This window comes from Malania oleifera, chromosome 9, assembly GCF_029873635.1.
Source record: "Malania oleifera isolate guangnan ecotype guangnan chromosome 9, ASM2987363v1, whole genome shotgun sequence".
Classification (NCBI taxonomy): domain Eukaryota; kingdom Viridiplantae; phylum Streptophyta; class Magnoliopsida; order Santalales; family Ximeniaceae; genus Malania; species Malania oleifera.
This window is the reverse complement of record NC_080425.1, coordinates 85,405,905-85,550,083: the sequence shown is the minus strand read 5'-3', so window position 1 is coordinate 85,550,083 and position 144,179 is coordinate 85,405,905. Positions and strand designations below refer to the sequence as shown.

Genomic DNA, 144,179 nt, shown 5'->3' with positions numbered 1-144,179 from the left:
TCAGTCTATGCGATTAATAAATAAATATACGCGTGCAGTAAAAGTAAAGTGTGAAAAAGTAAACAATACAAGCAATATGTTATTGAGGTTCGACCAAATTGCCTACGTCCCCGCTTTGGCTACACCAGCACAAGGATTTCACTACGACTCACTTAAACAGGTGGAGCGACACCTAATACAACACACCTTACCAGGGTAGCACACCTAACTTTCTTAACCGGATTTAAGCCAATCCAGAACTGTTCCACAGGGCTAGTCTCCATCTTCAGACCCACGCTCGGAATACAACAAATGAAATAAAATTTTTGTACGCGAAAATGCGCTTCTTTAGAAGCAGATATGTACACCAGTATAACTCAAGCAATATTGCAAGCACGTGTGATATGTAAATATGCTCAGTGCTCTAATGTGTGCTAAACACTCAAATAAGTATAGATTATCAGTCCAGATCTAGAGTGTATATCAAAGTAAGATTTGAAACACAATATTTGTATATCACAATATCATATCAAAGTTTCAATTATGCTAACAAGTTGATTCAAACAAACTCAACAAAATGTTTTCAATATACTAAGTACAGTGAGTGTTTGAATACAAACTTTGAAAATAATTTTAGCACACAAAAATATAGGCTTAGGTAACTTGCCATGACAATGCAAGAACCACAACCCACTAAGTCTTCCCACACAAGACTTATCAATTGAAATTTGTGGAAGAACTTAATGTAATACTTTCAAATAAAATCAATCAAACAATACAGCAAATGAGAGTACTAACTAGTGAGATTAGGCACAATCAATTTAGAAATACTCACAATAGTTAAAAGATCAAAGAAAATGGAGTGTATGAGTGTTTGAGAGTAGTGTAGGCTAAAAAGAGATTTTTGAATTTGAGAGAATTTTTGCCTTAATCAAATTGTTAATCCTTGCTAATTATTGCAAATGAACATGTATATATAGGCAAGGGGAAATTTTTGGCCGTTGGAGACTTAATGAGAATAATTAGAAAAGTTTAAAACAAGTTAATAAAAATTAACCTCATTTACCCCATTTAATTTTCAATAAAAATTAATTTACCCCGCGAGATTCAGGTGTTCGGTCTGAGGTTCGGGTGCCCGAATAGACTCACTCAAAAAAATTACTTTTTAAAGGTTCGGGTGCCCGAAATCAGAGTCGGTTAGCTGAACCAAAGTCAGTAGCATTCTGTCCGAGGTTCGGGTGCCCGAAGCTAAGTTCGGTTAACTGAGCTGACCAATTCGGTCACCCGAGGCTATATTGAACGTGAAGGTTTGGGCACTTGGGTAGTTTAAAAGTGTTCTGACACAGGTTCAGGTGCCCGAGGAAGATACATTTAAAAAGGTTCGGGTGCCTGAACAAAAGTCAACAAGTTGACTTGTCCAAGGTTCGGTCGCCCGAAGCGCTTTAAACTCAATGGGTTCGGTCGCCCGAACTCTCTCAAGATTTTTAATTTAAGTATATTTTTTCCTGAATTGATTCCCCTAGTATTATAAGTTATGTTGGGAACTATTTTACGTGTAAGTGTTGGGACCTAGGGTCTTTCTAAGGTCTTTGAGAACACCGAAAAAATTCAGCGTCGGTCGAACGATCCCTAAGGTCTTTCTATGGTCTGTGTAGGTACCTAAAGTCCAACTTATGTCAATATGAGCATACCTACCTATCATGCATGATGCAAAATATTATAGGCCATAGGATGTACAGTCCATAATAAATATTATATGCCAGAATGAAAAAAAATGAAAGATAAATGAAAATACAACACAGAAAGCTTCATTCTTTGGCACGAACACTGCACGCCATCATGCTATGTCTTTCACTCCGAATATTCGTGCACAGTGAACTTGCATGCAAGCCTTATTACAAATCATCAGTACCAAGAGTATTTATCATGATCAAAACTGAGTGTGACCTATCAGGTCAACAAAAATTTTAACGGCTAACATATATGTATGCAATATTCTCAAAGTAATTTTATAATGGTAATTAGTAAAAAGGTCATCCCTATAAAAGTATTATCCCATCCAACTTATTATGCCCCCATGGGCATGGCGCGGTGGAAAGGCAACGGTAAGTAAGAAGGAGCATCGGGGGTTCAATTCTAGGTAGATACACTCACGGAGCTAACGATACCTATGGATGGTGAGAGTTTACTCTGTGAGCTAGTGGGGACCATGGATGGTGAGAGTTCTCTCTGTGAGCCAGCGGGAACCGTGGATGGTGAGAGTTCTCTATGAGCCAACGGGGACCATGGATGGTAATGGAGATGTATCCTGGAGGTCGGGTTGGCCGAACATCCAACTGATGCACAGAAGTCGTGTCCGCATTCTAGACTTTGCCCTGATCAACGAGACCTGGGGGCAGAGGACGCTGATCCGTAGGTTTGGTGCCACACCAGGGGGTCCAAAGGGCTCGTTGGTGGTTGGAGTTCCTATGTAATAAAAAAAAAAAAAAGACATTTTCATGAGATTTCATGTTATGTATTGACAAAAATTTTACATAGTTGCTTAATTCATCATGACATAGTTGCTTAATTCATCATGACAACACTTTTTCTGAGCTATTAAATCTATTTAGTGCAAAAGGCATTGATCCATCTTGAAGTTTGAAAAAAAAAACATTGACTTTTCTTAAGGTTTCAAAATTTTCAATAACATTCTTGAGATTTGCCAAAAATATACTAACGTTCCCTTAAAAGAAGTGTTTTTTTTTTAAATACAAAATGCATGGCAAGACTTGTGTTTTTTTGACAAATTTTAAAAGAGGTTCATGACATTTTTGAAATCTCATAAGAGGTTAATGAAAATTTTAAAATTCTCATGAAAGATCCTTGTCTTTTTACCAAACATCAGGAAATGTGAATATTCTTTACCGAGTTATCTGGCATGACCGTTTTTTATTAAAAAATAAATGTTCAACAAGCTAAATGTAACCTATGAGAAATTGTATCAAAACATGGAACTTTATAACAAATATATATATTTGTTATAAATTTGAAACATATAAAACTCATTATTTTGTAAAAATAATTATAAAGCTCTAAAAAGAAGTAGTTAATAGAATACCATTATTGCTCACAAAAAAAAATGAATTTTATTTAAATAATATTAAATTTGAATAAAACTTTAAATAATCTATAATTACTAATTAGTACAACTCACAAGACCACATTTAATAGTAGTAAAGGCAATGTTGGTAACTATTTGAAAATAGAAAAATCATAGATCCATACAAATATTGTGTAGGCTCCACAACAATTAAAGAATCAGATGACAAAGTGCGTTACAAGTATATAACTGTTGTCATAGTCTCACATCGAACATGTATTAAGAAAATCTTAGACTCATAAGATTGGTCTGGATTTTAATTATGTGAAGTGTCTTTTATTGGACAAACTTGTGTGGACTGAAGCAGATAATACCTTACTAAAGTTGGGTGTAAGACCGTTATATTTGGCATCAATGTCACCTTGGGGTGCCATCATGTGGGACCAAGTAGGACACTCTGACGAGGATATTAGAGGTCAGACAAGAGAGAATGCTATAGTTTCATATTGAATGTGTATTAGGAAAAAATTGGGCTTACAAGGTTTGTCTAGACTCCAACTATGCGAAACATCTGTCATAGGATAAACTCACGAGGCCAATGGCAAAAGCAAACACTTCAATAGAATTGAGCCCAAATCCGTTACAACTCTCCTTAACAATCTTCTTATGGTAATATATGAATGCAAATTTTAAATACTTATCTATAATTAATAAATGTCATAAACACAATTTGCCTATATTTATTTTTTGCTTGACATAAATAATTAGCTATAAATCTCACCCATGTTTCTATCAATACATAATGTGTTACATATAATGTAACGACTCTAAAAATAATAACTTTATAAATACTAACTCTGATATCATATCTATAACACCCCGAACTTGGTGGGGCCCGGAGTGTCAATCCTCATACATAATCTCTGATACCACAACTAGAACATCCTGTTACCCGAGGTGCGTTCTAGGATCACTTGTCCATAACTCATATCATAAAACTCAGCGAAAGCATAACTATAAATAAATCCCAATCACAATGCCAGAGTTCTAATGTCATTATACTTATATACATAAATCCCCATATAGCATTCATAACATATCCCTAAATACACGAAGTCTATACATATACATATCTATGTCTCACAAATACTTACCCTAAATAAAACACTATCCAACCCTGCCTCAGAGACTCTAATCTTGGTTCCTCAGATTTCTTGAAAGGTTAGAAATTATAGGAGAGAAACACATCTCAGTAAGACAGAACAAATTATTATCAGTGTGTGGCAACATGAGTTTTACTGTAGGAAAAACACATCCATTAATTAACTTTTCTTTCACTGTGAAATCATATAAAACTATACTCATACCTTTATATATATTTCAAAATACTTACTTTCTTTCCAAAACATATTTTGGCATATAAATTTCTCTACATGCGTAAATACACATATATGTATAAAAGAACTTCCCTGGATGGATAAACATATAACGTCATGAATTAACCCCGCATGACCGAGTTGAGTAGTCCGAAGACTGGACTTAACCATGGCTGGCCTACCACCAGGCTAAGTCAAATTGTATCTGTAACTGTAAGTACGATTTGCCTCTCAAGTGGTCCGAACTCCAGGGGTAACTCTACTCTTCACTGGCCAAATCGACTGTATACCACCAACACTCTCACAACAATGTGGCTGCACTGGTATCTATGAAGCTACGGTACTGTGCTTAGCTCTAGTCCATTAGGATTCTTAAACCATATAATGCGATTTATAAAATAATAAAATAGCATGATTTCATTTCCACAATTCGGTATATAAAATATTGTAATATTGTAACTCTGTATAAAACACTATTATACTGTAGTTCTGTATAGAATACTTGTCATTATGTGACACTGTATAAAATGTTGTTATATTGTAGTTCTATATAGAACACTGTCATTCTATAACTCTGTATAAAATGTTGTCATACTGTAGTTCTATATAAAACACTGTCATACTGTAACTTTGTACAAAAACTTTGTCATATCATAATTATGTATAAAACATTATCATACTATTACTCTATATTAAACACTGTCATTCTATAACTCTGTTAAATTTTATCATACTATAACTCTGTATAAAACACTATCATATCATTATTTTGTATTAATCTCATGCCACACAATTTAAGTTACTAATTCATAATAAAATAATCTGCTTGAAACAACTATATTCTTTTGCTGAAAAATAATGATATAATCATCTAATAATTTTCCTGAGATAACTATATTTTTCTGCTAAAAAAAATAATGGTATAATCATCTCTAGGATTTTACTTAAACCCAAATACCTAGTTTTTCCCAAAACATATATATAATAAGTTCAAAATTTCCATTTCCATATGCCTAAATACTTAGAAAAAGATACATATTATTCCTATAATCACATGCTAAAATTTAATCGGTTAAATTTATGAAAATAACTGACATAATCTATTCCCCTTACCTTATCTCAGGAGTGGTGCCTACGACGTTCAAACCACAAAGTCTTCCTGATTAAAACGTTGGTGGCAAAAATTGGAACCGAGAGATATTTTTCGTTCTTCAATCGGCGTAGGTTTCGCCGAGAAAATTGAGGAGAGAGAGAGAGTGAGGAGAGAGAGAGATGGAGAGTACAGGGGGAGAGAGAGAGAGAGAGGAGGGGGTTCTTAGGATTAGGTTACTTTCCCGATTCTTCAAGAAAGTAACCTTATATATATATAATAATATTATTATTATTATTATATTATTATATTATATTAATATATTATTATATTATATTAAATTATATATTTTTTAATTAATTATTATTACTATTATTATTATTATTATTTATTTTATTTTTTTGGAATCACTATATTCGAAATTTGCTAGCCAACACTAATCACAACTCCTAGAATTCCTAAAATGATCACTCGACTCTAGAAAGAACTGGTGACCACCCACATAGCGGTTTCATCCCAATTTTATTAATAACCCTCACTTATGGTGGAGGAATACTGTGGTTACATAAACGGCTTTGGAAGATTACAAATAGCCCAAATGAAAACTCTCCTAGAACCACGCAAGTTTTAAAACTAAAAATAGAAAGGTTACAACTAAACAAATTAACTATACAACCTACACTAACCATATATTACTTGACCCATCACAATTATCTGATTAATACTGAGCCTCGCTGAAAAGGTGTGGGTACCTTTAGCGTATTCCCTCTTCTAGTTCTTATGAAACTTCCTCAACTGCATGATTACGCCGGAATACTTTCACCAATGGGATATTTTTGGTGTAGTTTCTGTTCCTTCCGGTCCATAATCTGAATTAACACTTCTTCATATGATAGGGCATCACTAAGTTTCAGTGACTCATGACTAATCACATGTGAAGGATTTGAGATGTACTTTCTCAATATAGACACATGAAACACGTCATGGATCCTAGACATGGGTGGAGGTAATGCTAACCTGTAGGCAATTGGGCCAATTCTTTCTAGTATCTCAAATGGTCTGATGTACCTAGAACTTAACTTACCTTTCTTCCCAAATCTCATAACTTCTTTCATTGGTGCAATTCTCAAAAATACATGATCCTTTACACCAAACTCCAACTCTCATTGACAAGTATCTACATAACTTTTCTGTCGACTCTGTGCTGTTCTAATTTTTTCCCTGATGAGTCGAATTTTCTCAGAAGTCTGGTGTATAATTTCTGGCCCCAAAATTTGCTATTCACCAACCTCATTCCGATACAATGGAGATCGGTACCTTCGACCATACCACACTTCATATGGTGCCATCCTAATACTGGTCTGATAGCTGTTGTTATAAGCAAATTCAATTAGTGGCAAATACTGGATCCAACTACCTCCAAAATCTAGCACACAGACCCACGACATATCTTTCAGTATCTGTATTGTCCTTTCTAACTGCCCATCGGTCTGGAGGTGAAATGTTGTACTAAATGTCAACTGGGATCCCAAAACTCTTTGTAAACTCTTTTAGAACTGAGATGTGAACCGTGGGTCTCGATCTAATATGACGGACTCTGGCATGCCACGCAGTTTAACTACCTCCTGAATATACAATTTTGCCAGTCTAATCATGGAGTAATTAACTTTAATTGGAAGAAAATGGCCAGTCTTTGTCAGACGGTCAATGACTACTCATAACCCTGTGACGAAGTCCATGGAAATGTGCTCCCACTTCCATTCGGGAATGCGAAGTGGTTGAAATGGTCGTACTAGCCTCTGATGCTCAGCCTTTACCTACTGGCATGTCAGACACTACCCCATGTATCGGGCAATTTCTCTCTTCATATTATTCCACCATAAGGATTCTCGTAGATCTCTATACATTTTAGTGCTTTCTAAACGCACTGTATACAAGGAGCGATGCGCCCCTTCCATAATAGTTCGTTTAATCTCAGCGTCATCAGATACACATAACTTGGTACGAAGTCTCAAACCTCCATCATATGAGATATTAAAATCTTCCCCCAATCCACTCTACACTTTATCCATGATCTTTACCAACTTTACATCTTTCATTTGAGCAGTCTTATTCCTTTTCTAGTAAAGTTGGTTGAAGTACCAGATTAGCAATAAATGTCTAGTGATTTCCCTCCACCAGATCCACACCAAGCCTTTCTAAATTCATCCTGATCTGATGTTGAGCTACCATTGTTGATATTGATGCACACATCTCCCCACACTTTTATAAATTTCATTTCTTCCCAAAAATTTTCTTATAAATAGGGAGCTCTCAACCTTCATTTTTCACAACAATTTTCCAAGGAAGAGAAGGATTAGTGAGTGAAAGAAATTGTGGTGGAGAGAGAATTTTTGAATAAGTTCTCAATCACCCACTCTTTCCGATCTCATTTCTTAGAGATAGTTACAGTGTTCGTAGGGAAAAAGGTAAGTAAATTTTGATTATGTTAGTTTTTTTTATTTAAAATTCATACCCGAGTTTATTTTATAAGTAAATTTCAATTATGTTAATTAGTTCCACAAAATTTCCATGAGTTTATTTTTACGCGTATTTGATTATACCAGTTCTATCTTTAATATACTTGCATCTATTTTTGGGTTAAGAAATGTTCTAATCCCCTCGGGTAAATTTTCAGCATTTCTTTTTATTCAAAAATAAAATTGTATATATTTTTAACACAAAAAATTGTGTGGCATGAGTTTATTTCTACGTTACATTTTTTATGTAAATATGAGTAAAGATGATATTTTCACGATATTATTTTAAATTGCATAAATTATAATAAGATGATTTTAAAACCTCTTATGGCAACGAAAGTTCAAAGTTACAGATGTTCGGTACCGCAGCTTAAAGTTTATACGGATCAGAGTGCACCCACACTGTTTACAGAGTAATTATTTATGTTAGTGGATTTCTCCTGAGTGCACACCTGGTTCCAAATCAGGACTTAATAAGGAAAATTTCACTTAAAGTTTACGTACGTTGATTTAGTTTGGTCGGCCAGCTAGCTAAGTCCAGTTTTCGGACCGCACAACCCAGTCATGGGGGTAAACATGACTTACGGCAAACAGGCTTAAGGGTGGTTTTTATAATATATGTCTATACATATTTAATTACGTGTACAAAGTTACTGATGATTTGAAGGAAAAGTGTAAGTTTACGTGAAAAGGATCATTTTGGTGCTTAAATGACGATCTAAGGAAAACGTACAAGGAAAAGTATATGTACGTTTATCATTAAATGTTTATACAGTTTTAAAGTTAAAAGTTTAATTTAACAGTTATAGTATATAATTATAAAATTTTACTATTGTAATTGATGAAAAAAGTTTTATGCAGAAATTTTTAAATTTATATTTATTGTAAAAGAAATTTTGAAGTTATAGTATTAAATATTGTTTTATGAAATTTTTTAAAAAAGCTCATTTTGGCCACACACTAATAATAATCTTATTTACTTACTGAGCGTCATCTCACTCCAATCATATTTTTATTTCAGATAACTCTGAAGAGCATGTTGGAAATCAGGCTTAACAAGCATGCGGGTAGGGATAGAAAAATAAAGATTTGCTTAGAAATATTAGTATGATGTCAGATATTTATGCTTGTGTAATTTTTCTTCTTTTGAAATAAATGATTGTAATATGGATAATTAGTGCTCTGGTTTAATAATAATTGAGTTTATTTGCTTCCGTTGTAAATCAATAGTAAAAAGTTAATATCCCAGGCCCCTCGGGGTTGGGGTGTTACATGGTTCCTCGGATTTCCAGAAAGGTTAGAAATTATAGGAGTGAGACACATCTCAGTAAGACGGGACAAATTATTATTAGTGTGTGACAACATGAGTTTTACTGTAGTAAAAACACATCCATTAATTAACTTTTTTTTCACCGTGAAATCATATAAAACTGTACTCATACCTTTATATATATATATATATATATATGTATATATTTCAAAATACTTACTTTTTTTCCAAAACATACTTTAGCATATAAATTTCTCTATATACGTAAATACACATATATGTATAAAAAAACTTCCCTGAATGGATAAACATACAACACCATGAATTAATCCCACATGACCGGGTTGTGTGGCTTGAAAATTAGGCTTAACCATTGCTGACCTACCACCAAGCTAAGTCAAACTATATCTGTATCTGTATCTGTAACTATAACTGTATGTACGATTTGCCTACCCGACTGGTCCGAACTCTAGGGGGTAACTCTACTCTTTACTGGCCAAATCGACTATATACCACCAACAATCTCACAACAGTGTGGCTACACTAGTATCTATGAAACTACGGTACCGTGCTTAACTCTGGTCTATCAGGGTTCTTAAACCAAATAATGCGATTTATAAAACAATACAATTACATGATTTCATTTCCACAATTTGGTATATAAAATGCTGTAATATTGTAACTTTGTATAAAACACTATTGTACTATAGTTCTGTATAGAACACTTGTCATTATGTGACTCTGTATAAAATGCTGTCATACTGTAGTTCTATATAGAATACAATCATTTTGTAATTCTATATAAAATGTTGTCATACTGTAGTTTTATATAGAACACTATCATATTGTAACTTTGTATAAAAACTCCGTCATATCATAATTTTGTATAAAACATTGTCATACTATTACTCTGTATTAAATATTGTCATTTTATAACTCTATTAAATTCTATCATACTATAATTTTGTATAAAACATTGTCATATCATTATTCTATATTAATCTCATGTCACACAATTTGAGTTACTAATTCATAATAAAATAACCTACCTGGAACAACTATATTCTTCTATTGAAAAATAATGATATAATCATCTAATAGTCTGCCTGGGATAACTATATTTGTCTGCTAAAAAAAAATAATGGTATAATCATCTTTAGGGTTTTACTTAAACTCAAATACCCAGTTTTTCTTAAAACACATATATAATAAATTCAAAATTTCCATTTCCATATGCCTAAATACTTAGAAAAACATACATATTATTCCTATAATCACATGCTAAAATTTAATTGGTTAAATTTTTGAAAATAACTGACATAATATGTTTCGCTCACCTTATCTCAGGAGTAGTGTCTACGACGCTCAAACCATGAAATCTCCCCTATTAAAACGTTGGTGGACGAAATTGGAACCTAGAAATATTTTTCGTTCTTCAATAGGCGCAAGTTTTGCCGAGAAAATTGAGTAGAGAGAGAGAGAGAGAGAGAGAGAGAGAGAGAGAGAGAGTGGCGTAAGAGGAGGGGGGTTCTCAAGATTAGGTTACTTTCCTAATTCTTCAAGAAAGTAACCTTATATATACACACACACACACACACACACACATCATAATATTATATTAATATATCATATTATTTTTATTTTATTTTTTATTTTGGAATCACTACATATAAATGGAATTCTCTCACTTTAGAGTGTATTTATTTTTTATTTTTAAAAAACATTATAATAAAATTTATTAATTAAATAACAAATTTGATGAAAAAAAATTTAAAGAATTAATATTTATAATTGGTCACTAGCTAATAATATTTTGTTAGGACCCTGTGAGCATCCAGATCAAAGTGACACCAAGAAATTTACGTTGTTCGGTCAATAACGACCTACATCCACAGAGCACACACCAAAATTCCCTAACTCGCCGGAAAATGTTACAATTCTCTCTCTCTCTCTCTCTCTCTCTCTCTCTCTCTCTCTCTCTCTCTCTCTCTCTCTTCCTCCCTTCTTCCTCTCAGCTCTCCTGAGCTTCTCTGCTCTCTTTGCACTGTCTCTGTGCTGTTCTAACTCACTTTTCACAATCCTCTTTATATAGGCTTGGAAGTTACATCATGATTAAATACAAAACAATCAAATTAATCACAAATGGAAGTTTATAATGGAGAGTTTAATTAAGAGATAATTCCACCGCACTTTTTGACTCAGCAACGCGTCGTCTCCAGCTGTCTCTTGGCTCCATCTCTAACATATTTAATATTATTAATCTTTAATATCGATTAAGGAAAAGAACCCTTACCTTATGTTTGAGATAAATCTTTATTTTATATTTGTATGAATTTGGATAATTTTTTATTATATCTTGTCCAAATTTTTTAAAAATTTCAACTTCAAAATTTGAAATTCATGCTCCTAAATGCAAAATTAGCATTTATAAATTATCTTTTAACAATTATATTTCTCAAACATGGCATTCATAACAAATTTAGAAAATTAATTTTGATTTTGAATTCAAAAGTATCCTCATAAATCTCCTTGTTTTCATTAAAGGAAAATTGACGGACTCATTTTATTTTTTAAAACTTTTAAATTATGTTCACAAATATTGAAATTCTCTTCTTCTTTTTTTTAGCATCATAAAACATACACATATTGTTAAGGAAATCAAGGAGAAAACGATTGTTATGATAATGGGCAATGGATGAACATAATGTTTAACAGACAAACCTGCATCATTACCTACGCTAACAATCTCATTACCATCAAACGAGTGTTTGCAATCAAGATTCTCAGCATTATTGGTTACGTGTGCATTAGCACCACTATTCGCAAGCCATTGACTAATAAAAAAAATCAGCATTAATATTAGCAACCATGGCTGCCAGCTCTATAGGAGGATGGCGTCCTTGAAAGCACGAAATTTGATATCCTTGAGATACTTGTTGATGGTTTTGTTGATATCCGATATATTGTTTGTTGATACTTAGAATCTTCTTGTTCGAGGATTGATATCTTTGGTATCCTTAACTACATATCCTCTTATTTGAATATTTGTTGATATTCGATATCTTGTTCGTTGATGCTTAGGATCTTCTAATTCGGGATTAATATCCTTGATATCCTTAACACATATATCCGTATACACGTAATAAAAAAAATGTCTTTAATTTGACGTTCACTTTCATTTTTGAAAATACCCTAACACGAATACAATATAAATATATGAAGTAATAATTTATAACTAATTATAGCTAAGAAGTCCAACAATAAAAGATGTTATAACTAGTTTGTTAGGATCCTGTGAGCAATCAGAAAAATATAATACCAGAAATTTAACATGGTTCGTTCAATATCGACCTACGTCCACGGAGCACACCACAAATTCACTATTAGCCGGAAAAGTACAAATCTCTCTTCCTCCTCTCACTCTCTTCCTCCTCTCTGCTCTCTGTGCCTCTCTTGTACATTTCACAACTCTCCACAACTCTATTTATAGGGCTGATAATCAATCATAATTTAATACAATAAATTAGAAATTTTGGAGGTTACAATCACAGAGATAAATGGAGATAAATGGCAACTTGCACAGCTTGCAAAAAACGCGTGTCCAGCTCAGGCTCTAGCTATGTCTTCTGGCTCCAGCTAGAACATAGTTGATAACGATTCTTTAACTATATTTCTTTAATTTCATGGTTTCTATTTTTAATATTTAAAAAATATCTTGATAAAAATTATATTCCTACATTTTACTATATCATATTTTGTGTGGTTATACTAGTTCAAATTGGGTAGTAGGCCCATGTTATATAATTAAATAAAAATAAAAATGTACAATAATTTATTGGTTACAGAGAAAATAAATATAGCATATGTCCAATCAAGAAAAATTATAAAATATAAAAATAAATGCAGATATGATATATATGTTATCCCTAACGGTAACATGCACGTAAAGAGTATTCAAGTTCCACCTAACTTACCAAAGCCCAATTACTACCACAACGTTGCCGCCTTTTGGGCCTGAAATTGAATGGTGGCTGGCTTGTTGGGAGCCCAAAAGAACGTGTTGGGCCGTTAAGCAGCCCATTAATCAAAGACATAAAGCTACGACAATACTTTATACATGGTAATCACGACTTATACATTTACAAATTTTATCATATATTTTTTAAGTTAACCTGTAATTCGTATAATAACCAATAGAGATATAGGAGTGTTATTTTAATAGTGCAAAAATTGGTGCTAGTCTAGCTCACATAAATTTTGTGGTCTATACACACAAGCATTTTGTGGGGTCCCATATATGTGTATAGATTTTTTTTTTTTTTAATTTAGAATTTATGATAATAATTTCAAATAATTGAATATTTGTTTTTAAAATGCGACTCATGATTTCTGAACATCTATCCCTGCCATATGCATTTTCTATTAAATATATTTGTTTTGCCTCCTATATCCTTTTTTGTTCTTCCTCTTTTGTGATTGTACATTTTTTATATATACCTGCAAGTCAAGCATTGAGGTTGTCGCAGCGTGGGGAGGAATTATTTTATTTTTACAAAAATCTCAATTTTATATATTGATAGCCCTCGTTTATGGTGAAGGAAAATCGTGGTTATAAGTAGGATACGTGAGATTTACAATTAAACTATCAAAAGCATCTCAAGCATCAAAACCAACACTAAAAAAATAAGAACCATTATCTAGTTAAAACAATCGAAACATGCCTAAACATAGTCAAAACAAAACAAACATAAACAAATTACCAATAAAATGATGTCAATTACCCATAAACATAAATCATAGGAAAATACAGAAAACCAAATGATGACAATTAAAGATGAAGGCTTGGAATACTCATCTTATCCATACGAATGAGACCTCTCACTTTACTTGGCAACACATCACCTATAAAATATCTCCTCATATTGTCTCCCTCACCTTGACAAGCCAAGAAATCCGCTACCTAGTTACCTTCTCTAAAATTGGTACTTTATAGAGAACTGAAGACCTTGTAACTCCTCCTCTAACAATTTCCAAAAGTCTCGTAAGTACCAAAAGGAACAAATTCCATATGTGAGCCATCTCACCACCAATTCCGAGTCGCTTTCAATACAAATATTCTGATATCCCAACTTTTAATGAGCCGAACACCACTAGTAAGAGCCAGCAACTCCGCTATATTATTAGTACTTTACTCAAATTTTTCAGAAAAAACGACCTTAATATTACCCGATGAGTCACGAATTATACCACCACAACCACAAAAACCCAGATTCCCTCTACAAGAGTAATCTATATTTAGCTTCAACGAACCTACTAGAGACTTTTCCCATACTATTTTTTTATGAATTCTAATCTTTGGCGTTTTCGTTTTTACCTGAAGCTCTGCCAATAAATGCTTTCTATAGAGGGCAGAGAACCCTTCATGCCTTCTACAATTCTTGTGAGCAAAGAGAGGAAGAAAGGAAAAAAGAAAAGAGAGGAGATAAATGGGGAAATCACTCTTTCACCTTCAAATGCAAATTCAATAACCTATTTTTACATGATTTTCACACACTATTTGTAAGAAAGTCTCCAATATACGAAATTATACATGTACTCCTCTAACAATATGAAATTGCAAGACAACCCTAAAATATGTAAATATTATGAACAAACCCTCAAAATACATAATCCTAATATAAGCAAACTAAACAAATGTAATTAAACCAATAACTAAGTAAGCACATTTTGGTTTAGAATCTAATAAGTTGTTGACCTGTTCTTCCACATAGACTACCAAATTAGCTCAATGTGTGGTCCATTCAAATATCTACTATTCAACCCACATTGCCATGTCAAATAGAAGTACTCATTCTTTTCTCTAATTGGTTAATTGTATTTTTGAGGGATCTTCCATATCACAAGTGTTGAGATTAGAAAGTTAATGTATCGTACTCCAAATCAACACAATAATTTTTTAAGTTAAGTGCGTGCCTCAGTTTTGTGCTAAAATTAATGCGAGTGTTTTAATAGATATGACCAAGCATGTTGTTCCAATGATGATAATCTTATTATTATGATTAAACTATAAAATTAAGAGATATGCACATACTTTATGCTTTCTAATAATGAAAAGAAAAACAATGGTGCATATTTGAACTTCAATAATTTTTTACAATGTGGGTACAAATTTTTTTTTTAATATTCTTTATGTGATAGAATATGACACTACACTTAACTAATCTCTATCAGTCTCGTTGCTTGTTTGCAAATCGTGCTTTAGTTCAGTGGACTCGATCCATTTCAATTGATTTTATTCAATTTAACAATTGATTGAAAGAAATCTTTAATAACTAATAAATAGATTGCATGAACTTAGACCAATCAAATACTGATAATTCTATTTGATGATTTAACCTAATGAATTTTTCCATTTAGATTGGATCCGTGTGGGATAATAATAAGAAAAGGAAGAGAGGAGTGTAAATATTGTATGTTGATCAAGCAAATTTTGTTTGGCTAAGTCATCGAAAGCTGTAAAAAAAAAAAAAAGAGATTATAACTAACTAACCTTGACCAATTTAATATTTTACTCCACCTATATATATAGATATTTTTTCCATGGAAAAAGAGCATAGAGAAATTCCAATTCAATTTAGCGAGCCATCACATTTTGTTAAGTTGACACGCTAGCCTTCCAACATATGTTATGGTTTTAGCAAGGAAAATGCTCCCTGAATCCCAGTTGCTAAAGTGGTATTGGTTCACTCATGGAAGTTTAGTATCATCAAGTACATTAAGGTAGTGTTTGGGAGTACGAATTTTAGGGTCGGGATTTAAATTTATGTAGATTTGAAAGAAGTTCAACAAAGTTTTATACTAAATTTTGTCCAAATTCATACAAACCCACATCTAAGATTTGAGATCTACTTTCTCAAAGATAGGATAAAGGTATTTACTAGGTTCTTTTGTCATAGACAATAAAATAATGGTAGAGTATTTGTGTAATTTTTGTGTACTCGTGAAGACATAATGTATAGCCAACATGGCACATTACAAAGAAAGTTGACATAAGAAAAGAATGTCAACAGAGTGAGTTGCAATGCATGTTGCAATGAGGTTAAAGACAAAAGATTTATTTTTGTATATGGAGTCTGCCAAATAATGAATAGTTAAGGATAGTTTTAATCTCGATAAGGAATTAGGTAAATTACTTGTAACTCTGAGTTTGATGGTATAAATATTTGTCTTGCCAATCTTGTAAGGGGACGCTTGCCAAAATATTCACACAATGTGACCATTACGTACTTTTGGCCCATCTACCACCTTATCAGTCTCTCTCTCTCTCTCTCTCTCTCTCTCTCTCTCTCTCTCTCTCTCTCTCTCTCTTGTTTTTTTTATCTGTTCGGTTATATCTCTGTAACGACCTCGACCCGCCACGTGGACCCGGAGTGCTACTTTAGTGACGTCAGTGTACCTGATACCTTATTCATCAAATATAAAACACACATACGCAGCGGAAATGAAATATAAAATCTCCAAATTATATTACCAGAATTCTAACTATCTTTATACACAAATATATCCATCCTCACATAATTACATCCCATAAAACTAAATAAAAATAAAATCTTTATCTACACACTACCTACATAAAATTCACACCTCTAGCCTGACTCCTCTAACCCGTTAGACCCGATCTCTAGGATTTCTTGAAAAGATAATTTGTAAAGTAGGGGTGAGGCACAACTCAGTAAGGGAAAGTCTAAGTTAATGTTAGTGTGTGACCAATATGCATTTAGTGTATAGAAAATAACCAATTCACTAAGTAGATAAACATCTTTATGAAAACATTCTTATTTTACATTCACACACACAATTAGTCGAGGAACCTTTGCTCTGGTATCATTACTGCTACCAGGACACTCACCTTTCTCAGTAAGCCCTCGAAGTTATCTTATTAATTAACCGTTTACATAAATTAACAAATATGCATACAAGACACTCTCTGTGACAAACACGCCATTTACTTCCCCAGGGCATAGGTTGTGTGGCCTGAAGGCTTGACTAAGCTTGGGTAATCAGCCCAAACAAAGTCAAATACAACATCCTCTGTAAACACATCTGCAGACGTCCACAGCAAAACTGCAGGTCCAACGCCCTCACTTCAACTTCACGCAGACAGTCGGCTGGACCCCCTACACTTCTATCCTGACAGTGTGGGTGCACATGATCTAACTAGCAACGGTACCATGCTCACAATACACTGGTCTCCATGGTTCTTAAAGCATATCATGCGATTTAGAAAATAGAAATCACCATTTAAAACATCAATTCACATATATCTCCTGTTATTCCAAAAACCTGACCCCCGACCACAAAATACAATCCGGCATATAGCCATCAATTAAAATTCTGCCCTTAGCCGTCAAAGAATAATCCTGGCCCTTGGCCAATCAAACAATACCTGACCACTGACCGTTATTTCAAACTCCTACATCTCATAAACAGTTCCAATATTTCTCAAATAATTTAGTATTTCATAAACAATTCAGTAATTCAAAATCTCAAATCCAGATATACAATAATCCATACAAATAAAATCATCTGCCATACAATTTCCCACATTTTAATATATCCATATAAACAAACAAGCTTTCCATCATTCATTTTATTTAAAAATACTATACCATATATCATAAGTTTGTAAAATCCATTTCAAACGGTTGGTTTCCAAAATAGCCTTTAAAATCCCAAATGAATAAATAAATATATTTATATAAACATAACAATTTAATTGATTCAAATTTCACAAAATTACTGACTTAACTTAATTCTCGTCATAATTCTTAGAGTAACTTTTCCTAAAAGTTTTATAAGTTTTAAATACCCTAAATAGCCTAATAAAAGCCTAAGTTATCAAACTTACCCCCGATTTAGGATTGGTACCCCAGAGTTCCAATTCGAAAATTCACTCCAGCTAGATTGTAGAGAATCTCCCCACGAGTCTCTTGACAATTTTCATTCGTTAATGGGGCTTATAGTTTAAGAGAAATTGAGGTAAGTTTGAGATTTGACTTTACCCCAAGAGATATGCCTACGCTGCTCCCACAACAAATCTGTTATAGTAGAAATGTTGGTGGTGGCAAGCAAAACCTAACAGTATTTTCATATTTTTGATCGGCCAAATAACGAAAACTAGATGGAGGAGAGTGGGATAGAGAAGAGAGGATACGAGGGGCGCCTCTATGCAGAATGAGAAAGAAGAAGAAGAAAAGAAAAAAAAAAGCTCTCTGTTCCTTAAGATGAATCTTTAGGATAACTTTAACCTATATATAATATTATATTAATAATAATAATTATTATTATTTAATTATCCTGAAAAATCAATCCTTCAGGATAACTTTAACCTATACATATATATATATATATATATATATATATATAATATAATATAATATTATTATTAATTAATTAATTATATATTTTTAAAATAAAAATTTAATTTTAATTTAATTTAATTTAATTTTTTCAATAATAATATTTTTTAATTTAATTTAACTAATTTTTTTAAAAAAATTTTAATTTTTAATTTTCTTTTTTAGGATCACTACAATCTCTTTCTCCCCTTTCCTAGTATGTCTGATCACATTCCTATTTTTATTTTATTCCTACAAATATTTATGATTTTTATGACTGTTTCACTCCTATTATCCCTATTTTCACAGGGGTATTCCTTCTAAAATTAGGTACTATCATAAAAACCTTAGAAATGAGGGTTAGTATAGTGATCCCATCCTGACTCATCCATAAACAATCACATCTACCTCATCATCAAAAAGGCATTTGCACATACTCAGGAGGGTCAGATCTCATCAAAGGCACATGACAATCACCTACACAATGCGATCACTTATCCTAGTCACCATGGGTCTAAAAGGAAAAAGTCAATCATACGACAGAGGTCACTAGTTATTAATGACATAGTAGTCATTAGGTGACAAAGTAGACAAACATTGGACATGATAATTCAAGGCATAAGAGTTATGTTAGTTGTCATAATTGAAAATTTTAACGCTTAGAAACGATTCAAATTTATGGTTAAGATTAATGTTTAGAAATATCCGGAATTTATTATTAGGATTAATGTCTTGAATTTATGATTTGTAACTATAAAAATTATTTATAGTTGACCTCAAAAAAGTTTAAATATGTATAATTTGATTGTCATGAGACTGAATTTTTGTACTGTAGTACAAACTTCTATGACTAGTAAGAACTTTTCAAATGAATTGGATTTGGATCATTTTATCTACAAGTGTATCTGAGACCCTAACTGAAGTTCAGACAATACGTTTCAAGGCTAAAGTAGTGTTTGTAAGCTTGAATTATGAGGTCTGAATTTAGATTTGTGTGATATTGTTAAGATTTTAATATAATTTTATATCATATTTTTTTTTCTCCAAATTTACACAAATTAAAGATTCGAATTTTTTTACTTTTGAACACAAAGATAAAGACTTTTTTAAGTAAGAACTGTTGACATTATCAATTAGAAATTCTTTCAAGAAAAGTAAAATAGTAACTAAAGAATGACATCCCCTCCCTCATCAAGGAAAAAGTAGATGCAAAGTGGTTGTTTAGTAGACTGAACCAAGTTGAACCAAAGTGGTTTCCAAAGCTGTGAGAATCTATAAATACCTCACGAGTGCAGAAGTTGCTTTACGCTTCTCTCCTCACCCTCCCTTTCATATTATAATCCTCAATTGCATTGGACATTTTCTCACACCATCAAAGCTATTGGAAAGGTGTTTAACAGTACCATAAAATCTGCTCATCTCTCTTCTACAAATCCAATTTATCATGCATAAATCCTCTTCAATATTTCTTTATTTATTTTTTGTATTAATCTATGCATCATTAACATTGAATTTTTCTTAATTTGTAATAATACTTGATAAAGCTAAAATTAGTACACCCATGTTTACAAATATGCCCATGAAGACAAGCAGTCATAAGATCAGTTTTGGATAATGTTAGGTGTGTCGCGTAACTCCGGCTAAACTATTAATAATCTTCAGCGCGGTTACGAAAGCAGTAATTGACGACTTACATAACTGCTTGCAAGTTACTTGAACGAGTTACTTACAATTCATAAGTTGCTTATAACTCCCTAGGCATAATGGTACCACATGAATATCAAGCTATGAAAATGGTAGCATTCATTATTATAAAAGGGGGTCACAAGGAAATCTCATTCTCAGTTATTCATATTTACTTTTGCAATTTAGAGCCTTCCATGGTTCCTAACTTGGATATCGGAGTAATCACCCGGAGTACACCTTGGGTTTTCAAAGTTATTATTATTTGATACCTTTTAGGCGGTCACGGTCGAAGGACGATCCACAAAAGCCATTTGATTTTTGGTAGCAACAATACTAGATCATTTTTTCATTTTTAATAGTATTTGATATAGAAAGAAAATGAAATGGAAAATAAATTTCTTTCTAAAGTTTCTTTCCTTCCTTTTCTCCAAATAAAATTCTCAATCAAACAAACACTTAGTTTTTTTTTTTTTTTCTTTTTTTTATAATGAAATTCACATATAAATTTTAAATTTATAAGATGGACTAAAAAATTTTTTAAAATAATACACCTTTTCCTATAAACATTCTCATATATTTAGTTTACAAGCTTATTTGATTTACACATATAATTATATTGTGAAATACAAAAAAAAATTTAGACTCCAAATCATAGTTTGTGAAACATTACAATCACATTGATAAAATTAAACCCAATATATATATATATATGTGAAAATAATTAAAAAATAATAATTATTTCAAAATATATATCTTAAAGCATCTACTGAACAGACACTTAGATAGATCTATACTTTATATTTATATGAATCTAGAGGAGTTCTCTTTCTTTGCTTATTACTTAAATTCTAATAAATGAAAGTTCTAATAGGCTTAGCATTGTTCATCTAATTAATCCAAATAGCATCTAGATAACTTCCACTCTTATAATTCGTATATTAGAATTTTTGAATTAAAAAATTAATGATCAATAAATAAAAAAATAAGAACTGCTTTGGTCATTAGGTGACATTAAAGCATTTTCCTAACTTTTCCCTCACTGCCTAACGTTCCGTACTCTCTCTACGCCCAATCAACAACCATTCCCCTCCACTGCACTCCACTCCCGCCCCATACCCAGCTACCCATTTGCCGCCATTGACGAATCTATCTACGCCCGCGAAAATGCCTCTAACCAGGCGTAGAGCAGCTCCAGAATCCGAGCGAGAGATCGAAACAACGGATGACGATGGCGAATCCGAGAAGAAGAAGAGCACTCCTCCCCCGCCGACTACCACGAAGAAGAGGAAGAAGAAGCAGGGGGATGAAGAAAGGGAGAACTGGTCGTGCGTCAACAGCTGCTGTTGGTTCATAGGCTGCGTGTGCTCGGCCTGGTACTTGGTCATATTCCTCTACAGCGCCATGCCGGCGTCATTTCCGCAGCTGGTCTCCGAAGCGATCACGGGGCCGGCGCCGGATCCACCGGGGGTTAAACTGCGGAAGGAGGGGTTGAAGGCCAATCACCCGGTGGTGTTCGTGCCCGGAATTGTCACCGGAGGGCTCGAGCTCTGGGAGGGTCGCCCCTGCGCCGACGGCCTGTTCCGAAAGCGCCTCTGGGGCGGCACATTCGGCGAAGTTTACAAAAGGTGTCGTCGTTGTTTGCAAGTTTTGATCTTTTTGTCTAGGGTTAACTTACATGTTTCAATTTAGATGTAGTTTTACAAGTGATTTCTCTGCTTAATGCTGTGCAAAGGGAGTTATTGTACTAAAATAGACTAGCAGTTCAGTGATTTGGGCGAGACTTGCCAGAAATTTTGATCAATTGTCGAATGTAGAGCTGGATTGCATTGTTGATTGTGATATATACTTTTTGGGTTGTGTAATGGCAGATGCATGTGTAAATAGTGGTAATTTACGTACTTATTTAGGAATTACTTATTTTATTTTATTATGAATTAATTAAAATTTATGATAGTTAATTAACTCGCACAGGATTGTGTCTTTCAAAAAAGACACAAATTTGCCTATATACGATGAGAGATCTTGAAAATTTAATTCTAATTTTGTCACTTGCCTCGGTAATTGTCAAGTTTGCTGCAAAAATCACTTAGAAGTTAGATAACCTTATAATCATTAGTGAGTGCTCAGTTGCTAGATTTTGTTTCTGCAAAATGATTCTAATGCTGGCTTCGTTGCATCCTGGAGGTTTTTCGCAGTTTTCCCAATCCATAAGCAATTCTGTTTCATGTGGACAAATTTAACTTTGAGGATTGTGATACTGAAACATGCCTTGAAGCCATTTCCTTAACAATTTTCAGTTTAATGTCTCTCCTATTCTAACATGCATGTGACTGCAGAAAGTGAAAAATTCCATTTTCAATTTGAACTTCTATAACAAGCAAGTCTCCTGACTGGTTTGCCTTATCATGGGATTAGGATGCGGGTATGGTGTTCTAGAATCTGTTGGCAGATTTATACTTGTTATTAAGTTGTGTGCTTAGAGATTTGAAATTGTCTCCTCCACCAGCTTGACCTGTTCAGATTAGATGATAACATCTAAAGTAGAGTTGGTAATGAGCAAGGCTCATGTTAGTTTAATATTGTGTCGATTCAAAACTAGAAAATTAAGAATTAGCCTGCCATGTTTTTGGGGGAAGGATTAACAAATTGAGAATTAGATGCTCCGCAAGAATTGCAAAACACTAAGATACTACAAATTGTTTGAAATATTAAATTGAGCAAAATGAGTCAAATTTGGGTCTCTACTTAAAAGGAATTGGTTGCTTCATTAAATAATCATTTTGAAGCAACAGCCTGTCACCTTTGATGTAAGCTACTTATTTTAGCAAAGATTTTCCAGCTTCCTTATGACATTCACTTGGAGATTACCGAGTCTTTTACTATTTCATAACATATAAGCTACTAGGTGCATAAAAAATTCAAACCATTGCAAAAACACTGGCCCGCAACCAGAAACCAAAATTTTCAATTTCTGCCCTATAATAAGTAAAGTAGATTATGAAGGGATTATGCTCAAGGTTACACAAAAAAAAAAGTGAAACAAAAAAGAAAATCGCACATAATGAGACACTAAAAACTCGTGAAATGATGATAGCAACTGTAACGCTTGTTAGTTATTCCCGAAGAAACAAAATTTTATGGTTGTCCATGCGAACTGAGACAGAGACATAGACAAGTGTGTAAACACATGCTTTGATTTCACAGCGTGTTCACTAAAAGCAATAAATGCATAATGTAGTTCTTATGTCAATATTTTTATCAATTTCTGCATCTGATGCTCGTATGTATGTTGTGTTGTGAGACTGCCTGGGATATTGGCATATTGCTTGAGAACAATCCTTAGGGTTTTCAACCCTTATCTATAGTATATATGTTTGTGTTTATATAACCACATATAACCCCAAACAATAACTGTGCAAATACAGTGCACTTGGGGCCTACCGTCCTTCTCTGAAACTTTCCCCTACTTACAGAGTTCAAGTGACAATACCCTCCGAATATAAGCCACATTTCAATTGTCAACGGAACAGAAAACAGCAAAAGCCTTGCTGTCCAAACTTCTTTCAGCCTTGCTGTCCACACTTCTTTCCTTATTTCAGTCCACAATTATTTCCTTATTTCTCCATTTATTATTCTATACAGTTAGCATATATTTTTGACAGATTATAGTTTATATGTGTAGGGCTTGACAGATTATAGTTTACATGTATAGAGCTAGAATCATGTTGGAACTTATTTACTTTCCATATATAGCATTCTTGTAAAGTCTATATATAATATATAGAATTCAAGGCCAAACTATTTGGCCATTCACACAATACTTTGACATGGTATCAGAGCCAACCGACTGCTAATTTTTTTTCCCTCAAATTTTTTTTTTGTCTTCTCCGTTTCAGAGGTGTCTCTTGTTTCTATGGCTGTTGTGGGTCTATTCTCTTCTAGAATTTTTTGGTTCATGATTTATTTTTAGTGTAGGCAGGTTGATCTTGGTTTTCTTTTCTTGGTTCACGATTTTTTTTTAGTGCAGGCAGGTTGATATTGGTTTTCTTTGTACCTGGGTTGATTTATTTTTGGGCTTCTCGATTTTCTGGTAGTATTTTTCTTTCCGCACAGTTTGTTTTTTTTTTGGGCTTCTCGACTTTCTTCTTTATTTAGCATGGTCTCCGCGCCTGTGTGTGCCAAGTTTACGGGCAACAATTATTCTACATGGGCTTTTCAATTTGAACTTTTCTTTGAGGGAAAAGATCTTTAGGGTCATATTGATGGCAGGAATTGTGTACCCAATCCTACTAAATCCAAGGGTTCAACGGCTTGTCCTTCATGGGATGTGCTTGATGCTCGATTATGTCTTGGCTTCTTGACTCGATTGAGCCATATATTGTCCCCAACTTGCGGCCTTATCGCATTACTCAATCCATGTGAATTTACTTAAAAACAATATATCATCAAGATAACAGTGCCCGTCGTTTTTAGTTAGAGCATGCGATTGCCATGTATCAACATGACAATCGTTCCATCCAAGACTATTATTCAGCTTTTCTGACTCTTTGGACCGAATATTCTAATCTGGTTACTATGGATGTTCCTGTTGCCTCTCTTTCCATTATTCAATGTCTTCATGAGACTAGTCGTCGTGATTAGTTTCTTATGAAACTCCGCCCCGAGTATGAATTTGTTCGCTCTTCTCTGCTGAATCGCTCTCTTGTTCCTTTTCTTGATGTTTGTTTTGATGAGTTACTTTGTGAAGAACAACGACTTAGTACTCAAGTTACTCTGACACAATCTCATGGTAGTTCAAGGTTCGTCCTTGTGGCTTATGCTGCTTAAGGACAAGGACTGCTTGCGCATTCTAGCACCTTGCAGTGTTTTTGCTGCAATGAATTTGAGCATATCGCTGCTAATTGTTCCAAGAAATACTGCTCTTATTGCAAGAAGAAGGGTCACATTATCAAAGACTTTTGTATCCGCTCTCAGAATCGTTAGGCCTAGGCATTTCAGACTTTTGTTATTGTACCCCCCACAGTGACTTTTGTGGCCCCTAGCTCTTCTTTAGGTGACTCCTCTGTTCCTGCACCTCCTGCAACGAATTACTGCACGCCCAAAATGGTGCAATAGATGCTAAATTCGGCATTATCAGCAATTGGGCTCCAAGGTAACAATTCTACTAAACTCTGGTACGTGAACTCGGGTGCCTCTAATCACATGACGAATAATCCCACTACTCTGTGTCATGTTCGGCCCTACGCTGGTCAATCTGCTATTCAAATTTTCAATGACAGTTCTTTGCCAATAGTTGCTGTCGGGGATGCCTATTTTAAGTTCACTTTTGTGTTTCTTGCTCCTCAGCTTTCCACGAATCTTATTTTTGTTGGTCAATTAGTTGATAACAATTGTGTTGTTAATTTTTTTGGTGATGGTTGTGTTGTGCAGGACCAGGTAACGGGGGAGCTGATCGTGAAGGGACCTAAAGTGGGGCGCTTGTTTCCACTACTTTTGCCTATTCCAACACTTTCTCTAGTTTCTTCTTTTAAGTCTTTTTCTTGTAATAATGTTTTAGATGACATCGTCGTTTAGGCCATCCTAATATTTAGATCTTATCTCATGTATTGAACTCTGGTTTACTTGGTAATAAAGAATGTTCTTCTCTATCTCTTGAGTGTGCTTCTTGCAAACTTGGTAAAAGAAAAAAATCTTCCCTTCTCTTTGCATACTAGTAGAGCTTCTTAGTGTTTTGATCTTATCCATAGTGATGCTTGGGGACCTCCTCGGTTAGTTCACATGAAAAATTTAAATACTATGCGACTTTCATGGATGATCATAGCATATTTACTTGGGTCTACTTTCTTCGCTCTAAATCTAAGGTTTTTCGTACTTTCACTGAGTTTTGAGCGTATATTGACAATCAATTTTTTGCTTCTATTAAGACATTACGCACATATACCTGTGGTGAATATTTGTCTATTGAGTTTTAGGCATTTTTGGCCTCTAAAGGTATTATTCATCAATGGTCATGTCCCGCTACCCCCAACATAATGGAGTAGCCGAACGCAAAAATCGTCATCTCCTAGATGTAGTACGCACTCTCTTGCTGGAATCCTCTGTTCCATCCATGTTTTGGGTTAAGGCTCTGAAAACTGCTACTTGCTTGATTAATTGTTTACCTTCTCAAGTCCTACTCATGGAGTCTGCCTATTTCCGTTTATTTGCTAAGCAACCTAGTTACGATAACCTCCGTACCTTTGGTCGTGTATGTTTTGTTCATTTACCTCCTCATGAGCGACATAAATTATCTGCTCAATCTGTTTGATGTGCATTCTTGGGATATAATGTGTGTCAAAAGGGATTTGTTTTCTATGATCCTACATTACATTGTACACGCATTTCTAGGAATGTTATTTTCTTTGAAAATCAACATTTCTTTCCTGTGTCCTCTGTGTCCTCCACTTCTACTGTGATTCTCCCCTCCTTTGAGGAGCAGTTCTCGGATCCTCATCAAGTTAGTTCTCATTTTAAACTAGGTATTGTGTATATGCAATGCTCCCACCCACAGTCTCTTCCGGTGGCTCATTCGATATCTGATCCTACCATGCTCCAGATTCAGTCAGTTGCAGCACCTCCAGACCTTTGGTACGTCGCTCTCCTCGAGTGTCTATACCCCCGGAAAGGTATGGGTTTCCCTCTTCCAGTTCTGGAAATTTTGTTTTAGCTCTTATTGCTGCATTGTCCAATTTAGATATTCCCACATCCTACTCACACGCTGCCAAGCATGATTGTTGGCGACAAGCTATGCAGGAAGAAATTGCCGCTCTAGAGGCCAATTGTTGTTGAATTTTGAATGTGTTTTAACTCGCAAGTGCACAAATCTAGAGTAGACTAGGGGTTACGAGGTCGATCCCACAGAGACTTGACGGAAACTTCAAGAGGACAATTTTTATGGGCCAATTACCTAATGCTAGTCTAAGTATTTTGAATTTTTCCTTAATTTAAAATAAGCGGTAAATAATGAAAGCAAGTAAAATTAATAACAAACAATATATAAATGTGCTCCCAAATCCTAGAATCCACCTAATTAGTCAATCCCAATAGTTTACCCATTCTATAATCTAACACATAATACCTAAAGGCTAATCTAGTATTATGGAATATATGACATTAAAGTTCATTCAAGATACTAAAGGCATGAATATCTAGGCGTCATGTTATGAATTGCAATAATTCTTTATTAGACCTCTTGGTAAATATAAAGGATAGAACAACCTAATTAGTTTATAATGATTCTTTGTTAAACTTCTGGTAAACACAAAGAATAAAATAACCTAACTAGTCAAGAAATCAAAGTCATGCCAAGACATTCAATTTAAACAATAAATGTATCAATTTTTATTGAATGGAGAAACAGTTTAGGATTGAACCAATTTAGGCTTCATTCGGATTTGGGTACAATGAAATTAGCTGTTCATCAAGAGATTAAACATCACATATTTGGGAAGGAAAAACATTGAGAAAAGGGAGAAAAAACGCTAATTATTTCGTGTAGTTCTCTCCTATTCCGTGCAGTGCTTTGTGTGGCTGCCCTTCTTATCTCCCTAAAACAAGATTCTCCAAATCCCCTCCTTTTGTGCCGCCGCCTTGATGTGAGATTTTCTCTATTGATACTTTCTCATCTGTGAAAATTTTCAGCATGAAAATTATGGGATTTTTTCTTAGCTTTCTGTCAATACCAAGATCACCCTTTTTGGAGTTCTCTAATAAAAGTTATGCTCCAAATATTGAAGGACATGGGAATAATTAGGAATATGGTGTCAATTATGAAGAGACCTTTGCTCCTGTGGCTAAGATGACTACCGTTTGTACGATGCTGGCTATTGCTACTTTCAGTGTTTGGCCACTTATCAGATGGATGTTAGGAATGCTTTTCTTCACGGGGATCTTAAAGAGTGTATTTATATGAAGCCACCCCCGGGCTTGTTTCCCTCTCCGACTTCATATGTGTGTAAGCTTCGTCGCTCTCTTTATGGTCTCAAACAAGCTTCGAGGGCTTGGTTTGATAAATTCCGCACCACTTTATTACAATTTTCATTCAAGCAGAGCAAGTATGACACTTCATTGTTTCTTCAGAAATCAAACATGGGTATTGTTGTTCTTTTGGTTTACGTTGATGATATTGTGATCACTGGTTCCAATTTTCCTTTACTTGCTTAGCTCAAGACTCATCTCTCTGAGTCCTTTCATATTAAAGATCTTGGGTCTCTCATATATTTTCTTGGTCTTCCATGGAATTAAATGTCAAGCTTTGCAAAGAGGAGGGTGACTTGCTGCTCCCAGTTTATACTGGAAGTTGGTGGGGAGCCTTGTTTATCTCACCATTACTAGAACGGACATTTATTTCGCTGTACAGCAAATCAGCCAGTTTTTTCAGATTCCTCGTCATCTTCATTTGGCTGCTGTTTGTAGGATCACACGCAATGTTCAGGGCACTTCTGCCTGTGGTTTATTCTTCCCTGCAGGAAATTCTACTCACCTTGCTGCTTATAGCGATGCTGATGGGGCTGGTTGTGCGGATACACGTCGCTCCATCACTGGTTGGTGTGTGTTCTTAGGTGATGCATTGATCTCTTGGAAGAGTAAGAAGCAAGATAGAGTTTCCAAGTCATTGATGGAATCTGAATACAGGGCAATGTCTCTTGCTTGTTTTGAAATTATTTGGCTTCCAGGTTTGCTTGTTGAGCTAGATTTTTCTAAGACCGATCCTACACCTCTACATGCCGATAATACGAGTGCTATCTAGATCACGGCCAATCCTGTCTATCATGAGCGCACAAAGCATATTGAAGTCGATTGTCACTCTATCCGTGAAGCATTTGAAGCTCGTGTTATCACTCTTCCACATAGTTCCACTGAATTACAAATTGCTTACATCTTCACCAAGGTTCTCACTCGTCATCGACATTGCTACCTAAGTAGCAAATTGATGCTTGTTGATCTACCCGCATCAATTTGAAGAGGGGGGGGGGGGGGGGCTGTCAACGGAACAGCAAACAGCAAAAGCCTTTCTGTCCACACTTCTTTCAGCCTTGCTGTCCACATTTACTTTCCTTATTTCAGCCCACAATTATTTCCTTATTTCTCCATTCATTATTCTGTATAGTTAGCATATATTTTTGACAGATTATAGTTTACATGTATAGGGCTAGAATCATGCTGGAACTTATTTGCTTTCCATGTATAGCATTCTTATAAAGTCTATATATATTATATAATATACAAAACTCAAGGCCAAACTATTCGGTCATTCACACAATACTTTGACATCAATATGTAGAATGCTACTTCTAGTTTGCTTTCCATGTATATCATTCTTATAAAGTCTATATATATTATATAATATACAAAACTCAAGGCCAAACTATTCGGCCATTCACACAATACTTTGACATCAATATGTAGAATGCTACTTCTGGGTTCATAGAAAATTATCAGCTAATCATAGCTTTAAGGTGCATGGTCATTTGTCCTCGGACCCTTTAAGCTGTCAAAACAGGAGAAAAAAAAACTTTGTTTATAATTATGTCCCTATGTACTATAGGACCTGCCATGGATAGTGCTTATTGTTTCTTATATTGTGCTGGCATTGTTTGTGTTAAATTCTTCTTTCTAGTTTCTTGAGGCTTACATTTGACTTCTGCGACCTAGTGGAATATTTAGTGTGTCTTTCCCCTTGTTTGTTTTATTTTTTGCAGACCATCCTGCTGGGCAGAGCACATGTCTCTGGACAATGAAACTGGATTGGATCCTCCAGGTATACGTGTCAGACCTGTCAGTGGACTAGTAGCTGCAGATTACTTTACTGCTGGCTATTTTGTTTGGGCAGTTCTGATTGTTAACTTGGCTAACATTGGTTATGAGGAGAAATCCATGTATATGGCTGCATATGATTGGAGGCTCTCATTTCAGAATACTGAGGTACCATTTTGAACTTTTAGTAAGACATCTCTTTTGCTGCCATTCAATATCTCTGCAATTTCATTGAGAGAGCACCAATTCTCTTTGTACTGACCCTTTGTGATTTACTTTATTTGGTTTTAATATTTCTGTGCTGAACTGAATTGATTAGGTGCGGGACCAAACATTAAGCCGGATAAAAAGTAACATAGAATCAATGGTTGCTACTAATGGAGGGAGAAAGGCGGTTATTATTCCACATTCAATGGGTGTTCTGTATTTTCTGCATTTTATGAAGTGGGTTGAGGCGCCAGCTCCAATGGGTGGTGGGGGTGGACCTGATTGGTGTGCTAAGCATATAAAGGCTGTGATGAACATTGGTGGACCATTTTTAGGTGTTCCTAAAGCTGTCTCTGGGCTTTTCTCTGCTGAAGCCAAGGATATTGCAGTGGTGAGGTACTTTTCTAGTTTGCCTCCTCTGATTTAAATAGTAAACATGCAATTATCTTTTAACAGCTTACTTTGTGCTGCTTTTAGTTTCATGAAAACTGATGATGCAAATTGATGTTTCTGAAGTCTTTCTTATCCAGATTTTCCAAGTAGATAACAACAGTCAACTTAAGACTCTTTTCTCTTTTCTCTTTTCTTTTTTCAATAATCAAAATTTACTCTGCAATGGAAATAAGTGTACTGTGGCTACAATATGACTGTTGCACTTTTTTCTGATGACTCCCATAACCAATGCCTGTAAAATGGAAAAAGCTAAACTAGTTTGCTTTTCTCCCCATCATGTTAATCTTATAATTTGTCTGCTCTGTCAGAATGATCCTGACATGCTGTCATTATATGCATTTGGAAGCTATCTTCCTTCTCATAATTCATTTTGAAAGTATTCTTTAGGTTTTCCAGTACAAGTATGTTGGGGGATGCTCTTGGTTCCACACAAAGGACGTATTTCTGAATTTTTTTCCCCTAAAAAATGGCAATTCAGGAAAGGTGCTTTATTAGTATTGAGTATTAGTTATGCATTATTTGAAGGTTTTTCCGCTTGATTAGCGAAAAGTATACATTATGATTGTGAAATGAAATATTAATATTTAAGTGCCAAACTGGCAATACAGGAAATGATCCACTGCAGCTAGTCGGCAGAAAAATCAGAAAGTAACAGGCCATGATGCGATGAACTTCTATTTCATTCTTACTCGTATCTTTTACTCACTTCTGTTCCTTTTCTTGAACCAGTATTCATATTTACAGCAATTATTATAATTACTATTATTATTGTTATTATTATTATTTTTTTGGGGGCACCCCTGGGGGGGGGGGGGGAGACGTGTGAGAGGGGGCAGTGGAAGCAACATTTCAAAATCTCTGATATTATTTTTTGTTTGTTGAGACACAAATATGTGTCTTCATATAAATGTTCTTATGTTGACCAGGTAGGGGCTTCTTTGTTTTTTTTCCAGGGTATCATTACTTCCAATCATTGATTCACACATATCTTACTTATATGTTGTTTGTGCATGACAAATTTCTAAAAAATGCTGAATGCAGGGCTATTGCACCAGCTGTTTTGGACAAAGATCCATTTCATCTTCAAACATTGCAACATGCAATGAAGATGATCCGCACATGGGATTCTACCATGTCAATGATACCAAAAGGTGGGGACACTATTTGGGGTGGTCTTGACTGGTCACCAGAAGAATGTTCTGCTCCCAGCAAGAAAAAGCTAAGAAATAATGATAACCAGATTGAAGCGCAAAATGAGACTGGAAGAATGATCTCCCAATCAAAAACAGTTAATTATGGAAGGATTATATCATTTGGGAAGGACGTGGCAGAGGCACATTCGTCTGAGATTGAGAGAATTGACTTCAGGGTAAGTATTCTGATTTTATGCATTGTTACTTGTTTGATTGTTTCATTGAATCCAGTGATGTGGAACGTTTCTGTGGATTAGAAAATAAGGAGGATCATAAGTTTTTCACGTATTAGTTTATGTTCAAAATAGATTAAGTCAAATGGTAATATTGTTTTTTTTTTTTGTTAGGATTTGGTATTATCCATCTATCTTTTGCTTTCTCTTTTCCTCTTTTCCATTTTTAGGTACCTATTAGCCTTTGTATTTTGTTGTTTCCTTACTCATGGGCTCTTTGGGAGCTTGTTGAAGATGTGATGCAAATTACATGATAGGAAGATTTGGGAAATATTATGAGGGGAAAAACCAGATTATATGGAAAATATTTTTATCTGATAAGTTTCATAGTAGGATCTTGCCAAAGGAGACCAAATATTTTGCTTTTTTTCTTGGTTAAATTTTTATTTTTAAAGTTAGAAGCTCATTTGGTATAGTTTTGCATAAAGGCCCGTAGTACTGGGGCAAAGTTACTGGATTCTGCTCATGGGTTTTTGTTTTAATTTGGGCTGTTTTTAATGAGTGAAAGTTCCAGGTGAGTCGAAGTCTTGATTGACTTCTTGATCACATAGTTTGCTTTGCCACCAAGTCACCAAATAAAAAACTATATAAAAGGGCTTATGGTTCTCTTTTGAAGCAGTGAAATGAGTGAGAGCATTTCCAGGCTTCTAGCTTCATGCCTTTCTTAGAAGGTGTGATTGCCTTCTTTTCCAAGTGTGATCTTTGGGACTCTGGTTTGATTGCCTTGGCCGATTTATGTTTCTCTTGCCTTCTTCTTTCTATATTTCCTGTTTTCTCTAATGCAGTGCTGCCAGTGGAATAGATTGCTCAAAATCCAACCTTTAACTCACAACAGGCCTATCCCCCAAGCCCAAACTGTTGCCCAACCTAATTCTCATCACCGTTTTCCGATTGTCCTGCTCCCAACTCCATAAGTAATGGTGTTTATGAAAATCCTGCATCATCTTTTTTTTTTTTTTTTGTGTGGGAAAGAGGGGGGGGGGGGGGAGTGCATGGTTAGCTTCTAGTGGATGGAGGAGTTGATTCTGTTAAACAGAAGTCAATTGTGCTGATTTTCTTGTCATGGGCAATAATTTGAAAAATTTTCACTGGCATTCCAGTATGCTTTATTATTAGAATTTGGGAGGACAGGGCCGTCATTGATATCTTTTAAAATGAAAAAAAAAAAATCTTGAACGATTGTTTCTGTTGGCTTCCCTCAATTATATCCTTTTTGTGACAATGCCTTTTATATGAACTTTAAGATTACCATATTGGACTAGGATCTTGACTACCATTTCAAGGTAGTTTGGTCCTCATTTTGGCTTAGCATAAAGATTATAGAGGCATTTAGTAATTGTTACATGTTGTCCAAGACGTGGCAACAATCGATGTGTGTGGCGGGGGCTCAGGGTATGGGTCAAGTCACAATCAAAATGTGGCACTTGGGCTGCTGTAGTTTAAGGGATATAAGTAGCAATCTCTTTCTGCTTTTAGTTTTTGGTGCAGTAGAAGATACTCTATTCTATAAGTGGTATTAGAGCCCAAGTGTGTGGATTTGACAGGCAGTTGTTTTTTTTTTCTTGGGGGGGGGGGGGGGTGATCAGCCTGTGTGGGTCTGTAGTGGATGATCAGGTTGTGCTTCAAGTCACAATCAAAATAAATTATTAATAGTCTTTAAAATGATCTTTAAATGGACCAAAATAAATTAATAAATAGGCCAAAACTAAATTACAAATGGTTTTTTTTTTTCTAAAATATACCAAATTAATTGTGAAAGGTCTTTAGACCCAAAAAATTGGCAAATGATCTTTAAATTTTAAATATATCAAAATAAAATAACAAATAGTATTTTAAAGACAAAAATAAATTAGGCGTGGTCCTTAATTAGACCAAAATGACAAATAGATAAATTTTCTCTAAATAGACCAAAATAATAAAATTGGTCAATAAGAACTAAAGTTGAACTCATTTTGTATGATGGGAGTTGCCAGTGTATTGGGTGCTTCTCTACTTTGCACTGTTCTTGGTGCTACCATAGAGAATACTTTATTTGAAGATGGTGATGGTGCAAATGCATTCCGTGTTTCAACCTATGATGAAGAAACTTATTGAATAGTCACTGCCCGCCCATAACAGAAAATAAGATAATTTTTAACAACCAAATAGTAAATGCGGGCAAGACCTTTTGGCAACCATGGCTCTCATAAAATATTAGATTACCACTTTACCTAAAAGCTTAAATCTTTACAAAAATGGAAGGGTCTTTCCTTATATAAGAGTGCAATAATGAACTAAGGGAACTCAGTGGCAAAATCCTTTTTGTTTTTAATTGAAACAAAAAAAAAAAACATTGGCAAAAACCTTGTTACAAAATTTAGACTGGGTGAAATTTTAATTTTCTTGAGTTTCTTTTAAAAATAAAATTGTGTTGAGCAAACAATAGAAAGTATCATTGACCATAATTTTGCTTAAAAGTTCAAAAAAATTTATCATATTGTTTGGAATGACGTAGGAGCCAAACTTTAACTTTGAGGACACTATAGATTAAGATTTTAGAGGGTACAACGCGAGAAAGATTTAGTGACCCCTAGAGCACGATAACGTGCGAGATGCATTCAATCTTCCCTTTTACTCAAAAAATAGGGAAAAACTTCTCTCTGGCACGCTTAATGAGTATGCTGACTGCTGAATTTTTTAGTGACTTGAATAGAACTTAGTAGCGACAAAATTGAGTTTCCAATTTCTAGTGTATCTGATGAAGGAAATGGAACACAGGATGAAATGCTTGATAGGAGCCAATCTTTGTGTTTTATATATTTACAACTTGAAGGAAAATATTATAGTGTTGGTTGGAAAATATTATTAAAAAAAAAAGGGCAGCCTGGTGCACAAACTAATCATATTGTTCATAAACTAATCTGATCCATATCTGACATCCAGTATGCAAGCTGATGCCTGATCCTGCATATGGGACTGCTATTTCTCTTCAACCCTCAAGTTTATATATGTGTGTGTGTGTGTGTGCGTATCTTCTTGTTAGAACTTGATATACTGATATACATTGTTGCCTCAAAATCTAATAGCCTAAGCTTTTAGGTAAAGTGGTGACTTAACTGGGGGGTGATGGGTGATCCCAATGGTAAGGATTCATCTTACTGCATTTGAGCAGGGTTCAAACCTCACTATCCCCTTCCCCAATTATATATAAAGAAGAAAATAAATCCGTTCAAGTTACATACTTAGCTCTTAGTTTGCAGGGTGCTGTCAAGGGTCAAAATGTGGCAAATACTAGCTGCCGTGATTCGTGGACGGAGTACCATGACATGGGGTTTGGGGGCATCAAAGCTGTTGCTGAATACAAAGTTTACACAGCTGGATCAATTTTGGATCTCCTTCATTTTGTTGCTCCAAAAATGATGGCACGGGGTGGTTCCCATTTTTCATATGGGATTGCTGAGAATTTAGATGATCCAAAGTATGCACACTATAAATATTGGTCAAACCCATTGGAGACAAGGTGAGAATTTTAGTTTTATGCTTATTCTGGTTGTTATCACTTTTAGTTTGGAAAGGCTTCTTGTTTTTTTCATTTCAGAATATAATTGATTTTAAACCAAAAAGTAAAAAAGGGGAAAAAAAAAAAACGCAAGTCATCTAATATATGAATCACTATGACTTGGTGGTATTCTTTATTACGGAAAAGGTTAACAAAAAACTACAGAAATGAGCACTAGAAAATTGAACTCTGAGATTAGTCTTGATAAGAGGATTCTAATATATTCGTTGATTGCATATGGTGCTATAAAAGTAAAGATTAGAAAACCTTTAATCCTGATCTCCATATCAAAACAGATTTTACTTCTCTGCAGTGAAAGGTGATGCGGGAACTGTAGGAATTTTAAACTCGCTAGCTGTTTTGCAATGGAAAATTAGTGTTTGTGAGTGTTTAGCACAGTGTTTTGAAGGTAAGAAGTTCCTAGAGTTATTGGAGTAGCTTGCTGAACTTTTCTGTGCTGCGACTAAATTAGGATTTTTGTTTGGGTGATGAACTAAACAAGGGTTAAGTGTTATAAATGTAAGCCTTGTGAAATAAAGGAAACAAAGGCTGATTGTGGAAATGTAAAATTACTACAGAGAAGGAGGTAAGACTTAGGCAATTTTATATCTTAATTCTTAAATGCTTAACAGTCAAACTAAATACTTCATTTTCCATTAGTCAAACTTGTTCATACTGTCAAGCAACCAACTTGCCTAAAATCTTAAGCTATAGGTGAGGCCTCCAGAATGGTTTTTAATGTCTCTAACATGTCCTTGCATGTGAAAGTCCATTGGGCTTGAAGAGTGGAGAAACCTTTGGCCCACCACATCTTTCACTAAATCTTTAATTTTTAATTAGAGGAATGGGGAAGGTGAGGATCAAAGAGGTTCTAATACCATGTCAAAGAACCGTATGACCTAAAATGTTAAGCTGTTAGGTGAGGCCTCAAGAATTGTTTTTAATATCTCTAACACTAACTCAATCCAAGCAAAAGCCTTCTAAAAACAATTATAATTTCCCAAGGTGGTTTAGTAAGACTCAAACCCCTTTATATTCAAAGTTTCCAAATCTTTAATGGATTGGTTTTTAAAAGCAAGAAAACACCCTTAATTGCTCTAAAATTTGAAACTGAATGAAAGTGGGAACCCCTGAGAGAATGGAAAGTATGGTGAGGTTAAATATTTTTTTAAAAAATATGACATTTCTACAAAACTTTCCCATAATGCAGTATTGCAAGTTGGAATTTTAAATTACCAAAATATCCCTAATAGACTAAACATCATCAACAACAACAAGCCTTAAGTCCTATTGGGTGGGGTAGGCTATATGAATCCATTTTCTCCAATTGACACAATCTAGGGCATTTTCTTCAACTAGCTTTACAGCTATCAGATAATTTCTCGCTATCTTATTCCAAGTTATTTTAGGTCTACTTCTACCCCGCCTATGTTTCAATTGTTTAAACCATCTAAGTCGCCCCCCTCTCTTATCTTATCTTGTATTGGTACTGACTACTATGCCTACCTTATAGTGAATATATTCGTTCTTTAATTTATCCTTTAAAGTTATACCGCTCATCCACCTTAACATTTGCATTTATGCCATTTTTACATTTTGGATATGTTGTTTCTTAGTTGCCTAGCATTTTGCTCCATATAGCATGGATGTTCTTATAGTCGTTCTATAAAACTTACCTTTTAATTTTACGATTATTCTGTGATCACATACCACGCCTAAAGCACTCCTCCATTTTCCAATTTGCTTTAACTCTATGTATTACATCCTTTTCGATATCTTCCTCTGCTTATATGACATATCAAGGCATCGAAATCTACTACTATTATTAATTTCTTGTTTATCAATTTTAATCTTATCTCCAATATTCCCCCTTTGGAATTCTAACATTAAAACACACTCTCAAATGGCTACTGCGATTGATTCTTGGTTGGCATTGGCCTTCCTTTAGGCTTAACAACACTACTTGTCTAAATAAGTTCAATTATCACATATGAACTATGGTAACATTTTTTCCACTGTGGTACGCCGGGCAGCCCAGTGTACGAAGCTCTGTCTATGCAGGGTCCAGGGAAGGGACGAACCATGCCTCTTCCTATAAGCAATATGAGCATATGTGCATCATTTTTCTTGTAATATGTCAATATTGTTGCATTTTTACATTAAACCATAACACTAGAAGTCTCATCCACTGTCATTTAGAGATCAACCTTTGTGCTCCCCCCCCACCCCCCCCCCCCTCACCACTGTTATTGGTAGTTTGAATGTTTGACACATTTAACTTCCATGCACTCTTGCTTTTTAGGCCAATCAAACAAATATGTAGTTTGCCGTTATGCATATTTAGGGATTTGGATTCTATTGCCCAAATTGTTTGCTTTACTATGTCTTTTGAATCAATTGGCTCAGTTGATTAGTGTATGTCATTGTGTGCGACGTTTTAAATTTTAGTTTCTACTAATATTTCAAAGCTTTAAAAATATGGAAATTTTGATGAAAATTTCCATGTTGACAAAATTTCAGTTTTAATCTTAGTAGTTAAATATAGTTTTTATTTTTATTTTTAATGAAACTATGGAAACTGTTAATAGACATTATACTTCCAGATTTTGATGTAAAATATTGTAAGAAAGCAGAATAATCACGAGTATGTTCTATATATTGTGCATTAAAAAGTAACCATACTAAAGCTGTGAATCATTTAAATTTTAATTCTTATTTAAATACAGCCAGTTTAGACATAAAAATTCTTATATAAAATGTTGTAATTTAATATCTATATTTAATTCTGCATTCAATTTCAAAAGTCTTAAAGCTATCATTCCTACCTTTCTTGTATTAATTTTAAATTCAAGAGCAAAAGAAGATTTATTGATACTGTTAACACAAAAAAATCGAACCCGATCTCCGCATCCACAGTTTGTGACAATCAGGTGTAACCAAAAGGAAAAGAAAGATTGGGTGACCCCAGGCCATTTTCACCAAGTTAGTATTGAGGTAAAGTGTTGGTATCATAATTTACTTATTATTGTGTAGGATGTCTTACTGTCTGCAGAGTACACTCTAGAGTCCCTTTTCTAGAGGAAATATCCTTTTTGTATTCAATGCAAGTGCCTTTAATTTAAAGGATGTTACGAGACCCACTCCTTCAATTTCTTTTAACTCAGGAGTTACTAATTTTTCATTAGCTTTCCTTAAACACTCGAGTTACTTGTACCAAGGTGACCCTTCATCTTCTTGTTATATTTTATTCACCATCAATTACAATGGAAATTTCAATTTGGAGGGTTTTGAGTCTAAATTTTCAATTTAAAGAAAATTTTTTTTCATGGTCAAATTTTGATTCATTTGAGATTTTGATAAATTTCAGTTGATCCATGAAATAAGTAATGGAAGTTTGCAAGATGGGAATTGACCAGTGCTTCAATTTTGAAGGTGGTAAAAAGTGAAAAGTTTGAAGGAAAATTTCATGGAAATTTAAGATCATGACATTGGCTGTGCGTAATGAAATTTTCTTATTTTTGGTCAATGTTTGTTGAGGCGAGGCGGAAATGCTTTATAAATTGTAATGGCTGTCTTTTTTTTTTTTGGTAGATTACCAAATGCTCCTGACATGGAGATCTATTCTATGTATGGAGTTGGCATCCCAACTGAAAGAGCATATATTTACAAGTTAAGTCCTGCTGCCGAGTGCTACATTCCATTTCAGATTGATACATCAGCAGAGGATAGAAATGAAGATTCATGTTTGAAAGATGGAGTTTTCAATGTTGATGGTGATGAGACCGTGCCTGTTTTAAGTGCAGGCTTCATGTGTGCTAAAGGTTGGCGTGGGAAAACCAGATTCAACCCTTCAGGCATTCAAACTTACATCAGGGAATATGATCATGCTCCCCCCGCCAATCTTTTAGAAGGTAGAGGCGCCCAAAGTGGTGCTCATGTTGATATAATGGGAAATTTTGCATTAATTGAGGACATTATAAGGGTAGCAGCTGGTGCTACTGGGGAAGACTTGGGAGGTGATCAGGTGTACTCAGGCATCTTCAAGTGGTCTAAGAAGATCAACTTACCACTGTAATTCTAGATGGTAAATACCTGTTTTTTGATTTTGTTCAGACACTGAAATTGATATGCCATTACACCCACAAACATATCTCTTTATGACTTTGATTTTGGATACGGGATTGTGTGATATTCATAGCAATATGGTCATTTTGTGGCACTCATGGGGTCATGAATCTTTGCTTTGTCGGTTTGTCCACACTCCACATTCAGAATTGGATAAATATTCCCAGCCTAACCGGCATATTTTAATTGTATGGTGGAAGTCATTGTCAAAATTATTTTACAAGTGTGTTGATATTGTTATCTTCCTTTCTTTGCAGTCTTGTTTGCAGAGACTTTGCTGAAACTCTGGAAGATAAGTGGCTTATGCAGAGAGGTGAACTTCAATATGTGTTATATCAACAAGCTGGTGGAATGTGTCCATTTTCCTTGTAGTGTATCCAATTGGTGGAGGAGGCTGCTTGGCTGGTTTCAGCATTGCAATGTTCTATTGTTCTGGCTCCTCTTGTTGCTCCAACAATCATTGTTCTTATTTTGGACTTGTATTATATATTCGGAAACTATGCATAGCTGATAAATTATTCAATCATCATATAATTAATGTATCATAATTTTCATGTTAAGTTTAAGTTGCTCTGCTTAAACCTATGGATAACAATGTTTGTATTACTTTCATTTCCCGGAAGTATTGGATTAATTATTGTATTGTGTTGCGTGATTACACCCTAAGATTATGTGCGCACATGCAAAAAATACGAAAAATAAAGAAAATAAAAAAGAAAAGAACGACACAAATTTACTAGTTTGATAATGTGCCTATGTCCACAAAATTCTTGTGCAAATTTCACTATCAAACAAAAAACTGCCTTAAGGTTTTGACTTTTGGTTACAATGTGTATATATAGCCCATATGAAAATCTCAAAATACTCTCATATAATATATAGTTACATTGCGTCCTGACTCAAAGGCATTGTATTGTATGTCACACTCTCTCCTCTGGCACCTCCATTTAAAATAATTTAAATAAACAAGGAGGTCTTGCACATGGAAGGCTCAAGGGCTCTACAGGCCCTTAAGATCTTCCATTTGTAACATTCTTCAAGTAGATATCCTCTGGATATGAGTCATAACTCAATGTTGTGGAAGGTTGGTTGAGACTTGAATCAACTTTTGTTTTATTTCATGAAATAATGGAAAATGAGAATGATATTCTAAAGTGGGAGATGTACAAGTCTAATTGCCCTTGTTATTTTTGCTTTGATTTGTATTCTCCTTCCATCATGCAATCAATTGTAAGCCTTAAAAGTCAGACACTTTGATATCTTGTGTTGGTTTCATTTTTATTAAGATTAGTGAATGAGTTAATCCAAGTTTAAAACTTAGGAAGTTTCTAGCTCGTTTGCATACAAGTATTTGAGGAATTGTGGATTGGTATTTAAAACTTGGGATTGAGTCTTGGGTTTTATTATCAATAACTGACACGATATTTTTGAGATTAACACAAGCAAACCCCTTTAAAATTTTTAAAGGGGTTTGCTTGTGTTAATGTCTATATTTTTTTTGAAGCCAATCGAAAACCCAGAGCAACTAAAGCTTTACAAAGTTAGCTTTCTAGGCATATGCTAATAAAAAGTGACAGAGATTTGGATAAGAAAAGTTTTACAATATTGTAGAAACAAATAGCTTAGAATTATTTTTGTCATGTACTTTATAGGTATTGTTGTTATCCTCTTAAATGAGGAAAGCACGAAATGGAGTTAATACTTAATAGATACATCAAAGCTTGACACTTCATATAAATGGCAGTACATTTATACTAATAAAAAACAACCAAATAGTAATTGCTTCTTTTCAATTTGAATTCAATAATTAAATATATACATTTTTTTAGTACATTCAATAAGAAAGGAAATGGAGTTTGAAAGCTTTAAATTATATAATTTGATGTATTTATGGTTGTCTAAAGTTGAAATTTTTTATGAAATAGTCTCTCAATTTGACTTCGATAGATCAATTGTGGTGCGTCAAGGATCCATTAGATATTTTATCGGATCTAAGAACATTATTTCAATCTTTATAGTTGCCTAAATGTAAACCTGTAATGTTGACTTTGTTGGAAAAATTAGAGACCGCTGCAAATTCACCAAGATTTGATTTAAATTGCACCAAAAAAAAAAAAAAAACTAAGAATAATTAAAAATCATTAGTTTGACAACATGGTTCGCTCCAAATAATTAACTAATTGTAAATGTTATTTTGAATTACATTAATCTTGACCAAAATGAGATCCTCCTTGCCTTTGTTTAGATTTGAACATAATATATTAAATATGAATGTTTTACATGGTTTGACTCAAATAATTAGTTTAGACTTAAAATTGAATCTATAAAATTAAATCAATAATTGTTTTGAATGATGTCAAAAATAGAAAAAATTAGTTCTAGAAAAATAAGCAAGGGAGGATGGAAGGTTTCTCAAGCATAATAGATTCCGCCCAACTATATGTGCAGATGAGCGATCGGGCATATAGAGCAAAAGTATTTATTGCTTTGTTGTCGTTTCTCATGTAGATGGTTTCCCAAGCTTAATAGACTCCGCCCAATTGTATGTGCATGTGGACAACAAGGCACAGAGAGTAAAAGTATTTATTGCTTTTTTGTCGTTTCTCATACAGATGATTTTCCAAGTATTATAGATTCCGGCCAACTGCATGTACACTTGCACTAATAGACGTTTAGAGCAAAAGTATTTATTGTTTTACGCTTCCCATAAATATTAGAAAAAAAAAAAAAAGAAGAGAAATATAGTTATAAATAGTTCAAAATTAGTAAAATTTTGTAAAAATAGCTTGAGGCAAAAAACCCAAAGCATTTGGGAAACCAGTGGAGGTTGGGAAAATTAGGTTAAAATTCGGAATTTAGGGCAACAATTTAAAAACGCAAAAAAGAGTTTGCAAGGACCATGATTAGATCACAGCCGCACATCTATTTACACTTGTCGTTCAAGAGAGAGAAACTCCCAGCAAACCAAAATTAAACTCACCAGAATTATAACGTCATCTGATGAAGTGATGATTGATGAGCACTGCAAGTGCACCGTTTTACCCTACATCATGCCACACCTAATCCCTCTCCCCCTTCGTCCACCGGCTTCACCTCTCCTCCTTCACCAGAACACACCCCCCCACTCGCAGCAAAAACGTTATTTTCAAATTACTCTCTCTCTCTCTCTCTCTCTCTCGATCACCTCTCTCTCTCTCTCTTCCCTTCTCCCCGTTGTTTTCACTCTGCAACATTGAGGCCTCGTGATTCGAGCATCTGATCTCCTTCGCGCCCTTCCTTTGGAAACCCTAACAGACCCCAAATCGAGCTATAACCCTAACTTAATCACTCTTCTCCCTCTTCCACTCTTTGCATGCGAAGGGCGATTGTATAATTATAGGGCAAGGAACACAAGGTAACAGTCCTTATCTTTAGTTTATTATTTTTTTTGAGGTTTAATTCATGGGTGTTTGATCGCTTCCCACAAATTGAAGTTAGTAACTTCGGATTTCCATAATTTGTGTCGCTGTTTCTTTGGCGTCTCGCGTTTTTTGAATACCAATTGCTGTAAAAGAAAAATAGTGGTATATACGATCACATGCCTTTTCTCTCTCTGTATGTTCGTGTGCACTTTTATTTGATTTTGTTGGACATTGACTTTAGGTGCATTTGTTTGCTCTGTGGTTGTTAGTTAAGGGCACGCAATGTGCTGAAACTAATTCCAGTTTTAAGATGCTTTCCGTATGTTTGTGCAGTTTAGTTGATTTTTATTCACATATTTCTTTATTTTGTAGGAATTCATTTCAGCTCCAAAGGAGCTCTTGCGGGCAGCTCGTCCTGAAACGGTACTATTTTGCATTTTCTCTCACCGTAGTTCTGTATCAGTCTACGAGACCTACTGCGTGACTTTGTTGACAATAATGGATTTTGTTATTGGTGGGAACAATAAATGATTACACTGTTGTGCATTGAGGATGTTGTGTAACGTGAACTACTGCATGACATAAACTATATTTAAAGCTTCAATTGGCAATACATTAGTTGGATTTTTGCTCTCTCTCTCTCTTTCTCTCTCTCTCTCTCTCCATACATTATTATATGAGCATACATGGCATGCTGCTTTGTGTATGCATCTGGGTCTCTCTATCTCCGTTGTTAAAAATATATATTTATATTACAAAAAAACTTATTGAGGAAGGGAGGAAAGAAATATAAACTAAGAGAGGACTAGAAGCTTTCAAAATATAAAAGCCAAAAGTAAAAGCAGAAAAAAAAAAAAAAATCTAAAAGCAAAAGGAAAAAAAAAATTTGAAAATCTAACACAACTAGTTCAAAAAGCCTCTTTCCAAACACTACCATCATAGTTAAAGAATTCTTTGAGTTACCCAAAATCCAATCCAACTTCCTGTCCTAGAGCTCATAACAACATTCCCATCTTGTCCCATGAGATATTGAGCACCCTTTTTACTAAATTCCTTTTCTAGAAAAGAGGTAGTGGGCAGAATACCCTCTCCTTTAATTCCAAATCACTGATCATTATCTGCTTCTTTGTTTTTCTTTCATTATCAAATACAGGAAATCTTTTGAACCCCATTGCAATTGTCTTAGGCATGTGTGATATGTGATCCACGGAGTGTGAAGACCCTGAGATACCTCTATACTTCTCACAAAATTCATCCAATAATAATCTACCATGACAACTAAACTCAGTATCAAGTTTGCTCACTTGTCACCCCATTCTTGTTTGCAAAATTGGTCCTTCCTTACAACCCTTCTCCCCAAAATCAATCTTTGTATGAACCAGGCTCTCCACAAGAGGAAAACTTCCATCAGTATTTCTTTTAAAGACAATTATTAGTATGCAACTCTGGGTTAAAGGCATTTTTGTTCATAAATTTTGCACACTTCAGATTGCATTGCCCATAAATGTGTATTAGGTTATTAGCCTTATCACTGCTGGCCAAAGAGGTTTGTTTTTCAGTATTGTTAGAAGCCTTTTGAATCCTATTTCTACCATCTAGAATCCAGTCATACACAAAAATGCCCCTGAAATTGATTTCCAAACTGAATATCAGTTTCACAGTGACAGAAAGCTGGATTTCTCCTTAGTTGCCCGTATTTTCTGTTGTTGCAAAGGTTTAAAATTTTTTTTTTTTTTGGGTTTTTTATGCCCTTGCGCATTGGGATGATGCTATGGCCCAAGTTGAAGGTGGCAGGTGTATTGCAAACCTATTTTAGCTGCTTCTTCAATGAATGATTGTTCAATTTGTTGGCTCTGACATTGGTACCTGTTGCTTGCTTCCTTGGATTTGACCTGATCTCTATTTGAAGAGTTCCTTAACTATTTGTCCATATAGTTTGCGGGCTTGGTTTAATAGTTGTTCTTTGTACATTTTTTTGCTGAACTAAAATAGAAGCCCACTCTTTAAAATGTTTGAGTTGGATCCTAATTTATAATAGGCAACTAAAAGGAATTTTGGCCCACTTTTACAAATTGGTCTTGATGAGAGCGGGCCTTGCCATAACCTAGGCCCAGACCCCATTCCCCACTCATAAAGCTTACCCAAGTCCAAAGTCCATACAAATACTAACTACACCAAATCCAATCCAAGAAGCAAGTACAAGAGCCCCATCTCCTTCATGTGCGGTTGAAGAGTAAACTGTTGCAGTTGTTGCTCGATCTGACACTCTGACTTTCAGTTGATAGTGCTTGTTCGTTGAAACATTAGTTGAGCTCAAGTTGCATTGAGCTTTGTCACGTTCAAGCTCAGGCTTGTGCTGAAGTTGAGTTTAAACAAAGCTTGGATATACTTGTTCAAGCTTGTTCATTAAGATTTGTGGGATGAAGATGATTTGAGTAAATGAGCCCAAGATTGGTGTGAGATTAGCTACCAATCAGCTCTTTCTATTTTGAAAGGGGGGGGGGGGGGTTCTTTTTCTTTATGTTTCCTTATTTAGGGTTTGGATCTTTGTCCCTTATTCTAGGGGTGATGTGAGAATTTTGGGGGAGGGGGGACTCTTTAGGTGCTTTTTCGATGGAATCATTTTTCCCCTACTAAATTTTTTTTTTTTTTTTCCTTCATCTTTTGAAAACCCTTTCCCCCAATAACATCACATTGTGCCATGTCAATTGAAAGGATAATATTAGTTTTAAGATTCAAGTGTTCATCTGGATTGTGATCCTCAACTGGATTAATAGGCATGATTTGTTCCATGTTAGAAGACCCTACAAGGCCCTAAGTCTTGGTTGTTGCATGACATGCCATCGAGTCTTAAGAAACAGACACATATTTTTTCTTCATTTTTGGGTGGTGAACTATCTTGGAAATGCTCTTTTTTCTTATTTTGGTGAAGCTTTGGTTGCACCTTGGGCTGTGGGTAATTTCTTGTTAGTGAGGTATTAGGGCTGTGGGCAGAGCTCCATGGATATGTTTGGTTTTTACTATCCTAGACCCTTTGGATTGAGAGGAATTAGAGAAATTTCAAGGCTTGTTCAACCTTGCCACATTTGTTGTGGGTTAGAATAGCTTTTTTTTTTTTTTTTAATTAATTTGCATTCCCTTTGGGTTCATTTGTATGGGTTTTCTTGGCGGTTGTTGCTGCCCTTCCTTCAAAGGGATTGGAGGGATACTTTATTTTAATTGCTTATGCCTTTTTATTGAGGACATTTTGCCCTCTTCTTTGTACTTTTGTCTTTTTAGTTAATATATTTTCTTATCCACAAAAAAGAAGAATATTGGTATGAGTTTGGAATGAGCTGGGCCTGGAATTATTAATATCACGTTGCATTTGGGCCACAATCTATATAATACAGGATGGGATATTGGTTTGAGAAGTTTGCATTATCAGCCTATTAAGACTGGGCGGGCCCATGATTTCTATTAATAGTAAAAGGCCCATTATTCCCCCCCCCCCCCCCCCCCAAAAAAAAAAAACCAAAGTAAGGGGCATATACAGTGCAGAGACATGGAAGCGGGTGGGTCTTTTGAGTCTTGCTAGAAGGGAAGTTGTGCAGCTGGAGAAGGGGAGATCGGGGAGTTTCATTGTCTATTCTCCTTAGACAAAGGTGAACCACGATGATCCCTCAAAGGTCTGTTAAATGGCTCAAGTCGCTCAACTGAAAGGGAAAAGGAAAGTGCCAATGCTGTGGGAGTTTCCAGACATCAATGGATGGAGGACACTGATTGTGGGACTACCTGTATGGGCTGGGAAGGGGAAGGGCAGATTTCTGTGAATGAGGTGTGTGCTAGGGGATAAGGGTTGGAGTGGAGGAGTAAAGCAGAAAGTACGGGCTGCTGATGCGGAAGTTAATGGAGAGGATGAGTCCCTGGTTTCTGGGAAGGATTGTGAAGTGGTTGAGCCAATTAAGATCCATTCTTGTGGGGGGAGTAAATTTTTAAAAAGAAACATGGATGGTAGTTTTTGTATTGAGGAAGATTTGAATGAGTCAAAGCAAAGCAAAGTCCAGTAATGAAGGTCAGTAAGGTAGGTGGGGGAAGGGAAATTAAAAAGTGGGGTTATTTGTCTGATAGAGTGAGTGAACTTGACAGTGTGTTTGCTTGTAAGGCGAGTTACTTTTGGATTTGTTTCGGGACAATTTGGTTATGTTTCAGATTCTTCTGATGTTGCTGGTTATATTTCCCATGTGTCAGTGACTTTGCTTGATGGTTTAGTGGGTGGTCCTATTTATGAGGATAGTAGCATGGTGAATAAGCTGTGGGCCAGGGAGCAGGTTGGGGATGGTATTTTGCCTGTCCTGGTCTGTCTTGCGGAGGAGATTAATGAGAAGGATGTAGAAGCTCAAGAATTATTGGATAAGATGGTTTGTGGTTGTCATATCCTGAAGGTCAAGAAGTTTGCTTGGATGATGGGAAGAGAAAGGTGAAATGGGACACTGGGAGCTAGCAAGTGTTCAATTAATTATGGTGGAAAGGGTTTAAAAGGGGTTTTCTCAATTAGCTTTTTTCATCAGTTTTTTTTATTTTTATTTTTATTTTTTTTTGGGGCTCTTTGGAGGACTGTTTGCCTTTAGCTTGTATATTCTATTTCCTCTCCTAGATTTGTTTAACTATTAAAAAAAAAAAAAAATTCTAAAGGGGGGCTAAACAGTGCCTATAAATGAGCTTGTAAACAAACAGTTCATAAGTCTAAACAAGCTGAGGTCAGCCTAACAAACCCTTACCTGGCCGAGCTATTGAGCTGTTCAAGAACAGCTTGATTCGTTTGTAGCCTTTATCAACTCATTACACATCTGAATATTATCTAGATCTGACGAACTCACTCTTTGTTGCCGTCCCTCCTGATTCCTTATAACCCACAATTTGTTGTGGAAGCTCAATGAAATTCCTCCAGGAGTAAAGATAGAATGTCCCTTTGCTTGTTTTTGTCATTCTGTGCGCCACCCAATAACAAACCTTCCTAAACCTTTTTGATGAGTGGAATGGTTCAATTGAACAAACACGGAGGGAGCACATTTGCAGATCCATCAAGTGGTTGACTAGGAAATCCTAAGCTACCTGTTCTCCTTTGGATTGTCTCAAGGAAAGGCAAAACCCCCTATCTCCATCTTCTGCCATCTCATCTTGAAGGACTTGCCTTTAATCTTGATTGTTTTCTGGAAAGATCCCTCTAGCATCATGGTTGAAAACCTTCACCATAGGGGAAAAAAAGCAAGAGAGGGAGAAAACAAGGGAGAACCAGAAGATTCATATTCTGGCTCGTAAAGCCAAACTGTTAATAACAGATGAAGAAAATATAAACACATGAGCAAATGGTTATTGAGTGATTAGAAGATGTGGGAGGTCGTCCTAATAAATTACTAATCATGTTCTTGTGACAAAGAAGTTGGATTCCATTGAAAAGAAATTCCAACATGCTAAAAACAAAAGCAATCTAATTTTAAAAAGAAATGGCAGATTTTTATGCATTCTTGTAACTCTACCGTTGCATCTTTTACGCTCAGTTGCTGGCCTTTTGCTGCAATATCATAATTAAATCTAATTTTAAATTTGTTTTTCAGGTAGTTAGAGGCTGCTGCTGGGGATGAATCTGCGACAGGTCATGCAGCCAAGATCTTCTGCCAATGGATTTGGCCGCCGACGAGTTGACAGGGAAGTAGGGACTAGGCCGGAGAATAAGATGCAGTCTGGAAAATCAGACCCTCGCAGGTTTATAAATGCAGGTAGAAATAGTTAATTTGAATTGCTTATTTCTGTGTTATGATTTTCTGCCTAACAGTTGTCGGTGCAGGTGAACTGACTGGCAGCAAAAGTGGAGGATATGGAAGTCCTTCACGTGATCGACTAGTATATTTTACAACATGTCTTATTGGACATGATGTGGAGGTTCAGGTGAAAAATGGATCTATATATTCTGGAATTTTTCATGCAACAAACGCTGAAAAAGATTTTGGTATGTTATTCAGTTATTGCATATGTTGGAGAATCTACATGCTTGTCAGTTGTGTTGATGAACTCGGTTCTTTAGCATATTTCTATATTTCGCCAGTGGTATTCTGAGCGTTCATTTATTTCTCACTTGCAGGAATTATCTTGAAAATGGCTCGTTTGATAAAGGATGGGTCGTTGCGAGGACAGAAGGCTATTTCAGAGTCTGTTAGCAAGGCTCCTTCCAAAATTTTAATTATACCTGCGAAAGAACTTGTACAAGTGATTGCAAAGGTTCTGCTGCGTGTCCTATATTAAAATTGTTTACTTCTATTCTTGATTTTGATGAGCATATTCCATTCCTGCATTTTGAGACGTATTTTCCTCCTAATTTTATCAAGTTATTAGTAAAGCCTCCTCAATTGTGTAATGTGTAAGCACAATAGTTAGTATTGCAATGCGATATTGACATTTATGCATTCTTGCATAAAATAATGCCAGTTGGTGAATGCATAATTTGTTTCTCTATTATGTCTTATGGGTGATCTGATTGGGCTCCTCAATTGTGCCAGGATGTGTCTATAACCATGGATGGCTTGACAAATGAGCTCCAAAGAGAAAAACAGCAGGAAATTATGCTAGACTCATTCATATCACAATCTCGTAATGCAGACGCAGAGAGAGAACTTGAACGTTGGGTCCCTGATGAAGATGATCCACAGTGTCCTGAATTGGAGAATATTTTTGATGATCATTGGAATAGGTTCACCTGATCTCTATTCTTTCCTCTTAAGTAACTTCTCTTCTTGATTTCAGTAGGACCACTTCCAAACTGTCTCTAATTTCTGCTAGCTGGAACTGATTTATGTAATTGTTGTTTTATTCTATTCCTTTGCTTTTTGTGGTAGTTAAAGTGGGATACTCTGCTTATAACTATGCAGGATGATTTTATTTAGGAAGATGTTTTAATAGCAGTGTAATCAGTATTTTTCATCTCTCCAATTAAAATATTTTAGCACGTACATTTTTTCTTGGGTTCATTGGGTGGCTCAACAGGCCTAGGCTGCAGTCAGCAGGGTAACCCATCCCATATCCCTAGCCCCTCCTTACTCTACGCATGATTTGAACATAGAATTCCCAACATGGATCTCCCGTACTGATAATTGGGCGGTTACCATAAGGGACTGTACACCTCCATTTTAATGAGTGTATTTTCATTTTCCCTTTAGTTCTGGGTTTGCACAATTTAAATTTAATTTTTTAGACACTAGCATTTGGTGCCTTTTAGCTATGAACTTGTATTTTTCTTTTACTTTTCTCCTCTCTCTCTCTCTCTCTCTCTCTCTCTCTCTCTAATTTTCATAATAAGTTTATTCATTTTTATTTTCTTGATGATTTCCCGTCCTCCGGTAGGTTGTTATCTTCTTCTTTCTTAGTATATTTTATTATATAAAAATGTTTAATCATTCATCTGGAATTATGTTTAGATCTATCTTGAAGAGGTAAGGGGAATAAGTGAGAAAGGCATGCATATTTAATTTTTAATAGCATCCTCTTCCAATGGTTTCGGGGCAAATGAAATCACTATGTTGATTTATGTAGCTTTAACTATGTAGTTTCTTATATTTTTGGCTGCTGAGATTAAAATTTGTAGGGTGATGTGTGTGGTAAGAGTTTGTTTTGTTGTTTAAAGGCCATGGCATGAACAGTGAACTTTGATATTGAGATTGTGGTTCCCTTTTCTTGCTGTGAAAGGGCATGTAGAACAAAATTAGAATCTAACACAAGTTTTTGAGTTGCTTAGCCTTTTATTTTGCTTATGCTTGCTCATAATGGTAAACACATTTAATCTGCAATATCTTCAGTTCTACAGCTTCTACCAAGTAAACACAGTTTTGCAGCAATGTTTTTTTAGTGAGTTGTGATCTCATCAGTCATAACACGTGCAGTGGCACAAACCAATTCAACTTAAACTTAACAAAGTTTTAATTGCAGCTATTTGGACATGTTTTTGGGCATTTTTCATGATTGTATTGCTTTTTTCTATGTTTGAGGAGCGCTGTTTTTTCCTAGTATTTTCCTGCATTGAATAGAGTGGGTAATGATGGGGGAGTCGGCAGTTGTGATAGCTTGGCTAAGGGTCGGGTTGATCATAACTGTTTAGAGAAGAGTTATATTCAAGAATCAAGAGAAGGTGAGTGATGTAGGACAAGAAGCATGATATTGGGAAGATCCTCACTGGAGAATCATTAAGAAGAATTTGGTCAAGGAATGGCTGAATATAGCTAGTGGTTTATTATGTGTTTAGTTTAATTAAGATAGTATTATGTGTATTTGGGGCTGTGTTTGTAATATTTGTGCATTCTAGTGGGGATGTTTGTAGTTCATGTTGTTTTAGGGATATATGTGTAATTTCATGTGCAGAGACTTTCTTATCAATAGCGTGTGAAAGCTATGTTGTAGACAGTTATTATTGAATTTGAATTTAATAAGTGAACGTGAACTCCCCCTGGTATCCCCTCTTTCCTCCCTTCCCCTTCCTCTCTTCTATTTCTTCTAACCTCTCCCAAGGCTGCAGAACCTTGATGCTGCCCCTGCATCATTTGGTATCAGAGCCCAACCATGATCTCATTCTTCCATTTCAGTCCCCCATTCTCTCCTCACTCTTCTTCTATTTTCCTTTCTTCCTCCTCCTGTCTTCTTCCTCCTTATTCCCTTCTTCCCGCATCTCTGTTCTGCCTTCTTCTTTTCTTCTATTTCTCTGTTCTCTCTGCTGTTCAGCAGTATCTTCCCTCTGTTTTCTGCTGTGTCTTTAACTTGCTGTTCTGCCTGCAGCAGTTTTATCCTCCTATCTTTCCTTTTCCCTTCTTTCTTCTTCTTCTTCTTCTTCTTCTTGTCTTCTCCTTTCTCTATCCTGTGTTCTGAAATTCTGAAATTCTCTTAGTTTTTTCATCTTCCATCCTCTCCATTAATCACTCTTCCTCTCTGTTAGTCTCTCATCTCATCATTTCTGTTCTGAACCTTCAATATCAAAAAAAAAGAAAGGCAGTTTCTTAACTTTTTCTGAAAATTCCAGTTGTGTCCCCTTTTTGAAACCCCAATTTCCGCCCAAGATTTTACAACTCCAACTACATAAAAAAAAGTACCCCTCAAAACCCTAGCCCCTTAAACTTCCTTGCCGTCCAACCACTAGGGGAGTCCCATGTGCTGGCAAAACTTCTCCAGTTGTTGGCCCTTCGGAAGTCCCAACCTCCTGTACTTTTTTCATCACACCACCGCAACTGTAATCCCCATCACCAGATCTACACTTGACTGAAGTTTAGTCACCGGAGTTTTGCTGCAGGCAACTCATGCATCCCATGCACCAGCAACCTGCGAGCGTGAATCTGCCAGTCCTCTCCTGGTTCTAGATTTGTGAGAAATTGGTTCCAGCCATAAGAAATTGATGTTTTCTCCTGAGATTTCAATTTGCAGCTTGAAATTTTGGTTCCAGACATGATATTTTGCAAGAAAGTGTGATAATTTTCTAGGAAAAGTGAGAAATTATCCCTTCCAGTGCCAAAACCTAGGTTTTATTGCTGCATTTTGTGAATTTCAAGGTGAATTTGCTTCATTTTAGCATGGCACTCAATATTGAAGGTGAATTGAAGACAGTTCTTGAAAATCGGGAGTCGAGTTTATGGTTTTGCATGACTAGATTGATTATTGTAGGCAAGTGTGTTAAGAACTCTTGGTGATAGATAGTTGCAGTGTATATAAGTATAAATCTAGCAAATGGTGACAAATTATTGGACAAAGGAACGCCATTCATCACCCCTTGGGTACAATTTCAAGCTTTTCACACCTTTCTCTAGTGTGGAGGAAATGTTTGCAAAATCATCATTGATGAATGATGCCCTATGAATATGGTTTCTACAAATGGAGTCACTCAACCAACTTCATCCAAAACCTCAACTAGAGCCTTATGGGATGTCTTGGGTTGATAATTCTACTACTCATGTTTGTGAAAGATGTTTGGTTCCTATTCAAATGGGTGACTATTTTGATAATTATTAGTATGATGTCATACCTATGAAGATTGGCCATGTACTCCTTGGTTTTCCTTGGTTGGATGATTTGGGTCTGACTCAAGGACATGAGAACACATACGTCTTCCATTATAATGGGAAGAAAATTATTTTGAAGCCTGCTCTACCAATCAACCAACACAAAGAATCAGCCACATTTACCCAAGTTGAAAAACTATGAGCAAGGAAATGCATGCTTTTAAAGACATCCAAAGTCTTTCAAACATTCCTATTATTAAGTTTGTCATTCTTGATGTATTTATTGATGCCAACTCTCAATTCAAGTTTATGATGCTGCCAAAGGATCATGGTTTCTTGGATCGCTCGAGTGCTTGGCTTTCGAAGAGTCCGAGTTTGGATCTTACTTTTGATTCCCCAACATTTCAAAATTCGAGGCCAAATTGTTTCTAATTGGGGGAGAGCTGATGTAGAACAAGAAGCAAGATCTTGGCTTTCGAAGAGTCCAAGTTTGCATCTTACTTTTGATTCCCCAACATTTCAAAATTCGAGGCCAAATTGTTTCTAATTGGGGGAGAGCTGATGTAGAACAAGAAGCAAGATCTTGGGAAGATCCTTGCTGGAGAATAATTAAGAAGAGTTTGGTCAAGGAATTGTTGGGTTTAACTAGTAGTTTATTATGTGTTTAGTTTAATTAAGATATTATTATGTGTATTTGGGTCTGTGTTTATAGTATTTGTGTAATTCGTGTTGTTTTAGGGATACATGTGTAACTTCATGTGTAGAGGCTTTCTTATAAATAGTGTGTGAGCCATGTTGTAGACAGTTATTGTTGAATTTGAATTTGATAAGTGAACGTGAACTCCTCTTGGTATCTCCTCTCTCCTCCCTTCTCCTACCTTCTATTTCTTCTAATCTGTCCCATGGCTGCAGAACCTTGATGCTGCCTCTGCATCAGTGGATCATAAGGTGAGGAAAAGCCTAATCAGGATGGTTTTTTAAAGTGTATTCTCGCCAAGAAAGCAATGAAGGAGGGAGTTATGGTAAAGTCATTGTATGGTAATCTAAGTAATTATTAGGTGTCACCCGTTGGCGGTAGTCTTAATATTGTTGAAAACTCCAAAGGATAGTTCGGTGCATGAAACTCCTGCATATGCTGGGGAAAGGGGTGGACCACAATGGGTCTATAGTGGGCTGCCGTCTTTTTGGAAACTCCAAAGGAATAGTGGTGGAATCAAGCAAGAAGGAGAGATTGTGTTTGCTTAAAGGGAAAAAATGGGACGATGAGTTTGATAATGAAAGTAATCTTGATAGTTATTTTGCATGCGATGCTGGCTTATTATTGAATGAATTTTGTGAACAATATAGTTATGTTTCAGATGAGTCAGATTTAGTTGGAGATGTTTCCCATGCATAGGCGAGTCCACTTGAATGCTTGGAAGGTCCTTACTTTCTGAGATAGATGGCATGGATATAAAGTGGTAGCCTGGTAGGCGAATGAACAGGATGGGGTGGGATTTTCTATTTTTCCTGATGAGAGATCAGTGTGAAGGATATTGAAGCTGAACTATTGTTTGATGAGATGAGTTTATGGTTGATTGATCGTCAAGGACAAGAAGTTCATTTGGATTGTGGTGAGAATGAGGGGAGAAAGTATTGCAAATGTGCTAGTTTGAAGTGTTCTATTAACTACAATGTCAAGGGTTAAAGGAAGGGGATTTCTTAGTTTTTGAGTGTTTTAAGTCTTTATTTAGCTTATTGATCTGTTTCTTCTCTCTTAATATATTTCTTTTTTAATTGAAAAAAAAATACTTCTGCTTCGACTTTATATATTTGATGATTGGAAAGCATGCTGAGAACACCTTTCCACTTCATTCCTTCACTATAATATTGTTGGCAACATCTTCCTTACGTTGGAATTGGGATTTGTGGGTTTTCTACTTAGGACAAATTTGGGTGTGCTAGACATTGACTAAATGCCATGTTTTAGATAAAACTATGAAATTGGTTGTTAAAAATGTAGAAGATATTTTTTATTCTATCATATTAATAAATCCTAGTTCGTTTGACTTGTTATGGACAGAGGTGTCCTGCTTCTTTTTGGGCTCATTCTTTGAGTATTGTTTGGGGAATTTTGATGTCTTAATATCCAAAGGGATTGCTTTTAAATAAGCTATTAGTTATTTTTGGGGAGAATTGGGTTTGCTTGGATTTAAAGGAGAAATTGTTACAAGTCTCTTTTACAGGTTTTGGGCAGAGTGGTGATGGTTTAGTCTTGTGGACTTGTGGCATCTTTGCCGTTTTATGAGGCATTTGGTTGGAAAGAAATGTTCTTATCGTTTTTGGAAAGAGGAATTTTGGTACTTTGCTTGGGGATGGGGTTCAATATTTGGCCCCTCTCTAATCTTTTGCTGGTTTTTCCAAAGGGGAGCCTTTATCTGATCTTTAAAGAGATTGGAAGGCGGTTTTAAGTTTTACGAGTTATGACAAATTTGGTTGCAAAGGAATTCTTTTATCTTTTTTGGAAAGTGGAGTTATGGTACTTTGCTTTTTGATAGGATTTAGTACTTGGCTTCTCTCTTGTCTCTTGCAACTGACAATTTTAAAGGGGAGCCTTTCTTGGATTTTCAAAAGATTGCAAGGCGGTTTTATTTTGATTGTTTTTAGACTATTTTGGTTTCTTCTTTTTGTAGGAGGATTTTTTCACCTCTTTTTAATGGGAGGGAGATGGAAGTCTCCCATCTCCTGTTTGTAGATCATACCATTATTTTTTGCTAAAATGACCCCTCACTAATCTTCAATCGTATGCGTATCCTCCTACATGTATATTCTTGAGTTTTGAAGCAATTTTTGAGTTGGGATTCAAACTAGGGGCCATAGTAGTCAAAGGCACAAGGTGTACCTGGGCGCAAAGTGTACTTGGAGCTGAGGCATGAGGTGCAAGGCGAAGGGGTAACTGATATATGAACACATCAATAGTAATATTAGCATTTAAAATGCCAAAATACTCAATACCAAAACATAAATGCATAGAAAGACAACCAAGTACCACCAAGTGAAACAAACATAGTTCAATATCAAAAGATAAGAGTACAATAAGAGATTTCAAAGTCTAAAATCTAAAAATCCTACTCAATCACCAGTCATCACTCATTGTCAACTAAGTCTGCCAAGATATCATCATCTTACTCATCATCATCATAATTTTCTTCTCTAACATCTTCTTCCTCTTCTGTCTCCTCTGCACTATCCACTTGTATCTCATCCTCATCTATAATTTCCAACACTATAGTTTGACCCCTAACACTGCTAAATGAAGCTCTTCCTCTAGAAGATGATGACATATTCGCACTTATTCTTGATCTAGTGTGATGCAAAGGGTTATTCACTTCAGAAGCTTCGACAACAGAACCCCAAGTCAAAAGATCATCTTCAAACCCAAGTTCATCATCTTCATTGGAATCGCTATTCATCCTACCAATCAACCACTCATTAGTATCATCAATGCCCTTTAGAAGGATGGGATCAATGGTGTCACACTTATTGTATCAACGCCTCAAAGTTCGATTATATTTCACAAATACCAATTTATTCAAGCATTGTTGTGCTAGCCTATTTCTCCTTTTGCTATGAAGTTGCAAGAAGTTTAAAGTAATATAGTCAATAATGATTCTAAAAAGTAGTAGACTCGTAGTTCATGTTCTTTAATCCACGATAAACTAATGACTTACATGTTGGAATATGCTCCAATTTCTTTCGCGGCCAGTAGCACTACATGTGAGGCTAAGGATTTTCACAACCAACTTTTGCAAGTTTGGAGCCAATGACCCAAAATATATCCACAATTGCGCTGTTATAAAATAAATCTTAAATGAATACCTTCTAGATAGCAAAAATGATTTTAGATAGAAAGAGGTAGTAAAAATGTCACTCAGGTGCTTTTATTTTCCTTTGTCTCACCTCCAAATCAATTCCAAAGAGGTCACTAGCGCTAGTGTAATTTTCGAACTCATGGAAAACTTCTTGCAATTGATGGGTTGGCGTCAACCTTGTAATGCATTTGTACGATATGATTTCTTCATCTAGCGAAATGTGGGGGTTTGAATAGAAATATTCCGGGTTCAAGTAGTGTGCTGCTGCATGCAAAGGTTTATGGTGTTGGCATCCCGACCTTGTATCAATAATTTCAAATGCCTCCTTGAATTCATCCTCTCTCTCACCGAAAGCCTTAGCTATGGCTTCCTTAGCCCTATTCATTGCTTCATAAATATATCCCATTGCAAGTTTCTTTTCCCTGTCAACCAAACGGAGTACGCGGACAAGTGAGCCTGCCAATTTAAGAGCATAGACAATGGTACTTCAAAAGGTAGACATCAAAACAATACTAGCTGCTTATTTGCCAGCTGCCTCCTTTGCCCATTTAATAGTATTCCAATCTTCAGAAGTTAACATCTTCCTCAAGTTGTTCTTTTGAAGGTGGATCAAACGAAGAGTGATGAAGGCAGTTGCAAATCTTGTAATTATAGGCCTTAGTAACTCCTTTCCTCTAGTGAACTGTCTCATCAAGTTCACCACACCAACACGGTTATAAATATAACCATTCAAAAATATTGCCCTTTTCAAAGTTGTATGAATTGTAAGCATCTTCCCAATATCCTCTTATATTAAATTGAGGCAATGGGTAGCACATGGTAGCCAATATAAATGTGGCCTCTTTGCTTCCAACAATCTCCCTATTCAAAAATCAAGGAGGGAGTCCATTAAAATATTAAAATAAACAATATATACAATATAGAATGTAGTTCTAGAAATAAGTTGTTATTTGCTTCAACATAGTTTGAAGCATTATCTGTTACTACTTGAATCACATTTGATTCTCCAATTTCCTCCACCATCTCATCAAGTAATTTGTGCATTCTATATGCATTCTTGACAATATTAGAAGCATCAATGGACTTGATGAACACTGATCCCCTTGGAGAGTTCTTTAAGAAGTTTATTATGTCCTTGTTAGCAACCGAATCTCTCCAACCATCGGAAGTAATTGAGCATCCATATTTTGCCCATTCCTCCTTATGGACCTTCATCAACTATTTCATTCAACTAACTTCCCTCTTTTGGAAAGGAACTCTTACTTCATGATAGTTAAGCAACTTTATTTTAGGACCATATTGCCCGATCGATTCAAGTGCCACTGCAAAGCTGTCCAAACGTACAACATTAAATAGTATTCCAGCATCATACATCAACCTTGCAAAATCTATCATTGCCTTTTGTCTTAATTCTTTCTTGCACACCTCATTTGTTGATGTTTCCTTCATCTTCCCTTCTTTCCTAGCTTGAACCGCTTTCTTTGGATTAGGAGTGAAAAACAAGTCTACAGGTCCCTTCTATTTTGGTTTGTTCTAGGTGGATTGGTATGAACTTCGACTTCGAATTCCACTACTAAGCACTCTCTTGCCACGATAGTCATTTTTTTGGACTTCATCCTCTTCATCTTCACCATAATGATCTATGTCATCAAAGTCTGGCAATAACTCATTTTCCGCCCTCTCTATATCTTTCTTCAACATATACTCCCTAATCGCCTCACGAACATGAGCAGGGCACTTAGAGCATTCTTTTACATTTTGAAATCCTCTGAAAATATGTTGTTTACTCGAAATATTCCTCCCTTTGTGGCTTTGCCACTAAAATTGCAAGCCAAATTATTTCTATTTTTTTTATCATCCATATGTGCATACTTCCATGTAGGATCTTTCTTTGCAGAGCCAGAGTTTCCACTTCAAAATTCCATTTAAGATTTAAGACCTGTTATCCTAAATGCAAAAGCAATGTATAATATATTTCAAAAAAATGTATAGTTTGTATATTGTATTTCCAAACAAAACAGTAGCTAAATTCAGTAAAAAATGTTATACACTAATTATAAATTTGCATTAAACTACATAAGTAATTACATATTATATAATATTAACTTAGTGGCTTAATGCAAGTTAATCTATAACTTGCCAAGAGCAGGGCAGAATGCCGGCCACCAACAGGCAGCAGCAGCAAAATACCGAGCCTTAAGGAACACGAAGAAGAAGAAGATATCTCAAGAAGAAGAAATCTCAAGGCGCGACCTATTGCGCCTGGAGCCTTAGTGCGCTTCGCTGGCCTAACTGTGCCTCTTGAAGGTTGCCTCACCTCAGCCCTGACGAGGTGTCTCATTGCCCCACTGCGCCTCGCGCCTAAGGCATGTTTTTGACTACTATGCTGGAGGCTCATCCAATTACATTCCTCGTCTTCAGCTTGGTGCTAAAAGTTCAAAGAAAAAGGTGTTTGGGAGTCTGGGACCCAATCATTGAAAGATTTGAAAGTTGGCCACATAGGGAAAGATTTCAAATGGTGGGTGGTTAAACAACCAGTAAGATATGGAGGTGGAGGGATAAAATCTATATCTACTTCTGATAAAGCTCGCTGTGGAAAATGTCTTTGGAGATTTATGCAGGAGAATGATAATCTTTGGATCGTGGTATTAAGGTGCGGTTCATTGATTCAACTTCATTTCCATCCTAGTCTTTTGCATTCCTCACCAGAGAAATGTTCAAGTTTATATCGCCAACAGAGGAGGAAAAAGAAGACCTCATTAAAGCTTCTTTGTCACAGGCCAGAGAAAAGAGGTCTCAGAATAGATTTTTAAGGGGTGCATTTCTGCCCCAGTGGTCATTCCAAAAAGGGATGCTGCTGCCATTCCCCATCTCAAAGTGACTCGAAGCAAAGAATTCTATTCACCCTTTCCTATTCAATTCCAAAACTTACTCCAGAAGACATCTGTTTTTCTTTTGGGATCACCCATTGTAATCATGGTTTTACTTAGCACCAATCACCTTTCTCTAAATGATCATTTTCTGTCATGAATCTTCAAAGCTGTTTGCTAAAGAGGGGCCTTATTAAATGAGGGAATTGACAGACCTGGGTTTGAAAAGAGGAATACACAGGGAGAGGTGTGCTGGACAGAGTTCTTTGGCAATGAATTTTTCTCTGGTTCGATGTCCTCTCATTTAGTACATGTTCAATCAGGGCTTTCACTGATTAGATCCTGCCTTCAATTGCATGTCCTAACCTTAGTGGTTTTCTGCATCTTGTCATGGCCCCAGCAGCATCTGGAAACAATCTTCTTGCAAAATCGGTTCTGTTTCAGCAGAAAGAGCAGGGTGGCATGCAGAAGGTGCATGTAGATACATGCTTATTTGCTCAAGTGGGTGGAAAAGGAGTTTATCGGTGGACTACAACTGAAAACCACTGATTTCAAATTTCTGTACCCAAATTGGTCTAATGTCTCACAGAACCCAAATCATCTGGAGCTTAGTGACACATGGGTGGACCTCTGGTTAGGGTATAACAAAAACAGCCTTCAGGAGTTTTAGTGACGTTGCTGGGCCTCGAGCTGGGCTCTAACATACGCCTCTTAGCTAGCGCTTCAAACTCTTAAGTTTAACCCCATGGGAGATCTCTCAAAAGATCAAAGCCCTTTGATTGATGAATAAAAAATACTGCAGGTCCAACTGGTGACCTCAAGGACTATGTAGGAAGATGGAATAAGCTCCTTTTTTTTTCTTTTTTATTTTTCTGGGGAGGGGGGTAGCGTGGGGATACAGATTGCAGAACAGTGGCCAATCAATCTTTACAGGAAAGAGAGTTCCAGTTGTGGTCAAACCTACTGGTAATGCCTGCCTCATGCTGAACTTGTGTGAAAATTAGGGGGATCCAGAGATTATAACATTACAGCTCTTAATCAGTGCGAAATGCAGGTGGAAGTTCTATTCCTCTAGTTAGCTCTATGAAAGGGGCCATAGATGTGAGTGACCAGGAATACCATGCCCTTGACTGCTTTGCCCAATGGTGGTTCAGTCTTGTAAAATTGAAGGGCTGCTATACCCTGAGAGCAATTGTTCGAGGATCAGATTTCCAAGTGGGTGCTCGGGAAAGTCACGATGGTGAATAAAAGCACTGGGGGTGTCCTTTGAAGGTTTTTGAAGACAGAAGTGAATAGCTTATTTGAGGAGATTGAAAAAAAAAAAAATGGAGGATGGGAGGGTGAATTATAAGAGGAAAACTAACAGCAAGAAGGAAACATTGATAAATTGTGAATGAAAAAGGGTTAGAATTACCCTTTGGTTTTGAAAGAAACATGGGAGTTACATATTCTGAGGAGCAGAGGGAGATTGGGGATTTTTTTTTTTTGTTAATCCGTGATGCAACTTATTTCTTGGAATGTCAGAGGTCTAAATGATCAGAATAAGAGGCCTGTCATGAAGAGTTTTCTCGAGAGTGTGGGAAGGGGATGTTGCTTCTTTGCAGGATACGAAAATTGTTGCTAGAGACAGTTCTATTGTCAATAGTTTTCAGGGAGAGATGCTATTAAAGATATCTTTTTGCAGTTGGAATACTGGTTGGCATCATCATGTTCTTGAGGGAAGATGTGGTGGAATTATTGTACAGCGAGGTGGGGAATTTTTCTGTCTCTTGCCTTTCCAAAACTCGGGGGAGGATAATTTTTTATGGCTTATCTCTGGAATCTATGGGCTTAGGGAGGGCAACTTAGGTTACATTTGGTTCGTGGAATAGCTATTCCTTTGAAGAAGATGGAATACAATGAGAAATTTAAGAATAGAGGTAATAGCTATTCCTTGTGCATTTCTTATTATTTGATCCAACATGTATTAAGAAAGGAATATACATTTCCATGGTGAAATTTGGGAATAGTTATTCCTTATCTATTCTTTGGAATGGACTCATAAAAATTTCACATTGTTATTTACTCTATAGGAACAACACACACACACACACACACACACACATATATATATATATATATATTATATCTTATATAACTATAGCTAATTGATTGTAGTATTCTATTCCTAGGAATAGGCAGTCCATGAAAACTAACATAAACTACAGGAAGCTTATGTGGAGTTTACTGTTTGGTATCAAGGAAACATGGATGTACCTTGAGTTTTTGGGTATGATATCATTACGATTCTCTTCTCTCATGAAAGAAGGGGAGGATTTGTGGAGAATTCTTGTACAAGAGCATTCTAGAACCCTCTTGTTCTTGAGAATTGATGGTTTTTTGGTTCGCGCAATTCCTAGGAATAGGCAGTCCATGAAACTAACATAAACTACAGGAAGCTCATGTGGAGTTTACTGTTTGGTATCAAGGAAACATGGATGTACCTTGAGTTTTTGGGTATGATATCATTATGATTCTCTTCTCTCATGAAAGAAGGGGAGGATTTGTGGAGAATTCTTGTACAAGAGCATTCTAGAACCCTCTTGTTCTTGAGAATTGATGGTTTTTTGGTTCGTGCAAATTGGGAGGAGCGGTTCCCCATGGTATTCCAAAAACTTCTTCCTATCCACGCTCCAAACACAACCTCATGCTTCTTGACTCTGCTATAGTTCAGTGGGTTCAGTGTTTTTTTGCTCTGACAACATGCGACTTAAAATTGAAAATTTTAGGGATCTTTTAAGAATGAGGTGGGAGGGCTTCTACATTATTGTCAACATGTTTAGTAGCTGGTCATTACTTCATGGATAATCATTGGCAAACAGGCATACATTTTATCTCTTCTATACCATTCAACCAATCTCAAAAAATCATTGAAGTAAACCAGATACTAAAAGTGATGACAAGTTTTTTTCCCCTGTTTTTTGGGTGGAGGGGGGGTGGGGGTTGGAGCTTGTTTTGCATGGTTGAACTTTAAAGAATCCCTCTTGTTCTCTAGTATTGATATTTTTTTTGTGTCAGCAAATTGGGAGGAGCAGTTCCCCATTGTTTCGTAAAAGCTTCTTCCTTCTCTGAACACCACATTGTGCTTATTGACATTGATGGAGTTCAGTGGGGTTTGGAGCCTTTTTGCTCTGAGAACATGTGGCTTAAAATTGGAAATTTTAAGGATCTTGTTACAAAGTACAACAAAAGGAGGACACAATTTCCTCCAAAAAAGCAAGGAAAACCAAGATCTGCCTTCCAATCCCTTTGAAGGTTGGTCAGTAATAACCCTAAAATCCAAACAAATGGGCCAAAGATGCCAGGGACACAACTCTATTCCTCAATAAACTTGGAGGGGTTGTGCCAGAGCTAATAAGTTCATTAGTTGAGGGGATTTTTTTTTTTTGAGACTGCTGTTATAGAAGATGCAATTGTCCAAACTTCAAGGGCTATACTAAACTCTATCGAGGAATTTATGTTGTCATGGTTTTATGAAGAGTGATACCATCATCATAATCATTGTTACCATCTCCTTCATCATCATCTTTTTCTTCTTCTTCCCTTACATTTATTCTACTTGCTATTATATGGCAGTTCCTTTTGTGAAGAATTAGTACTTCTTATTGTTTTTATGGAGATTATGACGGATGACCACTGCCTTCGTTAATTTGATTTTTGTGGTTCTTCCATAAATTTGAACAGAATTATTAGGATCTATGTTTAATGTACTAAATTCATGTGTATAGCATGCTGCTGTGTCTAGTACATTTTAAAGTGGGTGCCCAATTTGTTGAATATTTCATGTACATATTGGAGTGTGATATTGTGTCGGTAAAAACATTACATTTTTATGCATCACATTTTGAAAACTGCTCATAGAGTGACTATAGCTGAACAAAGGTGTTGGGCCACCTTGTGACATGAGTATAATATTTGTAGATAGTTTGCCATTCCAGTCAAATGATTTGCTTTGGTTAAGCTCTTGAATTGAAAACCTGGCAAATGTTCTTCGTTTAGAAGGGAAAGAGATGGACCAAAGACATTGCTCAGATCCTATATGAGGTTTGCAAGCTGTTTCTATTTTTATTTTTAATTCCCTCTTCTTTTTAAATCGTCATGGTTCCAATAAGGAGGTGAACCTCGTGCATGTGTTGTTGATGCATCTCCTATATTTGCAGCTATATATTTTAATTAAAAAAGGTAAGAAAATTGAGTAATCATTTAATTCATCTGATTTAATTTCTGAGCAATGCAATGACTAAGGAAATTCTTATAGGATGTGTGTTTAGAGGTTGAGAAAACCTTTTGGCCTTTGCTTTGGATTGAATTTGAACCACATAAAATGGATTTGTGAAAGAAGATACCTGGAACCAATCCCAGCGTGTCTCATTTGCTTTAATGGTACTATATGTATCATCTTTGTCGCCGATTTTTTTAGTTTCTTAATGGTTCCCAAACATGGATTTATTATTGCAGTTTCCACACAATTCCCTCATATCTCCTTTGTGTAGTTATTTTTCATAACAATCAATAGTATTGCTATATTTATTTTAGGAACTGGGATCAGTTCGAAACAAATGAAGCATTATTTGGAGTTAAAAGTACCTTTGATGAAGAACTTTATACAACAAAACTTGAAAAGGGTCCTCAGATGAGAGAGTTGGAAAGGGAAGCTTTGAGAATTGCGAGAGAAATTGAAGCTGAGGAAACTAATGATTTTCATTTAGCAGAGGTGAGACTTCAAATAACTTCGGTTTTTGCTTTAAGTTTCTTCTTGTTTAATTTATCACTTCAAGTGTTTTCCTTTGCACTCCTATTAATTCAACAGGAAAGAGGCATCCAACCTCAAGAAAATATTGATATCGATGAGGAGACAAGATATTCATCTGTCTTAAGAGAAGTTGACGACAGTGGATACGCAGATGATGAGGACACTATAGTTGATTTACGCAACAATGAAACTTTTGGAGGCTCTTCTAATTCTGCTATTAACAGGTCCTTAACTGACTCGAGAAGTGGGAAAAGCAATGGTGGAACTCATGGATCGTCAAACTCTCAGTCTGTGGTAATGCCCTAGTCATCCATTCTCCTTTTTTTTGTGGATTTTACTTTCAGGCTCTTTTGCATTGACATCGTTCTAACTTCCTTTATCATTCATAAGAGTGTGGATTGACCTGAATTTCTAATTACCTTCCTTGAGTACCCACCTCTATGGTCAATCCCCCACTTTTCCTTTTTTCTTTATGTGTTCTTCCTCTACGCCAGCTTCCTACATCCTAGTAAGCTTTATAGTGATTTTATTATTATTTTTTCCTTTGCTATAAAAATGGAATTCCTATTTTTGCACCTGACAAGAATTTTGAGCCATTCTAGTTGAATTCTCTTGGTAAAGCCAATAAAATGTTGGAAGTTTGGAGTATTGGATAGTATCTTGTAAGTTTTAGTTTTAAAACATCTAGGGTGATGTGATATAGAAGTTTAATCAGCTATGGCAACAACCTTAAGTCTAGCTCAGTCCAAGTTATCCTAGGTCTACCCTTCCTTTTCTCACTGCCTATAACTACAATTCACTCATCCCTCACTGATATGTTATTTGATCTACATTGCAAATGCTTCAAACATTTCAACCACTCACACTCCCCACTGATATGTTATCTGATCTACATTGTAATTGCAGAATTCATTTTAAACACCCTTCCCTCATCTCTACACCTAGCTTGCCATATACTGCATTCATTCCTTCATCATTTTAGTGTTACATCACTCATCCATCTAAGCATTCTCATTCCTACAGCCATTACATTTTGGATATATTGTTCCTTGGTATATTATTATTGAAATTCATAGAGAATTTTTCCATGAACATTTTGATACTACTTGTGCTTATGTTATTTCAGAAATTATATGGAGTGTGCACGACTTTTGGGTTTTACCCAAGAACGTTATGTGTCTGTCCTAGACTCCTACATGAGTCATTCTTGTAACATGTTGGAGATTCTTAGGCTCTTGCTCCACATTGCTCTTAAGTTTCCCATAATTGCAGGGAATCTCAGTGTAGATGCATCAATTATCATTAACAAAAATTATACATGGGTGTTTTGACTCAGAGAGGTAGTGCACCTTATTTAACCCGTTTGTTATGGGTTCATCTGAGGAAGAATTGCAGCTTTGGAGGGACATCCTCCACAATATAGAGGAAAAGGGCTTTTGGTTTGATTCTGCTTGCAACTTTTTGGGTATTGTGTAGGGAGAGGAACAGAGGAGATTTTGAAGGAGAGAGAATTTCCCTTTTAGCATCTCAAAGTCGAAGGGTATGGATTATAAGGTTCTCATTTAGTGGCATCATATAGTAAATATGTAGAATGTGTTTGATTTTGTTAATTTTCTGTTGTGTAAATGGATTTGTTTGGTGCATATGCATTGGCTTTGTGATGCAGGGGCAGCATCAAGGTTCTCCAGTCATGGGAGAGATTAGAAGAAATAGAAGAGTGGAAGGAAAGGGAAGGGAGGAGTGGGGAGATACCAGGGAGGAACTTATGTTCAATTAGCAATTCAAATTCATCAATGATTGCCTACATCGTGATTTTCATACGCTAACTATAAGAAAGCCTCTAAACACATGAAATTACACACATAGCCCTAAAACTACATAGCATTACAAACATACCCCATGAATAGAGTCATCTTGTTTCATGGAGAAGGAACCAGCATTACGCTTCAACTTGGTGAGTGGAAGAATTCGTGATGGCATCAACTTATACTTCTTGTTGTTGATAGAGAGGGAATAAGAATTCTCATATCCATCATGTGTCACCTTCCTATATAAAAACCATGGTCGGCCCAAAAGGATATGACAAATTTTGAGAGGAAGGATATTACATTTTTATGTCTTCATAATGGAACCGATTTTAAAGGTAAGTAAGCAGCGATCATGGACTTTCAAGTTGGTTTTGGACCTACTAAACCATTCACCCAATTCTTTGACATAGGCCTCCTAATTGGGTCGAAATGATCCATCCAAATAGCTGCTTCTCGTCCTACATCAATTCCCTCCTTTTGGAAAGAACTAGACTCCGTTGAGTTGGGGAAAGTACCAAGGAGTCCATCACCATGAATAGAGTCATCTTGTTTCATAAAAAAGGAACTAGTAGTACGCTTCAACTTGGTGAGTGGAAGAATTCATGATTGCATCAACCTATACTTCTTGTTGTCGCTGGAGAGGGAATAAGAATTCTCATATCCATCGTCCTTCCCCTTCCTATCAAATAACCATGGTTGACCCAAAAGGATATGACAAATTTTGAGAGGAAGGATATCACATTGTACTGTCTCCATAATGGAACCAATCTTGAAGGTAAGTAAGCAGCAATCATGGACCTTCAAGTTGGTATTATTCACCCAAGCAATTTTGTGTGGTTCGGGATGAGGCTCAACTTCCAAATTTAACTTCTTGACAGCTTATTTAGAAACTACATTTGGGCAACTACCAGGATCAATAACAAAAGTACAAAGCTGTTTTTGGCATATCACTTGAGTTTGAAAGATGTTGGTCCACCACAAATCCTCTGTCTCATTAACCTTGTGGGAAGAGAGCATATGTCGAAGCACTAAATAAGTCCTCAAATTGGCATCATTATCTAAGTCACTTGGAATTTCTGTTTCAGCTTCAACTACATGAGTATCATCATCATCTTCTTCTTCTTCCTTTTCTGCAACAGCCATGAATTGTTTAGGACATTTTGCAGCTTGGATACCAAATGATGCAGGGGCAGCATCAAGGTTCTGCAGCCATGGGAGAGATTAGAAGAAATGGAAGAGAGGAAGGAAAGGGAAGGGAGGAGAGAGGAGGTACCAGGGGGGAACTCACATTCAATCAGCAATTCAAATTCATCAACAATTGCCTGCATCATGGCTTTCATACACTATTTGTAAGAAAGCCTCTAAAGACATGAAATTACACACATACCCTAAAACTACATAGCATTACAAACATACCCTTAGAATACACAATTACTACAAACGAGCCCCGAACATAAATAATCCTAATACAAGCAAACTGCACACACATGCATAAACAACTAACTAAGCACATTTGGAAATGATGCACCTAAATAGCCGCTTCTCGTCCTACATCACTTCGCCTAGGTGCCTTCCAGAGAATACATGTGATATCTTTACTCATAAAAAATTATGCATTTCTTTGTAAGGAATTACTGTTTATTTTTTGTGTTTGGGGTCAACTGCATGGATCCTTTTCTTCCTGTATTTTATCAGTATAAATTCTTGATACTTATTGTACAATTCTCGTAATGCGGCGTAATGTGGTTTTGGCCCTTGAAATGTTGCATTCAGGAGGAAGCAGAGTCTTCTCAATCAGGCAGTGGCAAGGATTTGTATCGATCTATTTCTAATGATCATGTTAGGCAGCTGGCTTTTGAACTTGTTTCTAAAAATTCTTCAGCTTTGGACAGCGAAAGAAGGTGTTAGTTAATTTTGATAACTGTGTTGATTTTTTTTGGGGGGTGGTTCCTATGAAATCATGAGAACTATTTATTGATAAAGTGTGTCTTTCTTTTTTAATTTGATCACTTGACATAGGATTCAGGATAATGATTTCAGTGGACAGCATGGAGTAAATAGTAACTCTGAGGATATTGTAGAAAAGCAAATGGTGCGTTAAAATTTTTTACACAAAATTTTGAATTTCCTCATTTGATTGCCTTTGGTTTATCTGCTTACGATACTTTCTAATGTTCTTATTATTTTGTTCTTGTTCATGCTAATGCAGTCAGGTGAGGAGGCTCAAATGACTAACTTGGAGGGTGAGTACACTCATAACCAGATGTTTGCAAAACGTGCAATTTATTTCTACGTCTCGCAATCTAGACCCAATATAATTTGTAGAACTGGAAGTATTTCTTTGCTGTATGTATTATTTTTCAGTCATGAAGGATCTAGAGCTAGCCTATAGAATTTGAAACGAGAAGATTTAGGGACCATTTAGTTTTGGAAAACAGTTTTCATTTTTCCATTTTAGTTTTCCGAAAAAAAGAAAAGAAAAAGAAACTACAAAAAATTTAGCTAATTTTTCATTTTTACAACATTTATATGAAATAAATGAACAATAATAAACAGTTTTGACACGATTTGCTTGTGATAATAGTTTCATTTCTAATTTAAAAAATTACAGAAATACCGCCTTATTTTCTTATTTGTTCCAAATTTATTTAGAAAATTTGGAAAACATCTTGTCATTATTTTTCTTGATTTCTAAATCTTACTTTCTATATAGGAGCATGAAATTCAGATGTTAGACTTTAATTTGTGTAGATAGAATTTCTTTTAAATCCACACAAATCCAAATTCAAGCCCCAAAATCCATAATTCTAATTTTTTCCTTATATAAATTTTGGAAAATTAGAAAACAAGTTATCTTTTTTGTGATTATTTTGAGTTTTAGAAATAAAAAAAAAAAAAAATTTGCATGTTTAAACAACCTCTTTATTTTCTATTTAAATACAAATCTTGAAAAATTTAAAAATAAGCTAAAATTTTTATAATTCATTGGAAAACTAAAAATTGGAAAACGTAAAATGTTTTCCAGAACTTAAACAAGCCCTTAATGTCCCCAGATTCACTGAACTGCATATATTGGTTTCTAGGCTTGCTGAATTTAGAATTTTAACTGTTGAGATGCAATTCCTGCCATATTGTTGTTTTGATGGAATGCTTGGTTAGTTTTTGATGTGTTTTTTCTTCATTGTGTTAGCATTTATCCCTTTTTGGGTTCAATTCTTTTGTTAGCGGTAGCTATGAAGTACCACCGCTTTTCATGGGAATTTGTTTCATGTTTTTGGACACCAATTCCACCATAGGATGTTAAAAAATTCCTTTTTGTTCATTTTGTTTAACTAACTATTGAAAATGAGATCCTTAATCCATTTTGACCCCTTTCAAATGCTGTCCTAATTGTATTTCGTAAGGTGTTTAACAAGTGGTATGCTCTATTTGGGGCCCACTTGGACTTTTGGATATCTAGTTAATAATGCTTGAACCCTGCTTTTTAAAATATGGACCAGACTGGCCAGTACTGGTCATGGTACTGGTTTGGGCTGTACCGCTAGCCCTGATAATCTATCAAACTGCATTGACCCAACTTGTTTACTGAAAAATTTCAAATTTTGTGGCTAGGCAGAATCAAACCTGGGATACTATTGAAAGGGGATGAGTGACTTACCAAAGCAGCTGCTCATCCTATAATGTCATAGTAGTGTACAAATTAACAAAATAATACACACAACACAAACGATACTGCCTGTGTATGGATAACTCATCTCTTTTAAATAAAATCAAACCCTCTCTCTTACACCATCGTTTAATATTTGTTTGAATAATAATGATGATGATGATTTTCAAGTATATTTGAGAAATTATAGGAAAAGCGGCATAAAAGAGGTCCTAATTATTACTATTAGTATGAATTTTTGCACTGTGTGCATGTATGTGTGCATGTGCTGACAATGCTAGGTTGACTCTGTTTAACCCACTTATCTGACTAGATTGACCAACCTGGCAACTTCCCCTAGCCTGGGTTTTAAAACCATGGTATGAAAAGTAATTTTATTTTGCTATTGGAGCTTTATTTGGGTTAAAGGTTCCTCAATCAAATGGATGATTTGAACCTTCTTGTTACATCATTGATTTTATGTGAATGACATGCTAAGATGGATCTTTGCTCCAAATGTTGCTCGTAGGAAGCTGGGCGATCACTTCAACCTCTTTAAGTGCTTGCTTCCCTCAGTTGTCAGTTTTGTGCTGACAAATCCTTTGGTGTACCTTAGTCTCTCCTCCAGAAATGGAATTTGAAGGCTAGGGGTGGAGGCCACTTGACTTGCTATTCATGTGTTTCGGTGTCACCCGTGTTTAATGTTGTCAATGTTATCATCCACTTGGAGTGACTAGAACTGTTTTATCAAGAAGAAAAAAAAGGACGGCATTGAGTTCTTTAATTCTTAAATTTTCTGTGTAGTGGAATTATGCTCAGACCACTAATCAGTTATCCACCCCCCCCCCCCCTCCTTTCAAAAAAAGCCAACACACACGCCCACCACCCACCAGCCATGATCACAGAATGCCTTTATCCATGGCCAGACCCATTCACATATACTTATACCCACTGTCGCACCCTTGCTTGGACCCATCATGCACTTCCACCAGATGCGTTTGTGTATGTGAAGTGCATGCGCAAATTGAAAACATTCCTTGTAGAAGAACAAAAAAATTATTGTTTTTATGTGTCCTACATTTTCCAAATTTCTAATCTTGTTGACTGCCCTTTTGTGTTTTGATAATGTTGTCTTGTTAGTTTAATATATTTGCTTTTAGAGCATCTATTTTAATATTTTCATATTTTTAGATTAATTTGAAAAGGGGTTCTTAACTATGGGAGTTCAAAATTGCAGGATTTGACAAGGGCCAAGATTTTAAATTCATGTGATTCAGTTTGTTGAATATCTTGTTTCTCTGACAGTGGTATTTCAATGTCTATATGTTTGAGGTTTTAAAGGTAGATTTATGGTATTATTTTGAATACTGGTGTTGGAATCAGAGATGGAAATTAGAGCTGTTTGCTTTGTAGCCATATAAACTCATTGTTATTGTCTTAAGATTGTCCAAGTCTAAACACCTTCCAATCAGTTCAAACTACCAAATGTAGTTTTTTCAAAAATATTTTTCTCTAATCTATGATAAATTTTTTTTTTTTTTTTATCAAAAAAAGCAAGAAGTATAAAGGAGCATGCAAAGGCGATGTGTGGCTTATGTTTCAAAGCTCTAAGGGTATAGAAGTGTTGGGTAAAAAAGAAAAACACTTGAAGGCATTGAATAATCCTAGGGTTGGCAATGTGGTTTGTTCAGTAACCAAAATAAAAAATATATGGTTAAATGAATATTGGCCCATGCATTATCTTATAAAAATATTTATGAGTAGTGAATGCATTTGATGTTATTACATGATAATAAAATGATTTTTGAGGACATCTGAATTCTTTGAAATGATTTGATTGGATCAGATACCATTTATTTCAGGCTGGTGTTCTGGTTTAGAACTGTTTGTCATTTCAAGTAAATGAATAGTTTTCATTTTTTATATTTCTAGGCGCTAAAAAAAATTAATATTATTCTATGCTGGCTTTAGTTTGATAATGAGCAACTCATTAAGAGTGGAGGGTTGCTAACTATCGAGGTTTATTCTGAATTTGTTTTAAATATTGCTGGGAGCTTTTTAGTGGAAAAAAAATAATGTTGTACTTTTTAGATAAATTTTTACGATAATTCCCCCCCCCCCTTTTTACAGTTAAAGTAAAAAAGTAGAATGGTCTTGTTAAACCTGGTTTGCTACATACAAATTTTTAACGTTGGCCTTGAATTTTGAATCTTTATTGGTAACCTTGTGGCAATTCTCAATGTAGATTCACATATATCACTTGATGGGAATAAAGATGTCACAGATAAAGGGGGATTATCCCTTAATGCTTCTGCATATGCTCCTGCTTCTTCTGTTTCATCAAAGGGTCAGGAGAAGACAAGTTCTCCTGGTGAATCATCAGAAGGTGCAGTAGTTGGCAAAACACATGTTGCACAATCAGGAAACTCCCGTGGACAACCTGGCGGCTCTACTTCATCTGCTTCAGATTGTGTAGGTGTTGCCTCTGCTTCTAGTGGGCCCAGTTTATCTCCAAGCTCATCAATGGGTTCATTATCTTCAGAAAAATCAAGTCTAAATCCCCATGCTAAGGTGGGATCAATTTTACCTAAAATAATTTCTTGATAATATTAATTTTACTCAAGTGTACATCCACACACTTGTATGTGGGTACAAATATCATGGCAGTCCATTCTTTTATTGTTCATTTATTTATTTATCTGTGGTGTCTTTCTGGTATATGGCTAATAAATCATGTTCTATTTTGTTTTCCTGCTTTTTTCAATGTTGTCATCAGGAATTCAAACTCAATCCCAATGCAAAGAGTTTTGTCCCTTCACAAACACCATTAAGGCCTGCATCTCCAGCGTCTGAAGGTTCTTTTTATTTTCCAGCTAATGTGCCCGCTGTCCCACACATGCATGGCATGCCTTTGGGTTTTGGAGTAAGTTCTTTATTGTAATTTATAATGTAATACACCAGAGAAGCCTGTTTATATTTTCATATTATTTTTTCAGTTAATATTGGTGATATCTGTTAAGGACAAAACCCACGTTTGGCTTGTAGAATCAGTCCTAGAATGGAATCAAATCTCAGGAATGGAATTGCATTCCTGGGTTTGGTTTGCAGAATCAATTTTCCAGCTGGAATATGATTCTTGTGAATGGGGGAATTATGATTCTAGTCTAGATAGGGTGGATATCTTCATTCCATGTATTCAGATTCATTTTATAATAAATTTTTTTTTTTTAAATTAACAAAAAATGCTAATAATACTAATTATTACTACTATTATAATAAAAATAATAACTAATTATAATTGCAATAATAATAAATAATATTTATTATTTTATATAATGAAAAGGACAAAATAATTATTATTATTTTAAGGATAATAATTATTAGAAAAATAATAAAATAATATTTATTATTGTAAAATAATAATAACAACAACGGAAATAATAATAAATATAAAGGAAAAAATAATAATTATAATTTTAAGGATAATAATTATTATAAAAACAGTAAAATAGTAATAACAACAGTAAAAAATAATAATTAAACTAATAACATTCACTATTGTGAAAATAATAAAAAAATAATAATCAAACAAAAACAACAAATAATAATAATAATAATAATACGTGTTGTTATTATTATTATAAAATCAATAACAACTAATAATAATTACAATAACAATAATAACCTCAAATAATAATATTTTTTAGTATTTAAATAATAATTAAAAATAATAAATAGAACAAGAACAATATTAATAATAAAAAATACAAAATAATAATTATTGTTATTTTAAGGATAATAATTATAATAAAAATAAAAATTATAACGACTTATTAAACTACAATGAAAATAATATTTGTTATTGTAAAATTATAATAATTACAAGAACAATAATAATAATAAAGGCAAAAGTAATAAAAATTATTATTTTGAGGATAGTAATTATTATAAATATAATAAATATAAATAGCAACATTAAAAAATAATAGTTACACTAACAACAAATAATATAATACTGATTGTTTATTATTATTAATATAAAAATAATAACAACTAATAATAATTACAATAACAATTAATAGTCATATTTATTTCTATAAAAATAATAATAACAATAAAAAAAATATATCAGTGCTAATAAAAATCACTATTATAAAAGAAAAAAATAAAGCAAAATTAAATAATTATGTATTAGGGACTTTTAATGAAAAATGACTATTTTTTATTCCATTATAGAACCCATTGAAGAATACCAAATGTTTGAAAGAAATTGAAACTGAATTCCTATAGTTATTCTATGTTACTAACCAAACAGGAAAACACAGCAATTACATTCCAAAAGCATTCCATTCCTACCTTGATTCCATTCCTCCCTTGGTTCCTTTCCTGCTTCAATTTCATTCCACAAACCAAACCGCCGGGGGGGGGGGGGGGAGTGGAAAAAATGTCTTTTTTCTTTTTTTCAGGCTGTCCTCATTTGTTCTGGTATTTCGTTGGCTCATGTAACACATTCTTGTGTCATAGCCTACCTGGATGAAGAGGACAAGAAATAAACATCTCTGTTGCGAGTCATTTATGGAACTAGCCACAATTTTACCACTATTCTGGCGAGGAAAAAATTTACCTTCTTGTGCCTGTGGTGATTAAGAGCAAATATACTCACCTGTGATTTATCAAAAATAGGAAAAATTGTTTTAATGTGTCACAGAAAAGTTTGGACTGACGCGAACAGCAGGGAAAAAAATATTTCAAGAGCCGTGAGGAGTCTCTTGGTTAGATCTGTTGCTCTAGCAATAGTTCAATCCAACTGGAAATTTTTTAAGGAACTTATTATTTGAGTTATTAATTTTCTGCAATTTTATTTGATATGGAGGATGTATTAAATGGGACAAGCTGTCATTTCCAAAGAAATGAGGAGAAGTGGATGCGAGAAATGATTCAAATTTGTTGTTCTATGCCTTACCAAGTTGCATTGGAGAAAATTTTTGAAACTGGATGATACAAGAGTTGAAATTCTGGGAACAAAATATTTAGTTAATTATAATTTTTTCTAAGTTAGGCCAACAAACATCAAGTCTGTATTCTTGGTCTTGGGAAAATATAAAAGCCTATGCATATAATCTGAGTTGGCATTAGATGGTTATGTGGAAAGGGTTGAGTAGGTTAATGGGTGTTGGCATTAGATGATTATGTGGAAAGGGTTTTGAGTAGGTTAATGGGTGCTGGGTGGACCTATATCTTTGCTTGATTGTATCTTTAAAAGAGTATGCATTTTTTATTGACTATGACCGTAGTATGGCGAGCTCAAAATCGGGTCGGTTTGACCTGCTTTGGAGGCCAATTCCAGAGAATGAGGTCAAGGGCTTGCAGGGTACTAAATCCATCTGTGTTAGATTGGATTATGTGCATGTGGGGATTTTATTTTTAATTAGTTTGACTTATGGGTCTTAGCTATAATATTTTTAGTTTTAATTTCTCTTGCATATACTTTCTAGTGACATGGTTGTTTAGGTTGGTTTTGAATTGCCGTGAAATAATTGTGTTCTCCCCTCATCTCTTGCATTCTGCCTCTTCAATCATCATCATCATCTTCTTTTTTTTCTTCTTCTTCCTCCCTCTCTGTCTCCATTCCACATCACAGGAATGATATGGTTAGGGACTCTATTGAGGAAAATAAGCTTTATTTACAAGGTCCAATTTACAACAAAACGGAATATTTCATTTGGATCTTTATAGGAGCTGTCTCTGCCTGCTGGAATGCAGAAATTTAGCCCATGAATGGTGTCTTTTTTTTATTTATTTTTTTGGGCAGAAGCTTCTATGCAAGATTAGAGATAAAAGGCAATTTTGTCTAAAAATGTTTGTTGTATTTGTGTGGCTCTTATACTTTGTGGAGCACATAGACAAAAGGAAGAAAAACATAGTCGACGAGTGTGCCTCACTCATCGACAAATAGATACCAAGAGCCAGAAAAATTCAGAAGTTCTGAGATACCAAGAGCAAGCAAATCAGACATTCAGTGACTTGTGGACGAATGGGTCTCACTCGTCGACAAGTGGACCCCAATCATTGACGAGTGGACCTCTTTTGTCGATGAGTGCTCACAGGACTACGAGAAATAATTCATATTTTGAATATGAATGTTGGGATAGTTGAGTATTTGGAGGAAAGCCTCCGAGGGGTTGTTAAATGTCTTTCTAGGCATATTGTGAATGAGGAGAGATCATTGTAACAATTGCATTGTGTACTTTCATTTTCATAGTGAAATCCTTTGCCGGATTGCTCCTATGGATGTAAGCTTTGTCAAACCATGTAAATCGTTGTGTTGTTTCTTGTTGTTTTCAAATATATTACGTGTGTGAATCATATTTTGTGCTTCATTTGCTTGCTGCGTTTTATATTTCCGCTGTGCAACCCCATACTCATTTTTCACAACAATAGGTATCAAAGCGTTGTTGTCATGGCATCGAGTTCTTCTTTTGCAAGGTTTGACGTCGTCAAATTCGATGGAACCGGAAACTTCGGTTTGTGGCAGAGGAGAGTGAAGGATGTACTGATGTACTTGTACAGCAAGGGATGGTGAAGGCTTTGTATAGCGTTCAACCAGTCGGTATGGATGAGGCAACTTGGAAAGAATTGGAGGCAAAGGCCGTTTCCACAATACGTTTTTGTTTGGCCGACGAAGTGCACTATCATGTGATGGAGGAGGATTCTCCAGCGGCTGTGTTGCAAAAGTTAGAAAGTCGATATATGCCCAAATCACTTTCAAATAGATTATTCTTAAGCAACGTCTTTATTGGTTTAAGATGGTTGATGGTTCAAACTTAAATCAACACATCAATGCATTTAATCAAATTATAAGTGATTTAATGCGTGTTGAAGTTACGTTTGATGAAGATAATAAGACTTTGATGTTACTAAACTCCTTGCCAGCTACTCATACTTATGAAAACTTAGTTACCACTCTTACTTGGAGGAAAGAGACTCTTAATTTAGAAGAGGTGGCAAGTGCCTTGTTGAATTTTCATCAAAGGCTAAAAATTTGTGATGAAAACTCACACGGAGAAGGACTTGTGGTGAAAGGTAACAATGAGCGTGACAAAGGAAAATTCAAAAGTGGATCAAGTCAAAAATCTCATACTTAATCCAAGAAGAAAAAGGATATCCGGTGTTATAAATGCGATAAAAGGGGGCATATGAAACTGGAGTGTTCGGATTGGAAGAAAGGAAATGCTGAAAAGCATGAAGGGACTTCAAAATTAGCAAATGTGGTTCAAGAAGAAAATTCAATTTGCAGTGATGGTGATGTAATTTCAGTTTGTCAGAGTCGGATCACCTTACGGACTCATGGATTCTTGACTCGGCATGTTCTTATCATATGACTTCAAACAAGGAGTGATTTAGCACTTAAAGGTTGGTAAAATTCAGGTTCAGTTCTTATGGGCAATGATGTTTCTTGTAAGATCATTGACATTGAAAATGTTAAAATTAAAATGTTTGATGGTGTTGTGAGAACCTTGAGTAATATAAGAAACATACCGGAGTTCAAGAAGAGTCTTATTTCACTTGGCACTTTTATATTTTTAATGGTTTCAATTACAAATCCGAAGGTGGGGTTATGAAAGTATGGAAAGGTAATTTGACGGTAATGAAAGGACAAAAGTTAGATGGGAATATTTACACACTGCAGGGAACTACTGTTGTAGGTGGAGTTGCAGCCGTAGATACTGAATCTGATGAAACCGTCTTGTGGCATATGCATCTTGGGCATATGGGGGAACATGGTATGAAGGAACTTTACAAAAGGAAACTCTTGAAAGGTATGAAAACTTGTAAGCTGGATTTTTGCCAGATTTGAGTTCTTGGAAAACAAAACAGGGTAAAGTTCAAATCAGCTATACGCAAGACAGAAGGCATTCTTGATTATGTATATTTTGATGTTTGGGTCCGATTAGAGTAGTGTCAATAGGTGGACATGTTTACTATGTGAGTTTTGTTGATGACTACTTATAGAAAGTCTGGGTATACGTCATGCAGCACAAGTCTAATACGTTTTCCAGGTTCAAGTTGTGGAAAGCTGAAGTGGAAAACTAGACGGGGAGGAGAATCAAATGTCTTAGGTCAGACAATGGGATTGAGTACGCTGATTCTAGGTTCATGGAGTTTTGTGAGAAGCAGGGCATTAAGAGACACTTTACTATTTGCCGGACACCTAAGCAAAATGGTGTGGCTGAAAGGATGAACCGAATTCTAGGTGAAAGAGCTCGGTGTCTCAGGCTTAATGTATGGCTATCGAAGAACTTTTGGGGCGAGGCGGTTAGTATGACTTGTTTCTTGGTAAACCGATCACCAAGGGCATCATCCAGCCTATATTCACGTGTCTAGTGAGGCGGTTAGTGTGAACGGGAAATGCAATAGACTATTCTGAATTGAAGTTTTTCGGGTGTCCAGCCTATATTCACGTGTCTAGTGAGGAGAGATCGAAGCTTGACGCAACATCCAGACATTGCTTTTTGGGATATCAAAGGTGTGAAGGGATTCAAGCTGTGGGATCCAATGGTAAACAAGGTGGTGATTAGTAGAGATGTAATCTTTGATGAGAAGGTTATGGTGAAGCATACTCAAGATTGTGATGGACAGAAATAGGAGCCAAAAAACTGGGATAGAGATGAACGTGTTGTGTAGGTGGAGTTGGAAGCTCAGGGCAACGACAATGATTTTGGTCTTTTGGTTGCAGGGAGCTGTAGCTCGGAAAACCAGCAAGTCGACAATGTTCTTATATAGAGATCCAGACGCACTATCAGACCTCCGCCAAGGTATGGATTTGAAGAGTTAGTGTCTTATCCTTTCCTTACTAATTGCAACGATCCAACTACATTTCAAGAGGCAGTGCACGGGCAGGAGAAAGGTAGGTGGATGGGTGCAATGATTGAGGAAATGGATTAGCTGCATAAGAACCAAACTTGGGATTTGGTGGAACCTCCAGATGGGAAGAGGGCGCAAATTGTTGATAGAACTCCAAAATGGCATTTTCTTTTGACCCAATTTTTTTTTTCCCTTCTCATTTAGATTTTGAAAAGACAATAAAATTTCGGGGTAGTAGACATTCTCTAGAATTTCTCTTAGATTCGACCCCATAGTTGATGATAGAACTAAAATAGATATTTTCTATTTTCTACTCACAGCCCATATCCTTGCAATTGGGTATATAGAAAAAATGAAGCAATTTCAAAAAAGGAAGGAGAAAAATTCAAGGCACGGTTAGTGGCAAAAGGGTACTTGCAAAAAAAGGGAATAGACTATGATGAAATCTTTTCACCAGTGGTTCGACACACTTCTATCAAGATAGTGTTGGGGTTGGTAGCTCATTATGATATGCATTTGGAACAAATGGATGTGAAGACGGCGTTTCTTCATAGTGGCTTGGAGGAACAAATTTATATGGTACAGCCGGAGGGATTCAGTGAACCAGGGAAAGAAAACTTAGTTTGCAAGTTGAAGAAATCTCTTTACGGGTTGAAACAGTCTGCAAGGCAATAGTATAAAAGATTTGATTCCTATATGATAAAGATTGGCTACAGAAGATGTATGATTGCTGCATGTATGTGAACAAACTTAATGATGGTTCTTTTATTTTCTTGTTATTGTATGTCGATGACATGTGGATAGCTGCTAAAGATTTAACTGAGGAAAATCAGTTAAAGGAAGTGTTGCATAAAGAATTTGACATGAAAGATGTTGGTTCAGCCAAGAAGATACTTGGGACGGAGATTCATCAGGACAGAACTGTCGGGAGGTTATGGTTATCTCAGGGCGGTTATGTGGAGAAGGTGTTGGATAGGTTTAGCATGGTTGATGCAAAACCGGTATGTACACCTCTAGCGAGTCATTTTAAGTTGTCTGCTGCAGATTGCCCAAGTATGGATGAAGATATCCGAGACATGTCAAAGGTCCCCTATGCTAGCGTTGTGGGGAGTTTAATGTATGTCATGGTGTGTAGAAAGCCAGACTTAGCACATGCATTGAGTGTGGTAAGCAAGTTTCTTTTTAATCCAGGTAGACAGCATTGGGAAGCCGTCAAAAGGATCTTCAGATACGTACGGGGTACTTTGGGTTGTGGCATCATGTTCGGCAAGCAACAGAGTAATCCTTCAGTTGTGGGGTTTGTAGATGCTGATTATACAGTGAATATGGATGATAGAAGGTCTACAACAGGTTACGTCTTTACCCTTGTAGGAGGATCTATATGTTGAAGATCCATGGTACAATCTCTGGTGGCATTGTCTAAAACTGAAGTGGAATATATGGCAGTTGCCGAAATTGCAAAGGAAGCCTTATGGCTTACCGGTTTGGTCAAAGAGTTAGGTTTACAGCAAGATGGGGTTTTGCTGCGTTGTGACAATCAGAGCGCTATATACTTAGCGAAGAATCAAGTGTACCATGCTAAAACCAAACATATTGATGTGAGGTTCCACAGGGTTCGAGAGTTTATTAATTTAGGTGAACTGATCTTGGAAAACGTTCATACGTCTGAAAACGCAGTGGATATCTTTTTCAAAGCCGGTCCTTACTAAAAAGTTCAAGCATTGTTTGAACTTACTTCAGGTCTCCAAGTGATAGAAGGGAGACAAACCCAACCGAATGTTCGAAGGTCAAGGTGGAGCAATCGAATATGTTTTTTCAGGTTCTCCTAAGGGGTGTATAATCGCCAAGGTGGAGACTGTTTTATTTGTGTGGCTCTTATATGTTGTGGAGTACATTGACAAAAGGAAGAAAAACATATATGAAGTCTTTTGGTGATGAGCAGCAGTGACTCGTCGACGAATAGATACCGAGAGCTAGAAAAATTTAGAAGTTCTGTGATACCGAGAGTAGGCAAATCAGACATTCAGTGACTTGTCGACGAATGGGTCTCACTCGTTGACGAGTGGACCCCGATCGTCAATGAGTGGACCCCCTTTGTCGACGAGTGCTCACGGGATTGCGAGAAAGAATTCAAATTTTGAATATGAACGTTGGGACGGTTGGGTATTTGGAGGGAAACCTCCGAGGGGTTATTAAATATGTCTTTCTGGGCATATTGTGAATGAGGAGAGATCATTGTAACCATTGTATTGTGTACTTTCATTTTCATAGTTAAATTTTTTGCCGGATTGCTCCCGTGGATGTAGGCTTTGCCGAACTATGTAAATTGTTGTGTTGTTTCTTGTTGTTTTTAGATATACTGCGTGTGTGAATCATATTTTGTGCTTCATTTGCTTGCTGCGTTTTATATTTCCGCTGTGCAATCCCATTCTCGTTTTTACAACAATGTCTTAACTGTAAATTAAGATGATGTTAATCCATTAGATTTAGCGGTTTTCGGTAATAGAAAAAAAATAGTTGAAGGGATTTTACACTTTCAAAAGTGTGTGGGCATTTGTGACATATTAAATATTTCAAGGTGTGCAAGTGTTATCGATATTTATTATTTAGCTTATTTATTTGTTGTATTAATTTGTGATAGAAAAATAGGAGGAACATGCGCCCCCCCCCCCCCCCAAAAAAAAAAAAAAAAAGAAGAAATAAATAACAACTTTTCACTTTTCCCAAATTTGAAGGGAGTCTTGTGTATTGTGTTTGCACAGGAAGAGGGAGGTCCCCTTCCCTTATTCCATATTGGAAGACTGTTGTTTTGAGGGGGGTGAGAACCTCCTATAAATTTGCCTCACGCCCTGCAGTCTTACCTCTTTGCTGGGCTTCTGCCTTTATTTTAAATCTCGCATACGGACCTCATCTAAAATGGATGTGCGCCTAAAATTGGTTTGTCTATTTTTATCAACAGTTAAGTTCTTACTGATGAATTAAAGATAGAACCTGTTAATCGATTATTGAAGTTTTTATTCTCAAATTTTGAAACCAACCAATTCGATTTCATGTACGTTTTTTTTTCCATTAAAATATCCTGTTGGTTTGAGAAATGTTACACTGCATTGTCTTGACAATGAAAACAATCTTGTAGGTAGTTACTCTAAACCCTAAACCACATGGACCAAGAAGTTTGTATTGTTCTACCAGCTATTTCAAATTCAATATTTCACTACTTTGGAAGCCACATTTGTGCAACTAGTAGGTAGGAGGATGTCTATATCATTTTCTTGTCTTAATAGATCTTTTTTTTTTTAAAAAAAAGGTTAGTTGTGAACCCCAAGTTTCTGATTTTTTCCTAATTCTTGTGTTGAGGAAATGCCAAGGATCTGTGTTATTATTTTCTTGTAGTTATAATATTAAACTTTAGAAGTCTTTCTTTTTGGTAATAGCTTTAGAAGAGTTGAGAAGGATTAGAAGAAAAAAAAAAAAGTAGTTTTAGGGGTATTTCACAAATTCTTTGGCATGAATGAAATTAGGACTGGGAATTGGAAGATCATTACGTGCTGGTGGTTTGTGCTTTCATCATGATTTTTCTTCTCCGCTCAAGGAGTTGTTTTTAACTCTATTTAAACAACATCAATTTTAAATGTGCATTGATGTCTTCTGTTATTGGAGGTTATTATGTCTTTGATCGTTCTTATGAAACTTCTGCATTCAGCTTGAGTCCTATCTTAGATTTCAGATTTGCAAAGCTTCAATCTTTAGTTTTGGATGAAGTTCCAATTATTGAAAATATGAATGTAATTGTTACAGTTGATCTGGGATCTCTCTCTCTCTTACTTTTTTGTTTGTTTCGTTTTGTTTTGAAATGTTGATGTTGTCTGGGTATGTTTCTAGGGCATCAATTGTGTGAAAATGAACATATGATGAATATACAGAAGGATATGGATTGATGGATGCTAAAGAGAGAGAGAGAGAGAGAGAGAGAGAGTTTTGTTGCATATCCTATTCTGCCTAAATCTAATTGTGGGCTAAATTGTGTCACCTGCAGATTGGGCCTTCATTTCCTGGGCACCAGCCTGTCATTCTTAATACACCAGCTGCAGCACCAATGCAAACACCACAGGCATACTTCCATCCAAATGGGCCTCAGGTATCAGCAGAATATAAATCATTAATTAGAGCCATATTGAAATTCTCTTGCATGTCATCTGGAAAATTGAATGTGGAATTCAGAACTTCATTACATTTATTCACTGTCATTGCAGTATGGGCAGCAGATGATTGTTGGCCACCCGAGGCCGGTCTTGTACATGCCAGGCTACCCCCCTGTAAGGAAATATAGTTCTATTGGTTATTTCTAGATGCTTAGGGCTCTGTTTCAAGCTTGAGAAAAACATTAGGTAGTGAGAAAATGAAATAAAATATACAGTAAATGAACAAAAAAAATTGGTTTAACACATCATTAACATTTGATTTTTCTTAATTTTTTAATCATTTCTGAACATTTTTTTTTTCATTTTTTAAAGCATTTTATGTAGAGAGAAAATACCTTGGAATGATTTTCTAAACAAAAGCCTTAATCCAAATGTAACCAAGGAGATCTAGGGTTTATATTTCCTGGATGAAAGGAGACTAATTGTTTTGACATTTTGTTGGCATTCATAAGAGTTGCTCTGATACCTCATTAAGAATACCCACTTCCCACAAAATTGGCAATCACCTATATTATTTTTCCTCCACAATTTTCAGGAAGGACATATGACCTACCCTCCAAGTCGATGACATGGCCAGACAAAGTTAACTGCTGTTGCGGTATGTGTAGTCTTGTCTTAAGGTTTATTTTCTAGCAAGAACTAACAGATCAAGTATGAGCTGAAAAGTATGCAATTATTATGAACAATTAGGGACACCTTTTTGCAACCAGCTAATTTAAGACACTGCATCATAGAGTTGGGGCCAAATTCAATTTCCGATAACTTGTGTGTCCCTATCTCTACCTTACAATAAATGGCATTCACATTCTTAACTATTCAGTTAATTGCATACTCGTCCTGACAGGAAAGGCCGTGCAAAGGAAGATATTTTTAGCCACAGTTGATTTGACTTCATTCTCGGTGGTTTCACAAAGAATAAACTTCTGAGGGACTGCTCGAAACAGTTTTTCCCGTGGAGAAAACCTTAGCAGTCCATGAAAGATCCAATGGTTCTCAAGTTATATTTTTGCCAGGGAAAGTTCAGTCTTGGAGGGATATTTTCATACCCATACCGTGGTGTTGGGGGACTTGTTGGTCCTACTACGCACGCTCTACTTTTTGCATTTCGATATTTGTAATATGGAACCATTTGAGGAGCAAAAAAAAGTTAAAAATCTTCCGAACTGCCATTCTTGCATCTTCCATTTCTCCAGAAGAGCAAGAAAAAACTTACTCGAATTCTCTACCTTAAATTATCGCTTGTAACAGTCGCACATTTGTTCGTATTGGCTTTTTAATTGCATGTTTTGTGCGGCTGTGCCCCTTATGTCTAACAACAATTGGACGACTCAAATTCCTTTCTCTGGACCAAGTTGGGTTGAATACATACTGTATTCCAAAGTACGAATTTGCAAAATTGGACCCCCACTATGATAGCTAGTAGAATTTTGACCTAATCATATAGAGCTGGAGACACTGGCCATGGCACATTTGATTACCTTATTTAGCCTTTAGATCTTGTGTTTCTGGGTTTATAAGATTAACCTGTTTGGATAGAGTTTTGTTTTTCCCTTCTCTCCCCTTCAATTTTCCTTTACAACTCGAGAAATTCAACTCTCATGTGTTTTTTTCCTTTATCCCATCCAGACATGACCTAATGGCCTTCTGCCAAGAATTGCTTTCCCCTCTTTTAATCGCGGGTTGGATTTTCTGCGAGTCAGATGCCTGTTGGAACAATTCTCCCTCTATTGAACTAAAATTGATGCAATTTTTGCTCCCTAAAAATATAAAATATAATCAACTTGGCTTGGTTATTATTGCAAGCCAAGAATCACAAACAATGAAATGGTTTTTTTCTTTAAAAAAATATTTGTCATTTTAAACAATCTGATATAAACTCTGGCATAACGCTGGCCCTGCTGTGAATTGTCTTGAAGTTGATGTAATTTCAATCAATGCCAGACACAGAATGGATAATTTATGGCTGATTAAGTCGGTTATTAGATGAACAAATTCAAATTCAGCGGACTTAATTAAAATTTTGTATGAGAAAATTCGTGATGGTTGGTGGACAATTTATCGCTTGTGAGAATGTGTTTTTGTTCTTTGATTTGGTGCACGACTTATTTTATTATATAATAATTGAAGTTGCATTAGAATTTGTAATTTGGCTCTAACTGTTAAATATTTAGTAAATAAAATCGAAGTTATTTTTAAAATTACAATTATAGATGCACAATTCATCTAAAATTTAAATAGAAAATATAACTATTTGTAACTTGTAATTTTCAAAATTCTAAAAAATTCACAATTTATGTAATTTTTAATATAAAAAATAATAATTTTTAAAGAAATTGACGAATGCATGTTTCTTAACTTGTAAAAGCCTTTTTAAACAATTGCAGTGTTTTGATATGTACAATCATAGCTTTCACCATGAATCCAAAAAATAAATTACATCAAATAATTCATAATAGGTTAAGCAAGGAATAGTCAAGTCAACAAGTTTTTATTCAATTACTTTCAGGGTGTGGTTCAGCGCAGGTTTGGTTAGGTGGTTGGTAGGGTGGTTTTTTGGGGTTGGTAAGGTGGGTGTTTTAAGTGGGGATGTGGTGCGAGTGTATCGCTCCTGAGGCTAATTGTGTGTTTCAAACCCTCATTGCGATTATTTTCGCCCTTAAACTCTGAAGATTACCACTTTTTGGAGTTATTGGGTCAGACTTTTAAGTGGCGCAGTCATTTGGAGGATTAGTCATGTGGTACCGTTCATAAAACGCGACACGTGCTTACTAGTGAGTAATCCCAAAAAAAAAAAAAAAAAATTTAATTCCATTTATATAAATGGCTGTAGAACAAGATAAATACTATAATACATGGCGATTGATTGTGTTGTTCGCGAGTTTATAAATTTTCTAACTGATAAATTAAATAAACATATATTATAGCTTAAATACCTCAACTTTTTGAAAATATAAATAAATATGAAACATGGATGTACAATATTTTTAGTGATTTTTAAATTAGGAAGAACAAATTGTTTAGATAGCTATGGTTGTTATTTCAATTAAAAGGTATAGATTTTAATTTTTTTTTTTTACAGAACATATTGTTTAGTCCTTAAAAAAGTCATTTACTTTTTAATGGGGTCATTAGATGGAGAAACAGGATGAAGATGAGGGGCAGTGCTTGTTAGAGTGTTCTGAAAATTGGGTGGCGGCTGAGGGTATTAAAGAGACTTGTGGAACCTATGATGCTGACGTTCAGTGCGAGTTTAATAGACTCCATCCATACATCAAAGACAAAGCAAAACATATACATACATATATTCATTTTATAATTACAATAAGGAGGAGAGAGAGAGAGAGAGAGAGTTTTGGTGGTGGTAGTGTGTTGTTGAGAAGGTTTGAAGTTTTGATGGTGGTAGGACGGAAGGAGTTGCTTTAGATGAAGCACCCCTAGAAGACTTAACCGCAAAGCCAAAGCAGAGAGAGAGAGAGAGAGAGGGGAAAGTTTCAAAACAGGAGGCAGAACACTCAAACTCCACCCCAACGGTAGTACTTCATGACCAAATCCCAAAGGTCCTCTCTTATCTGTTCGGCTGCTCCTTTTCCTTCCCTTTTTTCTTGGGGGTGTGCCCTCCATCTGGTTTTTATATTTGTTTTTAATATTTTAAGTATTCTGTTTGTAGCAGTGGGTGCTTGGTAATTTTCATGTTCTTCTTGTTTGGTTTATACTTGTGATTTCTTGGGACCCTTGGGAGCCTGAAGTGGTGAGTTCGATAGTTTTTTTGGCTTGAAGATTGGGTTAGAGTGGATTATGTGTGGTCTTTTTTTTTTTTTGGCTTTGGTGGTTCAGGGCGTTCATTTTTGCCCCTTCTTCTCGATTTTAGCTCTGGGTATTTCATATTTGCATGTGTTTCTGTTCTGGGCATGGAGATTTTTGGTTAAATTGCTGATTTTGTTTGTGGGTCAAGAAAGATTTTCTTTTTTAATTTATAATCTTCCGAAAAGCCAACAAAATTTTGTTTTTTGTTTATTAGAATATTGTGTACCTATGTATGGTCACTGTTGTTTTGCTCAACCTGATATTGGATTAATCCATTTTTGACCGATTTGTTTTTTTTTGGGTCGTTTTCTCCGAAGGGCGTGTGTCTGATTGCTTTATTTTCTTTTCATTGTTTGATCTTTAGGGCTTGACATGCTTCCCACCATTATGATCGTCATACTCTGTAAAGCTCTGCATCTATGGGAACTTATTTTGTGTATTTGAAGTTTGAACTGATTAGAAAAGTTTTATCATGTCTATATGTACTTATATGTACGAGTTTAGGATGGAAGGAGGTGTTCCGTATTTGGGCGTCATATAAATTTTATTTCAGTTTGTTTTGTGAAATCACCTTTACCGCAGAAGTAAATTAGAATTAATTTCACATAATCCAAAAATGCCCACTTTCAAAAGCAGGTGTTGAGATGAACAAATTGAATAATTTGTTGAATGCCACTTCGGATTTATTTCAAGTTTGAACACAGTAAAGACATTGACATTGCATGGGCCGTCAAATGTTATAATGTAGATGTTGAGCTTTTGGTGTGGAAAAGTTACTGTTGAAATTGGCCTTTTAGCAAATGTTAATTGGACTTGCGCGAATGTTGTGCTGTTGGGGAAACTTTGAAGCCCCAAGTTCCTTTATCAGCTCTCTAGAAGCTATTATTCATTTTTTAATAGTCTAACCTGTTCATATGGAAAATATGTTTGTTGATGAAATATCCATGTTTGAAAATTTCAATTAATTATTAACTTGCTGGCTTCATCATCTTTCTTGGTTTTTCACTCTCTTGTAGGTGGCATGATGACAACTCAAGTAGTCTTATATAGTCTGGCCATGATTCCCTGGTTCTATTTGTTTTTCTTAATAATGGCACAAACTTTACTACTGATAACTCGATTTCTTATCAAGTCATTATCTGTTGTAGCACTTCTCTCCCTTTTCCAATTTGCAAGGCCTTAATATGCATTTTGCAATCTTTTTGTTGTGTTTTTGGTGCCAGCAAAAAGTTGGTTGCGTATCGAATTGCCATTGAGTGGGCTGGCTAACAGCAAGTGAGGATTCTTAATCGTGGACAATATAGAAGGTCTTGAGGATTTTACGTCATGATTCAAAGGAGCATTGAAAAATGATAGTTGTCTGCAAAAGGATGCAAGTTGTCTAGGAGATATTTGTTTTTCCCATTCAAAGTCTCCTAGCATGGCTGTTTGCCCCACCTTTACGAAATTCCACTGAACCTCTTGTTCAACAATCATCTTTATCCAAAACTTTAAGCTTGGAAGATGCCCCAAAATAGCCATCATACAAGGCAGTTGGGTTTTCAATTTCAAGGTCTGGACTCATTATCAACTCAATCAACTGGTCAATCTTATTCCAAAATTTCCGGTGTCGGAGGAAGCAACCTTCATAGTCATAGCATAATTTCATTCCCATCAGGTAAGCAGTTTATTTTTATTTTTTTGAGGTTATTTTGGCTATAAATTATCTTCCCAATTCTCCTTTATGGAACCTGTGGTTTCCATGATTGTCGAAATTTCCATGGAATTTCTGCTTTCCATAACGCTCAAAATCGAAACAGTTGTCGATTTTTCATCCTACATACACATTTTCCATTGAAATTTCTAAAAATCATTTGAAATTTATTAAAATCTTGAAATTTCAGAAAAATTTGTCAAAATTTTGGAATTTTGACTATGAAACAAAATTTTCTTAAAATTAGAATTTAAGATTTGTAACCCTCTAAATTAAAGTTTTTTTTTTTTTTTTTAAATGATAAAAAATAAAGATTGCTACGAGGACATTGATGTCTATGCCTGTGAATTTGCAACTTGTGTTCATTCAAGTTTTGTTCAAACTCAACCAAAATAAGAAAATTTCAAACTCAATCTTAGCTCGTTGTTTTCAAATGAGCTTGGGTCAGGCTTGAGTGGCTCAAAATTAAGAATATAATGTGTTTATAATTGGCTAAAAGTATATCTCTAGCTCAGGTCCTAATGAATATGTACTGTGGCTGTCAAGCTCACCTGTGGCAATTGGAAATGAATTGTTTTTAATCATGACATCTGTCGTAAAAAAATATACTTCTATTCCTTTTTTAACACACAGTAATATTCTTTATTTAAGATTGTCTTTATGAGCAAAATACTGTACGGATGCCTCATAGTTAGTTCTGGACATTTAACAGTTGCATTATACACTATTACATCCTTGCTTTTTTCTACGTAAGCTGGTACCGAGTTGGTCTAAACCAACATGCTACATAGCTATAATTATAGAATATAGAACTTCCTTAACAGATAGCCTCAAATTTGGATAGCCTCAAATTTGTGTGTTTTGTGTTTTACTTGTCTTGTGTGCCTACCATTTAAATTGGCTGTTATTCTGTTTGCTCAGGGCACAATGAAACCCATGGTGTGCCTACAGGGGATCAGAATAAAGCAGCCTTATCATTGGCAAATCAAGATGATGTTTGCCCTACTTCACAAGTCAATTATGGCCAGTCATTTGTAAGCTTATGCTTGCCTTAGTATTTTGGTTGCAGTCGTGGATGTGAATCTAACTTTTTGAACTGCTCCCATCTCAGGCTTGCATTCCGCTTTCTTACACCGAGCCATACTTCGGTGGATTAATAGCTGCTGCGTATGGGCCACAGGCTATGGTAATCACCATATATCATATTATCCTAATTCCTCATTTATTTTATCCATATATGTGTTTGGTGTCTGTTTACAAATTTTGAAGATGGAAATTCTTGAGCAGTTGTTTCCTCCTCTCAAAGGCATTGTTGCACTATTCAAGTCCTCCGTGCTAGTAACAGATTGGCTGTTACACCTATTTGTAAATATATAAATGCTTTCATTTGAAAACATGCCCTGCCTATATTTCCTTGGTCTTTGAGCTTGATTTAATTTGATAGAAAGTAAAACCAGGGATACATTTTTGGATGTAGCATGCATCATAATGATGGTCATGTGGATTTGATAAATTGTTGAAGGCCTTGTATCATACGATACAATTAACGAGTACATGACCAGGCTGCCAACAGACATAGTAATCATCGATGACATAGGTAAAGCATGCCAGATTCCTGCATCTGGGGAAATCCAGAACTTTGTGTTAACAAAGTATCTGCCCTTTTGTGTAGCCGCACTACATTAGTGGGATTTTGATTTGAAATGATCTTGGGGATTAAATGATCCTCTGAAGTTTTTAAGATAGGCTTTAAGTGGGTCTAGAAAATGTATATATGCAGTCCCCAAGGCCATATAAATTTTTCTGATCTTCTGTCCAAGAGGAAAAAATGCGGACTGTCTTCTGTTGCTCTGCACATTGTAAACTTCCATCTTGTCATGCCTTTCAACAGTTTCTTTTTCCTTTTCGTTATTTGGAAAGACCAGGACATTGAAAAAATCAGAGGGAGGGGAGGTCTGGTTATATTCATTGTTGCATGGAGGCTGCTTTTTCACCGTCAGTACTTCCAAATCCTACTCTGTTCAATGAAGTTAAGTGTGCAGCACATAATATATAAATAAGCTTTTTGAGACTTCCTCTAATCTGTACATATATAAAGGGGATTTCCCCACTTCCACTTTTTATTTCTTGAAATGCTCCTATATAAATAGTGCTTTAATGGTAAATCTATTACAAAATAGAAAAACATATTAAGATATTTCATATCCAAATCCTCGCTGCTTTTAAATTAAATATAAATATTCCATAACAAACCCATAGCTACTTGTAGCTCTTTCATTAATGTCTATTTTTTAACATCCTAAAATCTCTGTATACAAATTTTAAATTTCAATAAAAAGAATTACTATTGTTCGACTGTATTTTGCCTAGCAAGACACAATAATTCATAGAGTAAATATTAGAAACATAAAAAATAATTAAATTATTTAAGTCAATGTAAATAAGATTAATTCATTACATATAAAAAAATGAATCCATGATACACATTCTGTGCATCCAATGGCTACATTATTTCTCTCCTTCGATCCATTGCATCTTCTTTGCTCATACTTTTTTCCCTCTTGTTTTCCCATTTTCCTAGTTTTATTTTATAGTAAGGGGAGTTTCTTTTTCATACTTGTTGGGTCAATCAAATATGAAAGCTATTAACGATGATTATTACAAAATGTCATTTTTCTTAACTTTTTTTAGTATATAAGGAGATTTTATGTTAAATATTGTGTTGTTCCAACCAACAGGACTCCGCAATCTAATCAGAGCATATAGATTCTGATATCATTGTTTTTTAATCAATCTATGACCTGCAAATGTATACTAGTGACACCACTTGCTTGTGCTTTAACATCCAAGGATGTGTCTTCTGCTATCTCTTTATGAGATACTCATTATTGAAATTTCATCAGATTCATCACCCCCAAATGATGGGGATGGTGCCTTCTCGAGTGCCACTGCCTCTTGACTTCCCACAAGATGAACCCATTTATGTGAATGCAAAGCAGTACCACGGAATTCTCAGGCGGAGACAGTACCGTGCCAAGCTGGAAGCCCAAAACAAACAAGCCAAAATTCGAAAGGTATGTGCCTCCATTTCCGTTCCACTTTTCCACTTCTGTTCTCTAGCTGCCAATTGGACTAAACCTTATTTACATAATTCTGGTTATGTGATGGTCAAATGAATATTCCTCAATCTTTTTCAAATTTGTGCAGCCTTATCTTCATGAATCACGGCATCTTCATGCATTAAGAAGGGCACGAGGATCTGGTGGACGGTTTCTTAACATGAAGCAGCACCCAGAACCCAATTCTACTTCTGCAAACAGTGGACTGGACATTTCAGGCTCAGCTCGCTTGCACTTGACAGGCAATATGTCAGAAGAACCTGAAGTTCATCAACCAGAAGACCACAGAGATGGTACATCCGCCACGTCGTGTTCTGATGTCACAAGTGCATCCAACAGTGATGACATTTTCCAGCCCCCCGAGTTCAGGTTCTCCCGCTACCCGTCTTGCATTGATGAAACCATGCAAGGTGTTGGAGTTGACCTGTGTAGCAGGAACCAGCACCATCTCTCTGTTTTACGTTGAGATACGAGATCGATTGACTAACCAGTTGGGCCAGCAGAAAGTGTTTGATGTTGGGTCAAGAGGACATGGCTGCTGCTGTCCCCCCGGGTACAAGTCATCCTTGGCTCCAATTGTTTGCCAATTGATGTTCAACCGTTTGTGGAAAGAGACAATTAATAGACAGCTTTGCTAAGTGGTGTCTCTCTTTATTTGTGTGTCGAGAATGGTCCACAATGACTGGTCACAAATTCTCAGCTGAACATGTAATATGTTTGCTCTTTGCATGGACAAAACATCATTTGTGAAATTTAAAGCACTATTTCATCAAATAGAGAGAGAGAGACCAAGGTTTGCAGGGTGGCATGGTCGTGGCCCATTTGTTGCCCTCCCTGTTGGTATGTTGGACAAAACATTGCCATTCTAATTCATCAACTCCCAGCATTTGCATTTGCATTTGCATTTGCTTATGAGGCCATGGCTTGTAGGAAGATCAGAAACATCCCCAAACAGTAATTGTAGAGCTAGGGCCGAGTTAGTGTCTGCACAAAGACTTAAAGCAAGTCACGTGAAAATGAGATGTATGCTAGGCAAGTTGTATGATGCATAACTTCGAGTAATTTGGGTATGGCAGTTAACAAAAACAAAATGAAGAAAGGATGATTAACCAAATAATGATCAAGCGTGTTTTGCTTTAATTGCTATTTGATGTTTATGAGAGGAGTTGGAGTCTTGGATTTGAATATTGGAAAGAGGGTGGAAAGGAGTAGTAGATGGAAGTTGACCTACTTCTTGTTTTGCAATTCATGACAGACCTTTAATGGATTTTTTAAACAAAAAATTATATTACTAATTCTACAACAATAATAACAAAACCAAATTTTAGTCCCATTAAGTGAGATCGGTTATATGAATTATTTTTCACCAATTTATGCAATCATAGATAATTTCTTCTGTAGATTCAAGAATATTAAATCCTTATTCACTATCTACTCCCAAGTCTTTTTAGGTCTACCTTTACACCTTCTACTGTCCCTCATAGTAACTAAGTCATTCTTCCTTACGTTTCTTCCTTACATGAAACGTCCGTCTCTGATCTTATCGTCTAGTCATTTCTCTCTTATCTTATCTTATCTTCTATAAGAGTTACACTTAACTTACCATGAATATGTTCATTCCTTAATTTATCTTTCAATGTTATACTCATTCATCTAAGCATTCTCATGTCGACAACTTTTACTTTTTGGATATTATATTTCTTCGTCGCCCAACATTCCGATCCATATAACATAACTAATCTTATAGCTATCCTCTAAAACTTCCCTTTCAATTTTAAGGGTATTCTACGATCACATAGCACACTTGAAGCATTTCTCAATTTTACCTAACCTGCTTTAACTCTATGCATTACATCATCTTTAATTTCTCCTTCAGCTTGCATAATAGATCCAAGGTATTGAAATCTACAAGTGCTATTCATTTCTTCATCATCAAGTATAATTTTGTCTCTAATATTCTTCCTATCATTACTAAAATTACATTTCATATATTCTGTTTTATTTCTATTTATTCTAAAACCTCTAGATTCCAAAGTTTATCTCCATAATTCTAACTCAACCTCTACTCTGTCCCTAATTTCGTCAATTAATACAACATAATCCGCAAATAACATATACCATGAAACCTTCTTTTAAATACTCTTAGTCAATTGGTCCATTACTAAAGCAAAAAGATGAAGACTTAAAGCAGATCCTTGATGTATACCTATGGTAATTGGACATTCTTTAGTTTCTCCATCTATAGTCCTTACACTAGTCATTAATCCATCGTACATATCTTTAATGACATCGATATACCTACAACATACACTTTTTTTTTTTTTCTTGTAAAACCCACCATAAAACTTCCTTAGATATCCTATCATATGTTTTCTCAAGGTCAATAAATATCATATGTAAGTCCCTCTTCTTTTCCCTAAATTTTTTCATTAATCTTCGTAAAAGATAAATAATTTCTGTTAATTAGTGGTGCTGTGTTAAAAATATAGTAGGGGCTTGAGACTTGACCTAAAAAACTAATATTTGTATTTTTTTAGTGCTTTGCAGCACACTAGGCTAATGATTGTGTGAGTTGTTGGGCAAGTGTTGGGTTCAATGGTATCGACTGCACAATATTGTATAATTTCACTCTTTGGAAAGTTGAAATACAAACATAATAGAAAATGCCAAAAAATAAACATGGAAGTAATTATATTTGATCATAAGAAGGTTCTATTGGAACTAGACCAATGATAAGTTATTCAAAAAATTGCCTTAACAAGTTAAAATATTTTACTAAGTGAAAAAGTCAATTACAAAACTCCTTACTCTTAATTAATGCATTTCCTCAAATAACATTTGTGTAAGATCTTGAAAACTATGGTTATATCTTGGATCAAGGGTTTATTTTTATTTTTATTTTTTAAAATATTTTCAATATATTTTCTCTTTATATATTATATTATTGTTAAAAATAAATTTTGTTATAATATGGTTTAACATTAAGAAAAATCAATACTAATGATGTTTAAAATCAATTTTTGGTTTATTAATTTACTATGTATTTTGTTTTCTTTTTGACTTTTGCTAATAACTAAATATGAAAAAACGAATTTCTTTTATATGTTTCCTTCATTTCCTTACTATTTTTTTTGTATTTCAAAAACATATTATGAGGTTATGTTTGAATGAGGAATTATTTTTTATGTAAAATAGATATGTAATTTAATTTTTCTATACGATAACTAAGTCATTGTTAAATAATGGGATTCAATTTGGTTTAGAATAAAATGAAATAATGAATACCATATCTATTTGTAAAATGAAAAGAAGAAGAAGAATATAATTTTGTAGTTCTTACTTTTTGAAATAAGATAGATTATTTCAGCCATTTAAAAAAAAAAAATTAATTGAAAGTGAGTTAAGTCGAATATTAACATGTAAAACTTTACTTTGATTATTTTATTACTTAAAAAAATTAGACTTTTAACTTGACTTGATCTTTTATTAAATGAGCTATTAAAATATGCCCATAAACCAACATAAATAAGCTAAAAAATAAGGTCAATATTAAAATAAATAAAAATAACATATACAATATATTCAAAATACTAACTTTTCTGAGATGGTATCTCCATAAATGTTCTAATAAGATACAAACCTAAATGTGAACTTCACAATCCTCAAACTTGATCAATTCACAGGGATATCTTTTAACATATCATTTTGGTGACCTAAAGGTCACAACTTCAATTCCCCCTTCATAGTTTACCTTAATAAATTATCAGGAGTGTGTTAATGGACGGGCAGCTTTCACTCCCGAATTTGGTGTTGCACCACAGTGTCCAAAACGACGTAATGATAACTGAAGTTATCGGATTATCAAAATATAAAAGACTAATACTTTTAAAAAATGTATCTCTTGAGACCTACCGCTTCTTATTCATTATATATATAAACTTATAGTAAAAATTTTAAAAAAATGAGGATGTTATGAGAAAAATTTAGATTAATAAAAAATAAGAAAAAAATAATATTTCATCTAACGCTTCAAGTCAGCTGAATGCTGCACTCTTGTCTATCCAGGTGTCCAACTGCAAAGTTTCTTGCGCGTGCCGATCGCAGACAATCTTCATTAACCTGCGCCACCGGCTCTCGTTAGTCACTCCCGCTTCTCAAAATTGTTATCGGACTCGTTGGCGCTCTCAAATTCAATTAACCCGTCCATTCTCTCTCTGAAAGTACGTGCATTTTTTCCCAAAATCCCAAAAAATATCCCTCAAAATTAATTAAAATTCCCTCTGTGTCCTTTCCTCTGCATTTTCCACTCTCACTCTCTCCGTCAAAAATACTCCGTCGTATTCACTCCTTTCGCAAGCTTTCTTCGCAGAGCCATGGACGGAGGAGGACAGTACAATCCTCGCACGGTCGAAGAAGTTTTTAGGGATTTCAAAGGCCGACGGGCCGGCATGATCAAAGCTCTCACCACAGGTCCTTCATTTCGTGTTCTGCGTTTCGTTTCTATGAAAATCGCCGTGTTTTCTGGTTGGAATTTAGGTTTCTTTTAGCTCTTTAAAACTTTTCCTGTTTTCTGAATGTCTTTGCGTGTTCTTTTGGTTTTTCTGTTGCAGATGTGGAGGAATTTTATCAGCAGTGTGACCCTGGTTAGGGTTTCTTCTCTCCTTCTCTTCGAACAATCCTATATGTCAACTTTTTGAATGCTTTAGACCCATGTGCAAGTTGTTTTTAAAAAATAACTAAAGTGCTATTCATACATTTTGCGGTCGCGCATTTTTTGGTTTGGCTGATTACGGTAGTGCGGCGGAATTTCTGTTGTGAAGCGGCGATATTGTCATGATATTTTCTTCTTCGTATTTTTCTTCATTTTCATATACACGTTGTTGGGTTAACATTTTCTTGAGAGCCTTTATTGCCTTTCTAAAGTTGGAATTTTTTTCCCCCGCTCCTGAAAACTGGTGAATCCCCTTCGCAATGCTGTTGAAGTTTACCTTAGTACTAGCGTTCTAACCTTTTTTTTTTTTTTAATATTATAAATTTTATGGTGTTCTGCTGCATTGTCACTTATGGCCAATGACCATGATTATGGTTTTGTTTGGACTTTGGAGCTGTTTCTTGCAGCAAGATTCTAGGTGTATTCAATGAAACAGGATATACAAAGGTCTCTATTGTTCTGTTTTTTTCTCCTATTAGATGAATTAGTTTTGCACAAAATAGATGCAAAGGTCACGTGTCTATTTGATGGGAATTTCTATGTGGGAAATGGGTGCTGAACTTTTAGCGACGTGGGAACTGAGGGTTAGTTGCCATTTTACTGAATTGTTTTAGTGTCATATTTCGATTTATGCCCATCTGAATTTGTGTTATCCTTGGATTATTATTGTTTTTTGTTATTATCATTTAGTTTCGTTCTATATCAGTGCCTGGATTCTTATTATATCTACATGACTTAAATACGGTGGTTTAAATAGTCATATTAGTTTCTTTGGCCCTTGAGGTTGATCTAATCCAAAATTGACTCGCAAATTTACTTGTATGTTATGCATGGTAGGATTGCGTGGACCAATTCATATTGGATTGAGGCTTATGAATTTTTTTAGAAGAATAAGATGATATAAGCATTTGAGGTTTTTGTACATGTGATGTGAACTCTCTGTCAAGTCATTAGCTTTGAAAAGGGGATTTTTTTGAGAAACTGAAGACCATCTAATTTGCTACAAACATCGGCCTTGTGTGCTTTATCAGGTGCCACTGTGCATCCCCTGCGTGTCCCTCTTTGCGTGTGTGTGCATATTGGTGTACACGCGACCTCAAATTGTAGGACATGGGGACGTACTTTAATTTTTATAATTCGTCATTCTAATCTTCCAATGTGCTACGGTGAGGTGAAGTTCATGTGCAGTATTATTTATTAGACATGGGTAGTCACTATTATTAGAAGAAAGGGAAGTGCATTTGCTTTTACATACTTGGATTACTTTTCATTTTTATACAGTTTGTACTTTGTCTTTACACTTTAGCTTCAGGGGTATTCTTGGGTGTCTCTTTGTATGATATGCAAAAGGATTGGAGGGCAGTTTCATTAACTCTTTTTCTCCCTTTTTTTGGAGGCCTTCTTGTCTGGCTATTCCACTTCTTTTTCTTTCTCAATAAATTTATTTATTTTTTCTATAAAAAAGATAATTTGTTATTGTTGCAGATGTCTTTAGCTGCTTGTGCCATCTCCTATTCTCCTTGGTGGCAATTGGAAACCTGCCCTTATGCAACGAAAGCGGCACTCTTGATTTACTCAGAAATGCACATGCTTTGATATTTTAACGAATCTACTCTTTGAACTTTTGTGAATTTCATTCCTCTTTCTTTGAAAGAAGTGATATGAAAGCTGTATCATAATGATTGGAGGGAAAGTATGATTGATGTTATTTTTGAACCTTTTGTTGTCCTTTTGGTTCACTCTTTATGTATATGAATAATGGATGTATCAGATTTTTCCATATCATTAAAACTAGTTGGAAATATGCTGGACAATGGTTTTTTATTTAAAAAAAAAAAAAAAAAAACATTTGTTAACTTGTACATTGGCAGCAAAATTTTTATAGTTTGGTAATCTCCCTCTTTCTTTCCTTTGGTTTTTTTATTTTCTATTTTTTGGGGGAGCGGGGGTGGGGTTTCCGGTGCTTGGGTGGGTGGGTTGTTAAGATATTGCACCTTAGCATATTTGACTGTCATTGAAAGTACAATTACTTTACTAGGTTGTCATTTTGTCCTTTCATTACGCAGAAACTTGTTTAGATGTCATAATTAATACTTAACTAAAGCAGACATAGGTTTCTGTGTGATTATGTGTTATATTTTTTAGCTTATTTATTTGCTGATTTAGCATCTGCAGCATTGTAATTTGTATAGCATCAGATTACATTTGTGTTGCATTGCTTGCATGGACTGACTTCTGTTTGACCAATACTCAAGTACACACTCAAGTACGCCATAGAAGCTTTATCATGTCGATCTAGTGCTAGCAGATTCTGGATGTAATTTTTAGCTTCGTTGCATTATATCTCTCCTTCCAAGCATTCAATTTTTTTTATTTGGTGCAGAGACATCATAATAATACTGTTTTGATTTGTTAATTTTTGCATGCTTCTTACGGAAGCTTCAATCTCTTATGGGGGTCTTTTTTGTAGTAAATGTTGAGTGTTGGCGCTTGCAGATGCCACAATTGTTGCATTGTATGTAATATACTTTTATTAGAATTCTATATGTGAAAAAATTGGCTCCTGTTGGTTGTGTTAGTATATTTCACGGGAATTTGTTTATTAAGGAAAATGATATCTGCTGAATTTGTGCTTCCCTCGTGGGTGTCTTTTTTTAGGTTATATTGTAATCCGCCATAAATTTTAAAAAGAAGAAAAGAAAGTGAAGTAAAAGGAAATAAAGTGAAGTCAAGGTTGTCATTATCAAGATCCTATGTAGGATTGTTAAGGGGGTGCACAAGATTGGGTCAAGATTCTACTTACAATGTAAACTAAAGATTAAAAAAATTATGTATGTGGAGTTGTATGACAGTCCTCAACATAATATGCCTAAAAATTTGCTGCTAAGTTTAAGAAGTTAAAACACATTTTAGGAATTAGCTCAATTGGCAGAGCCCAACGATTTTGATTAAAAATTTGGGTAATCTGAAATATGAAATACAAAGTGCTTTGTAGAGGGGTAAAGGACTGTTATGACAGGTTTATGCAATAATTGTGATGAAAAATGCAAAAGAACGAGGGAAAAGGAAGAAATGGCTAAGGTAAATCCAATGACCTGCTGTAAGCTAGTAAGCTTCTCTGCCCTAGAGTCATCAGTTGTAGAATTCAGATCATAAGAAGAAGTAGGAATGAGAAGAAAAGGAAGAAAGAAGAAGACGAAAAGGAGCTTTTTGTTGAAGGAAGGATCAATAAAATCATTTTGCCAATTGAACTTTGAACTGAAAAGAAGGAAAGGAAAGGAAAGCTCTTTGCTGAGTGCTGAGTGGCCGAGTCTGCTCATCATTTCGAGGGGGAAAAAAAAAAAATTTATATTGTTTTCTATTGAAGAAAAAGAGAAAGATCTCTGACTTTCTGCTTTGTCGAAAATTAGAGATTAGATAGTGAAAAATATATCCTGCTGTCGATCAAAAATGGGAGAATTATCATATATACCTTGCTGTCCTTTGAAGTTCTGTTGAACCTCTTCAAGAGCTCTCTGTTGAAGCACTTCAAACTCGGGTTGTTGAAGCTTTGCAAGTTCAAGAAGGAAGAATCCTGCTGTCCAGAGCACTCTGCAACTTCAAAGCCCATAAACAGAAAAAACCTGATCCTGTTCTTAAAGTAAGATGAGTAGGATCCCAAGTGGGATCGATATCCTGCGATCCTAATGGTGATCCTACATGATCTTGAATCCGCTTATAATCTGGGTATTGGGCATCTGGATTATTTGATCATACAACCCTATGATCCGGATCATGATTTTGATAACCATGTTTTGTTGTCAAACCAAAATAAAAACTTCAAATGAGTATGGTGAAAAGGAAAACTCTTTATTGTGATACTACTTTCATGCTTGAAGCGGGCAAATTTGCCCTTGCTGTTTTGTTTTTATTTTGTATATTTATATTGTAATCATTTGTTTGTTATTCTGGTTTTGGTCACTAGTTATGCAATCTTATGTTTTTATATTATTATTATTTAATCAAAGACCATATTTGCTATGCAAATAAACAATAAATCAGTGTTGTAACTTTAAGCTTCATATAGTCTATACATGGTTTGAACTCATCTGTTTTATTTAAAAAATTTTTTGCATCTGGATCTTTTATTGAAATTGAAGGACACAGGAAAGGAAAAAAAAAAAAAAAATCTGTTTCAAACGGTTTGACTGAATTTTTTCCTTTACAGAGAAGGAGAATCTGTGCTTGTATGGATTTCCTAGCGAGCAATGGGAAGTCAATTTACCAGCAGAGGAAGTGCCTCCAGAGCTCCCAGAGCCTGCATTGGGTATAAACTTTGCAAGAGATGGAATGCAAGAAAAAGACTGGTTATCTCTAGTTGCCGTCCATAGTGATGCATGGTTGCTGGCTGTTGCCTTCTATTTTGGTGCCAGATTTGGATTCGATAAAGCTGACAGGTACACAAGGATGCTGGTAGATAATTTTCTTTTTGGTGTATTTATTTACCGTCAAAGTTTTACTTTGATAAGTTCAAGGAAAAGGAAATCGGAATTAGTCCCCTTTGCTCACTGTTTTAATTTGTTTATTTTTCCTGTAAAATTGCTTGACGTGGTTATTGTAGATTATTTTCATAATTTCCCAGTAACTTATTTATTTGAAATGCACTGTTATTTCTTTTTCTATAAATTATCTTTCTCAATGTTTTATGATGTGCAAACTGGGATTCAATGGTTGGGTAGTGGCTTATTTGTGAGGGAATAATTCCATACCAACTGTGGTGTCCTTTATTGGGTTGATGGATTTGGTTTTTGTTTTTTTATATAAAATTTAGGTGATATTTTTGATTTTTGACTTTTTTTTTATTGATGTGAGGAAAATTTGGCCAACTCAGAGATGCAAGCCTCATCAATATTTGACCAGTCGACCCAATACTTGATTGGTTTGATAGATAATTCTGTTGGAAATCAAGCCTTTTTGGTAGCCTGAGCCTGAGTTCTAAGCTATTTAAATTCTATGAAATTGCTTGATAGTGCTGACCATATTCCTGAACTTCACTTTACATGGTGGCCCCTGCACATATTGTTGTATGAAGTATGAACAATTCCAAATTGAGCTTTATATGGTGCATTTACGTCCTAGAGAATGTACCAACTGGTTGAGCTTTGCTGCCACGGTAGTAGGGAAATTACTTTGTCATTCTTGCTTAAAAGTTGTTTTGGCTTATGAAGTTAGTTTGGGTGTTGTAATTTGATTGTTAGCTTGGGGCAACTCTCTTTTCATTATTCTGTTCTCTATATGCTGTAAAGGTGGTTTGCTAGTGGTTCACGAAAAATTTTGCATTACCACAGTGGACAGTTTTGGAAATGTGAAAATTAATTTGCAAATTGGTCTTACTTCTTTGGCTGCATAGAAATGTTATCAACTGCTATAAGAGCTGTTGGCGCTAAATAAGAACTTTCAATGTTTTTCTTTGTGCACAACATAAGAACCTGATGGTACATGACTTGCAGTATATAGGAACATTCTACTTCTTCATGATCGCTGTCTAAAAGGGTTAAATGAGGGTTAGTGTCAAACATGGGAGTCTTGATTTCAGGCTCTTCTATTGAAAAATCCAAGAAAGTGGATTAGAGGGTCACACACATGCACACACTCGAAAGGTTGATGTTAATCTTTTCATTAATTCACTCATGTTATTAGTTATATTGCATGTGGTTCTCTAATCTTACTTGCATAACATTAAGGTACAGCCAGAAAATACACGTTAGTTCAATTCAAATCCAAAATAATCTAATTGAAACAATCCTGATACACCATACTAATTTGTAGGATAACTAAGATGAAGAAAATCCTTACTAGCAAAAACCTCGAAGACTGGCTGATTAAACCCACCTAAAATATCTTTAACTAATTAATGAATTTGGGTTAGGACCCTTGACGCTACTCTTTTAAATTAGCCTGCAGAGAGGGTTGAATTGATCCATCCTATTTCTAGATTTCTGTCCACCATCATTGGAAACTGCCTGAGCCTAATAGAGATGCAAAGGGAGAATAGAGATGAGATCTCTTGGAAACAATTTCTTGGATTTTTAATTTACAGTTTTACTAACTGTTGTTTATTTTTAATTCAGTGGTGCAGTCATGACTGCACAATACAGGCATGCCAACAGGAGTCAACTAGAGAAAGCATGCACATGCTTGTGTTTGTGCGTAATATTTATATAGATTGAATGGCTCAGTATTTCAATAATTGACATCTGAAGTGTAAAAGCTTAGATAATTGACATCTGATATCTGCTCTACGTGGGCTATTTAAGTCTTACAGCTGTCATGTCTGGAGTCAAAATTGAGTATCTTAATCATGTTTTGTTTTTTCAAGCTGGGGAATGCTGACTGGAAAGTAGGATTAAGTTATTGACCTAAAGATCCACCTTGTGATTTGATGAAGAGCTTGTGGTTCTAGTATGCTGAGTAAGGAGTGGGATGAAATTTGGGGGTCAAGGCAAAGTGGAGCCCAATGGATTCAAATCAAACAGACAAATGGGACAAGCAAAGGATGTGGCTGAAGACTGTCCTTTTGGTATAAAAGCTTCTAAAATTTAGACTGATGGGGGCCAATGTGTTGTTGATCAGGTTTGTACTTGAGATAGTTAGTGCTCTAATAATGTAAAGGTGATGTCAGATGAGGCAGTGAAAAAATAGAGGAGAAAGCAACATCAAATATTTATGCTTGCTGCACTGCACATGGGTAAAAAGGGAATTCTCTTGTTAAGAGGCCTAATGATTTAAACATGCTGGTAAGTTGTTGAAAAGAAATGAGGAAAAACCAAGAAAATTGGGAGTTGCTCGGATGATGAAAGTGTGCCAGATAGTGATTTTGCATGTGATTGAGGATTAGTTTTAGATGAGGTATGTGATCAACTTGGATATGTATCAGAGTTTTCCGATTTATTGGGTGATATTTCTAATCTGCCTCCATCTTTGCTGGAGCTAGAGGATGTTTCTATTGTTGAAATGATGAAGAGTAGGCAATGAAAGACAAGCAGATGAGCTGAGACTAAGATTGGTATTTTGCCTGCCCCTGGTGCTTGTGTGGGGGAACCTAATAAGGAACCAGAGGCGTGGGAATTGTCAGAACAAATGGGTTTGTGGTTGTTCACTTGTCCGACCTGGCAGGCAAAAGCCTTGAAAAGTTTCTTGGTGTTATTGGCTTACACAGAGCCGTAACACCTAAGCCTTCAAAGCATATTTGACTTTTTTGAACTATGTAAGACTATAAAGCAAAGGCTTTGCATGCACCAGCCCAACCGTCATGGGCCTGAAACCATGAAAAATCCTGAAATTTATAACTCAAGAACTGGCAATGAAACTCAAAATACTTGTATCTGCCTGTGCATTTTCTGTTTCAGAATCTTACCATTTAGTTTTGTTGGTCCTTGTGCTAAGCTTTGATTTGTTTTATAATATTTTCCCAACTTCCATAGCAAATTGATCCATTGTGGATGATAGGTAACGTTTTTTTATTTTATTTTGGAGAAGTTCCAATGTCGGTCTTGTGCTAGATTGGGATTACCTGGTAAGCTGGCATCTCATCTTTGGTCACCATTGATTTAAGTAATTTGTGGTAGTTCATCAGAATGAACTTGAGTCCAGCAGTGATCACCGGCGCCTATATGTGGTACTATAGTATAGTCACTTAACTGTGCTTCACATACATCATCCTGCTTGTGCCTGCTAACTGGATTATGCCTTTCATTGGTTCTGAGGTGAGGAGTTTACTGAAATTTATAAGTTATTGGATTTTGGTTTGCTTTCTGCAAGAATTTATTTGTTTTTGTACATTTAATAGTAGTTCAACTTACAAAACTATTATAATAAAAAAGTATTATAATCTTTGTCTCTTGCTATTACTTGGGGGTTCGGTTCTAGTATTTGGTTGTGAATGCCAGTAAAGTTTACTTCTCCGGCAGTGTGGCGCGGGTGGGTGTAGTGTTCAATTCTTTAGATCTGCAAAGCAAAGGATTACCCAAGTGGATTTATACATTACTTTTTCTGTTCTTTGGTGGTGGTGTTATTATTATTATTATTGATCTGCAAAGTAAAATGATTACCCAAGTTGATTTATACTTTGCTTTTCCTGTTCTTTGGTGGTGGTGGTGTTTTTATTATTATTATTATTATTGTTATTGTTTGTTTGTTTTTTTTTTTTTTTGGGTTTTAGGGGACGGGAGTATTTATTTTTATTTGATCCCTGTCTGTTTTGGTCTCTGCAGTTGTTTTCCCCCCCCCCCCCCCCCCCCCCGGCCAAACAAAAAAAAAGCGAGAAGAAATTCATCTGATTCGTGTGATTTGATTTCGTAATTGAGCCCTAGTCCCTAATGCATAAGGGCTCATCAATTAAATAGAGATGATTTGGGTTGCAATTGCTTTGGTATAAGCCTAATGCTGAGGTGTCTTGTCAGTGCATGCACCTCCATTTATGCTTCAGCACACAACTTTATTCCTCACAAAAGTGTTGTATATGTGCTTGTGAGTTTTGCATTTCAAGTCCTAGTTTGCATTTTGACGAAAATGTTATGCACCCTTAGCCATATAAAATACATGTCATGTAGACAAGATTGCATTACCATAATGTTTTCAAAACATGCCTTCAGCTGCTTAAGACTTTTCTGGTGTAGACAAGATCACGTACAGGAGGTACAAATCCAGCTGTAGTTAACTGTGTTTATAGAGTAGAAATTGGCTATATCATTGAAAATGATTTACAAGAGATTGTCTGCTCGCAATCTGAATTCATCTTTAAATTCTATGAATTTCTGACATTATGTAGCGAATCTTGTTGCTTTATTTTGATGTCCTATCTTTGATGGCGTAGGAAGCGGCTTTTTAATATGATAAATGAACTTCCAACAATATTTGAAGTTGTCACTGGCACTGCAAAGAAACAAGTAAAGGAGAAGACGGCAGTTTCAAATCATAGTAGCAACAAATCCAAGTCGAACACTAAAGGGGTAAAGGATGCCTCCTTGAGCATACTTTTTTCAGTTCACTAGAGATGATCAGTAATAGTTTTTTGGGGATCAGCTTGTATTGGTCTAGCCACTTTTTTTAGATTAACTGAATTAATTTTACTTCAAAATTTTTTCTTTGGCTGTGAAGAACAACTAAAACTCAGTAGATCACTCCACCTGCCCCCTCTTATTTGTGGAAACCTTTAGGCTCCATTTGGAACTCAGAAAATATTGGGAAAAGGAAAGAAAAATGTCGAGGAATTCATATTTTCATGTTTGGTTATTGAGAAAAGTGAGAAAAATATATATATACCAAATCCATACACAAATTTGATTTTACACATCATTAATATTTGGTTTTTCTTAATTTTTAATCATACTAAAACAAACTTCCATTTTTGATAATATATGCAAGGAAAAATGAATTTTTTCCTTGCCTTTCCTCTTTCCAAGTAAAATCTTTGATCCAAACGGACCCTTAATAAGAGGAGGAAAGATAAACTTATAAGTAGCAACAGAGCTCTGTGAACAAAAAATAATGATAAAAAACTCCAGTGAGTCCCATGTACCTTGCATTTTAACTTAGCATACTTGTATTTTAATCTATCATACGGTTTGGCATATAAATCTTACTGGGTAAAAAGGAAAGAAGACAACTCCCAAGTGTTTTAATCTAGGAAATTTCAATTTATAGAACATGTGCTAGACAGTATGTTGCATACAACAAAATATGCATGAATGCATGAACCCTAGGCATGTATAAAGGTGACTTTGCCTTGGTGTTTGGAAAGACTTTTTTTTTTTCCTTGATGAGTTTACCATCTGCTTGTACTTTCACCTTGTTTGCCCTCATCATTTGGTGTATTGCTGCTGTCGCTGCTCTGGCTGGTGGAAGCAGAGGGGGTCTGAGTTGCAGGGAAAATATTCGAAGATGGTGCAGCCAAAAGATGAAGAGGAGGGCGTAGATGAGGAAGATGAAGATGAGCATGGTGAGACTTTGTGTGGCGCATGTGGAGAGAACTATGCATCAGATGAATTCTGGATCTGCTGTGACATATGTGAAAAGTGGTTCCATGGGAAATGCGTGAAGATCACTCCAGCTAGAGCAGAGCATATCAAGCAGTACAAGTGTCCATCTTGCAGCAACAAGAGACCTCGACCTTGACATTGCCATTGGGCACAATTCATCTTTCATTGTACTCTTCTACCGGAGGACAGTGCTAATTGCTTGGTCAGTTAGGTTTGATCTTCTTCTTTCTATTTTTCTCCCGGCTGTATCTAGTGCAAAATGTGAATGGAGTACACAGTTTTAGGGGGTTCTTACTCAAGTATGATACTATTTATTTGTAGTTTGGTGAAAATATCTAGCTGTTCAATTGGAAATTAAGATGTAGTTCTGTTTCCTCCTAAAACTTGTGGAGGCAAGACTGTATGGCAGACTAAGAAGACCTTAGCTATTTTTTAGCTCATCCTTAATCCTTGAAATATAAGTCATCGTTGCTAGGAGGATTTTGCCTTTGTGGAGGATTTAACGGGTTTTTTAGCTTGCCAGGCAAACAGGATTTTGATGAAGTTCTATTCCCGACCAATTAGAAAAAGGTGGGAGGAATCTATTTTGGCTGTTAGGGTGAAAAATGAGAACTTATAATCTATAAGACGCTGCCTTTAATTGTCCGCTGATCAATAGCTTGCTTGTCTAACTAAGCTGCATGGATTGAAACACTGCCTTGAATATTGTTTGTCATCTTCTTGTGCGCATCTCAACTACTTTGTATATTGGTTGAAGGCAAAGCCAAGAAAAATTATAATGAGAAGGGATCAGAGCAGCCAGCTTTAAAAATGAGTAAGTTGAGGACCATGTTTGAGTTTGATTTGCAGAGCTGAATGAAAATAATAAATATATAAATGTATGTTGTTTTTGTAGTCATTGTTATTTTATTCAACATATAATAACAGATGTTTTTATAGTGAGATTTAAAAGTATATATATATATATATATATATTTTTTCTCTTAGAAATTTGTATTGCGTTACATGAGGTTGAAATTTGAATGAAGAGTAAATAAAATGAAAAAAAACAAAAGTCAACAGGTAAAAATAGGAGGGTCTCATTTCATACATTATGTTAAAATTAATAACTACACAGTAGAAAAAGAATGAAAGAAAATGAAAATGCCAAGGCATTTGGCCACCTCCCAGCAGCAACCATCTCCGATTCTGATTCAATGCTCTACTACAGGAATAGCTAGCTGTCAAAATAATAATTTCTATTTCTCTTCAATATTATTTTTTTTAGAAAACGAAATATAAATCATTTTCTAAACTAATTATTTATTTCAATCTTATTTTATTTAAAAAAACTTGTATGCATGTTTTAAATCTTTATTATTTTAAAACGAAAGACAGACAAAACGACAACAACCACAGCTCGGAGGAGAAGCCAGCCAGCCAGCCATTTCAAACTGCGTAGTGCGAATATGAAATGGATGTGCTAAACATTGGAGAGCCGTTGGTAAACGGTTACATTCATATACATATGAATTTTATTTTATTTTATTATTAATTTTTAAATCTCGCAGGCAAGCAGGCAGGGGCATGAATTTTTCATTCTCATTCCTCTTCTACCCCTCCACAAATAAAAACACGTAAAAATTAACAAGTTTTTAATCCTATTTCATTTCAACCCTCCCAACAAATCCTCTTTTCCCACGTTCACTAGTAATTTTTGAGCCCTACCTTTTCTTCTTTCCCACCCAAGAGACCTTCTGCACAAGGAGACCCACAGAGGTGATGTTTAGATTATTTAAAAAAAGAAAAAAAAAAAAAAAATCTATCCCACAGTTCGAAATCCAAGCACTCCCTCATAAGAACTACACTAGAAGAGATCAGTAGTACAGAAGAATACGCACCATGACTAAATGGATGTAAGGATAATATTTGAGGGGTTGTCAATGTGAGGGCAGTTCTTGGGACGCTGCAGGTAATGATCATACCCCAACAACTCATCTGTTTGGTAGTGTGGAGTGTATGCTACAGACAATATACAAGTTAGATGATTTTAGATATGGGCATGATAGGGTGGGTCAGTCAGCAATACACATCCCAAATGGCAATATCACCCCCAAAGCCATCCCAAGGGTAGGTAGGTCCCCATTCCTTAAGCCAACCTATTTGTACCTAAAAATGAAAAAGGAAGGAATTACCGCAGCTTTCTACTCTATCACCCATGTTTGCTATTCATCATGAGGAATAGATAAATGAAGCCTCTGTAGACAGCTGAGGTTAATACAGCAAACAAACTGCCATAATGGAAACTATAAAAATTATGATCATTTCAAAAATGCAAGTCCATGATAATGACCGAAATAATAACAACCCAAAAATAAGAAAAAGACAAAAACAAATGATGTTCATGAACTTCATACGGACCACATATGTGGAAAAAACTTCCACCAAGTGTTAAACTACCTCCGTAACCATGGATATTGTAGATTATAAGTGTAGCTGAACGGTTAAAAGATACCATGCGCGCGCGTGTGTAGAGCATTATTATTAACACTTAGAGAGTAGATGTCATAGGCTCAAGACGTGGAAATAGCGACTTTCAAAAATGTAAGGTAAGGCTGCATACTGTAGACCCATTGTGGTCTGCCCCTTCCTTGAACCCCACATACGTGAGAGCTTTGTGCACCAGACTGCCCTTCAAATGTTTTAGCAACTATACAAGATCTCAATGCTCCTTCACTACAACAACAACAATAAAATCAAACCTTAAGTTCCAATAGGTGGGGTCAGCCATATGAATTCTTTTTTGCTAATTTATACGATCATGAACCATTTCTTTTGACAGATTCAGGGATATTAAATCCTTACTATTTTTTTTCAAATTATTTTAAGTCTACCCCTACCCTTTCTACTGTCCCCCACAATAACTAACTCACTTTTCCTCACTAGCGCACTATGTGGCCTACGTTGTAAGTGTCCATACCAATTGAGTTGTCCCTCCCTTATCTTATCTTCTATAGGAGCTACACCCAACTTATTGCGAATACGATCATTCTTTAATTTATCTTTCAATGTTATACCACTCATCCATCTAAGTATTCTCATCTCAACAACTTTTACTTTTTAGATATTATTCTGTTTCTTTGTCGCCCAACATTATAATCCTTATAACATAGCTAATCTTATAAATGTCCTATAAAACTTCTTTTTTAATTTTAAGAGTATTCTACAATCACAAAGCACACTTGAAACATTTCTCCATTTTATCCAACCTACTTTAACTCTATGCATTACATCATTTTCAATTTCTCCTTCAATTTGTATGATAGATTCCAAGGTATCTAAATCTACAAGTGTTATTTATTTCTTCATTATCAAGTTTAACTTTGATCTCCAATATTCCTCTTATAATTACCGAAATTATGTTTCATATATTCTGTCTTATTTCTACTTATCCTAAAGCCTTTAGATTCCAAAACTTCTCTTTATAATTTTTCTCTATATTCTTCATCATCAATGCTCCTTCACTACAAAAAATAAATGCCAATATATGCGAAAATTCCTATTTATATACATTAATGATGGAAACTATAACATTCTGATTATTTTTAATGGAAGCCCATGATAATGACCCAAATAATATTTGGAAAATAATAACCCAAAAAGGGAAAAAATAAAACAGATGGTGTTCATGAACTTCATATGGATAATCCAAGTGTGGAAACAACTTCTACTGAATTTTGTAGCTTATAAGCAGCTGAAAGGTACCACATGTATGTGTGTGTGTGTGTGTATGGAGCACTATTATTAACCTTGTCTACAGTAAACTTACTGCATCGAATGAAGCAAAAAATTCTTAATATAGCAATCTTAACCACTACTCCTTGGGCATTGGAATTTGGCACGTGTGAGTAAGCACTACTAATTGTGGAGGCTGCCACATAGTCCACATATTAATAATGCGGTACATAGTTACTATAGTGTTGCATAAAAAATCTCTTAAGCCAATCCCTAAGTTAGGCTTTAGAGAGATCCCTCGGAGTACACCCCGGGTCCTTACATATTTATCTTTTTTCAGGTGGTCGTGATTAAGGATCGTGAAGGTCGTTCAATTTTTGGCTGCAACACTTTTCTTTGTGTGTTTGTGTGTGTAACAACCTGCCTAGGTGATAAGAAAATAAACTTTTGAGAGACTCTGAAAGGTTAAAACACTTAAATACAAGACACAATACCATTTGTATTAAACAACCAAAAACAAGAAGTAAACCAAACCCCCCTAGTTGGAATTGACTATATAAATCCTTTTTTGTCATTCTACAAGATCCAAGATATTTGTTAAAATTTATTGAGTTGTGAAAAAAGTAAACTAATTTTAACAAATAATTGGATGCCACATCACTTGTCCAATTTCTTGTGATAATAGCAAAACTCAAAGCAATATCCTTCAAAAATTGAAGTGGGGTTAAATCATTCCTAATTATCTTAATTCTAATTATTATTAGGTCCATTACTCCACCCCCCCTACTATCATCAATATTAATGGTTCACTCTTCCTCATGGGCATGTTATTTGGCTGATGCCCAAATCATCATAAGCATTATTATCCTCTTTTGCTGGTGCTATCCCTACCTTGGAGCGAATGTGTTGATTCCTTAATGTATCCTTCAACTATAGTGGCTATACATCAAATATGCACATTAAATATTATTCTAATAATAACGTTACTAATATAGCTGAGCATTGAGTTAAGCATGTCTATCTAATGCGACACTTCCAATAATTTAAAATAGAAAATGAAAGATATAAAACCTGTGCATAGCACGAGTCTACAACTAGGAAATAATATATAAAGAAAACTGCAATTGCTTACATTAATTAACATTGAGCTGGCATGCTTACAGGAGAAGAGGAAAAAAAGGAGTGGGGTTTGGGGGAATACATAAAAGCACTAACAAAAAGAGAAAAAAAAAAAAAGGATTGAGATCAAAGTTAGAGAAAAACCTTTATGCTTTCTGACATCATGCTTTCTTCTTTCTTTTCATCATGTCAAAACCTCTTGATTCTTAGCAGATAACCGTTTCAGAAACTCATAGGTAGTAATCATTGTTGTTGCAGACATTGACATTGAAGCCCATCGAGGGCCCAATCCTCTGTAACAAGCCATCCAACCACCTTCCCTCACCAAGTTTCTAACAGTTTGTCCAATGGTTGGTCCACGACGACCATTCTCCTCGCTATCCAAAACTTGTAATCTCGTCTTTATTGTATCAAGCGGCATTGTAATTAAAGCTGAAACACCACCTGCCATGGCTGCACTGACCCCCTGAACAGCCATTATCATTTTCGAATCTGGTCGCAGTGCAGTGCTCCCATTCTCACTATTTCCATAATCTTTCTTCAGAAAATAGCAACCAATTCCACCCCAAACAAGCCGTTGTGCAACTGAGTAAGATGCCCACCAAACTGCATTTGAAGGGGCATAGGTTAAGATTGAAATCCCGAACCCTCTATACAAACCCCTTAGGCCATCTGAGATGAGAATTTTCCTAAATGCATCAATTCCGCCTAAATATTTACATGCTGAAGCATTTGGGATTTTTGATTTCTCACTGCCCTGCACCATAAGTCTTTGGCTCACAACATCAACTGGGGTCCAAACAAGCTGCGCTGCCATGGCAGCACTTAGCCCTGCAGCAGCATTGGCAATTGCCGCTGCAGATGCTTCTGGAAACCCTAATCTAATCGTGGCGGTCCCAACATTACTCTTTGTTACCTCAAGTGCAGTCATGTAAAGCGCCCTAGCAGGGATAGTCCCCATAAGGGATGTTCCAAACCCTCTATACAGACTGCGAAAACCTTCTTGCCCCACAAGCAAGAACGCCATTTTGATACACGAAACGTGGGACAGAGTTATCTGTTGGCGTGTTTTCAACACCACAACAGGATAAAGCGTAGCAGATACACCAGAAAAGAGGGCTGCGCCGAGGAAGAAAAATTTCGATTTGTCGAGCATTTGCCAATCGATGTCCGCCGGCATATGTATCTCTTGCGCCGAATCATCCTCGGCCGCACCCAAACTCATCTTCGCCACTTTCAAAGATTCGAATTGCACAAAATTGAAGCCCAACTACCACCACCCGCAGCTGTACAAAATCAACAGACGCAAAAAACCCTAACACTAATATCCGAGCTGTACAACGATGAAACCGTCAACTTATAATACAATAGCTGAAATTCACTAAAAATTACAGACTGCCAATCACAAATTTAGGGCTTTTTTTCCTTTTGCGAAGCCAGATTTTGGATCGAACGTGACTCACAGCAAAGGGATCTAACATGTCTCGACGCAAACCACCAAATTTATCAATTGATTCTCAATCTCTTACCGGGCAATCATCATCATCGTCATCTCAACAGTTCGATTTCCGAGAGAGAGAGAGAGAGAGACAGAGACAGAGCTGGTTGGAGTAAAATGGAGACGGGTACTGGGCAGGGAAGCAGAAGGGGAGAGAAAATTAGGGTTTGTAAGGAAGGGGTGAAGGGCACGTGGCGGTCAGCTGTTATGGATTTTGTGAACTGTGCTGTCGGAGCGGCGGAACAGTGCTTCGACACGTAGGTGACGTATCATGCCTATCCGCAGATTGGCCTCTACTCCACATCCGCTGTGCCCGTCCCCACTCCAATACCTTTCCACCAACCAATGGTTACCTGCCACGCCGGACAGATTCCCGAAGCCAATCTTTTTGCTTATGTGGCAAAAGATTATTGGTTACAGCTTGAAATACTTGGGACTCCATAAAACTCGTTATGTAGTTGGTTGATAAAAGCTAAAACAATACATAAAATTAAATATATGGAAATAAATCCAAATTAACACTTAATTTTTTTTTCCACATTTTTAAAGCTCATGATTTTGTCATATGTGGCTCCAAAAATTAGATTTCGTATTTAATTTTCATGTCAAATACTCGCGTTTGCTAGTGTTACTTTTCTATTTATTAATGTAAATGAGTTTGGAATTCGATACTTTAATGAGATTATGAGAAAATTTAGTTTTAATTTTTAATTAATTAAGTGAAGCTATTTATTGGCATACTATTTAACAAAGTGTGATTGAGTTATCTTAATGACAATTATTTTTGAAAAGGCCAAGTCTAAATTGAGTGTATAAAAAACAAATTTTTAGTATTAAAAATGAATGAATGAATTTAAGAGTACTATTATAGAAGAAAAATGTATTATTAATGTTGTTAAACTTGATCCAAAGTTCAATCACACAAAAGTATTAAATCATTGGATAACTCATTCAATCGATGATCAATAAGTACAAATATATTTAATTAAAAAATTATATTATTTTTAAAAATAATTTCATAAAATATATGTTGCGAAATGAATATAAGTTCGAAATTACATTATAATTGAAATATCTATATGCTATGTTAGAAGAGTTTAGTGGACTTCGGGACAAAAAGGGACTTCTTGTATTTTGTTTTACCTTTTTTTTTTCCCCTCTCCTAAGTTCTCTTCCTTTTTAACATTTATCCTTTTTTTTTTTTTAATAAAGAAAAGCCTAATGTTGTTAAAAGTGAAGTCGGTGCATCTCGGATTTCAATTACTTATCATGTGTTTTTTTTTTTAAATGATTCCTCTCCCCCCCCCCCCCTTTTTAATTAGAAAAATCGACGCATTTTGAGTTGCCATGTGTCTCTTCTTTTAAAAGTCGATTTCTCCCATTTTTTTAAAAGAAAAAAAGTACAATATTTTCAATTCACATAATAGAGTCCACGTTCTTTTGTTTATTTGTTTGTTTGTTTGTTTTTTTGGTCAAAAATCTAATCTTAAATCATATATGAACTGTTTCATATTTCATTCATACTTATAAAATGCTACTAATTGTATTTTGAATCAACTTATGATCAAAAGTCATTTCATTTGATTAAAATCTCTTTTTATTTTATTTTATGTATTTCCCTTCTCGCCGTGCAGTACAAGAATGCAGCTTGTTACGATTAATATGGAATCTCAAAATTCATGATAAACTTAATGCATAACTTCCACACACTAATTGACGAGATAATAAAAATCACAATAGCCTTGAGATAAAAAGGCTTATTTGCTCTGCTATATGGAAACTGTTCTTTGTATTGTAGTGCGTAAACTATCTAAAATTTTAGAGAAATTTTAAAAAATTATAAAAATTATTCATATTTTTACTTTTACAAAATTATCATTATTCTATGAAAAATATCTATTCAAATACATAATAGACATACTCTTTTAAAATAAATGTGTCTTCTTACTTATCTGAAGTACCTATTCTAATGGGTATTATTTAAGAGCTATCTCTTTCCATAATAGTTAATAGATACTTATGCATAATAGGCGTCTTACAATATATGTCTGCTTTAATAAAAGCATGTTTGTATCTCTATATAAAGAGACAGCGTCATGCAAGAGTATGCCCACACACGCCAACGTTATCTCCAAAATGCATCCTTCAGCATAGTTCACTATAAATGATGTAATAGTTACCTTTGGGATTTGGCTTCTATTGGTCTAGCCATTTTAGCATTTTAACTTGGTATACGTGTATTTTAACTTATCATATAGTTTGGTTGGCCATGATTTTGTTCTTACATGAAAAATTGAAAAGACGATGACTCCTAGGTGTCTTAATCTAGGAGATCCCAATGTGTAGAACATGTGCTTGACAGTATGTTGTGTAGAACAAAATATGCATGATTGCGTGAATCCTAGGCATGTTTAAAGGTGCCTGTCCTGTGTTTGGAAATATTCTTTTTTCATATGGAAATGGTAAATCGCTTATTACTCCATTGTGAATTTAGCTATAGTGTATGGAGTTATACGGTAAGTAATTTTTTTTGAGAGAGATATCAACAAACAATCTCAGTGGAATAAATTTTCTCTCTATATGCAAACAAGTATATCTCTACTTCTATACGCGCTAAAAATAATAAGAAAAATAATCAATTATACCAAGCCACAAGAACACAAGTAATTTTTTTACGTGAAAAACTTCCCAGTGTGAGGAAGAAAATCATGGGACCTAATTCAGTTGAAACTTCCACTATCAATCAAATAATGGGTACACCAAGTCTTCTCTTATCTCAATTATAGGTTACAAATATATCTCATCAAGATATCAACAATCTTGACAAATACAAATAGAATTAGAGAGAATATACCAAATTCATGGTTACTGTTCACAGGCAAAAATCTCAACTCCTGAGCTCCAAATCCAATTTCCACCGTTCATATTGTAACTCCTTAAGTCGTGAACCTTTCCTCCAAATTTTAGTTCGATCGGACCACAGGAGAAGCGGGATTAAAGTATTGATGACATCTGGGCAGCGTGAGAAAAATCACGTTTTTCTCTCTTTCTTGTGAGAAGTGACGGTTCCTCCCTTCTCCCATCTCTTTTTATAACTTCCTTTAGGTTTTCATACTAAAAGGGCTGAACTTTGGGCTTTCCTCCACATGGAAGGAAATAACCCAGCAAATCTCAGCATCGTCTGGCACACACAATCGAGTGTGAAATCTAAGAACTCCATCCTCAGCAACATTAAAGTCTGTGTGTTGCTCATCCTATGTCTTCTCTACAATTTCCATCAACTTTACATCTTTCAACTGAGCTGTTCTGATTCTCTCCCGTAAAGTTATTTGAACCACCATACTAGAAATGAATGCCTGATGATTCCCTTCTACCAATTTTACACCCAACCTCTCCAAGTCCATTATGATCTGGTGTGAAGCCATAACTGCTGAGGCTGACATAGCCCTAGATTTCGGGCTTAATGCATCCGTTACCACGTTCACCTTTCTTGGGTGATAGCTAATGGTGCAATCGTAATCCTTTATCAACTCGAGTCATATGTGCTGTCTCATATTCAACTCCTTTTAGTTGAAGAAGTACTTGAGACTCTTATGGTCAGTAAAGATTTCGCACCTTGCACCATAAAAATAATGTTGCCATATTTTCAACGTAAACACAACTGCTGCCAACTTCAAGTCGCGCATAGGATAGTTTTTTTTGTATTCTTTCAATTGACGAGACGCATATGCAATAACTTTCCCCTGCTGCATAAGAACACAACCAAGTCCCTTCTGCGATGTGTCACTATAAATTACAAATCCACCTATGTGATAACCCAAGAAATTCTTCTAGGACTCGTTGATGAACACAGGGGAATCGTAGACGAGGGTTCTTTACGATCTTGTCGACAAAGACCCGTCTCATCGACGAGAAAATATCGAGAGAGGGTTTAAGGCAGACTAAAACTCATCAACGAGGGTGTGAGTTCGTTGATGAACTTTCTATAGGATTCGTTGACGAGGTGACGTTTCTTGTCGACGAATCCGGCCCTATAAATAGTTGAAACTCGAATTTTTAATCAAAATCTTTAGCGTAGAAACCCTCCTCTCTCTCTACATTTCCCTCCCCTTCTCTCTTTGATTCTGGCCCCATTTCTCTCCGGATTGAAGATCTGAAGCCACCACGATGTTCTTGGCGAAGTTCTCCGCAAGTTTGCCGAAACTGATCGTGGGAAAAGTTGGTTTGAAATTCATCCCAAACTCAGGGTAAGACATATTATTCAGTATTTGCTTTCCCCACAGTTATAAGAAACGTAGTAGACAAAGAAATACTGATATTTTGTTCTGGGGTATATTGTTTTCAGGATGTTGAGCTAAGAACCCTTCGGGTATAGGGCCAGAATTTAGTAGAAGTTTTTTAGATTTAAGGTAAGGGAAATATATTATGTTAGAAATTTTTAATATGTATACAGAAGATTATGAATGTGTATTTACAAGCATGTAGATCAGATTATTTTTCCAGAGAATTATGAATATTATTTTTATAGTAGAATACAGAAATTGAGCATGAGATTGTGTTTATTCAAATGCGTGGCATGAGTTTATTACAGTACAATATGTATAGATTTTACAGTATTATAAATATTTAGATGTTTCAGATTATTAGAAATGAATGAGACTTACAGTATTTCTTAGAAAAATATGATTTCTAAACCATAACACTTAGACAGTTTATTTAAACAGATTATGCAGTTACAACATCAAGATGCTACAACAGATTATTTAGAGATTACAGATATTATATACAGAGTATACAAATATTTTATATAGATATTGCAGATAGTACAGACAGAAATCATAGATGATATAGACAGATATTATTTATATATTCTAATCGGATATCCTAGATAATACAGCTCAGAATTATAGTGTTATGGTTGTTTTTGAAATTATGTTAAAAGAAGTAAGATGATTATATATTTATATATGTATACAGTATTACATGATATCAGATCCCTATGGAAATTATAGACAGATATATTTACATCAGAGCACGGTACTGTTTCTGGTTTCAGACACGTGCAACCACATGACTCAGATAGTATGTGGATTTCGTCTAACCGTGCTAAGAGAGATTTGCAGTCTTCCCAGTATGCTGGGTTGAGGTAGCCGGTTAGACGATGATAGAGGTTTAAGATGGCCCGGAGTGATTGCAGTGGGCTAGGATCTACATAGATCGTTACAGATTGGTGGATGATAGAGATTGACTTACTTGGAGGGCCGACCAGCGTAAGTCTAGCCTACGGGCCGCACAACCCTATCATGAGGGGATATATCATGATATACAGATCCCAGGGTATAACAGAAGTTCCTATATACAGATATATCACACAACAGTTGTTTATATTATTATATTAACAGTACCTTTGGATAGCAAACTCAGATACACAGTTATATTTTAAAGATTACATGATAGATATATATTCTATACAATTTATTAATTTTCTCAAATTACAGTATTAGTATTATTTCAGTATTTTAAATGATTAACTCAACCACCACACATTAGTAATAGCATATCTCCACTTACTGAGCGTTGTCTCATCCAAGTGACTTATTATTTTTTAGGAGATCCTGCTAGATGAGCGGATCGGGCTCGTTGGTAGAGATTGTCTTGAGCTGCCCTAGTTGGAAGGGTAAGTGTATTTTCGATGCCACTGATTTGGGGTAGATTGTTTTGGATGTTGTCACTGGTGTTTTGTGTTGTAATTATATTTCAGAGCTTTATAGTATTCTGGTATTGTATATAGCAGTTCCTAGTTTTGTTAACGCTGCTTAGTTGTGTATGATTTATAAAGATTCCTCAGTGCTCTTTTGAGCCTGAGATGTTATTATCAGTATTTTAGACAGATAACATTTATTATATTCAGAAAAAAATGTTGAATAAATAGCAAGTCGTTACAGTTTGGTATCAGAGTCTAGGTTGCTAGGTTCTGTAGACTCTAGATTGCAGCGGACACAATACCAGAATATAGGAAAAGAATTTGAGGATTTGTTCTGTGGTCTAAATGTAGGATTGTCGTGGTGGTTTCTGTGTTTTTCCTTGGGTGAGGATTTCAAGAAAACCATAGCAAACTATCGACAAGTCGTGTGTTTGGGTCGCAGGATTGAATTTTGGGGCAGGAACAAGGGAAATAGTTGACAGTGAATTTGAGATTTTAGCTGGATGGAGTAAAGTAGATCTGTGTAGGAATTTAAAATAGTGTTTTGTGTATTTTCAGGATGGATCTAGGTAATAGTGGTACCGATGCTGAAGGTGATATACCAGGACCCTCCAGTATGGGAAGTGGAGATACAGACACCGTTTTATGCAGCGTCATCCAACAGGTGATGGCTAAGATGGCTAGGAGCGGAGGAGAGCGTATCTGTATGATCTATCGGTTTATGCGGATGAGGCCTCCTTCTTTTGCTGGAGGACTTGTCCCGATTATGGCTAAGAATTGGGTTCAGGATGTTGAGGAGATTTTAGCAGTACTGGCATGTACAGACAAGTAGAAAGTGGCATTTGCAACATTTAAACTGATAGGAGAGGCAAAGTTCTGGTGAAGATCAGTACGTATGATTGAGGAGTAGAGGCCAAATCCAGTGCCAGTGTCGTGGAGTTGGTTCAAGGAATTGTTCTTCGAGTGATATTTCTTTGCTATCGTCCAGGGCATAAAGGCAGCGAAATTTATGCATTTATCCCAGGGGTTGATGATGGTGACACAGTATGTTGCACGATTTCTTGAGTTATACCGTTTCGCCCCACATTTAGCACTAGACGAAGAGAAAAAGGCCAAGAAGTTTGAAGAGGAATTGAAGCAGAGTTTATTTGAGCAAGTTATCGGCTTTTGAGCTTAGACGTTTGCAGAGGTGGTAGATAGAGCTGCTGTGATTGAGAGTGGTATGTAGAGGAGTGCTGCAGCTCGGGGTCAAAGGAAAAGGTCCGTGCCTTAGGATTTACAGGTGAGCTCTAGCAGAGGGCCGTGGAGAGGGGATTGCTATGGAGGTGGTTAGGGACGGATAACGGGTTGTGGTGGTTTTCAGGGTGGACGGGCTGCTCCTACCTGTTTTAGATGTGGCCACAGACATCCAGGTGAATGCAGGATAGGTGAGGACGTCTGCTACCGTTGTGGGAGACCTAGGCACAGATCCTGGTCATGTTAGGGATTGATAGCTTAGGCACTAGCTCCCAGACCATACCAGGGTGGTTATCAGGTGCCCTGTGTAAGACAACCGAGGAATACGACACCAGCGAGAGTGTACGTGTTGACGGCGGGTGACGCCGATGTGGATGGAGATGTAGTTACATGTACCCTTACTACTTTCTCATTTATAGCTATTGTTTTATTTGATACAGGTGCCACCCACTCTTTTGTTTCTGCGGCATATGCTAAATTAACGGGGTATAAGGCACAATTGTTAGATATTGGGTTAGCTGTAGCTACGCCGACTGGGTCAGTGGTGAGATGTAGAAGGGTACTTAGGAGTTTTCTAGTAACTATTTAGGGAAAAATATTGCCAGCAGATTTGGTGATATTAGATATGCAAGGATTTGATATAATTCTGGGTATAGACTAGTTGGCAGATAATCATGCTAGTATTGATTGTCATTTAAAAGAAGTGATTTTATGACCTCCAAGCGAGCCAGAATATAGATTTCTTCGTTCACAGGTACGTTCTTCTCCACAGCTTACGTCAGCTGTTTAGGTGAGAAAATTGATCCAAAAAGGCTGCCATGGATTTGTTGCTTACATTAAGGAATCACCGAAAGAAGAACTGAAACAAGCTGATGTCCCTGTAGTTAGAAAATTTTGAGATGTATTTTTGAAAAAATTACTTGGTTTACCACCAGACCGTGAAGTAGAGTTTACAGTGGATCTTCTACCGGGGTCAGCACCAGTATCTAAAGCTCTTTATCGAATGGCCCAAGTTGAGTTAAAAGAGTTAAAAGATCAATTGCAAGAATTACTGGATAAGAGGTTTATCAGGCCTAGCGTGTCACCCTGGGGAGCGCCAGTTTTATTTGTGAAAAAGAAGGATGAAACCATGAGTATGTGTATCGATTATAGGGAGATAAATAAACTAACAATCAAGAAAAAATATCCTCTTCTTAGAATCAACGATTTATTTGATCAGCTCTAGGGGACCCAGACTTATTCTAAAATCGACCTGTGGTCAAGTTACCATCAGGTGAAAGTGAGGGCAGAAGACATCTCAAAAATGGCATTTCGTACGAGATATGGGCATTAGGAGTTCTTAGTGATACCATTTGGGTTGACTAATGCACCAAGGAAATTTATGGATTTAATGAACCGAGTGTTTAGTTAGTACTTGGACTAGTTTGTGGTTGTATTCATTGATGATATACTAGTCTACTCGTAGAGTTTTGAGGAGCACGAGCATCATTTGAGGCTAGTATTGTAGACATTGAGAGAGAGAGGGAAAGTTATATGCGAAGTTCAAGAAATGTGAATTCTTACTAAAACAGGTTTCTTTTCTTGGCCATGTAATCTTTGAGGCAGGTGTATTTGTTGACTCGAGTAAGATAGGGGCAGTAGTGAAGTGGGTAAGGCCAGGAAATGTTTAAGAGGTTAGGAGGTTTTTTGGGTTTAGTAGGCTATTATCGGCACTTTGCGGATGGTTTCTTCAGTTTGTCAGGTCCGTTGACACTACTTACGAGAAAAAATGTAAGATTTGAATGGACTGATGACTATGAGTTGAGCTTTCAGGAGTTGAAGCAGAGGTTGGTTACAGCCCTAGTATTGGATATCCCAGCGGGGGAGGATGGGTTTATGATATACAGTGATGCGTCCCTGAATGGGCTTAGGTGTGTACTGATGCAGCACAGCAGAGTCATTGCATATGCTTCTAGATAGCTTAAAGAATATGAGAGGAATTACAATGTGCATGATTTGGAGCTAACTGCAGTGGTATACGCTCTTAAAATTTGGAGGCATTATCTGCATGGTGAAAAATGCGAAATCTTCATAGATCACAAGAGCCTGAAATACTTTTTTACTTAGAGAGAATTGAACATGAGGCAAAGAAGGTGGCTAGAACTCATAAAAGATTATGATTGTACTATTAGTTACCACCCAGGAAAATCGAATGTAGTAGCAGATGCTCTGAGTAGGAAATCAGTATAACCAGTACTGGCAGCCATAAAGATTCAGCAGCCGATCCTGATGGATTTTGAGAGACTCAACATAGAGTTGGTAGAGGATTGTCCTCATGCTTTTGTTGCTAGCTTAGTTATACAACCTAATCTATATGAGAAAATTAAAACAGCTTAGAATGATGATGTAGAGTTGGCAGAGGTTATGGCTAGAGTGCGGGATGGTTAGGAAGAGGAGTTCAACATATCAGATGTCAGATCCCTGCAATTCCGTACTAGGCTTTGTGTTCCTGCAGATATCGAGATTAGGAGAACTATATTGGAGGAGGCTCATAGATCATTATATACAGTCCATCCTGGCAGTACTAAAATGTATAGGGATCTGCGAGAGTACTTTTGGTGGAGTGGGAGGAAAAGAGAAATTGTTGAATTTGTACAGCAGTGCTTGATGCTAGTAGGTTAAGGTTGAGTACTAGAGACCAGTAGGACAGTTGCAGCCGTTGTTTATTCCAAAGTAGAAGTGGGACCACGTTTCCATGGATTTTGTTACGGGGTTACCACGAGTGCGACAGGGGTTGAATGCAATTTGGGTGGTTGTTGATCGTTTGACGAAGACTGCCCATTTTATCCCTATTAAAATTGGATATTCCATGGATAGACTAGCAGAGATATATGTTCAGGAGATAGTTCATGTTTATGGAGTACCAGTATCCATAGTATCGGACCGAGATCCTCAGATTACTTCACGATTCTTGAAAAGTTTTCAGGAGGCTATAGGTACACAATTAGCATTTAGTACTGCTTTCCATCCCCAGACAGATGGTCAGACTGAGACGACGATCCAAACATTAGAAGATATGCTTCATGCGTGCATTCTGGACTTTGGGGGTAATTGGACCTAGTTTTTACCACTAGTTGAATTTGCCTATAATAACAGCTACCAGACTAGTATTGGCATGGCTCCATACGAGGCACTATATGACAGAAGATGTCATTCTCCTCTTTTCTGGGATGAGGTAGGCGAGAGGCGAGTTTTGGGTCCAGAGATTGTATAGCAGGCATACGATAAGGTCCGACTAATTAAATAAAGAATTAGTACCACATAGAGTTGGCAGAAAAGTTATGCTGACACTCGCCATCGGGAGTTAGAGTTTGAAGTGGGAGATCAGGTATTTTTGAAAGTAGCTCCTATAAGAGGGATTATGAGATTTGGAAAGAAGGGCAAGTTGAGCCCTAGGTTTATTGGCCATTTTGAGATACTAGAGAGAATATGGTCAATTGCCTACATACTAGCTTTGCCGCCAGTTTTATCTAGACTACATGATGTGTTTTATGTTGCTATGTTGAGGAAATACGCTTCAGACCCATCCCACATCATTAGCTATGCAGAGATAGAGTTTAAATATTCATTAGCTTATGAAGAAGTACCAATACAAATCCTAGACAGAAAGACTCAGGAATTGCGCACCAAAGAAATTCAGTTAGTAAAAGTTTTGTGAAAAAATCACGCTATAGAGGAAGCTTCTTGGAAGCTTGAGGAACAAATCAGATAGAGATAACCGCAGTTGTTCCAAGAAGGTTAGTAGTAAACAGGTAAAGTATAATAGTTAGATAATGTTTCTTTAGCAGGTACATGTATGGATTTAGTTACTAGATAGTTTTAGTATTATATATGTAATCTCCCAGAACATCGTATGTAACCACAGTATTCCTCTACCATAAGTAAGGTTAAGTAATAAAATAAGTAGACTATTTTCTTTCATAGGATGATAAAAGGTAATACAGATAGTAAATTTCGAGGACGAAATTTTATAAGGAGGGGAAAATGTGATAACCCAAGAAATTCTTTCAAGACTCATCGACGAACACAGGGGATTCGTCGATGAGGGTTCTTTAGGATCTCGTTGACGAAGACCCGTCTCGTCGATGAGAAGATAAGGAATGAGAGTTTAAGGCAGACTGAAACTCATCGACGAACTTTCTACAGGACTCATCGACGAGGTGACGTGTCTCGTTGATGAATCTAGTCCTATAAATAGCTGAAACCGATTTTTTATTCAACTCTTCACATCGCAGAAACCCTCCTTTCTCCTCTCTCTCCCTCTCTCTCTCATCCTCGCGAAGGCCTCTCTGTGGCGGGAGAACGAACCTCTGATGTGGTTGGTCAACACCTTGATCTTTGACAAAGTCATCACATGAACAAATTGTTTTTCCTTTTTCCATCCGAGGATAACTCTGTGTTGTCATTTCTTCTTGATCATGAGAGTACCTACTTGCCTTCTTCTCCACATTTCGTAAAGTCTGCTTTTCTGAAGTTATATCATTGTTGTATTGAGCGATAAAGGCGCGAGTTAAATCCTCCCATGTGTGGGTCTTTACTCGGTTATACCAGCTTAGGGCTTCCCCAGTCAAGCTATCTTGGAAACACTGGATAAGCATATCATCATCACCACAATGCGCAACCATCTTCTGTAACTACATCCCCAAGTGAGCTAGTGGACATTCGGACCCACTAAACATCGTAAAATTTGGGACTTTGAGCTTTGGGGGTAAGATCAAATTTAGCATCAGACAAGAATTTAAAGCATCCGACGAACCAGACATGTTTGCTTTTTGCATAGTTTGCAGCTATTCTTCCCAAACTTCATTCTTATGATTCATTTCTTGATGAGGTATCTGCTCTTTGCCCCTTTCTTCAGCTATTCTCTCTTCTTGAATATCAGGATAGATAAAGGGTGGAACTTGGACATCGCTCACCGGTTGGGGTCTCAAGTCCTGAGTTGCTAGGATAAATGTGTGTAGGCTTAAACCTAGGCCAGACAACGACTCCATCGATCGTGGTTTGAATGAAGGCTTGTTTTCAATTGCCTGCTTTGGATGTTGTGTAGTTTTTCTCCACGAGGGGGCTACCTTCTCCATTTGATCCTTAATCTTTTGCACATCTTGATGGACCTTTTCATGATTCGGTGTGGGAGAGCTTATCTGACCTTCTAGATCCTTCCACATGAGTCTAACCCTTTTCCAGGAACCTAAAAAGGATGTATAGGGACCGTTCTATTTCACTCGCTTTTGAAATACTGGATCTTGATTTCACCACCTGGGTACACTAGTTTTACAGAAAAATGGGGATATGATTACCGACTCATTAGAGATGACTATGCATGCATGGTTATGAAATTAAACATGGAATGATTATGTTATGCAATGGGTGTTTATGCATGGGTGTACCTAGTGCACAAATACATAACAATAGGGATATTAACATGTATGCAACCTATCATGCATGGCTATGCATGTGAAATTATGCATGAATGCATGGATGCCATGAATATTTGTGCATGGATGTAACTAGTGCAATAACTCATACAAATAGAGATATGAACATGCAAGTGACCTATCGTGCATGATTACGTGTGAAATTATGCATGAATGCATGGATATAATGAATGTTTGTGCATAGATGTAACTAGTGCAATTACACATACAAATAGAGATATGACCATGCATGTGACCTATCGTGCATGATTATGTGTGAAATTATGCATGAATGCATGAATGCAATGTATGTTTGTACATGATGTAACTAGTGCAATTACACATACAAATAGAGATATGACCATGCATATGACCTATCGTGCATGATTATGTGTGAAATTATGCATGAATGCATGGATGCAATATAACGTAACTAACTACTTTGTCAGCATTCTAGGAAAAATCCCCACTAATGAGAGATTTCAAGATTAAGACAATCATTGATGGGCCACAATTTCAATTCAATTCTTCCCTCAATCATTCTTTTCCTTGATGACGATTCATGTACCTCAGATTATATGAAGGGTCAAATTATGATCTGAGGTTGGGGTTGACCCAAGTTAGTCAACCCACTGGATTTGTTCAATATGAGCTTGTGGACTTTAGCGTGCACTTGGGCCTCAAGTATATTAAAATATGGGCTTCAATATATTTCATGATGGGATCAGGCCCTATTTAAAAGGACTTGGGCTTGGATTTGCTTAGAAAAATGTTGGCCTATATTTTTAGACAATAGGGCCGAAGCCCACTTTTGAAATTTGGGTTTTACCCTTTTTGAAAATCAGGCCTGGGCTGAATCTTTGCTTAGGAAGAGGTCGGTGTCGCGACGTCCCGGGAGCGCGTGTGTCCCGGGCGGCGAAATTAAAATCAATTTAATATTTTCAGGGAAAATATGGTGTAGGAGTCGCCACTAACCTTTAGTGCGGTTAGAACACATGATTACAACCCCGTTAGGAGTAGAATAGGTTTACATTACCAGAGTTGGGGTCGGGAGTTCGGTTACGCGAGGGGAAGGTACGAGCACCCTCTACGCGCCCATTCTTACGAACGGTACCTAATTAATCTGAAATTATCCCTAAGTTAATCTAATAAGTCTTTAAATTACTCCTTTTTATGAATTTATAAATACATGAAAAAAATAATTATGATTATAATAATGAAAAAAATAAATAAATAAATAAAGATAATATATACATATATATATATATATATATATATATATATATTCCCTTAGAGCTTAGGGTACGTGATTCCCGAAGGCTCATACCCTCGCAATAAAATCATAGGGATAATGAGTAAGAAAATACACTCCCAAAATTTTGAAATCGTATATAAAATTTTTATAGGAAAATACTAGTATGGGAGGTTTTAATATATATTAATAAGATAATAAACTAAGAAATTAAATTACCATAGTACATGTAATAATAATAGGGATACACATATGCTATATATAATAATAAATTGCTTATAGCACCTAAAAACTTACCCTAATAATAAACCATCCTAATAGATAATAATAATACACGCATAATAAGGATAATAATAATGTAACTCATATCGTGATAATACTAAACTTAGAATACTAATAATAATGATACTATATCCTACGTAATAATAATAAAAATAATACTAATAATGACAATAATACACTACCATTTAATAATATATTAACATCCTATAAATACAATAATAACAACCTAGAAATAACCAAAACCTTAAAGTTAATATTTAATATATACACATATGGAAACAACTAATACCTATGGAAACAATTTGAACCCTAAAGTAAATGTACAAAATGCAATAATAAATATGGAAGCAACTAATGTAATTATGGAAGCAAATCTGCCCTAAAACTAATGTGCAAAAGGTAAAATAGCAAATATGGAAATAACTGACATTATGGAAACAAATCGACCTAAAAATTAACATGTTAATAAACAATAAAATATATTTAAAACAATTAATGAAATTAAGGCAACAAATCAACCCTAAATAATGTATAATAATAATCGAAAACCCTATAACCATAGAACTGCCCTAATATACAATATCACTATGACAATAATAATCACCCAAAATATACAATATCAATATGACAATGATGAAAACCATAAAATAACTATATAATAAGATCAACTAAATATTAACATGATAATTACAACAATAATAAACAAGAATATCACAGGAATACATAATAGGCAATAATATTACGTAGATATATATACATGCAAATTAGATATACAATTAAAATATGCAACAAATAATAACATAAATATAAATATATAAGGTCATAATAACAACAATCACATAAGTATGTAAAAATATATATAAAACAAATATGTCACATAATAATAATAATATGCAAAATAAATACACATGAATCATATATATAACAATATTATTAATAAAATACAGATAACAATAATAATATAGTCAATATAAAATATATATATGTACATACATGCATATATATATATATTAATATTAATCAATGATGATAATACAATAAATCAGAATATGATATACAATATTAAAAATATATAACAGTAATGCAATCATTTTAAATATGCCATAATATACTATATCAATAAACACAAATATATAATAAGGATAAAGCATATTAAACATTAATGTCGACATCCTAGATAAATATACAAATAAAAATAAATATATTGTCATATAACCCCCCTAAACACATATACAAATAATAATAAAAAAAAAAAATGCATATGTAACAATGATGGAATATTAACAATAAAAATGCCCTAAATGACATACAAAACATGAATACCTAAGCAAAGCTTTTTACAAATAATGAACAACAAATATTTAGTGAAAATAACAAAGGGTACACAATAATAACTATGTGGTGACAATATGAGATAACAAACCCTAAGAACACATATATGACTACAAAAATGATACAAAATAACAAATCGCAATATAAGCATACATTTGATAATAAAAAAAAACATCATATTACTTATTTAACATTTATACAATTCAAAATTTAAAAATTGAAACCAGCCTCAATAAATAAAAAGGAAACCTACAAAAATGAGAGAAAATCAATTAGTATCTACAGTAGTTATTTCAAGAAATATAAACGAATATCACCGCAATAAAATAAAATTATAAACACAATATTTAGAATTTTAACATGTATATAATAGGTGCCTAGATATGAATATTAACCAAATACCACAATAAATAATATATTAATATTTAAAGTCTCAAACTTTGAATATTAAAACAAATAAAAAAAAAACATGAAAATCAACATACAGGAAATACACGTGCACGTGTGCCTGTGTGTGCATGGACTTACAGGGGGGTCAGAGGATGGTTAGGTGCTGCTGTGCAGAGAAGCAGAGGAGGACCTGGAAGACAAACGGACGCCGAACAAACTCCGGAGAACCGCAGCGAGCACCGGCGAAGATGACTGGTGCCGTTGAGCGGGGAAGATTTGCTGCTGCAGGAACGGATGGCCGCTGCTGGTGCTCGCGGTGGCTACTGGTGTGCTTGGGTGGCGGTGTGGATGGATGGATCGTTGCCGGAGTTGCTGATCGGAGTTTCGGGTTCAGTATGAAGCAGCGACGGACTGGAGGGCCGTTCGGGTAAGGGACTGAGAGTGAGGGTGAGGTTGAAACTGAGAGTTAAGGAGAGGCTAGGCTGGAAGGAGAGAGAGTGGTGATGTGGTGGTCGGCGGTTGCAGAGCTTATCTGCAAGTGGTGGCTGGAACAGGGGGCTGGAGTCTGCAGAGGAGGGCATCGGGACTGAGGAAGATGGGAGCTGTGGCTGCCGGGGTTGTGGGAGATGATGGAGAGAATTGAGAGAGAAAAGAAGAAGAGTCCCCTGGAGAGAAAAAGAGTAGAGAGTAGGAAGGTTAGGGTTTTTTGTTTTTTTGGTTTTCTTCTGTGTCTCCCCGGCCTTGCTGTGTATAGCGCCTCCGCCCCCTTGGCCTCTTTTATAAAAAAAATCCAAAACCCTAGAGAGCCCCCATTTTTGTTTTTGTTTTTTTTTTCTTTTCATAATACTAAATAATAATAATAATGCTAATAATAATACTAAATAATAAATAACAATAAGAATAAGGAAACTAATAATAAGGAAATAAAAATAATACCATAATAATAAAATAATAATAATAATAATAATAATAATAATAATAATAATTATAAAATAATAATAGAAACAATAATAATAGTAAAATAATATCTAAAAGTAATATTAATAATAGAGAAAATAATAATAATAGATAGATAAATAAGAATAAAAAATAATACTAGTAATACTAATAATGGTAAAGTAATAATAATAATAATAATAATAATAATAATAATAATAATACAGTAAGATAATAAAAATAATTATAATAATAGTAAAAATAATAATAAAGATAATAGAAACAATAATAATAATAATAATAATAATAATAATAATAATAATAATAATAAAGATACTAAAAATAATAACGATAACAAAATAATAATAATAAATAATAATAATAATAAAAATAATAAAAGTAATAAAAATAATAATAATAATAATAGAAAAATAATAATAATAATAATAATAATAACAAAAATAAGTAAATAATAATAATAGAAAAATAATAATCATAATAATAATAATAATAAAGATAAAAATACTAATAAAAATTTAAAATAATAATAATAATAATAATAATAATAATAATAATAATAATAATAATAATAATAATAATTGTGGTAAAAATAGTAATGATAACAACAATAATAATAATAATAATACTAAAAATGATAACAAAATAATAATAAAAAAAATAAATAAGAATAATGATAATAATAATAGTAAGCAAAATAATAACTAACACAATAAATTATACATAATAATAAGATAAAAATACTAATAAAATAATAATAATATAAGAATAATCAAGAATAATAATAAGAAATAAGAAAATAATAATCAAAAAATAGTAAGAAATAAAAATATACCATAATATAAAATAATATCGTAAATAATGATAATGATCATAATAAAAATAATAATAACAATATAAAAAATACTAAAAAAAATAATAATAATGATAACAATAAAAAAAAATAAAATAATAAATAATAAATTACTTAGATCAATATAGGAAAATGATTAATAATGATTATAATAGTGAAAAAAAATAAAAATAATAAAAATATTGGGCTTGGGTAAAAATGGGGTGTCTACAGTCGGGCCTAGGTTTGTTTTTAAAGAATTGGGCCCGAGTTATTTGAAAAAGGGTTGGGCCGATCCATATTTTAAAATGCTTGGGCCAAGTGCTTCATTTTTGAAAAGGATGGGCCATGGTCTCATTATTGGGCTTTTTCAGAATACTGGCAAAGTAGTATGCATGTCTAAATTGATGTCAAATGCATGATATAATACAAAGTATCTCACAACATATATACAACACACTATACATAGAGAAAGATGTGACTCCTGTCCCAACCCTGGGTAGGTACCCCTATTTTATAGGGTTTCTTCATGGCTCTATCCTAATTAAGGGAAAACTATGGACAATTACGTGTGGGTAGGCTCTAATCCCTATTGACAAAAAGGTCCCCAATTTGAAATTTCATCCTCCCCCATAGGGGTTCGGACAAAACTCGCACTGAGCGGGGTGGTTCGCGGGTCCCATCAAGTTTAAGCTACGAAGGGACAAACACTATTACACTCCTATCTAATCTTAGTAGGTAAAGCTCGGGTATAGAGCGTGTGAGTGTGTGAATTTAATTTTTAACCTAATCCCACTATCCCCACATTTATTCACATGCTATTAAAAATAAGGAAACAAGACATCTACAATTAATGTATTTATTCACAAGATATGGAAACACAATATATGCAATTAATATGTTTATTCAAAAAAAAAAAAAAAATTTGGAAACAAAATATTGTCGGTTAATATGCTTACTTAAAAAGAATATGGAAACAAAATATTTACGATTAGTATACAAAATATCTATAATTAATTTACTTATTCAAAATATCTTACAATTAATATGCTTTATTCAGAATATTTGGAAACAAAATATCTACAATTAATATTCACAAAATTAGGAAACAAAATATTTTTAATTAATTTTGGTTATTTACAAATTATGGAAGTAAAATATTTTCAATTAATCAAGATTATTTACGAATTACAATATTCACAACATAAGGAGTAATTAAAAGATTTAATAAATTTGAACTTGGGATAATTTCTAATTAATTAATGGCTCGACTCTCTAAGTATCCCCAAAGGGGTCGTCAAGCTGTCACGACGTCCCGGGCGCGCGTGTGCCCCGGGTGGCGAAATTAAAAATCAATTTAATATTTTCAGGAAAAATATGGTGTAGGAGTCGCCACTAACCTTTAGTGCGGTTAGAACACATGATTACTACCCCGTTAGGGGTAGAATCGGTCTACATTACCAGAGTTGGGGTCGGGAGTTCGGTTACGCGAGGGGAAGGTACGAGCACCCCCTACGCGCCCGTTCTTACAAACGGTACCTAATTAATTTGAAATTATCCCTAAGTTTAATCTAATAATTCTTTAAATTACTCATTTTTATGAATTTATAAATACATGTAAAAAAATAAATAAATAAATAAATAAAGATAATATATACATATATATTCCCTCAGAGCTTAGGGTACGTGATGCCCGAAGGCTCATACCCCCCACAATAAAATCATAGGGATAAACACACGAAAATACTTAACAAAAATACTATGAATACTAAATACTGTAATAAAATATAAACATAGAAAATAGTAAAAAAAAAGTATATGATAATAATAATAATAATAATGCTAATAAATGGTAAGGACAATAATGATAATAATAATGAATGAATGAATGAATGATGATAATAGGAGTAATACTAATAATATTAACAGTATTAATGATAAATACAATAGTGCTAATAATAATAAATAATATCAATAGTAATGATAATATAATGACCATATTATAAATAGTAGTGCTACATATAATGCACATATTTTATAACACTTTCCTTAAAACAAACACACGCATGTATGAACAATTAACTAAGGAAACAAATCAAATTTAGAATTAAAATATGTAAGCTAATGAAAATGGCAAGAGAATAATTGAATTTATGGAAACAAGTTATTTCTAAAATTAATGCCTACCCATTCAATGTGGCGACCAAAGTTAATACACAATCTTGAATATGCAATTATTAAACGTAAAATGAATGTCACAATGACAACCAAAAACCCTAGATACAGACAACAATGAACACGACCTATTTAGATAAACACACCCATAACCCTAAATACGAATCACAAGCTTAAATATGACCTAAAAAAAAAACCTTAAATATTAAACGTATAACATGAATATGGCGCACTCAATAATATTCGGCAATCAAAACTTATTACATTTAAATATCAAACAATAGAACTTTTACCTCTGTAACAAAATCCTACAATGATGAAAACGAACCGATTAGTATTTAAAATAATTATCACAAAAAATCTAAACAAATATTACAGCCGTAAAATGAAATTGTAAACACAATATTAAAATTTTAACTTATATACAATTAAAAAAAAAAAAAAAACCTACATGCGAATATTAACTACATATTACGACAAATAATATATTAATATACATACCTATACAATGAAGCCCTAAGCTTTAAGTATTAAAACGAAACCAAATAAGAAAAGAAACGGAAAAATAAATAAATAAATGAATGAAAATAAGAAAAAAAATAAAATAAAAGATAATACAAGCATATATCCTTACCTCCACAATAAAAACAAACCTGTAATAAAAACAAATTTGGACAAATTCTTACTCTAATTATTGGAAGGAGCCCCAAAAAAATCTGCAAAAACGAGAACAAACCAGTTAATATTTGCAGCGATGATAAGAAGAAAAAAAAGAAGAAGAAGAAGAAGATAATAATATAAAAATGGCATCTTTAAATATACAAGGAAGTGTGTGTGTTATGTATGCTGTGTGTGTGTGTCGTGTGCTGTGTGTGTGTGTTGTGTGTTTATGTTGTATGTGTGCTGTGTGCATGTTGTTCCTGGTGTGATCTAAAGGTGGAGTAGAGGGTGGCCGTGCTCAGTTCACGGCTGTGTGTTGCTTGAGGCAGTAGCCGACGCTGAGTTTTTGGCTGGAGCTCTCGGGTGGCTTGCAGTAGTTGGAAGTCTGGGGGTTGCTGCAGCCGTGAGTTGCAGCAGCTGGAGTAGCAGCGCCGCTGGGGGTGGCCGGGATTGAGCGTGGCCGACTGGAGACATTAGAGGACACTCCATTGCTGATACGAAGATGCCGGCCGGCGATGATGAAGGAGGTTGGATGTGCGGCGACCAGAGGGCAGAGACGATCGGAGGCTTGGCAGTGGGGCGAGGTGAGGTTGTTTGGTGCTGGTTCGGCTGTTGTGACTGAATGGGAGAGAGGGACGGAGGTGCTGAGAGATGAGGGTGTGGGAATGGATGCTGGAGGTAGGGCTGCGGCTGCTGGTAAGGGAGAGTGAGATTGGGAGCCTGGGGGACGGCGGTTGTGTGTCTCCGAGGAGAAGAACATGAAGAAGTAGAAGCAGGATCTTTTTTTTTTTTTTTTTTATGTCGGGCCCCCCCCCCCCCCCCCCCCCCTCTCTTTTGGTCCTATGCATGAGAAAGCCTATAAATAGGCTCCCCCACCCCAAAACCCTAAATCACATAAATATCATAATAATAATAATAATATTAATAATGATAATAATAGTAAATAACAATAATAATAATAAAAATAATAATAACAAAGTAATAATAATAATAATAATAATAATAATAATAATAATAATAATAATAGATAAATAAATAAGAATAAAAAATGATAATGGTAAAGTAATAATAATAATAATAATAATAAAGTAATAAATATAATGAAAACTAATAATAATGATAATAATAATAATAATAATAATAATAATAATAATAATGATAGAATAATAATAATAATAATAATAATAATAATAATAATAATAATAATAATAAAGTAATGAATACAATAATAATAATAATAATAATAATAATAATAATAATAATAATAGATAAATAAATAAGAATAAAAAATGATAATGGTAAGGTAATAATAATAATAATAATAATAATAATAATAATAATAACGAAAACGAATAATAATAATAATAATAATAATAATAGAAAAAAAAAAAATAATAATATTGGGTCTGGGTAAAAAATGGGGTGTCTACACCAGTGACTTTTTATTTTTCAGGACATCCCACTAGACGAGCAGATCAGGCTTGTGGTTAAAGATTGTTTTGAGCTGCCCTAGTTGGAAGGGGTAGGTGTATTTTTGATGCCAGTGATTTGGGGTAGATTGTTTTGGATGTTGTCACTGGATTGTAATTAGATTTCAGAGCTTTATAGTATTCTGGTATTGTATATAGTAGTTCCTAGTTTTGTGTACCGCTGCTTAGTTGTGTATGATTTACAGAGATTCCTCAGTGCTCTTTTGGGTCTGGGATGTTATTATCAGTATTTCAGACAGATCCTGGAGCAGTGACTAGACGCTGTTTAAACCCCTAGAAGTTCTACTCGCATTCATCAGTCAAGTCAAACTTCACGTTCTTTCTCTTGAGTCATGTCAAAGACCCTGATAATCTAGAAAACCCTCGATAAATCGGCCGTAGTATCCAGCAAGACCTAGAAAACTTTTGACTTCCTGCATGTTCTTTGGCCTTGCCCAATCAACTATAACCTCTACTTTGTTCAAATCCACTAAAATCCCTTCCTTGGATACCACATGACCCAGAAATGCAACCTACTCTAGCCAGAATTCACATTTCTTAAGTTTAGCAAATAACTTCTTTTCCTTGAGTACCTGAAGTACTAGTCTTAGATGAGCTTCATGCTCCTCAGGGCTCCTCGAATATACCAAAATATCATCTATGAACACTATAACAAACTGGTCTAAGTACTTGCGGAGTACCCTGTTCATTAGATCCATAAAGACTTCTGGAGCATTTGTCAACTCGAACGGCATAATCAAGAACTCGTAATGACCGTAGCGAGTTCGAAACGCAGTCTTTGTTACATCATATGATCTAACCTTTACATGATGATATCCAAATCGAAGATCGATTTAAGAGAAAATTTGCATACCTTGAAGCTGATCAAATAGGTCTTTAATTTAGGGTAATGGATACTTGTTCTTCATTGTTACTTTATTAGTCTCTCGATAGTCGATGCACATCCTCATCGACCCTTCTTTCTTCTTCACAAACAACACCGATGCACCCTAGAGCGATACACTTGGTCGATAAACCCCCTGTTTAGAAGCTCCTGTAGTTGCTCCTTTAACTCCTTTAATTTCATTAGAGCCTTTATGTATGGGGCTTTGGAGATTGGTGCTATCCCTGAGATTAGATCAATTGCAAATTTCACCTCCCGATTAGGAGGCAACCCCAGTAAATCCTCTGTAAAAACATTAGGGAACTCCTTTATCACTAGGATATCTTCCAACTTGAGTTCATTCTTCGGTGCTTCCTTCACCACTGCAAGGTAACTGACATCCCCCCAAAAGCAACCTCTTCACCTAGATAGTAGAAAGGATTCGTGATGCCGAATGCACACATGACCCAACAAATACTGAAGTAATCTGACAAAAAAATAAAATAAAATAAACAATAAATAAATAAATAATAAATAAATAAATAAATAAATAAATAAAGAGATATTTTGGAGGAGATATTTTGGAGAAGATATTTTGGAGAAGATATTTTTAAAGGAGAAATTTTGAGATATTTATATATAAATATCTTGGTGGAGATATTTATTTAGATTACTTAAAGGCTAAGTTAGGTTTTATTCTATAAACTCTCTCTCTCTCTCTCTCTCTCTCTTTCCAGGATTTCGCGCCATCCATTGCCGGAATCCACGATCCGTCGTTACCATGTGGGTCAGGAGGAGAATATTTATGGTTATTGTAGAACGGATCTTCGTTTGTGGAATTTTGGGATTTTCCCTAAAATCGAGGTAAGGGTCTGAATTCGGTTTTGGTTCGGTAGATCGGTAGTATAGGAAATTATATTGAAGTATTGTTCTTCAGTTTTTAGGTTTTGGGGACCTCGAGTCGTTGTTTTCAATCGGTCGTTCGTGCTTTAGTTTCAGGTTTAAGGTAAGGGGAGATTGATTACAACAGTTATTTCGTAAAACTAAACAGCTAAAAAGATAGTTTACATTCATATGATTGATTTGACTGCTATTTTACTAAATTTCACCGAGTTGAAATGTCGGGTTTCGTGATTTTACAATTTTGGTAAAAATACGGGTTTTAGCGTATGGTCTCGAAATGTTTCAAAATTTCTTTATTTGTATTATGTATGTAGGAGATGCCTAAATCCCTTAAATGGTGTTTATTGTATTATTTACTATATAACAGGTTTTTGTTTAAATTAGTGTGACAAATGGATGAAAATGAACTTATGAATTTTTGATATTATTGATATGGATTATAGGAATGGAGTTCCAAATTGTTATACTGGAAAATGTTGAAAAACAGGTACTGGTTATATACCATGCTAATTATGTAAAAAGGGTAAACCGAGAGGGTGTATGTCGGTTTATACCAGATATGGATATATGAGTTTGTGAAAATACTGGAATTGCACAGGTTATCATGTTTTTTTTATAAATTATATATATGATAAGTGGAAACACAGCTTGCGACTATTGGAGTTGAAAGATACTACCGACTAAGGAGTTGAAAGATACTACGAACTAGAGTTGAAATACTTTAGGGTAAAGGGGTTTATAATCCCGATACCAGAAGGCTTGGATTTCGTTTCCAGTGAGTACAGTGCAACCACACACACTAAGCAGTGTGGGTACAGAGATGGTCGGTTTGCAGGAGTTTGTAATCACTGATGAATGATGGACCAGGGGAGGCAGTCGGACTATATATAAGATACATGATAGTGCCTACACTAATAGGGCATTGTTAGAGATATTAGTGCACAACCCGTGCCACGGGGGTAAAATAGACATTATTTGTGATACCAAGTTGTTGGTCTTTCTATATTCATATACATGATTTAAAAGCTGATATGGAAAAACGGTATTATTTATATTGATATATGTGTTGTGCTTAAGTATTGAAAACCTTTGTTTTATATATATGGATATATGTTTTAAATTGAAATACTCATATGTGGCCACATAATGATTATAATACTTTCTTCCTTACTGATAAGTGTCTCACCCCGTTATACAACCTCTATTTTCAGGTCCTTCAGGATGTCAGTCCTAGTTTCTAGAGCGATTGGGAGGGTGGCTTTTGGTTTAGTTGTGTAAGTATTCGGTTATGTAATAAACTTAGCTAGAAGCATCTTTTTGGAGGTTGTAAACACTGATTTATGTATTAAGTTGGATGTTTAAGAATTTAAGAATACAATTGGTAGACTCTGATATATACCTAGTATAAATCCCGATGGATATTTATGTTTTTCCACGACATTTATATCCCAGTTTTGTATGATTTACACCCGAATGTCCTTGTTTAGGGTGGGTTATTCATGTATGTCTATCAGGTACAGGTTATTATGTATGTAGGTTGGCAACCTAGGTCCGTTTAAAGGGCCGGGTCATTACAAATACAAACTCCTACTCCCTAGGAGGTCTGAATACCACCTCCTTCCTATGACAATCAATGCTCACGTAGTTGGATGCTAGCTAGTCCATGCGCAGAATAATGTCAAAACCATGCATATTAAGGACTATCAAATTAGCAGATAACACTCTCCCCTGAATCTCTACTGGATAATCCCTGATCACCTTGCTACATACTAACACTGACCCTGTTGGTGTGCCCACTACTAATTCAGTCTCTAATAGTTGAGCCTTAACCCACATAATTTAACAAATCCTTGAGACACAAATGAGTGTGTTACACCTGAATCAAATAATACAAAAACACTATCTGACAATATGAAAATAGTACCTGTCACCACATCGCCGGCATTCTCTGCTTCATCCGGCGTAAGGGAGTATACTTGTGCTTGAGTTGTACCCCGTTGGTGACCACCTCGGGGTGCCTGGTTACCTCCTTGATACTATGGCTGCAGTGGCACGTAGTTCAACACCGCGCGGAAATCTCGCATCTGATGTCCCACATCTCCACCTTGATAGCAGACAACTGATCCTCCCTTGGACTTGACTCAATGCCTCTGATGGCATCTGGAAAAGATAGGACGCTGGGGACCCCACTGATGGCCTCGGTACCCCATCTCTTGTCGTTGTCCTGAGAAACTACTAGGCCGTTTCCATGAGCCCTGGCTAGTGCTAGTCTGAAACCCTTGAGGCAAAGGCCTCTTCTTCTGGTTCACCACTCTCTCCTCCTCTTGAATGCTGGCCTCAATTACCATGGCCCGATCCACCAACTCAAAAAAGCTCTAAGTCAACAATGCCACCACTTGTGCGCGTATGCTTTGTCTTAGTCCCCTCTCAAATATTCATGTCTTCAGCTACTCGTTCGGAACCATGTGTGGAGCAAAACGGGATAACTCCACAAACTTGGCTGCATACTGCTGCACAATCATGGGCCCCTAAGTCAGCTGTAGGAATTCCTCTACCTTAGCTGTGCCGGTGACAATGGGAAAATACTTGTCGAAGAAAACCTCCCTGAATCGGCTCCAAGTGATAGCTTCTGGCCTTGGGCACTGCTCCTCCACCATTTTCGCCGATCACCACCATCTCTTTGCTTCCCCCACTAGTTTGTAAGTAGCATACTTCACCTTTTGCGCCTCAGTACACTCTAACACCCCCAACAACTCCTCTATTTCCTGAAACTAATCTTCAGTTGCGATCGAGTTTAGTCCTCCTATAAACGCCGGTGGGTTTGCCTGAGTGAACTACTAAAATGTGCAACCCCTATCACCCACTGGCTGATCTTGCTCTCTAGAGCCCCTCTTGTTCTCCTTTCTACCCCGCTCCGCTATATTTCGTAGCACTGCTGAAGCATCAACGTCATCCTCATCCTCGCTAAAGGTATCTCCTCCAATCACAACATCTTTTCCCTTGGAATCCATCTTGTAAATAGGATATAACCCAACTTAGAAATTTCATATTTAACATAATTAATGAAAATATGGAATAATGAAATTGATATAATATATAGGTTCTAATTTAATAATTTATATTCCAATTCTATCACAAAACCATTGAGGTAAAAATCTCCATCCTAATATAAAATTCACACTTGTACATATCCACTCATCCTAACATTCCAACTTAAATTTTCTGAGTTCTAGTCCTTCAACCTAGAAACAAAACCATCAATGGATTTACCAGAGTTTTCTAAAACTTGTGGCTGATTTAGAAAATCACAAAAGTCCGTTAATAGATTTTTGCCTCCAAGCTTTTAGACCAAAACCCATCTTAACCTACCTGCTCCTATCCCTATCTTATCTCAACCTATACTCTAGTAATTATCAATCCTCAAAGTCTACAGAAATTAGCAAACCTAGGCTCTAATACCACCTATAACGCCTTAACCTTGGTCTGCCAAGGAGCACTGCATCTCTCCTCCTCCACTTGGATAAGACAATAGGGGGCGGGCCTTATTGAACTAATGACAGGCCCCACAGACCAACAAGTGTCCTTCTCAATGTGTTTTGTCCTCACTCACACGCTTCCAGAGAAAACTTCCTAGAAGGTCACCCATCCCAAGTTTACTCCAAGTCAAGCATGCTTAACCATGGAGTTCTTATGGGAAGTGTAACGCCCCAACCTGGGTCTGCCAGGGAGCACTGCGTCTCTCCTCCTCCACTTGGACCAAACAACAGGGGGCGGCCTTATTAGACTAATGACTGGCCCCACAAATCAACACATGTCCTTTTCAGTGTGTTTTGTCCTCACTCACACACTTCTTGAGAAAATTTCCTAGGTGGTCACCTATCCCAAAATTGCTCCAAGCCAAACACACTTAAGTATGGAGTTCTTATGGGAAAGCTCTAAAAAAGGAAGGTGCACCTTGTTGATATGGGTAGTAACATCTAATCATTTTAAGTCTTTCATCCATGGGGTATCACATTCTCCCCCACTTATAGAACACAACGTCCTCGTTGCAAACCCACATTTTCAAACCCAGACAATGTGAATTTCATCACACTTTTGGCTGGGTGTTGGCTCTAATATCATTTTGTAACGCCCTAACCAGGGTCTGCTAGGAAGCACTGCATCTCTCCTCCTCCACCTGGACCAGACAAAAGGGGGTGAGCCTTATCAGACTAATGACTGACCCCACAAATCAACACGTGTCCTTTTAAGTGTGCTTTGTCCTCACTCACACACTTCCTGAGAAAACTTCCCAGGTAGTCACCCATCCCAAGATTGTTCCAAGCCAAGCACGCTTAATTGTGGAGTTCTTATGAGAAAGCTCCCAAAGAGAAAGGTGCACCTTGTTGATATGGGTAGTAATATCTAATCCTTTTAAGTCTTTCATCCATGGAGTATCACAGGAAGACTCCCGAAAAGAAAAGTGCACCTTGTTGATATGGGTAGTAACATTAAATCCTTTTTAAGCCTTTATTTCATGAGGTATCACATTCTTCCCCACTTGCAGAATGCAACATCCTCGTTGCGAATCCACATTTCCAAACCTAGACGATGTGAATCTCATCACACTTCCGACTGGATAATTGCTATGATACCACCTGTAACGACCTCGACTCGCCATGTGGGCTCGGAGTGCTACTTTAGTGATGTCTGTGTACCTAATACCTTGTTCATCATATATAAAACACATATATGTAGCGAAAATAAAATACAAAATCCTCAAATTACATTACTAAAGTTTTAACTATCTTTATACACAAATATATCCATTTTCACATAATTACATCCCATAAAACTAAATAAAAATAAAATCTTTATCTACATACTATCTACATAAAATTACACCTCTAGCCCACTAGACCCGATCTTTAGGATTTCCTAAAAAGATAGTTTGTAAAGTAGGGGTGAGGCATAGCTCAGTAAGGGAAAGACTAAGTTAATGTCAATATGTGGCCAACATGCATTTAGTGTAAAGAAAATAACCAGATCACTAATTAGATAAACACATTTATGAAAATATTCTTGTTTTACACTCACACACACAATTAGCCGAGGATAGGGAAGATTACCCGCTCATACAAGTAGCTTCCCTCTGCTCTAATACCATTACTACTACTACGACACTCTCATTTCTCAGCAAGTTCTTAAAATTATCTTATTAATTATTTGTATTCACATAAATTAACAAATATGCATATAAGACACTCCCTGTGACAAACACGTCATTTACGTCCCCTATGACACGGGTTGTGCAGCTCGAAGGCTGGACCAATGTCTTGGGTGATCTACCCAGATAATAGTCATCTGTACTCTCCGCTAACATACTCCGCGGATATATGCAGCTCCAATTGCTAGTCCGATTGCCCTCACCTAGGTGGGTGCATTCACCTGATCACGTAGACAAATCGGACAAGGCCACCCTACACCTCTCAGCACAGGTGTGGGTGCACACGACCATATAACAAATCTTTAGCAATGGTACCGTGCTCACAATATGCTGGTCCCCAGGATTTCTAAAGCATATCATGCAATTTAGATAATAGAAAATACCATTTAAAACATAAATTCACATATATTTCCTATTATTCCAAAAACTTGGCTCGTAGTTAAAAAATACAACTCGACGTATAGCCATCAATTAAAACTCGGCCTTCGGTCGTCATACCAACTTCTTGCATTATTCACAAGTAGTTCTAGTATTTCACAAATAGTTCCAGTATTTTTCTAACAATTTCAAATCCAGTTTAACAATAAATCCCACCAAATAATCATCGGTCACACGATTTTAACATTTAAACATAACCATATAAACAACCAAACTTTCTACTGTTCGTTTCTATTCAAAATACCATACCATATATCTTAGGTTGTAAAATCCATTTCGAACGGTTGGTTTTCGAAATAACCTTCAAATTCTTAAATAAATAAATAAATAAATATATACATATTAATTTAATCAATTCAAATTAAATAAAATTATTGACTTAATTTAATCCCCTTACTTGATTCCTAAAAAGCCCAGTACACCCCATCCTATAGCTCGTGGCATTCAAAAACCCTTGAACCCTAAAATTCAAATTTAATCACATTATTCATTACAATCCACAGAATAACTTTCCTTAAAATTTCCCTAGGCTCTGAATACCCTAAATAACCTAATAAAGCCTAAATTATTAAACTTACCCTCGATTTAGGATTGGTACCCCGGAACTCTAATTCAAAAACTCGCTCCGGCTAAATTGTTGAGAATTTCCTTGCAATTTTCGTTCGTTAATTGGGTTTATGGTTTAAGAAAAACTGAAGCAAGAGTGAAAATTGGCCTTACCGTTGAAGATATGCCTATGCCACTTCTACGACAAATCCGCTCCAGTAAGATTGTCGGTGGCGGTGATAGGAACCCAACGGTATCTTCGGATTTTCGATCGGCCAAATATTGGAGACGAAATTGAGGAGAGTGGGAGAGAGGGGACAGAGGAGACGAAGCTGTGCTGCGCTGCTTCTATATTTTTTTTCTCAGGTAAGGTAATTCCTTCTGAAAGGTCATATATAAAAAATATTTTATTATAATATAATATTATTTAATTAATAATAATTATTTAAAATTTAAAATTAATTAAATTAAAATTAAAATTTTATTTTTATTTTTATTTTTTTAGGCTCACTACAAATCATATGCCACACAAATTTTCATCTGATATTCATATCATAATAAATTTAAGGTAAAATATCATATTTCCATTTCTCATATTTTCTCAACCAATAATTTTCATAAAAGACTGGTCTAACTTATTCCCCTTACCTGACTTAATGAGAGGTCCACTAACACCCTAAAACCTACACTTCATGACGTTCATAGCCCAAAAGCCTGAAATTTCATTAACCCCAGATTATTCAACACAATCTCCACAATATTAACATTTAATATTCCCTAAGCTCTAAACACTCCAATTTAACAATTAAAACTAACATTTAACACCCTTACCTCCGATTTGGAGTGGTGCTCCGAAACCCCAAACTGAAAATCTATTCCACCTAAGTTATAGAAAATCTTCCCAGGAACCTCGTGGTGGTTCCTGATTGTTGATTCGGGCTAAAAATGAAATCGGAATCATAAAGAAAAGGGAGAGGGGTTCGTGGGGTTTGGGAAAGAGAGAGAGAGAGAGAGAGAGAGAGAGAGAGAGAGAGAGAGAGAGAGAGAGAGAGGCTTTTGTGTAATGAAAGATTGAAGCTTGTGGGTCTTTCTTAATACCCTCACTGTAGAGAAAATGTTGATGGTTTTCTTCATTGTTCAAAAAAATCGTCAACAATTTGGACTTTAACCTGCCCATTTTCATTATTTCACCTATTACCCGCCCATGGTAAAAAAGTAAACCATCAATGATTTTCTGCGGCCCTCACAAAATCGTCGACGGTTTGGCTTCCCAAATTGATTTTCCTCCTTTCCCCAAATTTATTTTATTTTTTTATATTTGCAGGGTCTCTACACTACACCTAATTCTTTCATCTCAAACTCAGAGTTGAGTTGAGATTTCAACTTAGAAATTTCTAA

At 35.5% G+C, this 144,179-nt stretch overlaps 5 protein-coding genes across 15 annotated transcripts; 4 read left to right on the top strand and 1 right to left on the bottom strand.

The window, feature by feature from the left end:
• Positions 1 to 21,403: 21,403 nt before the first annotated feature.
• LOC131164485 (phospholipid:diacylglycerol acyltransferase 1-like) lies at positions 21,404 to 40,586 on the top strand. Its single transcript, XM_058121708.1, has 7 exons — positions 21,404 to 22,025; positions 30,141 to 30,363; positions 30,515 to 30,798; positions 31,897 to 32,224; positions 35,521 to 35,780; positions 39,411 to 39,903; positions 40,202 to 40,586. The coding sequence occupies exons 1-6, from the start codon at positions 21,565 to 21,567 to the stop codon at positions 39,892 to 39,894; spliced, it is 2,040 nt and encodes a 679-aa protein (XP_057977691.1). The 5' UTR covers positions 21,404 to 21,564; the 3' UTR covers positions 39,895 to 39,903; positions 40,202 to 40,586.
• Positions 40,587 to 42,961: 2,375 nt separating this feature from the next.
• Positions 42,962 to 84,702, top strand: LOC131164482 (polyadenylate-binding protein-interacting protein 3-like). 3 transcript variants are annotated; one of them, XM_058121707.1, is made up of 17 exons: positions 42,962 to 43,338; positions 43,718 to 43,768; positions 48,943 to 49,104; positions 49,173 to 49,334; positions 49,467 to 49,603; positions 49,882 to 50,072; positions 64,652 to 64,829; positions 64,926 to 65,162; positions 68,450 to 68,577; positions 68,696 to 68,768; positions 68,886 to 68,919; positions 72,568 to 72,893; positions 73,099 to 73,245; positions 83,224 to 83,325; positions 83,441 to 83,503; positions 83,925 to 83,987; positions 84,234 to 84,702. In XM_058121707.1, exons 3-16 carry the CDS (start codon positions 48,966 to 48,968, stop codon positions 83,955 to 83,957), a joined length of 1,950 nt encoding a protein of 649 aa, XP_057977690.1. In that variant the 5' UTR covers positions 42,962 to 43,338; positions 43,718 to 43,768; positions 48,943 to 48,965; the 3' UTR covers positions 83,958 to 83,987; positions 84,234 to 84,702. The 3 variants fall into 3 exon arrangements, with proteins under 3 accessions (XP_057977690.1, XP_057977688.1, XP_057977689.1); XM_058121705.1 differs by having other exon boundaries at positions 43,007 to 43,338; positions 84,239 to 84,702; XM_058121706.1 differs by having other exon boundaries at positions 43,007 to 43,338; positions 84,080 to 84,702.
• Positions 84,703 to 86,623: 1,921 nt separating this feature from the next.
• LOC131164481 (nuclear transcription factor Y subunit A-3) lies at positions 86,624 to 92,779 on the top strand. 9 transcript variants are annotated; one of them, XM_058121700.1, is made up of 7 exons: positions 86,684 to 86,919; positions 88,210 to 88,261; positions 88,417 to 88,850; positions 89,808 to 89,920; positions 89,998 to 90,072; positions 91,790 to 91,960; positions 92,094 to 92,779. In XM_058121700.1, exons 3-7 carry the CDS (start codon positions 88,697 to 88,699, stop codon positions 92,469 to 92,471), a joined length of 891 nt encoding a protein of 296 aa, XP_057977683.1. In that variant the 5' UTR covers positions 86,684 to 86,919; positions 88,210 to 88,261; positions 88,417 to 88,696; the 3' UTR covers positions 92,472 to 92,779. The 9 variants fall into 9 exon arrangements, with proteins under 9 accessions (XP_057977686.1, XP_057977685.1, XP_057977684.1 ...); XM_058121699.1 differs by having other exon boundaries at positions 86,684 to 86,946; XM_058121698.1 differs by having other exon boundaries at positions 86,684 to 87,137.
• A 3,412-nt stretch (positions 92,780 to 96,191) lies between these two features.
• Positions 96,192 to 107,212, top strand: LOC131164480 (PHD finger protein ALFIN-LIKE 4-like). The gene is made up of 5 exons (XM_058121693.1): positions 96,192 to 96,475; positions 96,616 to 96,648; positions 100,924 to 101,152; positions 105,571 to 105,706; positions 106,605 to 107,212. Exons 1-5 carry the CDS (start codon positions 96,379 to 96,381, stop codon positions 106,869 to 106,871), a joined length of 762 nt encoding a protein of 253 aa, XP_057977676.1. The 5' UTR covers positions 96,192 to 96,378; the 3' UTR covers positions 106,872 to 107,212.
• Positions 107,213 to 109,013: 1,801 nt separating this feature from the next.
• On the bottom strand, positions 109,014 to 113,255 carry LOC131164479 (uncharacterized). Its single transcript, XM_058121692.1, has 2 exons — positions 111,713 to 113,255; positions 109,014 to 109,450 (listed from the first exon to the last, which is right to left on the bottom strand). The coding sequence occupies exon 1, from the start codon at positions 112,791 to 112,793 to the stop codon at positions 111,753 to 111,755; it is 1,041 nt and encodes a 346-aa protein (XP_057977675.1). The 5' UTR covers positions 112,794 to 113,255; the 3' UTR covers positions 109,014 to 109,450; positions 111,713 to 111,752.
• Positions 113,256 to 144,179: the final 30,924 nt, after the last annotated feature.

What these genes read in the sequence shown, in the direction of transcription:
- LOC131164485 (XM_058121708.1), top strand. Translation starts at nt 21,565, where the DNA reads ATGCCTCTAACCAGGCGTAGAGCAGCTCCAGAATCCGAGCGAGAGATC. An exon ending in TTCGGCGAAGTTTACAAAAG is followed by an intron (nt 22,026 to 30,140) that starts GTGTCGTCGTTG and finishes TATTTTTTGCAG; the next exon opens with ACCATCCTGCTGGGCAGAGC. An exon ending in TCAAACCCATTGGAGACAAG is followed by an intron (nt 35,781 to 39,410) that starts GTGAGAATTTTA and finishes TTTTTTTGGTAG; the next exon opens with ATTACCAAATGCTCCTGACA.
- LOC131164482 (XM_058121707.1), top strand. Translation starts at nt 48,966, where the DNA reads ATGAATCTGCGACAGGTCATGCAGCCAAGATCTTCTGCCAATGGATTT. An exon ending in TTGTACAAGTGATTGCAAAG is followed by an intron (nt 49,604 to 49,881) that starts GTTCTGCTGCGT and finishes CAATTGTGCCAG; the next exon opens with GATGTGTCTATAACCATGGA. An exon ending in TCCATCCAAATGGGCCTCAG is followed by an intron (nt 83,326 to 83,440) that starts GTATCAGCAGAA and finishes CTGTCATTGCAG; the next exon opens with TATGGGCAGCAGATGATTGT.
- LOC131164481 (XM_058121703.1), top strand. Translation starts at nt 88,697, where the DNA reads ATGCCCCAAAATAGCCATCATACAAGGCAGTTGGGTTTTCAATTTCAA. An exon ending in TCAATTATGGCCAGTCATTT is followed by an intron (nt 89,921 to 89,997) that starts GTAAGCTTATGC and finishes CTCCCATCTCAG; the next exon opens with GCTTGCATTCCGCTTTCTTA. An exon ending in CGTATGGGCCACAGGCTATG is followed by an intron (nt 90,073 to 91,789) that starts GTAATCACCATA and finishes AAATTTCATCAG; the next exon opens with ATTCATCACCCCCAAATGAT.
- LOC131164480 (XM_058121693.1), top strand. Translation starts at nt 96,379, where the DNA reads ATGGACGGAGGAGGACAGTACAATCCTCGCACGGTCGAAGAAGTTTTT. An exon ending in GATCAAAGCTCTCACCACAG is followed by an intron (nt 96,476 to 96,615) that starts GTCCTTCATTTC and finishes TTTCTGTTGCAG; the next exon opens with ATGTGGAGGAATTTTATCAG. An exon ending in GGATTCGATAAAGCTGACAG is followed by an intron (nt 101,153 to 105,570) that starts GTACACAAGGAT and finishes TTGATGGCGTAG; the next exon opens with GAAGCGGCTTTTTAATATGA.
- LOC131164479 (XM_058121692.1), bottom strand. Translation starts at nt 112,793, where the DNA reads ATGAGTTTGGGTGCGGCCGAGGATGATTCGGCGCAAGAGATACATATG.